Source organism: Pelecanus crispus, chromosome 6, assembly GCF_030463565.1.
Source record: "Pelecanus crispus isolate bPelCri1 chromosome 6, bPelCri1.pri, whole genome shotgun sequence".
NCBI classification, from domain to species: domain Eukaryota; kingdom Metazoa; phylum Chordata; class Aves; order Pelecaniformes; family Pelecanidae; genus Pelecanus; species Pelecanus crispus.
The window spans coordinates 30,159,500-30,302,244 of NC_134648.1; the positions used below are offsets into that span (position 1 = coordinate 30,159,500).

General features: G+C 43.5%; 3 protein-coding genes across 11 annotated transcripts in view; 2 read left to right on the forward strand and 1 right to left on the reverse strand.

The window, feature by feature from the left end:
- The first annotated feature begins 8,355 nt into the window (after window positions 1-8,355).
- Window positions 8,356-102,700, forward strand: PHF21A (PHD finger protein 21A). 7 transcript variants are annotated; one of them, XM_075712478.1, is made up of 16 exons: window positions 8,356-8,469; window positions 13,106-13,138; window positions 15,285-15,371; window positions 76,094-76,294; window positions 79,886-80,140; window positions 81,918-82,004; window positions 84,250-84,546; window positions 86,296-86,394; window positions 87,497-87,548; window positions 88,362-88,441; window positions 88,893-88,953; window positions 91,399-91,562; window positions 98,133-98,288; window positions 99,951-100,026; window positions 100,352-100,455; window positions 102,399-102,700. In XM_075712478.1, the coding sequence occupies exons 1-16, from the start codon at window positions 8,416-8,418 to the stop codon at window positions 102,651-102,653; spliced, it is 2,061 nt and encodes a 686-aa protein (XP_075568593.1). In that variant the 5' UTR covers window positions 8,356-8,415; the 3' UTR covers window positions 102,654-102,700. The 7 variants fall into 7 exon arrangements, with proteins under 7 accessions (XP_075568593.1, XP_075568598.1, XP_075568594.1 ...); XM_075712483.1 differs by lacking the exon at window positions 91,399-91,562 and adding an exon at window positions 91,298-91,320 and having other exon boundaries at window positions 15,306-15,371; XM_075712479.1 differs by having other exon boundaries at window positions 15,306-15,371.
- Window positions 102,701-114,471: 11,771 nt separating this feature from the next.
- LARGE2 (LARGE xylosyl- and glucuronyltransferase 2) lies at window positions 114,472-119,883 on the reverse strand. Of its 2 annotated transcripts, none has more exons than XM_075712718.1 (14): window positions 119,784-119,883; window positions 119,230-119,486; window positions 118,737-118,819; window positions 118,326-118,449; window positions 117,640-117,811; window positions 117,370-117,474; window positions 117,007-117,119; window positions 116,766-116,891; window positions 116,466-116,621; window positions 116,186-116,349; window positions 115,638-115,916; window positions 115,158-115,304; window positions 114,792-114,987; window positions 114,472-114,669 (listed from the first exon to the last, which is right to left on the reverse strand). In XM_075712718.1, exons 1-14 carry the CDS (start codon window positions 119,881-119,883, stop codon window positions 114,472-114,474), a joined length of 2,220 nt encoding a protein of 739 aa, XP_075568833.1. The 2 variants fall into 2 exon arrangements, with proteins under 2 accessions (XP_075568833.1, XP_075568832.1); XM_075712717.1 differs by having other exon boundaries at window positions 118,737-118,840.
- An 18,702-nt stretch (window positions 119,884-138,585) lies between these two features.
- PEX16 (peroxisomal biogenesis factor 16) overlaps window positions 138,586-142,745 on the forward strand; it is a 6,794-nt gene continuing 2,634 nt past the window's right edge. Inside the window, exons 1-7 of one of the 2 annotated variants that reach the window (XM_075711930.1) lie at window positions 138,586-138,748; window positions 138,918-138,953; window positions 139,530-139,606; window positions 140,864-140,997; window positions 141,303-141,409; window positions 141,908-141,988; window positions 142,450-142,602. In XM_075711930.1, coding sequence (XP_075568045.1) covers window positions 138,586-138,748; window positions 138,918-138,953; window positions 139,530-139,606; window positions 140,864-140,997; window positions 141,303-141,409; window positions 141,908-141,988; window positions 142,450-142,602 — 751 coding nt within the window. The other variant, XR_012831117.1, reaches the window with a different exon arrangement.

The following is a 142,745-nucleotide window of genomic DNA, read 5'->3' on the forward strand; positions in this document are numbered from 1 at the left end:
TTTCATTTCTCCCATTTTTTTTCCAAATGAGTCAGAGACTCATTTGTAACCAGAGGTTACAGTAGTATAAGCTTTATCATAGAACTTAAAGGTAATAATAAGTATCTGATTGACATAACCAAACATCTTGATATACAGATACTTAGCATTTAATTAGTCTTAAACCTTCAGGTGCTCTATGCTAAAATGTTCAATGACCATTTGTAGTTCTGATGTCCTCAGGGCCTACCGAGCCTTACTACCATAGGAGTTCTGTGTTTGAGGTCTTTGTTTTCGTAACAGTCCCATGAAATGAGTAACTTTTCTCCTTATTTCCAAACTTCAACAAAAAGTTTAAAGTTGATCTGCAGAATATGATTGCTTTGGGTAATGGTGGTGTATTTTTCCTTACATATGTTTTATAGAGTTGTTGAAAAGTTAAGAAAGTTAAGCCTTTATTTTTGGGGGGGGGGGGGGGGGGTATTACTACTTTCAGTGTATGTGTATATCAATCTACCCCTCCTGTTAGTAACACTAACATCAGATTCTCAACAGTCAATCTCACTAAGAAAAAGTGTATTTCTAAAACTTTGTGTTATTTGGTTAATGCCAATTTTAATTGCTTTTTGTTTTTAGCTTGTAGTAAACATAGGTAAGCATTGCTCGAGCTTTTCTTGTGATCATATGTATGTTTTGGGAAGAAGGCAGTGTTCTTAATAGAAAGCAGAGGTGGATATAGAAATATGACTCCCAGAGCTGGGGTTTTAAAACCCCTGAAATGTTGCAGAATATACTGCAATAATCTGAGAGTTAGCCGTGCAGACTCTTACCTCTGACAGTTTACAGCATGTGTTTCTAGAGCCTTCAAAAGGCAACCTCAGTAAAATGAATAGCTGAGATTTCATGATACACTTCTACTTGCTGAAGTTTTTGTTAAGAAACCCTGCAAAATGCTAAACTCTTCAGACTTCTCTATTGATACGAATGTGAGCTGTCTAATGTTAACTTTCTAATGTGTTTTGTAGTGAGAGTGAGAGAGGCAGTGTGAGTTTGTGTATGTACTCTTGTTGGAACAAGAAATAATCTCATTTCATCTATAGAGCGGATTTTATCTGGTACCTTTGTCATTAATACCATTCTGGGTTGGTTCCCAATAGCTACAAATGCAGAGAATTGTCAGGAACCAAAGCTCAGATTTAGTTGGTCACAAACTGTTCTCTACTATAAAAATGTCAAGAGCAATGTAAACCGCTAAGTTTGTTTAAGATGCTTGGAGTTGCCAGTCTTGGATGTTTGTTCTTCATTTCTCTGTCTCAATTCCCTATCTAAGAAAACTTGCCTGTATCCAGCACAAGTTTTTCTGTGGCTCTTGTTAGTGTGCTGCTTAGGAGGAAACCAATTCTTTATTTGTTGTAGAGCTTAGATGTTGAATTAAAAAAACCCATGCAAACTGAAAACTCAGAATGCAAAGAAATTACTCAACTGATACTTCAGTCTTTAAGCTTGTGCTCTCTGCTAAATGAGGCAGAGATGCCAGTAAAAATACTATACTTGCATGAGGGTAGAATTAAAGTATTTTGTATTTCCAAAGGCTTGAATTTCAAACATTAACCTGTTCTGAACACTTAAGAAAAAGCCTGTAGTAAATTATGTGCAGAAGAGGATGCAAATGTATTTCCATTTCCTGTCTAGGTCCTCTCTAAGTGACTTCTCCAAGGCAACACAGCAAATCACTCGGATAGTCACGATTAAACTCCTGGTGTTCCTAACTTTGTCCTCGGGAGCCCCTGGGTTCTCAGCCTGGGGTCCTTCGGAGTCCTTCAGAGTGGTTAAATGCAATCCAAAGGTTTGTAACTGTGCAGCTTTTTTCTGCACGGTTCAGTCTTAATGAAGCTAGGGTCCTGCTATGGAGGCGAGTCTCTACGTAGGGGAGGGGGGAAGGAAGGAAGAAACAGTTAATCATGCTGTTATTTTTAAGTGACAGTTTTCTCTTCAGTTTGTGTGTATGAGCGCTACAAGTAAATTGATATTTTTCTTTTTAAAATACAAGTCATGCTCTTTTGCCCTAAGGCTGTATTTGCAGATGTGTAGTATCGACTGTTTTGTTTAGCTTTGCAGAGTCAGTCATCTACAGCAGTGAGATTTTTTTTTTTTAATATTATTTTTCATTCATAGCATGGAGACACAGTTGTAGTTGCTTGTTGAAGAGGGACAGTTAGTGCTTGCATGATGAAAGAGCTTCCTCTATAGATTTTTGGACCAATGAAGTAACTGATTGATAGTGGGAGGTGGAGGTGACGACTAAGGTTTTAATATCGAAGAAGAAACAACTAGAGTTTGAGAATCATACCTGTCTCTTCAGCACCTTCAGCAATGACGGTGTTTCAAATTCTGTGGCATCCAGAGCAAATGCACTTAATTTGAATATAGCCTCAAAAGAGTCCATACTCCCCAGTTCATAACCCACCATGTTAGCAGTTGAATGTTATTTAAACTAACCTGAAATTGCTCTAAAATTAATCAACAACTTATCTTCTGTAATATTTTGTTGTTCAAAATGCACAATAAAATTTGAGACTAGGAGAGCGACAATACTTACAGTCACTACCAGCAGTAGGCTTCCTGTTTTCTTTTCTGTTCTTGGTGTTCACCAGCACGCTGGTTCTGCTGGCTAGTAAATGTAAACTCTTCCACCTGTGCTGGTCTCCACTGAGTGAGAGATGATTATGTGGCTTTCTACTGCTGTATCTATTTATAAGGCTGGGGCTTAAACTTCAGCTCTGTGATGACTTGTGTGGATAGAAACATATCTGCTAAGATCTTGTTAGCTGTGGAGTTGAAGCTTAAAATAGGCTAATATTCTAGCATTTTACTAGAAAATTGGAGTATTTTGGAGGGGTTTTTTTAGCATCAGGCAAAGTAATTGAGCAAATGTGTTATCATTTATATTTTAGCTATCTTTTTAGGACTCTGACTCACGAGTTTTTTTTTTTTTTTATGATTCATACGAGAATGATTTAAGAGGTACTACCTTGCTCTGCTGTTAAATGTTGTTCTTCCCGTGACACAGGCAGTGTAATGGGCAGTGTATCTTCTCAGCCTCCACAGTTCATGACCTAGCATATTAGCTTAAACTGCCATTGATTTCAGTTTACATTAGTACTCTGGGATTTGAGCTGTAGTGACTGTGCTGGCACACCACCTGCTCTACCATCTTTGTTGTGTTGGTATAACCTCTAGCAGAGGGGGTGGGCAAATGTCTGGGGTGGGTAACCTTGTCATATTTAGCTGTGGCAACTGACAGGGCTTGTGATTTAGATGTTAATAAATGTGATAGAAAGCAGGTATTTCCCTCAGGCTTTGCACAGGAAAAGCTTGTACCTGTAATCTTTTCTTCCCCTAGTGACAGTAAGAGTTTGTATTCTAATCCAGATTAGAATTGTAGGTCTCCTTGGCTTTCCCTGCCATGTCAAACAGATTTTCTTTCCAAGTGGTATTTTACAGTCAGCTTCAGCATTTAAAAAAAAAAAAAAAAAAAAAGCCAAACCCCAAATGCCCAAAACAAACAAACAGAAAACCTCTCCCCAAAACCCAAACAACTCCCCCCCAACTTTCCAAATCTTTGAATTTTCTTTTTCTGTTTCAAACTGTAGTTAAGCTGTTTGTAATTATCTCTTTTTTTGTTGTTGTTGTTTTTCTTTTGTAGGAGGGGGTAGAGAGCTGAAGGGAATAACTTTCTCCAAACTGGTAAGTACTTCTTCTCAGGGCTAAGATGGTTTACCTAAGAATAGATGATATGAAGAGCTGGCATCCATTCCTGGAAAAGTTTGCTGTTTACTGAAACTGAAATCCTATCTATTCTTATATTCAGAAATTAAATCTTAAAAAGTAAATGTTACTTAAATTGTAGGGCTGAGCTTTGGGCCCAAGGGTCTGTAAGTACAGTGGACATTTAAATTCATCTACTCAAAAATAACGTTCATTTTTTTTCTGTGTAATGTGAAAAACAAATCTTTTTGAAGGGAGTTTGGGCACAGAAAGACTTCTGTCTAGAATTCTAAGTTATTCAGAGTCCTTCCATACACACAGAAGGCATTCATGGTTTTTCTACAGGTCCTTTGTTTTTATATATATACCTTGTCAGCTGTGTTTCTAGTGTATTTTCCAAAATAGCCATAGTTTAAATAGCTTTATAATATTTTAGAGGTTCTGATGTGGATTGTATTTAATTGAGATAATAATAGAGAAGTGCTAATGCACTTACATGACCATTGTAGAGTTTAAGGTTTCATTCAGTCTCTGAATATTTATATAGTATAAAGTATATAAACATCTACTACCTTAACTGCAGTGCATTGGGGTACTTATGTATGTATGAAATTTTAAGTCTTGAAGCACCCACATAAGAAATGAGGGATTATTTATAACAAATGTGTGCCAGCAAGAAATTGAATGGAGGAATGCTGCCTCCAATAGTTGAAACCAATCCAAGGAATGGCAAATTTACCTCTTTCTCTAAGTGCTGTTTGTGGCTGAGGCTTGGAAGTACGTCTGGATGTAAAAGAGATGCAGGTACTCTACAGTCCTCTGCTTTCCTTTTGGAAATCACTGATTCTAGCACTGAACAAGGCATTTGCATGTTTTCCTTTAAAAACTAATAGGAGGAAAGATGTTTGCAGACCAACCTATCCATGCAATTTCAATAATCTACAAGCATTTCAATGAAAAGAATTCTGCTGTCGTAAGATTAAAGTGTAAAATGCAGTATATTTTATGATTAATCCAGGGATGTTTTTATACATATTTGGATGTGGTATTCTAGTAGTTTATAATGCTGCTGGACTTAAGTTTTTAAATCTTCCCTTGAAGTTCAGTCTAAAAGAATAAAAGTTAAAAAATATTGAAGATCTTTGCACTCACAAAATGTGTGACCCCCTAGTTCTGTATCTGCTTTCAAAGGAAATACTAGCAATGTTTAACCAGCTGCCTTCAAAGCTATTTCTAGACATTATTCTACATAAAATGGAAAAATACAGTCTGGGATTTGTTGGATGTAAGGATTGATCACTTTTTTTAAAAAAAGTTAACATTGGATAAGTGTTCAAGGTGCTTCAGGGGAATTTTGGACAGGGATAGTTATTCCTGCTTGGGAAGGGAAGCTACAAGTGCATGTTCTAGAGTGTTTCAGTTCTAGAGGGGTACAACCGAATAATAACTGTATATATTTCATATTCAGAAGTCAGCAACTTGACCAAATTTTTAAATGAACATTTTATTTAATGTGTTCTCCCACCCCACCAATGATTTGGATGCTTAGAACACTTCAGAACCTCATAATAAATTCTTCACTGTTGTTTCCCTGTTTTGTTGTCTCTAAAGAGGTGGTGATGCATGCCTCGTCTGGGATGCCATGCCAAATATATGGTATCTTATTTGTAATTTAAGAAAGTTCTCGTAATTGCTTATCCTGGTCCTTTTTATACTAAGGAGAACACTGGTGCTGCTAGCTGACAAACACAGCAGCTGGCAGAGGTGATTGCAAAAGATCAGTCTTTACTGTGTGGCCTTTGCTGATGAAGAAGCGTTAGTTTCTCTTTCCTTACATATCAGACAGTTTTTGAAGAGGAGGCTTTTTCCTATGTTTAAAATGTGCTTCAGTGCAACTTTGCCATCAGAAGGTAACTGAAAGTAAATGATACTCCAAAGTGAGTTGCTTTGAGGCTATAATGGGAATGCTGGAGGAGGGGAAGTAGGAAGAAGGAGTTGAGTTAGAAAACCTACCAAAAAAAACCCAAACCCAAAACAAACAATAACCAAAAAACCCCAAACAAAAACCACAGGTCAAAAGTCTGTTAAATTCTCTTGCCTTTTCTTGGAAGCTTCAGTCTTATGAATTGAAATTAATTCTTCAGGATGTTATAGTATGGCACCTATTTCAAATTTTTATATATTGAAGGAATAAATTTTAAGGCATCTTAAAATCTGCTAACTTTTTAAATTACAATAGAAGAAAAATCTGAAATGGTAACAAATGTTTTGGGATGGAACTGAATAATTGGTATGTTAGTAGAATTGTTTTGATTTTTTTATTTGTCACAGTATACGTTCATCAATACGACAGTGAATTATGTTTGTTCATGTCTACATACCTGTAAACATGGCTATGCTGAGCTACCATTTGCTTCTGCAAAGCACTATCACTTTTTTCTTAACATCTTAAAAATTAATTTTGAAAAAAATCTTTCTAGCTGTTCAAGGCATCTATGAAATTAGGTTGGATTTGTTTTTATGAACCATCAATACTACAATTTCTATCTGTCAAATTAAGTTGTGCATTAATAGTAGTTGCTTAATGGTGTTTTTTTTTTTTTTTTTTACAGTACTGTGTCATTTTTCCCATGAACTAGTACTGGGCTATACAGTCACATGTATTAAAATTATGGATCTTGTTTAAATTCTCAGTTGAGATAACTGTCTCTTCTGCTGTTTGGCACCTAACTTTGAAGTTAATATGTAGTTATGGAGTGATACTAGCTATTCATCATGAGTACCTTCTCATTCATTGAAGACACACTGAGAAAGAAACTGTGGCTGTATCTGCCTGTATCTTTACCCCAAAATCGAATTTCCAAGGCTTATGAAAGACTTTTTGCCCATGCAGCAGGTTCCAGTTTTCATTAGCCAGTCTCCCACATGGTTTTCTGAACCATAGTTTCTTTTGAAACTGCTATGGTAGGGACTTAATACAGACTATAGTTGGTTTTGTCAGGGAGTGGAAGTAATAATCCGGGATTCTGTTTTCTCATTACTGTATGTGGTAATAGAACAGGGAACTATATGTAATTTCCATGTATCCCTTGATACAAATTACAATTTTATAGAGAGTAGTGCTGCAAAGACAGCTGTTTTTACTCATCTGTGTCACATGTGGGAGAGGCCCTTGCAGAAGGTCATTTAATGTGTTGACTAGAAAGTCTGATCAGGCCTTTGTTGTTTAAATAAGTAACTTTAAGCTAACAGCAGACGGCACTGACAAAGAATGAGTTTAAATATAATGCTTTTTAAAACACCTTTTATAGTCTTCTCTTTTTGTAACATATTTCTCTTTGGAAAGAGAAACAATTAATTTAAAGAAACACCCCCCCACACACACTTTTTGTTTTCAGGAGCTCGCAAACTTGTCCAGCACTTCAGCTTACTGTAGTGAGACAATGTTAAAATAAAATTCTCTAACTTATGGGAATTACTCTCTTTTTACAGCCTACATGTCTAATCTAAACTGTCACTATCCTTTTGAAAACAATGAAGTCCCATTATGAAAGGCCTCTGAGTTGGTTACAATACCTGTGCAATAATTGTGAGCAATTTTCAAAAAATAAAAAAAATAGGAACTATTTTAACACTCCAGCAATTCTTTAATGTGTGGTGTCTGGATGGAAAAGTGACTGGGAAGATTGCTATATAATGTTTTCCGATGGCTTTTGTGTGTATGTATTTATAGATGTTTTTACACAGGTTCCATTGTGATTTGAGCATATGGGATAGAGACAGGAATCTTAATCCTGTTTCAGAAGCTGATACTTTTAACATATTTCTGAACAAAAAGTCTCTTGTCCAACTTCAAGGCTTTTAGAAGTATAGCTGATAATGCTTTTCTATGCCAGAGGTTGGGGGGATTAATCTGTTTGTAGCATGAGTGAAGATGGTAAACTCATACTCATGTTCTACAAGTAGAATTCCAGGATTAAAAGGATTTTAAAATTAATGGATTTGAAAAAGTTTTGTGCTGTTTTGTATCAATCTTGTGTTCCTTCAAAATAGGTTTCAACTGAAATGACTAACTCAGCACAAACTTTAGGCAGTAGGTTATTAATATATTAATGTTGTTCTGTCAAATTGCATGCAGACTATCCCATCTAAGAACAGCTCTGTAGTATCATGTTAATGCAGTACATTCTGTTTAACAATTTATTGCTGTTTGGGTTGCAGAATTTTAGTCTCCGGCATATTTTCTCATCTACACAGATTTTTAAAACATTCTTGGTAGTTAAATTTTCTAATTTAATATGCAACTGCAATAGGATATTGGTAGGAAATAGCTGCCTGCAAACTAAGATAAGGGACAAGTATGTCAACTTTGGGATATGTGGGAAGTAACAAATTTGGCTAAATGACTCCAAGGCAGGCATTTTGTACAGCCTGTAGATTTCTTGTGCTGGAAAGATTGTGTTTATGCTAAAAAGCTGCAGTTGAATATAGTTCACTACTGAATTCCTGCTCTCTTATAATCTCCTTTTTTTTAAATTGACTTCTCTCCTTCACTAACCAAAACAAAACCTTTATTTTTAATATAGCACTGGTGTTAAAGAGGAAACCAGAAACTAAAGGCACTGGAATCAGCAAAGATACTTCTAGGGAAAGTGGAGAAGGTAGAGAATGGAGCTGCAGACTCTACAGGAGGCTCTGAAAGTGGAAATTCAGGTTCACCAGGTAATCTGTATTCTTTCTTGCTTTGTACTTTCAAGTAATAGCAGCATTAGTATTGATGATAGTATTACTACCGATGGTAGCATTAAGTGATAGCAGTACAAATATAGTAATAATTGTTTTATAAGTTTGAAACTACTTCAGAATTTTGTACTCTGCATTTTGACCCCGACACCTGTTGTTTTTTAGCAAATGTGGAAAAATCTACATATCAGGCTGTGGGTGGGGATTTTTTTTTTTTATCTTTTGTAGCAGCGATAAAAACATTCTGAAAACTATGTTCAGCAACTTCTGTCTGGAAGGTTTTTCTAATGCTCTGAAGCCAGCTTCAGTATTCAGTTGGCAATGGAAGAGTATGGTGGAGGAACTTTCAAGAAAAATGTGCATAGTCTCATCTGGTGCTTCTCTTCTGGAGTGTCTTCTACTTTAGTACCTTCTAAACTTGTGATTACATAGTTTTGCTAACCAAAACATGGTAGTGCCTTGGCTCAGAAATTTTTACATGTGGGGCTTTTTACTGCTAGCCTGTCTGATTTTATATAGCAGTAGAGTTGCAGTTTGCCATTCCATTACAATACAAATGAGAAATATTAAAAATAATAATAAAACCTAATTTGCAAATGTAAAAGGACATCTGCATCTTAATTCTTGGAACAAAATTTTACAGCCATAAACACAGGGTAGCTGCCAACTTGAAATGTTGAATTTATCAATGAGACCTTTTCTAAAGACAGTTCTTCTGTTGGATATCTGAAACTCACAACTGTTGTGCAGTGGTGAAAGAAATGTATGATAGGTTACACTGATCAGTGTAACCAATCATGTGAAATTTGGAAAGTGTTTTGAAATCGCCTGGTTACTTATCTAAACAAGTGTTCTGGATCACTTGTTCAGTAGTTGCTGCAATGATGAGGATAGTGCAAGAACTTCAATGGGTGGATTAGTAAAATGAAGCTATGTCTGCTTTAACAAGATCCAGCTTTCAGCTAGGGAGAAAAACTTGAAAAAGCTAAAGATTAATTTCCAGAACTACAGACAAGTATTTTGCTCTCCTCAAACTCCAAAGCCCTTGCATTCGAAACTTTAATGAAGTTTTGTTATGGGAGTAAGGAAGTTCAGAAATTACCCATGGTATTTTGCTGCAGGCATTAAAATGTTTAAGGCCAGTAAGTATTTTTTTCAAGTGTTATCTACTGTATGGTGATCAGAACGCTAGTCATACTTGTGTTTGTATAACAGCATTTACCTCTTGTGTGTATCTTCATTCCCCTTTATGCCTATGCTAACCAAAAATTTTAAGACTGTGAATTTTGAATAATCTTTAGCATCTGTTCATAATGATCATAATGAGCAGGGGTGAAGACTGGAAAATGTCCAAAAAGACTTTTTTTTTTTTTAACAACTTCAAGGTTTTTTGACCCCATTTGCCTTAGCTTTGCCCAATCCTCATTAAAAGTGAGCTCTGCACTGAAATCAACTGTAACTAAATTTGGTTTTAGTTGGTGAAACTAGACAAGCATTATATCAGAAGGTTGTCTTTTTTTTCTTCAAGATACGGTATATTCCCATAATTAAGGCTAAGAACAAGTCTAAATGTTTACATTGGAAAATAATGCAGCAACGTGTTGGGTGCTTCAGTAAACATTTCTTGAACTGTGCACAAGTGGTTACTGCTGTGCTCGTCAAATGGGCACTGATAGAAATGAAACTGGTTTTGGCACCAAAAAATAAAATCTTCAAATGAAATGCATGAACTGTATTATATATCTTTGAATTTTGTAAAAACAGATACAGTATATGCCTTTTGGCAGTGGTTTTGTGGAGAATTGTCTCACTTGTCATCTTTTACTTATCTAATATTTCTTTTTCTGAGGACTCTAAAAAAACTTGCCAACACTCACACAGTCAGTTTGCTGTCACCTTGTAAGTGGTGGACAGGTGGACAAGCTATGATGAGCTTACAGAGTTCAGCTCTGCACTGTGAGCAAAGCCACCCAACTTCCTGATGCAGCGTGTTACCTGTGACTGCTTACACAGCTATAGAAAGTGATGCTCTGTATGACTGTGTTTTTGTTTGTAGAATAGCTCCTTGTTTCCTGCCTATTCCAGTTCACCTCCAGAACTCTGTCTGAAGCTTTGATGCTGCTGCTTTGGCAAAGTGTATCTTAAACTACCAGTAAGGACCCAAAGGAGGTGTTTAGTTTTTTAGAGAAAGCTACTTTTAAAATTTTGTTTCAATGATCAAAGAATCCTCCATAAATGAAGTCTGACCAGGTCACTTGCTATATCAGAGTACAACTGGAATATTCAAATATCTTTCATGTCAAAGCTATATTGCTTGTCCTGAGAAGAGATGCATCAAATCCAAGTAGTTCATTCTGCTACTGTGTTGACTTAATTAAGGTTATTTGAAATGGTCTGCTCTTCATAGTTTTGATCACGAGGTGTTAAAGGGGTTATATTTAGCTATTCTCAGAGAAGGGTTGGGCTTCATGGATGACTCCTTGAGCTGATGTGTGGAAGGAACCTAAAACATTATTTTCCTTCTTTCATTTTGTAGCAAAAAGATAAGTAGGTTTTAAAATATCCTAAATTTACCTCGCATTTGGGGTCCGTGCAAAAGAAGTTTTTTTTCTTATGATTGGATGATGCAGTATTGCGTGATCCATAAATTCAGCAATACTTTATGAACAGTTTACAGTCACCGACTGTATTGTCTTATGACCGAGTCTGTATAAGCACTTTGTATAAAAACTAACAGACTTGTTGCTTGTCAAACTCTGTGGCAGAAAGCACTGAGGAAAAATAAGCTGAGCATATAAGCAAAAGGATAACATAGCTCCTTAGCTCCCATGACACTGAATGGCGGCATGATGAAACAATAATACTCAGTGTAGATAAATGCCAAGTGATGCACTTTGGAAAAAGTCCTGGTTTTACATCTGCAATAGCAGGCTGTGAATTAGCTGTTAGCACTGCAGAATGAATTCTTGCAGTACAGACTACTTGAGTGTTGCATGCAGTTTTAAACTTTGTCTCTGGATGATAGAGATGAACTAGAGAAGTACAGGGAAGAGTGCTAAGAGAGAACAAAGCAATGGAATGATTTGTGCATGAGGAGATTTTGGATCGGAAGAAATGATACCTGATCTGGGAATATGTGGTGTGGAAAAAATGTGGGAAGAAGATGAATAGAGGAACAGTCATAGAATCATAGAAAGTCTTGAGTTGGAAGGGACTCATCTGGATTGAGTCCAACTTCCAACTCCTTGACTTGAGTCAAAACTGGTTTTCCATAACGTTACTTGACCCTCATGCTTGCATTATCAGGAGGCAGATTCAAAAGAAAAAGGAGGTCCTTCTACATGAGTCCTGTAGTTTAACTTTGGAACTTATTGTCACAGAATCTTGAGTGTTTTCCTGAGTTGAAAAAGTAATTAAGGCAGATTAATGGAAGAAAAGTGTGTTGCTAGCTATTAAACCTAAGACATAATCTTTGAAGACATCGGAGATGTAAATTTCTGAAAGGTGGGAGATAACACTCTATGCTTATCCAGCATAGACATCATGCTGATGCCTCTGTTTGCTATTGGCTAGTACTAGAAAGAAAATGCAGCAGGTAGACCTGTGGTCTGATGCAGAATTATCTTTGTGTTGTGCTTTTTTTTTTTGATTAATACCATTTTTAGGATGTGAAATGAAATAAACTATTAAAGAAAACTAGTTGACAAAGTCTGAATTCCCTGAGCGGTATTGATGCAGGTGGAATGAAACATATATTTTTCTTGCTTGCTTTGTCCTTCTGTTTCTCGCTCCTTTTCCTGATTTTGATGATGAAATGGGGAAGAAAGTACAAGCTTTATATTGTTCTTTGCATGTGTGGAGGGGACATAGCAAAGTGATGAATAAATGTGGCTGTAACCAAAACCAAAATTGGCAATTTTTGGTTTACATTGCCTCTTCATTCTGGGCTCTGGTTTTCTTTGGTGATAGCCTGGTAACTTTTTCCTTGCCTAGTAATAGACAGCGTTTTCCTGCAGCTGCCTGAAGGAAGTGAAGGAGGAAGAATAGTGAATGGTAACCATCTGTCTGCTTTCCCTTGGATGTGGAGGGCATCTCTTCTACAATGATCTCAATCTCTCTCTGAGGGAGAAAAGTGGCAAAGATACTTCTGAACATGGATCTTCCATGTGGTACCAGCCAAGCCAACACACAGACGGACCCTTAGTACTTGAAACGTTCTGCTCTTGAATGTACAAACAGCTTTTGTGCCCGCAGCAGTTATCTGTGATTTGTGTTTCTTGTGACTGCAACCAAAGGCGGCAGCAGTTCTAGAGGAGACACAGCTATTAGATTGTCTTACCCAGCTGGCTTAAATTGTCCTTAAAAGACATCACTTGTTCAGGAGCTGTTTAGGAGAAGGAGCGAAAGTGGTGGCTTAGTGCGGTAGTTTTTGCTATATTAATAAGAATGGGTTTGGAAATTATATAATACTGGATTCCAGGCCTTGCTATTGAAGTGCTGTAAACTAAATGTTTTGCTTTTACAAAGGTTCTTCAAAAGTGTTGAATTTTGAACTGTTCAACAAGATCCATAATGAAAAATCATCATTGTATTGTTGCATCTTTTTTCTTTCTAGAAACTGGTTGCCCAAATGAAGCAAGATCCGCAGGTAACTATTTACTTTTATATTGTGTTATTTACCCTTAAAAATACAGGAAATAACAGTGCATGAAGCTTGAGAATTTTAGATATTTCTTGATCATGTTCTTCCTTGCTAACACAATGTTTAGAAGAAAACTATTATGAACAAATCTTTAAACAATGACTGTTGGATAGTTTAAAACAAAACCAAAGCTTTTGCCTTTAATAAGCCTTTTGCCTCACTTTCTTAATATTCTGAATCAAGAGACACTTGCAGACTGTGGCACAGTTCAAACATGTGGTAAGTTTCTGATTCTATTGGAAGCTGCTCTTTATAAAATCTGCCATTACTAGAATTTGCTTTTTTCTTTTTTGAGTATCAGAAGGTTCACAGTTGTACAAGAAGAGATAGAATATTTTGTCCAAATAAAAAAATGTAGCTTAAGACTGTGTTCAGATTGCCTGTCTTAGGTATCCAGCTTCAGCACTGTAGTGCCCAAAGAGTGGGCACTTGGCCTTGGGATGTTTCAGAGCTACTGAAATTGGGTAACTAGACTCCTTGCGTAGACAGCAGAAGTCATCCCTTTCCCGATGACTGTGTAAGGAGACTGGGTTATCTTGTACAGCAATTAAGCACTCCAGTGTGCTGAATGGGGAATTCTGTGGATTTCTGCAACCATTCTGAAATGTTGAGTAGAGGGATAAAGGCAGCTCACCTGAGGCTTGCTATTAAGTGCTTCCATCCCCATACAATAGTAAATGCCCTGTAATTTTCTGAGCATATATTTTTCTGAGCTCAGTGGTGTGGGAAGACAGCTTTTTATAACAGTCAAGTAGTTAGACCCCTGATGGGGAGGGATGAGCAGGGAGTAGGGTGATATTGGAAAATCTGCTTTCTAGAACTTCCTTATTGTGATGGGATTTGGGTAAAGGTCTGCTACGTTCACTTGCTGGGCAAGTCCACTAACCATTAGCCTGCAGAGCAGTATTGCTTTCAGTTCATATAGGCTGAAAGCCAGGTCATGCTGCAAGCAACCATGCAAAGTTCCTGGAGCCAGGAAGAGTAAATCTGGTCCCTGCTTCCAATGCCCTTAATGCATTGTTATCCTAGATTATTATTATTAAGTGGAATCTAGAAGAAGGGAGGATGACTGGTCAATATCTGGTTTTGCTAGAATTGTGTGTATATTAAAGAAGACTATCTACAAGTTGAGATTGTAATGCATTTCAAAATTGTATGGAGGAACATAAAAATAGGGAAGCTATCCTGAGCATGAAGTTTCTGTAACAATATTAGTCCTATATTTTAATATTTCTGTGTAGCACAGCAAACCTGTGTAATCTAGTGTAAAAAGTTTACAATATAAATGAGAACAAAAAAAGTGGCAAAAGAGAAAAATGCAGGGAAGCTCGCTTCCCTGTCACATTTCTGCAGAGCTTCACAGGCTTTAAACTGAGGACAGATTTATTTTATTTTATTATTTTTATTTTTAGTAGGAAAGAAATAGTCCTGGTAAAAAAACTGTTTTCTGACTGCATCTTTATAGTGATGCTTATGGCTTTCAAATCTCAAACTTAAGAAAGTGCTATTGTAAGGAAAGTGCTGATATGAATGATGTGCTAAGGCAAATGTAATTCTCCTAAATACAGTCTAAGGCATAAACATACATGGAAATGAAGACTTAGATATGTTTGCCTTCATTTGACATGTGTGTCAATTAAGATTTAATACATGTGTTTGGTGATGCTTTACACAGTCAAATGTATGATAATGTCTTTGCATAAGTAGCATAGGTAAGAATGCTTTAGGTAACATACCATAGCATACTATTACATACAATATGATACTATGATATTACATATTAACAAACATTTCTTGTTTAATTTCTAAGCTTGATGAAATGTACAAATGTGCTTTATAATGCAGTAAGCACTAATGGATGTTTTAATGAAATCTTCGTTCTGAGTGCTAGAAAGGTCTTCTGATTATTGTTGCACTCAGTGACTTAAGTAAGGCTTTGTTGAGCCTTTTGAATTTTATTGGCCGTACATCCAGAGGTGCTGTATTTGTAGTACATTATGCCAAGAAAAACCCACCAAAAAAAATAACAACAAAAAAACCCCCACCTTCCTGCTACTACTCTGTGTTAACAAATGGAATATCTTTCTCACAGATATTTTTTCTTTCTAATCAGAACGCTGATTTGAAGAAACAGCTTCATGAACTTCAAGCCAAAATCACAGCTCTGAGTGAGAAACAGGTAGGGAAACAGAGATGTATTTTTAACACCCTGTTCTAAAGATGTCTCTTTGCCCAGCTTCCAAGAGAGCTGCTAAATTTTTAAGTACAAAAATAAGCGTGGGCAACCAGACATTTTGGATTTTTATTTGATTTCTCAATAAAAGATAGGATGAGTTATTGTGAGTCTATCAAACAAGCAACTAGTGTAATCAGTGGAAGCTATAGCAATTTTTTCTTGTGTTGAAACTAATGTTTTACATTAAGGGAGCTGGGAAAATGAATGAATTTTGTCACTTCCTTTATTATTATCTTGAAACTTAGTCTAAACCAGACCATTCTGGTTTAGGCAGATCTTTAGATTTTGTCTTCATTGGTCCACACTGTGTGTCTGGATGAGTATGCTGGAATTTTTCTTCACGTCTAGACTAACTAAATTTATTTCAGTTATGGGGGGGTACCTAATATACAATTTGGAAATTAGTTGCATATTTTTACCATGGTAAATTATACCACAGTTGTCTTACATTTGCCATTTGGTAGGAATTCTCTTTGAGAGGTCTAATGTATGAGTAATAATTACAACTGAATGCTTAATAGAAAGATTGTGGAATTTGAAGATGTATCTTGAGGGTAACTAGAAGAAAAATAAGTAACATTGAGAGATCTACAAGACTTGTTCTCACTTATGTTTTTAAAAAAAACAAAACAGCAATACACACAAAAAAACCTCATATACCACTCCACCAATCCCCCCAACCCCCAAAAAACCCCCTGACTTAAGCAGTCCCTTAATTGTGTTGCTATTGTTTCAATAATGGAACCAAATTAGGTCAATAGATAACACCTTTGAAGAGGGGAAACATTTTAGAACATGTACATAGGTAAGAATATAGTTATGCATCAGTGTCCCATCTAGATACCTGCATTCATCTGTTATTATCTGCATGTGTTCTGAGAATTACCTTTCCTAAGGAAATGGGCAGACAGTGATGAATATTTATCTAGAAATAGTGGTTACTAAAAAAATTACAGTATGTTTTAGTAGTGGAACAGTGAGTCTAGGAAGGAACTTGTAAGGATAATAAAGAAAATTATTTTTTTTAATGAGAATAGTAATTCAACAGAAACTGAGGTTTTGCTGATGTGATGGCATGCCTCTCGAAGATGATTTATTCTCTAAAACCAGCATGAGCCTCTGCATGTGGCTATGTCTCACAGCAAGCAGCTTCAGAATTCTCTGGTAAGCTCTGAAGGCCCATGGCAATTTCAAAATTAGCTTGCCTTGGTGCCATGAAGAAAGTCATATTGACTACCAGTTCACATGATCAGCAGGGACAGGCAGTGAGATAGCGAGTGGAAGGTAAGAAAGAAGTAAGTATATCGTACTGTAACTTTTAAACTTGGATTCATAACTCTTTGAAGTTATGGTACAGAGTGGTCTATACTAACATGTATTTTAAATTACACATCACCAGAAATGCAGCTGTTATCTTTTCTGCTTAAAATTATAGCTCAGACTACTAAAGCGCACTTGTTCATGGGAGGAACATGGGCTAAGTTTCCAAAAGACATTGAAAAATAAGTTTCTGACTTCACTTCTACCACACAGTGAATACAGTCAATATGAAATCACAGTCCAGTTTTCTTCTTTGCATTTTTATGGTTTTGATTATCAGTAGAACAGTGAACTTCTCTATGATTGTTGAAGTTTAAATATTTTATTGTATCTACCACTGGACCACAGAGCTGCCAGTGTCCCAGATGACAGTGCTGCTAAAGTAGTATGGCTGCTAAAATGCAATGGTCATGGCAAATGTGAGTTCTAGAAAAAACCCACAACTTCCCAATGCAGAGAAATGCTCACTCCCTCTTATTTATAGGAATCTGTTGTATGGACATCTGTGGCTTAGCAATGCAGAGTTGAGCAGCATTTTAGAGACTACAACAAAGCCCTTTTTTTCTGTTCTCACTTTGCTTTCTCTTTAGGAAAAATAATTATTATCAAATTTTTTATGGGGAGAATATTATCCAACAACTTAATTTTCACACAGCATGAAGAAACATGCAGTTTTGCATAGTAAATAAATACATTGTGCAGTGCATTTCTTAAGGGGGAGTGCAACATGTTATCTGCACTCTTGTTTAGAGCCAAGTAGGTAGTCTTGATGTCTGATGTCCGATGAATAAACTCTGAGGGCCTAATTCCACTGTGGACAGTTACAGGAGGCATAGTTGTCACTGTTTGATAAGCTTTTCATGAAATGTGGAAAAACTAAAGTTCCAGCCTGTATCATGTCCCTACTCGGAGACAGTGGTGTGGAGCTGAGACCCTGTTGTTAGACAGGCAGAATACTGAAATATTTCTGGCTTCTGAAATATTATGTCAGCCTTATGTACCCTTTTTATTTGCTCTCTTATTTAGTGAAGTTGCATGAAGACTTGTGCAAGAACCAAGTCAGTGGTTAGGTTAGCTAAAAGCTTTTAGTTGCTTTAGGACTTCTCTCCATTTCTGAAGCATTGTGAGAGCAGTGCCAACACTTGCTGCCAGTCGCTGCAGTGATTCATAGTGGCTTGGGTTTCTTGCTGAGAATTAATAATGACAGCTCTGTTCAGAAGTTTGTGAAATTGAAGAGATCTGGCAAAGTACAAAAAGAAAGCAAGTAGGCTGTGCAGCGTGTAGGCTTAAACCTAAAGAAATTTGTTAGCTGATGCAGGGTTAAACTGTTACAGCATAAGCTATGTCATATATTCATACATTTTTTGAAAATGTGGAAGAGGTGAAAATAAATGCTTTGTTTCACCTGAGAGCTGATGAGCAATGTATGCCGATTGCGTTATCATATTGAAGAAAAACTTCAAAAAGAGAAAAAATGTATTTGAAGATAATTTTCATTTAAAGGGCAGTAAACATGAATCCTTCAGATGATTATTTTCCTCTGCTAGTCTCTTCTTGTTATTACCATGGAGTTATAACTGTGCTTACCTTATTTTTCAAATCTAGGGGCAATAAGGTGAATTCAGTTTAACAGTCTTCTTCCTCAGCTATAAATGTGAGTGCTGCAGTTTGGAAACCCTGAATGCATTGGTTTTAAAACTGGTTTCCTCTCTCTTTCCCCAACTGTCTGCTCAATAAAGAGAAGTCAAGAGTAACTTTTTGCAAAACAGTTTTAATTGCCAAATCTAAGCTTGGGTTGTAAATATGAATTAATTCTGTTGCTGTGTAGCACTGTTTTTTATTACGTTTTCACCTTTTTGTAAGAAAGTAATAGTCCTAGCACTCTTTCCTTAATTTTGTATTCTACGATAGTGTCTTCCTTTGGCATTCTGTTTTGTCGACTTTTACCCACAATTGCCTATCACTACTCAGCTTTCATCTGGGATAAATATACTCTGTACAATAAAAAAACACAAAGAATGAATTCTTGAATTTTTCCATGAGGAAGTTTACCAGTGTGTACTTTTTTACTTTGGGGAGGTGGGGTGGAGATTGTTACCAGTGACACTAGTGAAAGACTGAGGTAGGTAGAGCAGGTCTAACATAAAGGAGCAGGAGGGATGTAATCTTGAAGTAACACCTTTTTTCTGCTTCTTTCCGTCCATAGTTAATTAAAAAAATTATAATATGATCTTGCAGATACATCATCATTGAGTATGTATCATAACAGTACTTTTTTCCAGTGAGAAGGAAGAGTCATGTTTATTCGACTAAAGAAATGTAAAGAAAGAAGTGGGCAGCAAAGAAATGCTTTTTAGCAATATCATGTCAGATACAGAGGATTTTCTACATCTGTCCTTATCACAATTTCTTGGAAAAGTTGGAGCAACATTCTGTCTTAAACGTGGAAGAAAGCTTACAGGAATAATCTTTTGACCTTATAGTAAAAAGGTGATGGTGATAAGCATATACTAAAGAAACTGCATGACTCTTTCCCCTATATTTGAAAATAAAATGTCTTTTACTGTAGTTGTAGTTAAATTCATTGAATCTTCAAGAAAACAGTCTTGTGAAAACTAGACTTGTATTCTAATGCATTTGGTCTTGATGTGAAAAAATAAAGTGGATCCCTTTGTTACTTTGATTTCTGAAGAGCTGTATACACCTGTAGGAAAAAGTACTCAAAAATAGTTGTTGGCATAGGGATACTTGTGTTTTTATTTTTCATGGGGGAAAAGTTTAACATACTTTACTGTGAAGAATAGTTGAAACTGTAGAATATCATCAGAAAACTATAAAAGCAAGCTTATCTCTATTGTTATGAATAGGCAAATCTAGTGACTTCTGCTTGTATTTAAAGTTTACAGCAAATTGAGGTAGTTGAGGTTATTCTAAATCCTGTGTGTTCAGGGCGAGACTCCTTTTAACCTTGCCTCTAAACAGCAAGTAGTAGGAAAGGGGATTTGGGAGGGATTTTAAGAATGGTAGTGTAATTTAACCATGGTTTTGTATAGTTGAACAAATGTAAACATGTGGTTTAGACTGACAAAGGAAACTTGCTATTTAAGTCTTCAAAACCTGTCAGTAATAGGTTTAAGCATTAATGTTGCTATATTTATTAAAAGTACCATAACTGAGTAATGAAAAGATTGGTAATGTGTATAAATTCATCCTGTGAGACCGTTCTTCTTGAACACTTGTCATATATAGTAAAGGTGAATTTTTATGGAGGCTCTTTGAACACATTATCAGAAAATTGTACTGAAACATGTTCCATCATATTCTGTAAAGATGAAAGGCAGTGTTTTGGAGAGAGGAAAGTAAGTGCAAGAAAGCTAGAGAGCAGGAGGGAAACTGGGTACAGTTAACGGGCAGGGAAAAGCACTTTGAAATGCTCCTGCATAAGAAGGTAGGCATGATGTGCCTGTATGTTGTAGATACACCTAATGAATACCATGAGAACTTTAGGGTTCAAAATCTGGAAGGAAATAATGAAGACACTCGCTTCTCGCTCCTGCCAGTTTTGTCTGGTGTTTCTAATCCCTCCTTTCCCCATATTAAAATGCCAGTTATTCTGTCAGTAATGGAGGAAGTGTACAAATACGCCATATGAATGTGTAGTAACTAAAAACTTGAGGCAGGTGATGTTTAGTTTCAGTTCCAGTTGTTTATCCGGAACTGTACATATTAGTAAACACCTATCTTTTTAAAGTAAATGGCACAAATGATAAAGATATGGTAATTTCCATGTAACTGCAAGCATCCATTTATGCCAACTGTTTACAAAGCAGTCTTAAAATACATGAAAAACAATTTTGCATCTTCCCAGAGTTTGGTTTTAATAATGAAACCCTGTAGTGACACAGTTAGCTCCGCCTCCTTCCATAATTGACTTTTTGCAGATTCCTTTCTTGGACAGTTTGAAGTAGTCACTCATTTTTCCTGTCAGAAACATACTGGTCTATCTAGACACAAGGAGGAGTAAGGTAACTGCCTCTGGGAATTGTCAGACCCTTTCGAACCCTCTGATCAGTGTGAACAGCACCTGTTTAGGTGGTGAATGTTGTTTGAAAAATCTGCATGAGCTTACTATTTTAATCTTTGGTATTTATTTAATTTGCATCCAAATATTGTGTGAAGATGTGAATATAATGGCTTCTCATTAAGTTATCATCTTCCATATTCTCAAGATATACTGGCTGAAACAAATTTTGAATGTTGTACAGGTGATTGTAGATAGGCAGAGTGCATGCATTTCTCCCTGCTGCCTCTTTTGCCCCAAACTCTTTTGCAAAACTGATGTTACAATCATTTGCATATGACTGAAATACTAAGCTAAGCTTTTCAAGACCTTTTGTAGTGCTTAAATCGTGATTAAACCCATACTGGCATCTAAACTTGGATTTCCCATTCTTCTCTTAATGTAACTCCACCTAGTCTTCTCACTGTTCGTTTGTGAACTTAATTTTTGCATACATAATATACGTTAGCACCGGAGTAACTTAACTTAGGAAATGCAAGTGACCATTTCATGATATCATTAAAAAGAAAAACCCTCCAGACCTTCCTCTTGCTATGCTTCCTTTAGCACTGATTTTCTGGCTCAACTTTTATTTTTTGAGTTCATGCTGCATTTAAGCCAGATTTGGATGCAGCTGGAGAACTTTTTTAATTGAGCCTGGTTGGATACATCTTTCATCTTCATATAAGCCAGGGCATAACTCCAAAATAGCCTGCTCTGCTTGAAAATCAACATTGTAGATAGAAAATGGGCAGTTAAACTATAGTATTTCCTTGAAAATCCCCTACTGATGATGAGAGTTGGTTATTGGGTGCTCCTGCATGTTTTGACTTGCTGGATGACATCACACATCGGTAGTTATTTAAAGTCTTACTATTCCCTTTTCCTTTTTATACTTGGAGGAAAGACAGGCGAAACATCAGATTGTGATGGCTGGGATTTAGGATGTTTTGTATAGCACCCTTAAAGGCGTCTTAGTTGGAGGCTGGGAAAAGGGATTAAATCTACTAATGAATTTTTATAAGTGAAAACAGATTAAAATAGCCCATTCTGCTCTGTTCTGCATGACTCAGTGGAACAACCTCACAGCCACAGAAACAGTATTTTTATTTATTCCAAGTGTATTAGTGTTAGAAGGGGAATCAAGTCCAGGGATCTGCTTTTCGGAGCCTTATGGATCTTTAGTTCCCCTTGGGGTTGTTTGGTCTCCAGCTCTTCCAAAAACTGTGTTGAATTTTGGAAGGGAGAAGAGAGAAAGACAGTGTGTCTAATGCTTAGAATGCAGGCAAAAACTTGTCTTTGCTGTTTGTTCTTTGCCTGTTACTTGATTTGAAAATAAGCCACTTCTGAGATTGTGTTTTTTTGTACTATGAGTTACCGAAGGCAGTACAGCTATGGGCTAAAAAATTTTATTAGTAAAGATTATCTTATTTAATAGTACTATGCCAAGAGCAAGACTGGCTAGGGTAGTCAGCATTAGGTGGTATTTTCCAACATATGGGTTAGACCCTCATAGTGCATTGTGGAACCACTCAGTGCAACTCCTCATGCTTATTTTCAAAAAGGACTGAGGTGAATGTGATGTATTACATTGCTTCTGTAGTGCCAGTTTGGAATTGGCTTCTGTTAATTGTACTGGACTTCACAGGTGGCTGAGGGTCCTTTGTGCTAGACACTGGAAAAATAAAGAGGAGATAGGCCTTTCTGGAAGTGATTTAGAGAGAAGATGGCATTCTAAGGAACATGAGAGGGCTAAATGCATATGCAATTTTTGTAAAAGTTTATTTTAGGGTTTGCCTTTTCTATTTGAATAAGTGTTACCTGCCCTTACTGCTCTGGTCACTATGAGGTTTTTTTCTCGTTTTATTGTGGAGACTGTGATAGGCTTAGGCCTTGAAGGCCCAAAGAGAGAACAAACCTTAAGGATTAAAGGGTAAGAATGCCCTTGCTGGGGTTTCACTAAATCTCCGTGCTTTCTTTTCCATATTGACACTGTTGTAGGGAGAGAATGCAGTCCTCATCCTCAAGAGACATCGGTGTTCACTGAAATTATAACCTGGTATACATTTTCTGTCCATAGAAATAATTAAGAGTATTTTCTTCAAATGTGAGTCAAATCAATGTGAATTCTACTGTTTCTGGGCATTATATATAGTCAGTTTCTTTCAGTATTGTACTAATTTCTGGGTTAAGTTTTAAAATACTTGTCCTGACTTTTAGAAACTCCAAAAAGCTTATCATCTCTTAAGAGCAACTTTTCCTCTGCTGTTGCATTGCAATAACTAGTTAGCAGGCATTTGACGGGGAGCTTCACTGTTAGGGAGGATAGGTGGTGGAGGTGGTAGAGGCCAGATAGCATGTAGGTTTTGGTGTGTTTTTTGTTTTAATTAGGTCCTTTACTCTCTGAGCTTTTATTTCCTCCTTCATGCTAAGTCTGTCAAAACTGGTATTGATGTGCAAGGTGTCTTTCTCAACTTTCCCCCCTAATTGTAACGTAACAGGTAGATTTAGGTCGTGGTGAGTGCTAAATTCTGACGGAAATTTTGCTGGAATGAAGTTTGAATTACTGTGGGGATGAATAGGGAGGTGGAGAGAGAGTACTTTCCAGGAGGCAATTCAGACAAGGGAACCTAATTCTTAACCATTCTGTGCCTTTGTGAGGGCCCGCCCCTCACTCCACTGACTATAGAAAACTTGTAGGAAGATTAGGCTTCAGTTAACTTCTGTGAGTTTATTGCCTGATTTCCCTACAACGTTTATCAGATGTATTCTATGGAAAAGAATTCTTGTTCTGTTCTATTCTTTTTTTAATAGTGAGAAATTTTAAGTGTCTTCTTACAGTAGACTTTTGAAAGCTAGCAGGGAGAAAGCTCTTGAGTTGTGATGAGCATTTCTTCTTTGTCCTGTAAACTCCCTTCAAGGTTAGGTGAGGTGAGTTAAACAGTTAAGTAGTTGTGATTCCTTTTGTTTGTTTGTTTTCCTCAAGATTTCCTCAGTAAAATATTGGTAGTGTGTCATAGTAAATGGACACTAGTGTGTAAAGGGTTGGACTCAGGCTGCCCTATGTAGCAAGGAGAAATGAACCAGCTTTTTCCTTACAAAATAAGTAAAACCTTAGTGATGGTGTTTGTACTCTTCATAGAAGGCAGAACTTGTTTACCTTATTTTTCCTTTAAAAACAGAGGGAAAATTACATAGGAACTCTAGTATGTGATGTGAATTTTTCAGACATATGCTTTAGAGCTGCTTAATGTCCTGCAGAACAGCGAGTAGCTATTCTTTTATCTTAGACTTCTGAAAATTTGAATACTTGCCAGTATTTAAGTCTGTGGAGTCTTGCTCCATATCCATGCACTCTTTTTATAAATTCCTTCATTTTCTTACTAGTATGGTAGCTTTTCAGAGCAGTGCTTTGTCCTTTAGAGTTGCGGCCAGCCCAGAGCGGTGTGGAAGTGCCTGATTGCCAGCAGCTTTCTAGTGTCAAAAGCTCCACACACACCTTTGGGCTGGTAACAAATGCTTCAGTGATAAACTTGGACAAAACTACGTTCTTGAATTCTCCAACTCATTCTAAATTTTGTCATGTATGTCAAGAAACAGAAATATCCCAAGAAACAGAAATATCCCATTCTCTTGAGTAAATCATTTGGGGGAAGCAGTCTTACAGCAGCCCAGAACTCTAAGCTCCTAACATTTCAGCTGGGCAATTAAAATTGTGTAGCCTAAAGGTACTATCTTCTCTTTGAAACTTGGAAACAGAAGAAGAGTTTCAATTTCTAAGTTTTTTTTCAAATGAGAATAGCTTACTGGCTGTGCAAGATTCAGTTCTACCTGCCACGTAAGAACTAATTTCTCTACATCTTGTCTTCTGTAATATGCATGAATCTTGCACTTGAAGGCTGGTTTGGAAAGTGTTTCTTCCATACAGTGAGACTCTTCAGAAATAAGTTATTGGGATGCTTTAGTGCATCAAAATTATCCACTACAAATGGATGAGAAGCAGCAAAATCTTGCTCTGTCTAAATGTTAGAATTTCTTCAGCTACCAGACCAGGGCTGGTGCTTTAATATCTTATGGAGAAAATGGCCCCTTGTAAAGGAACTGGGTATCATGTAAGTGTCAAATAATACTGTTGCTTAGAGAACTGAATATTATTCCCTTCTTTTGAACTTCTACCCTGTTGTTTGGTTACCTATCGAGGTGCTGTCATTTGGGACAAAAATTGATTGTACATCTGCTTTTAACATAGCTTTAGGAACTTCAGAAGTTACAGTATAAAGGATTTTGGTGCACAATACAGTGCTTAAGCTGAGAAGATTCATTTTAATCAGATACTAGGCTTCTTTTTCAAAGCAAATGAGACTAATTTAATAAATACAGACAGAAATGATTTGAAAGATTTTGTCTTTAAATGTAACTTAGTGTATGTTAATTTCCTTTAAATATTCAGTTAAACATGACTATCACAAAATAGATTTGGAGTTTGTAACAGTTTTCTTTATGGAGAACTGGCGAGAGACTTGATAATTTCTCCCAAATTACTGTTAAATGCATTCAAGTAGTTGTGTAGCTTTTATCTGACAGTTTCAATAGTCAAGAATGAAATTTCCGCAAAGGTCTTAATTTTTGAGCAAAATACAATATAGTTAGATCAGAAATGCAGATACTACAAATTCAATGTTGATCTATTAACAGAAAGATCTTTTCAAGAGGATTTTTAGTTACAATATGAAGTTGTGTCTATAGGAGCTATTATGAATTTGTACATCACATTGGATACTTGAATATTCTCTACACCCTGGAGTTGAGCATGTGCATCTCCTGTTAACAGGAGCATTGGGTCAGGTGCTCAGTGAGTGTCAATTCATATTTTAAAATTCAAGGAATTTTACAGCTAGAGTCCAGTTAACATAAATATAAAGCCATTTTAATTTTTAGCCTTGTCTCTATTATTATTCTTAGTTTAGTAATCTGAAGGCCTTTAAATCCTGCTTACATGGAGAATTATAAGAGAAAACTCTTCAAGAACCCATAGAAATCAACACTTAGAATGCAGACATCTCTGAGCACTGCAAGAAGTCAAGCAGACACATCTACTGCAGGCAAGCAAAATGGTCTGCTGGGCAAGCTAGCGTGCAAGCTGGAAGAATCCACAAGCAGACTATTTTTTCTGAGGTCATGAAAAATTGCTACACGTAATGTCAGTTGTAAAACTAAAGCGTTTAAAAGAGGAAATAAATGGCCAAACATTTTTAGGAACAGCTATGCTAGCTGGGTTTACCTTACTGATGCTTTACAATGCATTTTGCCTGGATAAACCAGGTAAAAACATAGCTGATAGTTTTGGGGTGTTTGTGTGTTTGTTTTCATAGTAAATGCCAAATGCATTGCTTTTATCCTTTGCATTAGGAAGGCGCATTATAGTAATATAAAAATGTGTCAGGTTCTATATCCTTAAACCTTAATTCTTCTGACAAGAACACAGGCAATAATCAAGGTGTTAAGTAGGATGTCCCTGTAACAGCAGGGGTGTGACACTATATGGGACACTAATATAGTGTACCTGCTTATTTTTATGGGGTAACATCACCTCAGACTGCAATATGGCAGTTCTAGGTTTAACTCCATGTATAATATGCTGGGGTTTATATTTGAATAGTAAGAGACAGTTATTGTCCTCATGTTCAAAAAGAGAGTTTAGAACTTGAAATATTGCATTGCTTTTATTCTGTTTTTTAGTTTTGAATATAAATGCTACTTTTAAACTGAATTCCTTCAGAACAATAGTTAGTATTTATTAGGCTTGTACACCCTCTATGATAATCAGGCACGATCTCAAAGCACTGGCACTAGTGTACAGTGCATATTAAGTAATCTGTGTAGCACTTTTAGAAAGTACAGGGTAAATAGGTTTTGCCCTTTCTTCTTTCTTTATCCTGCTTATCTCTTTCTGCTGTATTAAGTGATGTAAACACTTTTTATTCCATTATTTCATAATGGGTTTTACGTAGTTTGGATTTAGCTATGTGGAATTAAACTTGATGTACTTCTCAGAATAATCTTTGTGGGTTCCAAATTATTCAAAAGTTGCTTGGATGAAAATCGCTGATCATTCGAAGCCTTGCAGGTGATAAAATCTCCTTCACCTTCATAGTTCACTTATTTATATCTTTGAATGGTGGCTGTTTTGCTAGCTTTTAAAGTATATATAATTTCTCTATTCAGGAATTTTTTTTTTAAACAGTATGTGAATTACAGCATTTAGCAGATAGTTAACTTCCCTTCTGACCTCTCTGAGTTAGCAGGAGGCCCACTTAAGTGACATACATACAGTCATTTTGAGCCTTAGCTTTCAAAAATATTTTAGTGGGTCAGATGTCTCCAAAATTTCATTACGTCCTTTATTTGCCTTTAAAATATTAATGATCTGCTCATGCAATATGCTGATTAAGACTAGAAAATGCTGAGACAAAAAGTTCATTTTACCACTTATGGTACCCAGGGTTTCTCTGTGTTTAGTTACATGTCTCAAACCATATTAAATATTCTAAGACCTCCTGAGTTGAAGTCTGATCCTTGAAAAGAGAAAGTTTGACTAATTGATCACATAATCTCTCATAAACTTCTGTATGAGGGGAGAAATGGATTGTGGACTTAAATTTGACCCCAGTAGAGGGGTGGGTGGGTGGTATTTTCTTGTTTTATTTTTTTATTACAATTGTTCCTACAACCCACAGGACAGAGTGCCTGTGCTCTCTTGGGCTGGCTGGGATAGCCAGTAAATCTGTGAAAACAGAGCCCTTGCCTCCTTCCTCCCCACCTAATATTTTGAAAATTAGCTGTATAAATTTCTATAAAGTTAAATTTTCCTCTAACAGTGTCTAACAGCAGCATCAAATTCTTAAGGCCATGCAGAAATATCAGGCTCTGTAGTAATCTTGGACTTGCTTGATAAAACTCTCCGCTAATACCCAGGATCATTACTGCCACATCAGGCTCAAAGATGAATGCAATTAACTTGGACCAGAATGGGGACAGGAGTGTGTCTCTGAACCAAAAGTAAGAGGAAGGCAGGACTGCAGAGGCTCTGGGGGAAGCCCCGTTAGCATCTGGTTCTGAGGAGAAAGCTTGCACTAAGGTTGATGTTGCGTTACCGGGGTATTTTTTCTTATCAGCAGGTTTGGGTATGGGGTACGTGTGGTTGGCCCATTCTCAGATGGCCTTTTGTCTGCCTGCTGGGGGACAGGGAAGAGGCAGCATTTGTATCTCTGACTGTAGCTTACTCTCCCATATTGAAGAAGCCGCGACATAAGATGTTTATTGATGCCAAGAGGAAAGTTTGCCTCTGGTGTGTGGATTCAGATTATAAGAGCAGTCGCACCCAAAAGCACTTTAAACTCTCCAGAACAGTTGCAGTTTTGTTTGCCCATCTAATCTCGATTTGCTCAGTGTTTCCCAGTGTCCATTGCTGCTTTCATACGTGCTGTTAAGGGAAGCTGTCCAACTGTGCCATGTGTTTACCTCCACCTCATCCCTAGTCAGACTATTCCTGTTCTGTGGAGATGAAGACCTTTTTGCAGTCCACTTGTTGTTTCTGGAGGTCAGCAGAGAGGAGAAACTGCAGAGGGAGGAGTGGGATGCGTCACCTGAAAGGATGGTGCACCTTGTGCATGTCCTGTTTGCGCTGACATACACTGTGGCTGTTTGCAGCTGTGTAATGTCCCCAAAGCAGGCCTGTGCTTTCAGTGTGCTGGGAAGGCTGCAAAGACAGTAGGCATCAAATGTAGTGTCAGAAGAAAGAAGAATTGCCCGTTAAAAGGCTTTAGGTAATTTAATGTTTGTATTTAAACTGCTTTGGTAGGGAGTCAAGTTAAGTTCTATAGGAAACAAGGTAATAAGAAAGTATCTTTAAAAGAAATCTTTCTTTTTTCCCTGCCAGTGCATACTGTTACCTTGCCTGTCTTAAAAATACAGGTTGTTTTGAAATCTTTCAATAAATCATTTAGTTGATGTGTAGCATATAATTTGTAGAAAGAGTTAATCTCTATGTTGCCCATTATAAAAGATAAACATTTCTTTAAGAAGCTTTTGTACTTTTATTTTTTCAGCAGGCCTTTGGTAACTCAGACTAGACAAGTACCTTCTTTTTTAATAAATGTTCATCTTGTACTAAAAATACACTCCAAACCTGCTTTTTAAAAACTGCTATTTTCTTTGTCTTTACCACTAGTGGTCTTTGTAGCAGGTTGCTGAAGAAATATCTATTTAAGAACAGCCTGCGGTTGGGCTGATAACACTTTGTAGTGTCATTATCTGGAGTTACTGAAGCACTGTGCAGGAGTGAGGGAAGTCAGGCTGTACTTCTTTACTTTGTCTTCTGCTGGAACCAGCGGTTCCAGCACTGTGCTTCCAAGGCACCAAATTCACTATGTTTCAGAGGCAAAACTGAGTTAGGATCCCATACCTTGTGGTTTTGTAGGCTGTGATTACATGGCCGCTTTGATTAAACTTCAAATTAGACTGCGGCTGTGGAAGTAGTGACCTGCTTCCTGCCTGGTCTAACTTCTTACTTTTGCCCCTCTCTTGTGCCAGAATTAGTGCTCATGTTGCTGTGCAGTAACTGGAGTCAAAACGTTGTCTGGCTGAAGACTTAACTCGTGAGATGTGCTAGTTTTTGAGCATGATCCAGTTTGCTCACTTGGCTCGCGTGCAGTTGAATGAACACTGCTTTTGGCATAAGGGAAGTGGCAGAAAGGAAGGGCTGAAACAAAGGAAGGGTGAAACAGCTTTCATTTGACAGCTGCCTGAATTTATCCTGGACTAAACAGCTGTGTAACCACAGCTTTGAACCCAGTCTCTAGCTTGGTAGTCTCCTTTTTCAGGGGTGCAGTCATGGTAAATGTACCTGCAGCTCCTCAATGGCAGAAAGGAAGGCAGGCTGTGTCTGTCTTCCTTCTCCCAGTGGAATAGCTAATCCACACAGTAGCCCTCTGCACGAAGCAGACATAACGCATGTGACAGTAGACCTGAATGACAGGGACTTAAGTATAGAAGATGGAGATTCCAGTTGCACATGGAAAATTTCTGTTAAAGCTTTGCATTTTGTTTGTCACTATTGATACTATTTTCAGTATAACCTAACACAAGAACTATGAAGATGAAGCACAAAAAGAAATCTAAAATGGTTCTTGAGTGTTCTTTGAAGAACTGAATTTGTACATAGGAAGAACAGCTGAGAAGGTTTTTTGGAAGCTGACAGCAGAGAGCAACCTGAATTCTAAGGCATTATGATTTTTGTTTAGCAAATTTGAAACTGAATTTGTCAGAGACAGAACTTTTTAAATTCTGTCTGAGAACTTCTGTTGCAAGTCCTGAGTGTTTCAATGTAGATCATATACACTGGGGCCAAGCAAAAAGCAGTGAGGTGTCTTTGAAATCTCATACAGTCAAAGCCTTTGCTTATGTGTTAATCTCAGGCTTTGAATAAAACTATTCACAGACAACAGAAAGTCAGACCCAAATGATAGTTCACTGTGGGTATCCTCAATCCTGCTGCCCAATTATGAAAAAGGAGGAAACCCCTAAATTTTACTGAAAAGGATGTGTTTTCCACAGCTGCTTTTGTTTTCAGTGGTCTTACACAGGCATAGCTACAGGGAGAATTTGTCCTGTACTTGGAACTTGGTTAAAAAGTGTTGGGTTGGGTTTTTTTAATGCATGAATTGGATAGAAACAAGGTTTTTTCCTTTTAAGTTCTGCAGAGTTGATTCAACATAAATAAAAAATAGTAAAATTGTTTGTTTGGGTTTTTTGTTTGGGTTTGGTATTTTTAGACTTTCAATCTATGTAGGGGTCAAGCTGCTAAGGAAGACAACTTTTCTGCACTCATGTTTCAAAGTGTAGCTGAGTCTGTAACAGAAAGCTAGCAGCATGACTTACACAAAATCACTTTCAGAATCAAGAATTCTAGAGGGTAACTTCAGTCTAATGCTGTAGGCCATCTCTACATTTTGGACAAAGCAGTTATTCTTAAGACATTTATCAGTTGATCATGTAAAAAATGCTGAAGAAACTCAAAGAATGCTAAAGCATAAGAATACAGACATTCTGATTTAGTTGGTCACAGGTGTGGATTTAAAAAAAAAATTAAATAAAAAAAATTACTGTTTGGGGCAGCTACTTGTAAGAGGTTTTCTGCTTTTTTCCAAGCAGGGCAGCCTCTGATTTTTCTGCTCCTCTGCCCCCTGCAAATCCACTGTTGTAATTGGTAGTAGGGTTGATGGGTAGGGATGTCTGAAAGGAAAAGCATCTGTGAAACTTGAACGTGCTGTTCAATAATTTTTTTCACTGGTGCGCCGATGCAGTCAGGTTGTTTCTGGACAAACCAGCAGCCAGGTCAGCCAGAAAGGAATTGTAAATGACAAAGACTAACATAATGGAGCTTAAAAACAAACAAAAGGTCCCTCCTCCCCCACCAAGCTACCACAACCAATACAACGAAAAAAGAAACCCCAAGAGGAGTGTCTCCTCCTGTCGTCAGCCTAGATCCTCGCAGTCTCTTGGAGACACTCACTGACAGTAGGCAGAGGTAGGCTCCTTTACATGGAGGAAGCAGGATACATCCTTTGACCCTAGCTTACATTTGTTATATCTCTCCCCGCCCCCATGCCCAAAGTGCACTGTTAATAGAGCACATAGTTCAACTCTAGAGACATGGACAAACTCCTACAGGATGCTTCTCAGAAGTGAGTTATGCCTTAATGATAAATAAGATTGTTATGACATGGGAAAGTGAAAAAAGATGGGGAAGTTCAGGCATGCGGTACAGTCAAGAGCATGTAATGCAAGGGATTGTGGTTTTTTTTTTTTTTGTAATGTGCATTCAGGGCTGATACCATAATTGGTGTTTTGATGGGGTGTGGTAAATGGAAAACTTTAGGTACAAAGGGAGCTCCAGAGGTTGTCTAGGCCAGTGTGGTCAAAGCACATATGTGCTTCATGAATACAGAGTGATACCACTCTCCCAAAAGAGATTGATGGCCTGGACTTGCATTATTTGAATAAAAGTATAACAGTTGTTTTCCCATTTGTATTACTTAGTATCCCTGTCTGAACTCAATGCATGTGCCATCAGTCTTAATATGTTCACTCATATATTTGACAATTTATTTTCCTGGGCTGGAAAACTCCCTCCATTGCAGCATTTTGGGAAGATGTTTTGAAAACACTGTTTTTCTGAAACTCTTCCAGGGCATTAACACTGCTGCAGCTCTGCTGGCACTAACACCAAGAGGAGTGGTGCTGTGTGCAAATGGGTTTTGTTACTGTGTTGTCTGCTAACTCTTAATGTGAAAGTAAGCAGCCAGTGCCTTTCTCTTGTGCATCCAACCATTATTAACTGCAGTAGATCTGAGCAGGCGCTGTGACAAGGAGATAAATGTTTTCATTTGTCCATCTGCAAGGTCTTACTCCAGTCTGAAAAGAGTCTTAAACTGAGTGTTCCAGTGTCAGCGTTTGAGATGAGATCTTTCTTGGTCCAGTCTAGTCTAGAGCTGCTGCTAAACTTGGTTGTTTTTTTTTTAAAATTAGTGTCTTTTTATAAGGAATTGAGGCGTGCGAAACTTACTGCATTTTTCCCTTGAGTGTCAGCTCTGTTTATTCTCTGTATACATGTAAAAGATAGCTCTAGAGCTAGCTCTGTCCCTTGTACAGTTAATTAACCCCCCTGCTGTGGGCCTAGATATGTGCTCTTGCTGTTCAATGATGTGTGTGAATTGACTGAAGAACATACGCTCCCGTGCAGGCATATGCAGAGAGAGAGAAAGCCTCCAAGAAACTCAGAGAAAGATGATGGGGTAGCATGTGGCTTCATAATCTGTCATGCTGAATGCTAGCTAAAGCTTGCAAAAACTGGGGATTTCAGTTACAACAGATAACTACAGAAATGGCTTACCATTGTATGGTAAGAACTAGTCGGTTTTTAAGGTGTTATTTTAGGAGCACACCATAAAAGATGATATGCATCAATAACCTAGAAATGTTCTTCAGTATTTCAAGCATTTGAAAACTCTTGAGTAACTACATAACCTCATACAAGTAACTATTAAGGGACTGACTTGTGCTCTTAAAACATAGATGCATGCAATCCTAAAACAAGGCAAGATGCAAACTCTGGAAAATCAGTAAAACTTCACAATAGCAAAGCTGCCTGTGAAGTTTAATGAAAGAGAAACAAAATTGTTTCTTTAGTGTGTATTTTTATTGCAGAATTAACCTGGCTTATTATCAGGATTTTTCACACTCCTATTTCTATACAAACTTGCATACAAGTGCACACATCAAACTTTCACTGAATTTGGCATGATTTGAAGCTCACCTTTGCTGCTGCAGCTAGGAGTCTGTATTAAGCATGGACAGTATCTTTTTACACTTACCCTTTTAATCAGCCACTGAATAACATTGTAGTCATTGCATTGTGATAGTTTCTTAATGGCTTTTTGCAGTTTCTTTCCATTGTGTATCTGGAAGAGTAAGCAAGTTCTAAAACTGGCAAAGACACACCACTTGTATGCATACAACACAAAAGCAACCTGTGGTAGGGCCTGAAATCCTGTCAGCAAATTGTAGGTAGTTTGTTACCTGTGAGAAGATAGTAATGGGGATATGGCAATACAGCATCCCTGCTCACGCATCTAGAATCTGGATGCCAGTAATTCTAGCAAGCTGCAGTGATAACATGCAAGATGCTTATCTCACCTTCAGGGATGTGTTGGTGTAGAAATTAAAGCCCTTCTTACATCCAGCTTGAGGTGTGAGTTTTAGCCTTGGTTCAGACTCCCACCAAAAACTTTCCTTTTGGTCTCTGCTCTGTTGGTAGTGGGACTACCTGATCATTCATGCTGGGCAGCCATGTCTGCTGATTGTATTGGTTCCTTTGGGTGCCTTTGGCTATTAGGGACTGTCCTGCTGTAACAGGGCTTGTGACCTAGATGTGGGTTGGCCCTTGAACTTAAAAGTTTATTCTGAGTCCTGTGACAGTCCTTACATACACATCTTATGTGACATGATTTAATTCTTGACTAGGTTGCTCACTGGAGATGTGGATTCAAATGTGAATTTTGCTAAACTGTGAGCTGGCAGATGCCAGTCTGTAGTTAAGGATGCACACTAAATAAGATCTCCAGTGTTTTCCTGTAACTTACATGCTTCTTTATCCCATCTGCAAATGCTTCCAGATTTTGCACAGTTGATTGAGAAGGAGTCAAAAGAGTGTCACTAAAAAGAGCCAAGAGGTATTGCCCCAGATGCTGTGAAAGAGGGCATATCAGCACACTTACAGCTATGTAGAGAGGGCACATGGATGCTCTGCAATGTGGACAACCTTCAGAGCAGGGATACTCACATTTGAAAGTTTGATTTCTAGTGCTGTTGAAATGATAAAAATACGAAGGGAAATAGTGGGCTTTCTGTTTAACTAGAGTCCCCAAAAGCTGGTTTAAAATTTAATTACTCTTACGATACACTGATTCCTGTTGTTCACCCTAAAGCATCCCAGCTGCTCACATGATGATTTTCAGTTGCTTGGGAGGAGGAAGGAACAGGGAGGGTACTCATGAAAGCAAGGGGGGAAGGGGGAACTATAGTTTTGGTCATCTTCATTGTGAAGTTTATTAAAAGAGGGTGAAAAAAGTTGTTTATTGTCTGTATTTTCCCCTTACTATTTCACCATCTCTGCAGCACGTTCTGTTCAGTGAGTAGGTTAAAAAAATGATAGTCTGGAAGTCAGGAACTGCTCTGAATTCTAATTCCTGCTTTCCTGTCATTCACTGGATGTACTTAAAAAAGCCTGTTGCTTCTCTGTGCCAGATCCCTGATCAATTAAACATGGCTCAGAGTATGTCATCAACTAAGTAACTGAAGATACATTAATTTCAGTTTACAAACTACCTAGATTATGCAAAGAGCTGCATTACTATTAAATGTAAGCAGTCTGATACTACACCTGTGGGCATGGACGCTGCTGTCCATATAGACTATAGCTATGTATAAACATTACCCCAGTATGTCTTCTAATTTTTGAAAAGATTTATTTTTTGGGATTGTGTTTTTTAAATCCTTCCTGTGTGTGGAAAAACTATCAGATACATTCTGGTCTTCCAAGGGAAAACATGCGCAAGGCAATAAAAGCTTTTTCATTAGGCAGTAATCTTTGTGCAAGTGCTCTGGAGCATTGCTTAAATAGTGTTTTTAAGGAAGAGAAGGAAGAGAGCTTCTGCAGGACCCCTGCTCCTCTCCCCACAAAAGCAGTTAAAAACAACTCTAAGCTAATTGTAAATTTAAACATTGTAAGATGCAACATTTTAACTATACATACTTTGCAATGAATGTGCCTTAGTATTAAACTGGGGGTTTTTAAGCTTAGCTGAACTCCTTGCAGCAGGATGAACAGTTCAAAGAAGGCCCATCAAAGACTAGCAAACAGTTTTACTTTCTGTTGAATTTAAAGAAGGCGTAATCTAGATAGACTGTCTTGATGTAAGGGGTTTTTTTGTGCAGATCTGGGTAGGATGTAATGTTTCTTGGCTTATTTTCTTCAAGTAAGCTGTATTAAGAGTTGTCAAAATCAAATCTGTCCTTGAGCAACTGATTTCAGGTTTGAACTCTATTTCAGTAAGTGTCATTGTGATAAGTTTATGCTGGCCTGAACTACAGTGCCCAATGAGAAAGCTTTGTTAATGTATGGCAAAGATAGAAACAGGTTTAAAGCTGTTAACCACAAACCCAAACCTGCCTAGTTCTCTTGATTTACTGCAAATTCCATTATTAAATGGCCTGATATAAATCATTAAATGCACATTTTAAGGTCCTAAAAGAGATTATTTTTTCATTGTTTTCCTCACATGTAGCCACACTATCTACAATTTCTACTTCTGAGGGCTAGGAATATTATTAGAGGATTGTCCTTCAGGATGCTGAAGTGAAATGCTCACATTAGTAATCCTGTTTGGAATGTTTGCTTCTGGCATCATAACTTTTGGTTATAAATATTCATATTTCACCTGGAACAAAAAAACTGATTTTTGAAAGTGGGTAATTTTCTTTGAAAATTAATCTTTTGGCGGTTTTCATTATGTGTATGTAATGCTACATCAAAAAATGGGGAATTACATGGCAGTGTTTGTCTGTAGATGTATTTTAGCTGAAACTTAGATACCTTGACAGCCCCACACTCACAGAGAGAAGAGGACTTGTTCACAGCCATGTGAAGAAGGCTGTAAGTGGGGAAAAGCAATGTATTGTGGTATGGACGTTGTTTGCCTTGTTCTGCTGTTTTCTTATTCACTTTAATTCATTCAGAAATAATTATGCTGGAAGTCACGTAAATGAAGATTTCATTCCTCAGTGCATGAAATGAAAGCACAAAAATTGTTCCAACGTGTAGAGTTGTAGAATGTAGAATTTCTACTTTGTAGAATTTACTTCTATAGAATAAGTTCTAAAAGATTCTGTAGATCAACTTGTTCATGTTTGTGTGGTGCTTTGAAGTATTAAATTGCTTCATAAACAATAGGGACAAAATAGTGTTATAACCTACTTTGGTTGCTCATGCATAAGGAAGGGCAAATTCTATTATAATACTGTTGGTTTGGTATAATGCCATAGTGTCTGGACACCATCTAGATGTGTGTAGGTGGGAGAACTGGCTGTGTAGGTGAGCCTACAGATATAAACACCTATTTAGGACAAGGTATTAGTGTTCAGTAATTTCACATGTGAATCTAGAACATACTTTCATGCTTCATTTGGCTATGAAGTGTGGAAGGGAAGAAAATAGAGTCAGTTCTACTTCTGGTAATCTTCGCTTTGACATATTTACTTAATCTTCTTTAGAAAGTTTTGAGCTGCTTCAGAAAAAAAATCCAGATTTTTGTATCCTCCACTGGTTCTTTATTTTTGGTTTGTCTTTTTCTCTTTAATGATGGTTTTCCTTTGTTTTGAGAGAAACTCCTAGAATACAATGGAAATATAGTAATAGATTACAATTGTTTGCTAGTGAGAGGGTGCTCTCATCATTTTGTGTCGAAAGGACAGAAAAAGAAAAAAGGGTGCACCTCTACAGGTAGGGCTCTGCCTTAAGGTAGCCAGTGTATTTCTCTGTTGCAAGTTACTGCCCTGTCAGTAGAGGGAAGGAAGATATGGCATGCTTAGACTATACCAGTATCCTGTATCATATCTCAAACTCATGCTAATAAGTTATTATTTACAGCAAGATGTCAAGACGACTATGAACAGGTGTGGTTGAGGAACAGAGTTATCTTTGGTTCTATTGACTGATTTATTTTTCCTAAACTAAATTTAGAAAAATAATAGGTCAGTAGGTGCAGTGCATATAACGGCTAACTTGTGCATCAATTTACACTATTCATTCAGGAAATGTCAGCGCACTCTGGACCACTCATGAATGTCAGAATAAAAATGGCACAGAAAATGATACTCAGAGATTTTTTTGATTAAAAGTCTGACCTGTTTACCTGTTGGTTTATATTATGGGAGAGCTAAGTACACTATATGTCACAGTATGGGTGAAGGGGAGTTAGTTGCCACAAGCACCACTATATTACCGTCTCTGTACTGCCCTTGTGTCATTGGTAACTATTGAACATTCACTTCTGATCAGTTGTAAGGATATCTTTCTGTGCTGCTACTGCGGAAAGTAAGCTGAGCTATTTTTACAAAAGGACAGCTTATTTTTTTTTGTTAAAAACAGTTGTCTTAATTTCAGTTTAGGAGGAGAAACTCTGGACCAAAAAAAAATACAGTGTCTCGACAAATATTCCGCTTTTTAAAGCAGGTTGACTAAAATGACAAGATAAAAAATTAGATCAAAATTATTGAACAGTATCTTTCAAAGTTTGTTTGAATTTGACTTGAGCTGAAGCAGCAATATGTAATTTTTATCAAATAAATTCTGCATGGAGGATTCAGCAGTATTTAACAATAAAAGTTTACAAAACTTTATTTTAACTTTTACAACTTACAAAAAGTCAGATCTGCTAAATGGACCAGAATATTTACATTACATTACATAAGTAATGTATCAAAGAGTTTATCTGTGGGTATTGCTAATTATTTAGTACAATGTGTAGCAGCCCGTACCCAGGCTTGATTCTCATGAGTTAAAATCAGTAATTTTTCTTTTCACTTGAATTGGTACAGAATCAAGCCTCCCATTGAAAACTCTTGTATTTTCTGAATATTAATACATAATATCACTAAGAAATAAAATAAGTGAACTCTAAGTCTCTGTCCATGTTTTAAACAGTAAATTTACCTCAGTTGTCAGAGAAAACGAAACAATAGATCTTGAAATGGAAACACACCAGAGAAGAACCCAGAAATGTGCTCCAGCCATGGACAGCCTGAGCAAAGCAGCCTTCAGAGCAGCATTCCCAGCAGTTATCGTGAACAATATTGATAGCATACTCTTAAAGATACTGAATAGCAGAAAGGTGACAATGTTCATTACACTTATAATCACTGCACCAACCACAGAAATTTATGAATATTTTAAAATTATTTAAGATACGTATGTAAAGCATGAATTAACTGTGTAGTGTATTTCTTTCTTTAATGTGAAAGTGCAGGCTCTTAGTGCAAGTGGGTGTGTTCTTAAGCTGTTTTATTGGTCCTGCTCTCAATTTTCACCTATTCAAAAATGAAACTCTCAACCACATTCGGAAAGATGTCAGTTAGAAAATAGAGCCAGTTCTTGAACTGCTCTTTTGGGTGAATACCCACTGAATTGGTGAGAAATTGTCTTAGAATATTAGGAATGAGAAACAAGTGAGTAGCTCGGGGATTTAGTCCATATGTAAAAGAGAAAGTAAAAGAAAAATCCTTGAAACGCACCATTGACAACAGCCCTAAGAATAGTTAAACCAGGCAATTTATGAAATAACGTTATTTGCTATATTTTTTACGAACTTTTGTATTATTTCCTAGTTGTGTAAAGATGATTTGTGTTTCTGATCAGCTTTATTGATTCTAATATATTATATGTGTTACAAACACAGGAATTGCTGTCCAAACAAAACTGCTTTTAATAGTGGTGTGTGTGTTTTTTTTAAATTGTGGAATGAGTTGCTAATCTTGCTTTTTGTAGGTCTTAGTTCTCTCTCAAATATATTTTATTTGTAGTCAGCCTGGCTTTGTCCATTTAATATTTGAGAAAAGCCACAGAATAAATCTCCAAAATTAGGACTTGCTGTCTTTCGTGAAGGTGCAGACTTTGAAGTGTCTATTCACCTTCTGCAAATGGAAAACAGACTTTGTAGTCATTTGGACCATTGTGGAAAATTTGTCTTTATTTAACTTTCAAATTATTTTTTAAAGATTGCAGCATGTGTAATAGAGTGTAAAACTCTAGCCAATCTCTAGAGTTCCTTGGAATAGAATATAGAAATATATAGAATATAAATATAGAATATAGAAAAATTTTGCAAAATTTTTCAGTGTTCATATTCTAGTCTTTTATTGGACTGATAGATATGCAGTCTCATTTGTTTCTAAACATTGGTAAAATGGGTTAATTAAAACTGAGTAATCTTTCTTTAAATTAGGATGTGAATAGTGAAATTTGTCTGAGGTTTGGTACTCAGCTGGTGGAAAGCAGAAAAAAAATTTAGCTCCTTTCATACCCTCTTGAATCTCCCCCAGTTATTTCATGAGATCTTACTAATATGAATGTGTTAAGAAACTACGTTTTATTCTGCTTCTCCGTGATACCTCCAGATCCATTTTCCAGTATTAGGCAGTCATTCATATGATGTTTCTCAGATATCATGTCATCAGCTGAAAGATGGCCAAAAATTATTTCCTTTTGTAAAATCCAGATACCAATGAAGCTGGTGTACATTTTGCTATTTATTTCAGTGGGGCCAAAGTTTCATCTCTTGTCTTCTTTCTGTCCCAGATTCTTAGTTTTCTGTCTTTTTCTGCTACTGACAATAGAGTCTTCAATTTCTGTATTATTCAGGTATGCAATTTTTAGAAATTTTTTTTTTGTTTGTTCATTCCATTGGTTGTAGTCATCTAGGTCAGCTATAAATCTGGTGCTGACTTTCTTAGCATCTTAAGACATGCTTTGTTTTTTTTGTATCCCTATGGGCAAGCCTCACTTCATGCCATGTCTTAACCGCTGCACTATCTTCAGCTCTTCTAGACGTGTCTATTATGACAGAAGGAATAGAGACTTCTTTCAGTTCCTAACGTGTAGCTGTTAAAATAATCCTTCCTGCTTGCTGATTTAATTGTCACTCTTATTTTTGTATTCCCCCTACTGTTCACCACCCATATTTGCATCAGATTTGAGCTCCTTTCAGTACTTCAAAGTTCTATATAATTCTGCCCTTCCTTACTTATGTGCCGTCGTTGAGTTTCCTGTCTCTCCCCCACCCGCTCCACTTCTTTAATGTTCCCACACATCCATCTGTCACTCCTTGAGCAGTTGCTTCCATGTCATTTTCCATGTTACCATCTATGCATCCTATGACCTCCCAGGACTCATCTGTAGAAGTGCTTAGCTTGGCCACATTTAAGTTCTATTTAAGAGCACGCTTCTTCTCTGTTGCTTTTATGGAGCTGAGTTGGATTTTATTTAAAAAAAAAAAAAAAAAATCATCTTTCCTCTTTGTTATTCCTCCTTCTGTAACTTCTGTTGCTGTATCTATAAACTGTACACTGCTCATATACCAACTCCCTTTAAGTGCCTAGACAGATACCCTTTTGCAAAAATGTCTAGAATAATTTAAGGTGTTAGCAGCAGCAGTTACGTGTTCTGCTAATCAAAAACTTCAAATGTTTTACAAGCTGATAGTGACAAAACTTGGGGCAAAGTGGCCTCAAGTTTTCATCTGCAGAGGAGTAGAACATAGGAGTGGGGAAAAGTAACTTCTTAAAAGGATTGTAGACAGACTTACAAGATGATATCTGCTGGAGCCCAAGCTGTCTGGAAGGCAACTAGTATGTTGTTTGTGTATCAGTGCTATATAACGGGTTTAAACAGATATAACTTCAGAACTTACATTATGCTTGCAAAGATTACTAATGAATTTCTGTATGATGTGTCGTATCAGTAAGCGCCTAGGCAGGAATAGGAATCTGTACAATGCTAATACTGACAAAACTTGAAGGACAAGTGAAAAGCTCTGCATTTTGGTTTTTTACATGTCTGTGTCAACTGTATTGATACTGGAATCATGGTCAAATTTAGGCATCTACTGAAAATTTTAGCTCAGCATGATCTTGCTAATACTGTATTAACAGTGCAGGTAGTTGGGTCTTGGAGGGTTTTTTGGTTTTGGTTTTGTTTTTTTTTTTTTTATCAGTACAACACTGTTTTGGGTCTAGGTGTAGGATCCTGTCTGAAGAAATCTGAAGCAAACAGATCTGTCTTGTGTTGTTCTAAAAGGAGGAAGACATAAGATTAACCCTGATCAATGTCAGTGTTCTACAGCTCAATGTCTTTTGCTGAGACCATCTGCTTCCTGCTTTCTTGAACTTTACTTTAAGCACCTGTAGGTGCATTGTACATCTTGATTTTAATATTTTAGAGGAAATATGCAGTAGGAAAGGTAGTCTTTAATTGATCCCACTGAAAATTCTCAAATACGAGCTGTGTAATAACATATGTGTGTACTGAAATGAAATGATGTGCCTTCGCTGGAAATAGCTGCTAAACCAACTGGACTTTGAACTTTTTGGCCAAGGAGCGTGTAAAAGAATTGTGAATGCATTCCCAATTACTTGGAGCATTGCAACCATTAACAGCCCTTCAAGAACATTTTCACTTGTGTACTTTGTTTTAAAAATACCGCTACTACTTGTAAGCATATAGTCTGATATAGTGGTGTTTGAACATACAGTTTTGCGAACAGGATGAGATAAAACTAATACTTATCTGACAAAGTAATTTTTCTGCAGTCCAGAGAAAATACTTTAAGGATGGAAAGTAAAAGTGTTCAAGTGGTAACAGTGTCAAGACTTAATGTGTTGCAAATACAAAACCAGAGATCACTTCTTACGATTTTTGTAATAAGAATGATATTCTGAAAGGCATCCTTTATAGAATTACTCCAGAATATTAATTATGATGAAGTATTTTTTATGGCATTTCTGTGCATGACACAGAAATAAGTTGGTTTTAATTTTAATTTTGATTTTTAGTTTGTGCATAGTTTAAAAATGAGCTGGCAGACTTCTGAGCGTGCTTTTCATTACGTTGGTATTTGAGTAAGTGCCTCAATGAGTTGGATAGGTTGTGTTGCTTGCATGACAGAGGCACAGACTGGACTGTGTCTTGTGGTTGATGCTGCAGGCTTCAGTGTTCAGGTGCATATATTATTTCCCAGTGTCTAGTAGGACAGGCAGTTTAGTTGTTTTTCTAAAGACAGCGGAATTATAATACTAAACGTTTTTATAACAGACAATGGAAGTGTGCAGGCCAGTTAGCCTGTACACAACACATATATAAATCGGGTAAATTAACAGGTTAGTATAGAATTGTGTTCATTGTGAATAATCTTAAAAACAAATGTACTTGTGCTGGTGCCTGTCACACCTATTACGGAGCGTGGAGAAAATATGCAGAAATCACTATATCATGTTAGGAATCTAATAGAAATGGAGGGAGAAAGCAGAATGATGAGAGACAGCTGCTGCTGCCGCTGCTGCCCGGATTGGCAGCCTATTTATAATCGGGCAGGCTGGTAGCTAGATTACTGTGCTTGGCTGTAACACATCAGATACCAGTCATGATTGTTTGTATATATATGCTAAGCATTTTATTTTTTAAAGCACTGCATAGTTTTCACATTCTAAAGAAATTAAATAAATTTTCAGTATTTTAAATAGTTTTGAATGGTGTACTACTTTCATATCAGGAAACACTATTTAACAGTTTATTACTGATTTTTTGTATGAATCAAACATGTTACGGTAGTAGGGCTTGTTTACATGTCCTGAATGCCATCTGAAATGATAACGTCAGGTGAGATTGAGCGTCGCACAAACCTTGGCTGTGTACGAAAAAAAGTCTGTAACAGTACCAGCCTGTTTCATGTTTTGCTTTTTTTTCTTCTTTTTTAATTGACATTTTAAACACTTTTAGTGGTATTACCTTAAAATTACCTTTTTAAATATTAGGGCAATTCCATTCATAAGTCACATGGGAGAATTACAAACGCAGGCATTCATTCTACTTGGAGGTGATTTTTGGCTAGATGTCTGCATAACAGACAAGGGCATAGAGCTGAAGTGACTTGTTTCACTACTCAGATGCAGGAGTTTTACCAATTGATTTGATTTCATGTAAAGGTCAGTTCCCACCAGCCTCTCACCTTTCCTAGTACCCCCAGCTCCTTTACTCTGTAACTCTGGCAAGCTTCAGAAATCTTAAAGAAATCTTAAGTTTTTACATTAGGAATCGTTTTTTGGGAAGATTATTCTGAGCAGGCTGATGCACATCTAAGCACTGTAGAGTATTGCGTTACATTTTGACCTGATCTGCTGTTTGGAGTATTCCAGACAAGGAGATAGGTAAAATATTTTTACATATTAAGATAATGTAGTTAACTTCCCTTCTTTATCAAAACGTGCTATGAGACTGTAATTGATTTGGTACCTTAAACCTTGAGAAAAAATTAGATTTTCTGTCTTTTGGGGGAGAAAAGGGGAAATAAAGGGAAAGGAGCAGTCTTTTCTTTACATAACAATGTCCTTACCTAAATAAATGTGAATGTAGATCTTCATCATGCTACCTTACGGCTGTGAGTTCTAAAAGTTATTAAACAAAATTAGTTTATTTCTAATTGAAATTGTTTACTTTCAATTTTTTTAATATTCCTTTGCGCTTCAATTTTTAAAAGGACTAATTGGACTTTGTTTTCTCTGTAGCATTTATTCGCTCATTTCATCTGAATCAATTATATAAGCCTGATTTTTTTATTTTTTCACATGAAAATCTTTCTAAGCCTTATATTTATTTGTGTTGTCTATTACTGAATTAATTATATTTTGGTTGTTTCTGAGAAGAGAGTTAGGGAAAATACATATTCAGGATCCTAGGCCCACTCTTCATTTATATAATGCCATGTCATTTGTGTATTGCACCTTCTTTGCTTTGCTTTTTTAATAATAATTTTCACATTGTGGAAAACTGAGATTCCAAAAGAAACATTCCAGGTTTTTAATTTCAAATATATTTATTGTTTGATTTTGCTATGTCATTGCTGACCGGATTGTCTGTGGTAAGCATTCAAAGTGCCTTACATTGAAGAAAAAGCTGGTTCAGCTGTAATTTCCAGGATTTCTTTTCGCATCTTTAAAATAGTTATAATGTTTACATTTTAATATGCTGGTGTATAAAATGCCTGTTTCTCTCAGTTGCTCAAGTCCTTCATTTTAAATTCCTTCATACTTTCTAGATATTTTATATATATTCTCAGTGAGTATCTCTCCTGTAATTTTATCATCCGATTCCACCATCCTCTCTTTGGCATCTCAGTTATCATATCAAGATATATGAAAAACAAAGTTGTAGGCATATATTCATCTCCCGTGAAGAAGACCTCATACAAAGACATAATTTTGTTTTCTCTGCAAATTTTTGACCTTAGCTGTCCATTGATTCTTCAGCAGCCCAGCAGACTGGTGGCTTCCTGCTTTGATGCATTTCAAGAATGCCTTGGTATTGCTGTTATGGCTCTGTTACTTGCTGTTCACATTTCCTCTCATGTCTCCTTATTTCCACCTTTCATTTCACCTGTCATAATTGATACTTCCTGCTATTGGTTTGCTAGGGGTGATTTCCCTCTTTCGAAGGAAACACGTTTGCCTCTAATAACCTCTTCAATCACACCATTAATGAAATTGGTTTATTTCTCACTTTTTTGCTTCCTGTTCTGTATGGGTTTTTTTCTTTCCTTGTTTTATGGTTTCTATGAGTCTGTTTTGCTTGGTAAAAGGCTTTCTGCTAAGTGTTGGGGTTTTAGTTTCCCTGCTTTTATTTGTAAAGGCTTTTGACCCACATAATTTTTCTGAAGTTTTAAGTTAGCGGTTATTGTTTAGAGTTCCAGGTGTACAACACCTGCCCTTTCCCAAAGGGATCCTCTCTGGCAGTATTCATACACCTTTGTGTGTATGTGTCCAGTTAGCTATCTTGTGTGTTTGTAGGAGCTTCCAAGTATTATCGGAGAAACTAGTGGAGCTTGTGAACTGAGCCGGGGGGTAGTTCTGGATTTTTTTCCTCCCCTTTTGAAACCTAAAGTAACACAATACAGGCAGCTGTGCTGATACTTTTAAGTTTTTGGCTTAGTTTCAAAGAGAGTCTTTCCATTAGAGCATCCCCTGCCCTACAGTCAGATACTACACTTGGAGCCAACATCCCCATTTCATGGCTTTCCCCAGTCAGGCTTTCTGCTCCCTTTCCTTTCCTCTGTGCTTCAGTGACCACCACCTTGTGTCATCTTTCTGCTACTGCACCGTCTTTTCTCGTTGGATTTTGCGTCCCTGGCAGGAATCTGTTCCAGCACAGGAACAAAGACCAGACCAGCTCTGGGCGAGTAGACGTATTTTTCATTGGCATGTGCTCACATATGTCAGATACGTGTTTGAGTACATTTCCTTTCACCACTCCCCAGTCAGCACCCACGGAGAAGTGTTTCTTTTGTAATTATTTTTGCAAACTTTTTGTTTGTGGGGGATGGAATAAGTTAAACTCTCGGTGAAAGTGCTGACCCAAAGCAGTATCAGGTTTTGTTCCAAAAAATCAAAATGTATGTGTAAGATACCAGCTCTGAGAAAGTTTGTTCACTGGTTAAGAATTATATTGGAAAAAAAATGCTGTGCCCTCAAGGGAAGTGAAGCCAAATTAAGAGCAACAATGTCCTGCTAGGAAGTTATTTACCTTGAACTGATATGGCATAGTATATACAGTCCATTTTCCTGTGGTGAGTAATCAGAATAGCTGAAGGAGAGAATGGTAGTCTTTCTACTTCTCTACAATAGAAATCCATGCAGGAAGGTGTCCTCTCTGTGTAAGTTTGGAGCCACCTTTGTCCTGCTTCATGTTAAAACCAAAGGAAAAGTGTGCCCAGGCTAGCGCTTGATTGCCCTAATTCTGACGAAGGTGTCATTCACTCAGTGTATGATTCTTCATTCTTCATAGTATTAAATATAGGCTTCTCTGTGTATCTGAACAACTAACATGCATTCCTAGTTGAAATCGATTATAAAAAGGTAGGTAAGATCATGGGCTAGAAGCTGTAACAGGACCTGGCTAATCTTGCTACAGAACTGGACACCCATTTCATTAATTATGGAAAATAATGTAACAAAATTCTAAAAATAAAATGTAATAAAAATGTTCACTCATACTGTCCAATGCCTAATGTTACAGTCCTGGAGAAAACTTGTTTTCACAAGCTCAGAGCCCCATCTGCTTTTATTGATTTTAGTGCCTTTAAAACTAGTCTTTTTTTTTGCTTAGGCTTTGACTTTATGTTTGGGGGACCTACACTTGCTTTTTTGTTGTTAAATTAATCTCTCTGTTTCAGTTTTCCCATATGTGAAGTTAAAGAATAATGAATACTTTACTCCCTGTCAACATTACAAGGTTATTGTGAAGATTAATTATGCTTGTAAACATTATATAAAGGCCTGAATATTGCCAGCAGTATTTATTAGGTATCTGCACGGTTCATCCTATAGGTAAATGTGTACTGTTCAATGATGAGTAGTTAGCAGTTGATAGTTTAAAAAAGAAGAAAAAAAATACTGTTCATTTAAATTCCTCCTTTTATTTTAAAATGTACCTATTTAAAATTATTGCAAATCAATGTCATGTCCTGTTTCAACTTGAATAAATCTAATTTTAATAAAGATAATGTTAAACAATACAAGGTTGTTTCTGACATCTTAAAAAACTCAAATGAACCACCTCATGGAAATCACTTGGTACATTGCTGGAATTAGTGCGTATGTGTTAAATTGAATTATGACAGTAGTAGTCCCTTCTGCAGGTACAGAGCATATTTACTCATTTATGTGTATTCAGTTAATTTAGTTTTATAATTACTTCATAAAGAGCTGAAAAACAGTGATGGAGAAACTGTTTTCTATCTTAATCTTTAAGTAAAAAGCAGCTGAGAAGGGCAAGATCTACTAATTCTAAAATCTTGAAGACATGTTCACTAAAAACAGTTCAATTTTGTCTTATCAGATGGCCCTTCTCTGTTCAATACATCTATTTTAAATGCAAATCATGCCTTGATAAACTTCCGTTCCACTCAGATACACAACACATTCAATATATTTGTACTGATCTTCTTTAAAATGTATAGTGTTCTGGTACAATATTGATATTCTTCTTGCCACAAATTATAGTAAGAGATTAAAAGAATAAAATCCAGTAACATGAAATAATCATTTTTTAACATAGTAATCTATATGTGAATAATTTGAACGAGTGCATGTTTAGCTTTATTTTTACTTTAAAATTTTATTGATCCAAGCTACTTTCTGCTTAGGAAAAATAGGTAAACATTTTAGAGTCTGTTTTTGTTGCATTATTTTATAGATTCACCACCAGTGAGAACCAGCTTTTTCTAAAAAGTTAAAAAGATATACAAATTCAGAAAAGATTAAAACCCAGCTGTTTAAATGAAGATTTTCCTGTTCAAAGGAAGAATCAAAATCAAAGCTTACTAACTTCCCTGTGCGCCCTAACGGATAAAATGTACCCTTAGATTTTAATGGATTTAACTCACCTGATAATGCAGGGGTACCTGTAGATCTTTGTGTCTAGGAGTCACAGAAGGTGACAGCATTGTCTGAGTCTTTATCTTTTAATCCATATGATCTGTTTTGTTTATAATGTCACTAGTGGACGTTCGCTTCTTTATCTGAATAACTGGAGAGAGAGGTATGTTAGAAGCAAAGGTCAACAGCATCGTGCTTTTTCTGCAGCATCATAGGTAGCAGTTTCTTGTTACTACTCTGTTGGTTGTTAGATTACCTCCTTTCCTTCCCTGCGCCACATGTGTGTTTTATTCCAGCCACAGCAGAACCAGCAGGGCTGAGAAAATGAGTAGCCTCCAGAAAGGTTGAATTTATCAGTAATGTAGTACTGTATAATAGTAGCATGTAACCACAGCCTTGTCATCAGCATCCAGAAGTGAATGTGTAACTCTCCATATTTGAATTACACTAACCTGACAGTTTATATTTTGCTGTTTGATTTTTTTCAAGAGGATGATTCTACAGTGCATGACTTTTTAGTGAACAATTCTGTAATTTCAATGTGTTCGATAGGTTTTTGTGTCTCTTTTTTAATGGATGGACATAAATAAAGACTCTTTTGGGGGCTTGATATGAATTAGGATTTCACATTTTAGTCACAGCATGGTTTTGTCACACCTGTTTGTGCATTCTACCCTGAGTAATATTCAGCTGATGTCATTCTGATGTAACTTGATTTGAAGCTGAAGTCCTGAGCTCATCAGAAAGAGCTTCTAGTGGCAAATGAGAATGCTGATGCCCCAGAAATGCTTTAGAAGGCTTTAAAAAAAGATGAGAAGTAGCTTTTCTCTGTATACTCAAGAAGTTAAAGCAAAAGCCAACTATTTAAAATGAGAAATTGCAGACCGTCGGGCAATATAACGTGTATCTCATTGTGTGCACGCAAAGGAAATATACTAGTTTTTAATCATCAAGGACATAGCTGATACCATGTGAAGAACTTTGAAAACAGGTGTCTAATACTGTGTTGATGTATCCCAGGTGAAAATGCAGAAAATGTCTCAATACTTTCAAAACATCATAATTTCCCTCTAGGAGCTGGCTTTCAAATAGGTAATACTGGCCTACGTATATTTCTAAAAGTCTAGTTTTGAATTATTGCTTAGTCTCCCTGTTCTTTCGTAGCTTTAACAGAGATCCTGTCATAGTGAAGATGTGCTTTTGCTACAGATATGTGTGATATATGTTATTTTTGCAGTTGTTGCGATGAGTCTTGCAACTTTTGCCAGTGCCCTGCACTGTAGCTGATTTAAATGGATTCTGTATGCTCTGTTGTATGGACCTGGTAACTGGAGTTCACTTTAATATGAAGATAATATTGCCATGCTACTTCTAGAAGAGGTTTAAAAAAATATTAATGAACATGATAGATGTTGCAGAAGAAGTTTTGTACAGATTGAGAAGAGACAGCAGCTGCTGCTCCTCAGCTTGAATGGCAGAGGGAATTGTTGTGACCTGCTAGTCAGCCACCCTGTACAGACAGGCCTCATGATTTTATCAGTAGCTTCTCCTTAAAGCTACTGCTTATACTTTGGGTTCCTGCATTTGGAAAAAAGGGGTTTTTTTCGGGGGGAACAGCAGTTAGAGGCGTGTGTTATGTGAGAGTGCTCAGTAGCTGTTACAGGCAAAATGCAAATCAGAAAGCTTGTTGGATTCATCTGACAGCACTTAATTGCTGGAACCTGTCATCTTTGTAGCATCTTTTCCTCTCCTTATGAAATGGGGGGAAAAATATTTGTAGAATTAGGGTATAGTTACACCCAAATAACAACCTCATTTTTGTTTTTCTGAGGCAACTGAGGGTAGAAAATATTTTTAAGGAAAAAGGCTGTGAGACGTATTTGAACAACTTTAAACAATTTAATGCTGTGCATATTGCAACACAGTCATCTTCTGCTTGTAGTTTGTAGAGAGTGGGTTTTGCAGACCAGAATTTCTGAGTTGTGATCTTAGAGGAGAACCCAGTTCTCCTCAGTACACTCTGTACATATTTTTTTCATTACTTTGTATAGTGTTTCAAGAGGAAAGTAAAATAAACACGCCAGAAATATTTGATACAGAAGTTAATAAATTAATCCAAACAAGACCTAGGAATAATATTGACTTAATTGGTTCTTCTAATGGAGCAGATAGAACCTGTAGGTAACATGTAGCTTTTCCAGGTAGAGGCTCAAGACACAGTTCTCCCACTAAATTAAAACGTGGCAGAAGCCCTTGCCTGTGGTTCTCAGTGTAATCTGGGTAACAGTTTGCCCTGGGATGTCTTGCAGAGCTTTGTTCGCTCTGGGGGAGGAGAGGTAGCAGTGACTGATTGTAGAAGATGGAATTTTATAGTTCATGTGCAGTGGAGTGGAAGAGGGGGGTCCTGATAAGGCAGACTATATGGGAATACTTCATGTGTATGGTATCTAGTGGTTTCAAATCCAAAATTAAAATAAACAGATGCTTGTGCAGGGACCAGCATTCTCTCTCAGGGGAAATCCCTCCTCTTTATTCTCCATCTTCCCTTCTCACTCCATTCCTGGGAATCTTGGGTTTTTTTTCTACATTGTGGCTAAGAAGGAGAGCTGGTAAGTTTCCCTGGCCCATCTTCACATACTACCAAGAGCTTAGAAAGCTCTTGGGAAAAAGAGATGTGCTTTTGTATTATCTCGGCCTGAAAGGGGAAATGAATGTCATCTGTCACTTTTTGGGCAAGTACTCCAACCACAAGGACATGTGCAGCCAAGCACTGCTGGAGTAATGTGGGTAGATGCCTGAGTGTGCAGAAGAGATGGGATTTCAGGCATTCGTTCTCTTTAGGATTTCCTTTAAGCAGAATTGGACTAATGGGACTCTAAGTGTTGTAAATCTTTCTTTTGTGTCAACTCTCCCTAAACACTGTGTAAGGTTTGGAGGTGGCCCAGCATGGTCACCTGAGTCTGTGTGTATGGAGCCAGGGTGATGCATTTGGTTCCACAATGTGGAGCTGTGCTGTACTAGCCAGTAGGAAAAAAGGTTGAAAAAGAAAGAATGAAATAACTTGGAACTCAGCAGCTCCGGGAGCTAGAGAAGTGGCTTTTCTTGTAAGACAACTCACTTGGATCCCATTCAGTATTAATGGTTATTCCTCACATTTCACAAGCAAGTGGTGTCAAACAGACTTGGCTAGCCTACTGGACTTCTGAGGCTTATATACGATGGTTTCACCTACATAATTTTAGTTTCTTATCTTACTTTACCTTCTATTAGTTTAGAGGCATCAAAAAAGAAAGATCGGGGTTGGTAAATCGCCACTGCTTTTCAGTTTCTCATAGGTGTAAAAAGTGAAGGCTGAAAACGTCTTTTGTACAGCTTTATTTCTGTATTACCAAGTATGAATTGTGGAAAGTGAATTTACAAGAAGTAACTTCCTTTCTCAAATTAAATGCTTATTTTATTTAACTGTTGCGGTTAGTGTATTTTTACTGTTTTATTTCCTTTAGAAGTATTAGCTTCCAGGAAGATTTCAGACAAAGTTAATATTAATGAATAATTTTAAAAGAAAAGTTTAATTATTAATAACACCTCAGAAAGTCAGTAATGCACTGGAACAAAAACGGTAGCTTCCTGAAACAAGATTGCTGGAGTAAGGTTCTTCAATCAGAGATTTCCAGCAGTATCCAGGAAAACAATTTAGCAGAGCGTTATGTTCAACATCTGGCATTCTCATTTTTAAAACCTGTTCTCTCTGTTTCTACACTTTCTTAAAAAAGTGCTTCTGTTTTAAGCAGAGCAGTGTTCTTGACTGGGGATGAGACAGAAAAATTGTTACGCTTCTGTTTGATTCCACGTATTCTGATACATTTTTTTTTTAATTACTGTGATGTTATTTTTAGCTAAGTTCATCCTTGCACTTTCCTTATTTAAACTTCCTTTTCACGTGATTCTAATTTTATCTGGATTTTTTTTGTAGCATATTTCCCCTTAAGTCTTCAGACCCAAATTGAAGGGAAAAAAGTTTAATGTTTTCAATCCTTTTGCATTCACCAATATCACTTTAGCTCAGCTCTTCCAACTGTTAAAGGCTTATTTTTGCTTATTAATGTAAACAGCCAGAAGACCTAGTTTCAAGTTAAAGTCTTAGTATATTAAACAGTTGTACTGTTCATTTTTTTTCTGAAAACAGTGTGAAAATGTCAGGAGGGAGGAAAGGAGGATTATTTTCAAAGTGTGTGGATACAGTTAACTGGTCCCTTATAAAGTTTGGGAGCTGCAGATTCATCTCAGATCTACGAAGTTAAGAAAAATCAGTTCTTGTTCTCTACAGCGCTGGAGTTTCTGCTGACCCATCAGCCCCTTGGGCTTCTGCTCCGAGAGCTGCTGGGACAGTGGAGGGTGGCGTGTCTCAGCCTCCACACACTGTGACATACGGTGTGTGGGACATGATCAAAACACATGGGAAGCAACTGAAATTTCCAACACCTGTCTTCTGTTGTATGTCCTTGTAATTTCAGTTACGGTATTTTTGTCAATGATGATTTTTTGAAGAAAATAGTCACGTGAATTAAGTCAGATAGTTATGAAAGAAAACTAGGAAAAAAACAGATTTTGCTATTGGTTACCATCACAAATATGCTACTTTCAGTCCTCATGCAAGTGGAATACAAGAAGGTTGGAAACAACAACCTTTCGTTAGCTCTCAGCACAGCTCTTTCTTGACTGAGTTAATGGGATAGTGGGAGGAGTAACAAAAGCAATTTGTTGGTGTTTTTGCCAAAACCAGCTATTTTTAAAGGAGCATTTGAATGTGCATTCGATTTCCATGAATCTCTTCCTATTTTGAGGAGAGGCACCTGATTAAAGCTGTGGTTTTATGCAGGATAGTCAAATACATGGATTTGACACATCGTCTTAAAGGCTGGACTGGGTGAGTCTAGTCTTTTTTCTTTTGTATTAGGACTGTGTTTCATGTCTGATATTGTAGAAATACCTTTGTGCAATCTATGTTAATTCATTTATAAGGCAAAAGAAATAATTTGTCACCCTTACAGGTTGAATGGTTTGTGGCCAGGGTCAATAATAAAATGTTAGAAATGAACAAAACCACGAAGAGCAGTGAGTGTTCCTTGTCTTACAGTTCACTGCACCTTCCTTAAGGCCATATATTTTGTAGAACACCCTTTTTCTCAACTTCTGCTTGGCAGAGATGCATGTTGAAGAAATTGATTGACTCAAGCTCTGAAACGTTGAAATCTGCAATGCTTGGGAGGTCTGGAATGCCTGTCGGACAACTGATTCTGGTAAACATCTCTGAACAGTGCTTGTTAGAGGCCTGGCTTTCAGGCCAGCACTAGAGGTGTCTGCTGGTCTTGACCATGATAACCTTTCTGTGTACATGGATGTGGCTAGACAGATTGCTGTCACGGCACGTGGAAATCAGTATTTGTTTTCAGGGCTTTCTATGTAATGGAGAGCACATTTAAATCATACTCTGCCATAACTCACAGAAGTGCAGAACCCGATTTCTTGTAATATTAGCTTATTCACATTCCTTTTTTATATATATATATGTGTGTGTGTGTCTTGATTATGTTCTCATTTGAGGACAGATGAAGCTAGACTAGTCTTCGCTGTAAGATAGAGGAGCCCGAAAGCCTTTTGCCGGCATCTGCTTGGCGGTAGCTGCGCTGGCCACGAGGGCGGTTAAGTCAGAGAGTGGGTGTAAAGTTCTGGTTTGGTTGTGCCTGGCAGCGAGTAGCGCCTGAGCTCGTGTGCCAGCTGTGCCACATCTGGGGGGGACCCCTGCCTTAGTGGCGTGCCTGGGCTGCCATTCCCGCCGGCTTTCCAGCTGCCTCGAGCTGCTGGAGCAGCGCGCGGCAGCTGGAGTGGGATTGGCGACGGAAGTCTCTAAAGCCTTGTTCAGTCTTCAGCTAGCGCCTTTGCAAATACCGTAATGTGCGTTAGGAGTAAATAATGTCACGCAAGAGAGGTTTGGCGCTGACTGCGGAGAAGTCTAGGAACAACTTTGTTAGGAGATGAATGTGAACCAAGACTCCACGGCGTCGTGCTTCAGTTTCACTACAGACGGATTTAGGTGGCTTTTGAGGTCTTGAAAAACCCTCCGAGGAGTTTAACAGGGGCGTGGGGGGGTTCTCGTGTCGCTGCAGGCCCCCCCCCCCCCCCTCCGGTCGGAGCGCGGGGAGAGAGCGCGGCGCGGCCCGGGCAGCCGCAGCGCCCGCCAGCGCCGCTAGGTGGCGCCCCTCGGCTCCCGGCGCCGCGGGCCGCGCTCCCGCCTCCGCCTGCGGAGGGGCGGGGGGGTGGACGACGGACACCCGGTCACGGCCACGGGCGCGGTCCCGGCTCTGCCCCCTCGGGCCGGCCGGCGTGGGGCCGGTACGCCTCGCTTCCCCCGCCGGAAAAGGACGGGTTTCTGCCGCCGCCGCGTGGTGAAACGCGCGCGCGGGAGTAGCGCGGTGGTGCGCGGCGTGCGTGCTCCTGCTGCGCCTGGGCGCTCAGGGCAGCCGTAGCGGTGGGTCGCGGTGGGTCGCGGTTTGGGCGATGGCGAAGCTGCTGGTCGCTCTGATTTGTTACGGTTTGAGAGAGTGAAGGCAGACTGTAGCCATTCGCTGTCGAAACAGGGATCTTCTCAGTATCTACCAAGAAAAAGTTTTACAAATGGGCTTCAGCTGCGCCAGGGGAGGTTTAGGTTGGAAATTAGGAAAAATTTCTTCACGGAAAGGGTGGTCAAGCATTGGAACAGGCTGCCCAGAGAGGTGGTGGAGTCACCATCCCTGGAAGCGTTCAAAAAACGGGTAGATGTGGCACTTGGGGACATGGTTTAGTCTAGTCTACCCTTGACTGGTTTAGTGTGGACTTGGTAGTGTAGGTTAATGGTTGGACTGGATGATCTTAAAGGTCTTTTCCAACCTAAACGATTCTTAGATTCTAAATAACGGAATTAACAACCAAATGAGTTGTTAGCCATTTTGGTGGTTTGGCCACTGGAAAAGTGAAGTGGAAGAGATGCTTCTTGTTTATTTTGGGTTTTTTTTTTTTTTTTCTTTTCCTTCACCGTCCATTATTTTTAATTCCGTCTAAGAGAGATAAATTTGCAAGTTTTTTTTTTTAGGGTGTTTTGTTTTGTAGCAGTTTCAGCTCATTTTAAAGAATGCAAAACTTGTGCAAGTTTTTGGGTTTGGTGGGTTTTTTTTTTTGTGGGGGGTGTTAACGTGAAATACCTGCTTACGTGCATTAAGTAGGTCATTTCTTGGAAGACCAATTTTTGAGGATGTCAGAGTTCCTGCTGCTAAAACAACTCCGTGTTCTGTTAAAGTAATTTTTAGTCTGATCGTGCAAACACACTTGATGAGTGCAAATTCTTCCAGATGCATGGAACAGCCAGTACTTTGAACAGCGTGAGCTTATCTTTAGTGCTTGTTTTACCCTGACAGATTGTTAGCATTCAGCTTTCTTACTTTTAAAGACCATTCCGACCCTAATTAATTGAAAATTAATACAGAGACATTTGTGGAGGAAAGTTTTTGAGAACATATGTTTCTCCTGCGTGCACACACATAGTATAATTGAGTAGATTTGGGAAAAAAGTACAAAAGCAGAAAACAATAGGCAGAATTGTTTGGTACTGTGATTGGGTTTTGAACAAAATACAGCAGCAAAAGTATTTAGCTGTCTTACAACAATACTTATTCACTCAATGTTGTCAAGGCTTCACATAACTGAAAAACATCAATTTGATACCTCTGAAAAACATCAAGTCCGAAAGAAGGATGCATTTTACAGATGCAACCAGTTAAATGTTTGGGCATGTAAAAGCTTACTTTTAACTATTATTTTGGGTTTTACAAGTGTTAATGCCTCTGGGTTTTAATCTGTTTGTAAAAAGCCTGTTAGAAGCAGGTAAATTATCTGCTTTTCATCTGCTTCATCCTATTCTGCTCAGCAAACTTTGATATATTTCATGTGTTTTTATGGGATGTGAATTTAACAGAGGTTGTCTTATTTACTTTGTTGTTTGTGCATCTTCAAGACTGATAATACTGGTTCAGTTCTAAAATTATTATTTACCAGCTGCTACAAACCATGCTGCTTTAGTTTCTTGTGCAGGTGGTTTTCTGTATTTCAGTAGAGTCATAAAGCCAAGACGATGGAAAAGCTGTAAGTCTAGTGATCCTTGGTAGTTTTCTAGTCTCATGGGCTGTAATAATCCAGGAGAGATGATCTACTTTTTTGATTTCCCCCTAGGTGTGTCAATTCTGGCTGAAACTCAGTATGTTACGATACATATATTGAAAATATGAACAGTGTTAGAAATTTTAACACAGGTTTCCCAATAGTATCTTGGGCCCTTGCAGAAATTTAAGTTCAGCAAAACTCGGTGTTAGGGCTTGTTTGATGCTGGAGCTAGTCTATAGGAATTATTTGCAAATGCTTTAGTATTAACCTGAAGTCAGTCAAAACAGTATTCAAAGTTAAAAATATTTAGCTGGATCATAAGGCAGAGCTGCTTTAAGGGGATTACCTGGAAACATTATGAGATAACCCCTTTGTTTCTCCATTGTGTTCATAACCAACCAAGCAAGATGCATATATGCCCAGGGACATCTACTGTGAATCATTTCACTGTGGCAAAGTTTGTAGGAAGTGGTAATATCTGTGACTTAAAAAAATTAGGCCCAATCAGGAATGCAAGCCTTTTATAGTTGCAAAATGGAAAAAGCATATTTCAAGCTATGAACATGCTGAGAACAGTCACTCAGAGTTTTAATTGAAAACGGTCAGTCAGAGAGGAAGAGGTGGGTGGTATTTGTGAGGCAGAGTGAATGTCAGCAAGGGCAGAGGTGCTGCGTTGTATTGCCTGCGTTAGCATCATGATGTGCATCTGTAAGTGATTGCTGCTGTCAACACCAAAGTGGGGGATGAGTGTGGTTGCTGTTTTTAATGATGGACAGATTAAGTTATAATATCAAACAGCAGTATATGCATACAAGTAGTGGGGCAGTAAAAGAAGCATTTGTGGAGTTGAGGAAGAGATGTTCTGTCTAGGGAGGCAGCTCAAGGTTTCTAATTTCAGCTGTGTAAAAAGTAGTCTAAACTGTCCGGAATTTGTGAAGACAGGGCACATGCCGAGCATTACTTATTCAACCCTCCGTCTGTTTCTGTTGACTCTACATGGAAGCAGAGGATGATTTAATTTTTAATAACAGTATTAGAAGAGTTTAATACCATCCTAGGTACGCAGTGTAGGTGGCTTTTCTGAAAGTACCTGTGCTGTGGTCAGCTAAGGTACTGGTACATTCCCTGCTACTTCTGGGGGGAAAAAAAAAAAAAGTACCATGCATTTAATGTTGATGATATCCAGAGCATGAGGATCCCAAGAGGACAAAATTAATATGTGTGTATGTGTACCCTGAACGCTTTCTTAGTTTCAGATACTTGGGTTTCACTGAGTTTGATAGTTGGCAAGAGCACCAGACAGCTACAACTCCTTGTTAATAAAGATTTTTGTTGCTGAATTTCCTTAAAACTTTGGTGTTTGTCCATGTTCTTTTCTTTTTTTTTTTCCTTTCTCTTTTTTCTTTCTTTTTTTTCCTTTCTCTTTTTTTCTTTCTTTTCTTTCCTTTCTCTCCTTTCTCTTTTTTTTTTGGTTAAGATATAATTCCATATAGGGGTCAGTAATCAGCTATGCTGTTGTGGTTGCATGAAATTGATAGTCGAATGACCCAGTGGACTAGCAGGTGCTGTGCAATTTGCAAGTACAACTTTCTTCCGTGCCGTATCACTGCAGAGTGGAAGTTCATGCTTTAAAATGTCTGGGGTATGTGACTGGCAGTAGGGTCTGTGAGAGGAATCCACCGGCCTGGTTGTTTGTCCTAGTCTCTTGATATTTACACCAAATTATGATTAGAGTAACTTTAACTGTGTGACATCGAGCAGCTTCTTCATTGCCACACTACCAACTTACAGCTCCTTCCTGCTGTTATTTCCAGTTCATTCTGTTCTTACCATTAAACTATTAGAATTCTAGTAAGCATTAGCACTTTACAAGTTCTTTTTTTCATTACGCCGTTCCTTGTCTTCCGCTTTATATGTGAAACACAGGTGGCAGTTACATGATGTGGCTGCACAGCCCCAGCTGTATAGCTGAAGTTTAAGCAGTGTAGTCCAAGTTTAAAGCTAATCATACCCAGCTGTGTCCTTAGTCACACTTCTCCATCCTAATTCGTCACTTCCAGTTAATTCCCGCTAGCTGAGCAGAGTCGTCAGGTGTTTTAATTTTTATTACAGATGTGTAATTTCAGCCCTCAGCTCTTCACCTCTCAGTACTGAGGCGCTCTGGTCATTCTGCAGGAGCTCCTTGCAAATCCCCGGAGCGCTCTGCCTGAGGTGCTGATACCATCACTGCAGCACGTCTCCTCAGCTCCACTCAGCTCACTGTTGCGCGGGGCGAGGGAACGCAGCCGAGCAGGCTGCTTTTGTTCGGCCTCGGCCTGCCGTGCCATGTGCCAGTCGTGCTCCTGTCCGCAATGGCAAGAGCCCTTGCAGTGTCAGGCCGCGATGTTCGCGGGGGAGACAGCTTTGAACGGGAGGGCTTGGGGTGAAAGAGGATGGAAGAGGAGTGCTGGCGGGTGGGTGACGGGCAGGTGCTAACCTGGGTGTCTCAGTGCCACTGTCTGCCCACCCAGGGCATGTTCTCTAAATCCACGGTCCCCAGGTCCTAGCTTGTATGTTAAGTAGGGGGAGAGGCTCAGGCACCAAAGGAGGCACAGCCGAATGGTGCGAGGGGTGGCTGTTCTCGGCTGGCAGCGCCGGGTGCTCCTGGGTGGTGAGGTGGCACTTCCAAGCCAGGCTGACGAGTGCTTGTGTAAATAGTACTGGATAGCAGTGCTGCAAAGGGGACTGATTTATGAAGAGTGAGTGTCTGGAGTTTTTAGTAAAGTGTTTAAAGATATCTGCACAGACCTAGGTTTTAAGGCTCTCTGTTCCAATTTTAAATGTTACAGTCCCTCTAATTTTGGATTATTTTGACTAGGCACAGCTGTTAAGCCTTTCTCTCCTCTTCTGCCTCTCCTCTCCCCAAAGAACATAAGCCTCTCAAAGTCCACGGTTATCTGTCTTACTGTGAGCATTGCCAGCTATCACATATTTAATGAAGGCTATTAACTACCTCGTGATTAAGTTGAAAGAAAGAGAGTAACTGGAAATAGGACAGTGACTAAAAAGAAAGACAACACCTAGCTTTTATCAGATGATTTAAAAACCACACATTTTCAAAATAATGTGCCTTAAAATGCACATTCATTAAGAAATACTTTAACTTGATTTGTTTTGGGAACCACATCTATGTCACATCTGAACGCTTACAAAAAGCTTTTACAGGTGTTTCTTCAGAAGGCATTTTACTTACGTTGCCTAAACTGGCTTGCCTGTTACAGTTACCTGCCTTCCCAGCACATTGAGTCAATGCCTTTGAGAAGTAAGCTCACCCCACCTTTTTAACAACTGACCAGTTAAGTTACTAAAAACACACATGAAATGTTTTTGCAGTTTTGTTAGTGTTGCTAAAATACCTTGCTATTACTAATTTCACTTCTTCAGGTAGAATACGGATCTCACTGTTACTAATTTCACTTCTTCAGGTAGAATATGGAGTATTTTCTACATCTGAGTGTCTTTTGCAGAATGTCATAGAAGACCAGATCAGGGGTAAACAACAGAAAAACAAACCGTATTGCAAAATATAACTCATGGCATTAAACAAGCCATACAAAACAGTGGGATGACAAATTTGCCAGTTTATAATGAGTTAAGTAAAGTAATAAACTCATGTTATTTTGGGGACCTGTTTTTTGCTTTTAATGTCTGATGGTAATTTTCCAGTAGTCTAGTTTTAATGAAAACATTTACTCATGTAAATGAGGGTTTCGGTTTGTTTGTGTTGACTTTATTATTTACTTCGGTAGAGAAAAATCCCTCCTTTCTTTATCATCTACTTTCAGAAATCTTTTGGAATGTGCTGAGGAAATGTCATCCTTCTTTTGACATTCGTGTTTTGTTTGGGTTTTTTCTTTCATTTTAGTTTTTATGAAGTAGTGTAAACTCTAGCTTAATTTGATCTGGCATCCCCGCAGTCGAACATTTGTAAGTATCTTGTATTGTGGCCCATCTGGGTTGCCATAGAAACCGGAGACCTCCATCCTCCTCCTTGTTGTTGGAAATGGAATGCAAACAGGGCATCAAAGTGACGTTTTTCTGGTACAAGTGAGAGCCCTGTGAAGAGCCAAACAGAAAGGTTTCTTACTGGTTTTATGCTCTTGTGGCCTGTTGTAGCAGTTGTTATAGTACACCCTGTTTCCTCTTGAATATCTGGCAGCTGGGTAATAGAAAAAATGTGAGCATCATGAAAAAGCCAAGCTTGTGTGGTTAATCTTGTCCACAGCTTTTTCCTCTCTATCTTTTCTTGATGTATTTGTCTTGGACTGGGCTGCCAACTAGTAAGGAGGTGTGGAGCATGTTACTGCAAATCATTTGCGCTGCAAGGGGCTGAAAGAACCAATTATGTAGCACGTACATGTGGCTTAACGTTTCTGTGCACCGATCCTCTATCCTCTTACAAGAAAAAACAGCCAAATAATTCTGGCAAATGTGCTAGAAGTTTTTACTTGCAAAATAGTAGAAACGCCAAGTGATCATTCTTCAAAACTGTATGGATTTAACAGACATAATTGCAAAATCGTACACCACTTCCCTTCCCCCACGTATGCTCCAGCTGTGTACTCAGCAGTTCTGCCGGCACGCTGGTGAATGGTCGTATCTCCTCGCCAGGACAAAGAACCTTTGAAATCGCCGCTGAATACTAACCAACGCAGCCAATTGTACATGATTGTGGATTTCCAAAATAGGTTGAGAAATTATTTTCTAAATAGCGACTTGCTCATCAACCGAGAGACAGGCTCTATCAACACAAAGGGGGCACAGGAACAGTTTGGTTTTGTGTGTGGGAGAAAAATCTTAGTACAGTCTGTTCGTGCTGAGCATGCTGTTGCTGGCCTAAAAGCAGCTGCCTCTGTAGCCTCCGCTGCTGGTGCAGTTTCTCAAGCAATGTGGGTCACTGGGCAGGCTTCTGATCTTTTTTAAATTAATTAAGGAAATCGGTTTCTGCCCCTGTGCAAAAGATGGATCGTCCAGTTCGAAGAGCTACTCAGTGTGAAAAACTGTGCTGAAAGTGTTAAAGGCTCGGAGCAAAAACCCCTCTTTCGTCATTGCTCTGGTAAACTGGAAGAGGAAGACAAGGAATGTGGAGGCAGAATGCTACAATCCTGCATTATTTGTCTAGCTCATAGTAAATACGTTCGAAATGCAGAGCAGGAAAAGGCCACTGAATTATTATTACTATTTGCATAGTACTAGTATGTGTTAAATATTTCAAAAGATTTTTGCAGACTAGGTTTTTGGCCTGCAGAACATATGAGCTAATTGTGCAGCCTACCAGCAGGGAAACAAAAGAGGAAAAAATGATCAAGAATGGGCGTATGTGGGGTTAAATTGAGCATGGTTTACTGGTCAGGTTTTGCATATGTATATATGAATTATGGGCTTTCTTTCTTCGGTGAGATGGCTATTTCTAATACCTTGAAAAAAACCTTGAAGTATGCCCTGCACTACTTGTGTCACCTCAGACATCCTGCTGGGCACAGGCCTGATGTGACAGTGAGAAGGGACTTTAAAAGGGGCTTGTATGACCAGAAGTGTGCCCTTTTTTCCAAGTCAGTCTGATAAAATACAGTACTTTCTCCTGTAAGCCTTGCCTGCCAGTGAGAAAGGACTAATTTTTGCTTGTCAGACTTCACTACCTTTTGGCTCATCTTTACATTGTCTGTGAGCGCCCTTTGCTTGTGTAAATGTGTTTCTTCTTACTCCTTTCTGTGTTTCCTGCTTTTTTTTTTTTTTTGGAGTTTGTTTTTTTGTTTTCTTCTGAGCTTCCTTGCAATCAATGACAGCTTGACTGTCTTCCTATGCAGACTCACAAACGTGTTTTGGATTGTGTTTTTGATACAAACATATTTATATGATCCTCCAAACAGTTACCATGAAAATTGTACTTTGCTCGTAATGAATACTGCCTGTACAGTGCGAAGTCAAGTATTTCCGTTTGCACATTCAAATCTTTACATTGTTGGTTTGTTTTTTTTATTTCTGCAACACCTATCACACACTGACCTTTTTATTACAATTGGTTAATATTTGCTTAGCCTTTGGTCATGGTGTTTCTTCTTTTAAAGTAAAGTTAGATCACTAGTTACTTACATGCCCTTGCATGTATTTACTGATAGGAGTGTGTGGGTGTGTAGTATAGATCTTTTAAAAGCCTCTTTCTTCTGCTTACATCCTACTTCAACTCCAGATGAAATACAATAGAGCATAGTTTCATCAAAACAAACAAATAAATATGCCCTATTTTCTTGAGTATGTGCCCTGTCATATTTGTTAGAAAACGGAAATAAACCCTGAAGCTTTTTTCCCCAAAGCAACCCTGCATTTCAGCATCAGTTTGGTTTATTCAGAGGTAATATGAGGGAAAATGTTCTCTCAGCTGCTTCTTTCCTCTAATGGCCCTCCTACCTCAGAGCCCACAGAACTGGCTCCCTAATGTTGAAGGCTCCCCTTCTGCTTCTCATTTTGTGGAGGTTATCTGAGAAAGAGGGTTATGTGAGGGCTTATTTTTATGGACAGGAATTTAAAAGGGTATGCATTATGTGTACGAAACTTTAATTAGACTCTGGTTGCGATGACAGTGCAGGTTTAAGGTAGTTCTCTAGGTTAATAATAGAGCTTGAGATCCCAGTATGAGTAAAGTTACCAGACCTGAGGACGCAAAGCAAGATGGCTTGCTGTAATAGCCTGTGTTTCAGTTGCTAGGTTTCTGTAATCTTTCAGCCTTTCTCAACAGTGCAACATGTGTTTCCTTAAAAAAAAAAAAAAAAAAAAAAAAAAAAATCCATCAGTGTGAAACCATGGGGAGGAAAACTACTGTTTTGTGATTTACAGCTCTTAGAGACAGGTGTGACAGGTGTCTTTAGAGATACCCGAGAGAGACCCGCTGATGCTGTTTTTAGAAGTCCGTGCGTTCTGAGCTAATGCTTTCAAACATATTCACAGCTGAATTGTCACGCAAGAAATGCTGAGTGAGGGCCAATGAAATAATACTTCTGAGTTTCACTAAGACTGTCTGATAACTCTGAGTGCAGGTTTAACTGGTCAGACCAGTTCATCCAGTGGTATATTGCATGTTCTCTGCAAAAAAGAACTTGCATTTCATTATGTGATGAAAATACATAGTAGTTTTTGTTTAATCCTTTTTAAAAAAAAGTTAATTTGCCTTTTAAATCTAATATGGGCCTGCAGAAGCAAAGAAGAAATCTTGGTCTCCCCTATAAACACACTTATTATATATGTTTAGTATTGCATAAAGAGGAATTACAAGAGAGCTTATTTTATATTTCTTACCTCTCTTTGACAGAGAACTCCTTGGAGAATTACAGAAATTAATCAAAGGCTTCTTCAGAGTTCATTTTACATCTGTAGCATTTACAGTCTGTCTTTAAAAGTTTTAACAAAATACTAATAACAAAAATACTCCCCCCAAAAACCCAAAACACAGAGAGTTTTAGCCAGTTGCGCTAGGACTCTTTTTCCCACCATTTAAAATGGGGTTCTCACATTTGTATTTGTAATATCATTTGTAATATCCTCAGTCTTCAAGGATTATTACAACACCAGTATAAAAAGCCTCCCTCAGCAGTTCTGTTGTAGGAGTCCTTCACTAGACTGTTTATTTCTGTATGTGTTAGGTTAAAAGATCTGTTCACCCACCTCATGGCCCTCCAAAACCCTCAAGAGATCTTCTTTACTGACATAATATAAAAAGAAAGTAATTGCATTATTTTTGACAGGTCTTCTGTAAAAAGAGAATGATGAGCCAGTGTAGAGCAAAATATTTCCTTCTGAAATATTTTCTAAGAGGTGTTGGGAAAAGATCAAACATTACCAAAAAGTTCTGAAGAGGCACATTTCTCAGGTGATGAGTTAAAAAAAGGTCCCATCAACTGCAATGTTGGCATTCTTCAGAGGTGAGCTTGGCCCACTTGACAGAAAACAGTAGTCCAAATGGTGTTAGCAGCGATGGGACTGCTCAAGGAAGTGGAAGCACCTTTGCAATGCTTTATTCTGAAAGTTGTTTCAACACTTGATGCTTACAGCCAGGAATTCTGGAGCTTTCAGTCATGATTCTAGTATGTACTCCAAAAAAGATAAAGAGAGCAAGTTACAGAGGCATTAAGTACAATTCATGTCTACATAAATTCAAAATTCTTTTTTACAGAAGTAAGAGCTAAGCGTGGCACAGAAATGTGGTTCCGCCTTTCTTCACAGTGCTATCCTGACTATCCTGACAAATTTTAATTCCAACGTAAACCAGATTTCCTTGCATTACAGCACTGAAACACTATAGATAAATTTTTACAAAACGAGATGGGGATGCTTTAGGTAATTTTATTCAATGTCCTAATCATGTATGTTTCAAATTTACTAGGTTTGAGAGTGAGTATCATCTTTAGTAGAGAAATTATATCTGACAAAATTCATCTTGCATCTTAGTTGATATCAAATGCATCCCAACAACAGCATTCATTGTTCAAGAAATTATTGTTACAAAGGTACTTGTGTTTGCACTTTGAGCAAGCCTGTCTTAGAGGGAAGAACTAACTGTCCTCTGAATATTCAGCTTTCCTGAGGCAACCTTAGCAGCTTGATGGTTTTGGAATCACTGTGTTCGGTCACATCCATGAATTCTGAATTTATGTCATATATTATAGGCTTAGATGGCACAAGCTAAATTGCATTAAAGACTGCATTGGCATCTTTAGATTAAATTTAAGAAAATTTGGGAAAGGAGGTCCAAAATCTATTAGAAAATTACTTAGATGTAGAAAGTGGATCTTAAGAGCCTTTAATGATCACTCTGAAAACCAAGGCTCTTCAGGATACTTTAGGTGCGTTCAGTAGCAGTGTTTACTTTTCTGTTAGAAGAGAAGGGCCACCTCCATTTCCTTTTTACTGGAGGGGATCTTTGACAACATTCACCACAACTCTGAAGTAAAATTCCTGTACCATTCTGAACAAAGACAGTGTTGGTTTCATAGCTTGGCTTGTAGCACAAACAGATTTTATTTCAGGCCCTTCAAAGTTACCAAGACTTAGAAAACAGCAGATCATTTCAAAATTCTAGCTGAAGGTTGGGAAACTTACCACAGAAGAGAAGTAAGTTATATTTATTTATGGAGAGGCATGCAGATATGAGAATCAGAATATGTTAAACAACAGGAGAGGGATGGGAGAGGATAATGGAGGATAATAATAAAGGATAATAGCGAAAAGAATACCACCGTCACTCACTCACATAGGCCAGTTCCGTATACAACTTTTATGTTGTGAAGTCATTTGAAACAGTTAAAAATTCCAACAGATAGTATAAAATGTCATTTGACAGTGTAGATTTTGTAGTGTTTCATTTATTTTTTAAATAATTTGGATTCTGTTCCAGATTGTTTACAATCCCTCCTTCCGAATTTGTTTCCCTTTTATCTGTGTAAGCATGTGCCGACACTGTTGCTCAGTATACACAAATGCTAATCTACCTTCATGCACATGGAAAATAGCTTTCCTGGCACTGAGTTTAAAACTCCCATAGAATACATTATTAATCGAAGAAGTCTCTCTTTTTAGAAAAGCCTATCATTTATGTGGTCACTATTGAGAAGGTTATAGATAAATATGCTGTTTGTTAACAGTGTGGTCTTCAGAATATACAACAAACAACCCCAGATACTGGAAGTGCATTAAAAAAAGATTTAAATTTCAAAAGTCATTTTCCTTCTCTGTACTCTGGTTGCATACGCTAACATGATCTAATTATAATGTAACGACAACTTCTTTTCTGTTGCCCTGCATGCTTTAATGCTCTAAATGCATGTCTCTTGGCAGGTCTCTGCAGTGAGGTGAAAGCATGGTAACTGTTCCGTTCCCTATAGTGAATAATTTGGCTTTCAAATGCTAGATCATGTATCTATGAAGTTCAAGGAGTAAAGTTGTGAGGGAAGTGGGTAGGGTGAGGCTGGTGTCCGTCTGTGTATAATTTAGCTGGATGTGACTGCCGCTCAGTAGCAGAGCTTCAGCCCAGCTTCTGCTAAGTCTGCAGTGCTGAAGTGTTCCTTTAGTTACACGTGCTGGTCTTGCAGACTCTGCTGAGCCTTATCAAACACAGCCAGTTGGTGCTGCTGGTGTGAAAGCACAGGGGAGCTCTCATGTGGAAGGTTAATGGAGTGTAATTAGAAAGAAAAATGAACTGCTCAACCACTCTATCTCACTCTACCTGCACTGAGAGTGACAAGTGCTCTGATCTTTTATAAACCCTAGAGCAGAGGTTTAACAGTCTAAAATTATGACAGTATAACTGTCAAACAAGCAAGCACACTGTGAAGAAGTAGTATGAACTTATGGATAGGAATGTTTACATTCCCTTATGTGGTCTCTGTTAGTACTTTTTTCATGCTGGATATTGTCCATATTGATATAACGGGTCTCAAATGCATTCTCCTGTGAGGTGTCCATCAAAACCAGAAAGATCTTTGTGTTCCATGCGTGGCTACTTCGTGTCTGTGCATCATGTTACTGTTACCTTGCTGGATGAAGTGATGACACCTTCCTAAGGCATTTTGACAGCAACGGATGAAGCTTTCACAGAGAAGAGTTCTGGCGGGAGCAAGAACAGCTACTGGGGTTTACATTCCAGAAACTAACTGAAATTTGAGATTACGTACACAGAATCATAGAATCATTTAGGTTGGAAAAGACCTTTACGATCTTTGAGTCCAACCGTAAACCTAACACTGCCAAGTCTGCCACTAAACCATGTCCCTAACGACCACGTCTACACATCTTTTAAATACCTCCAGGGATGGGCATTCAACCTCTTCTCTGAGTAAGCATACAGTATATTGCAGGGAAAGACAAGAATCTGACAGAAACACCTCCCATCTCCATGAAATGAGTGTGTCATTAGTTCTAAGGAGGATGTGAAAAGAAAAGGGAAAAAAACCTAAACATGTAGAAGAAGTACATGAGAACTCTCAAATCCCACAGCTACTTCAGGCCTGATTCTCTTAAGATGCCAATTTGAGATTAGATACTAATGTCTGATCCTGTTAATTAAGTTAGGTACTATGTACATCTGTTGAAAACTGTTGTGTTCATAAAATGTTTTTTTGTCTTTCATCTAGCATGCAGATTTTTTTTTTCTTCTAAAAGAATACTGATAAACTTCAGTTGTGAAACTGAATTTAGGAAGTAGAGGGAAGACACCGCACATAAAATCCAAAAAGGACAAGGAGGTTAACCAATTTAACTTCTGCATGTTAGAGGCTGTTATATTCTACCCCAGTACTCCTGCATGACATCTTCTGCCTTCAAGGAGACTAGGACAGTTTGGTCATCAGGAGACTAAATTTTTGTCTTCCACATCTTTGTGTTCCAGAAAGCAGGTGGTGGATTGGGCTGCCAGTTATTCTGAAGGCCCTTGCAATGTCAGCAGGTTGATTAGGGGAAATTTGCCCAGCTAATCCTAGCAGGCAGTCCACATCCTGCATTGCAGTGGAAGGGAAAAATCTAACATCCCAGCAAGTCTGACCTGGGGAAATTTTTTCCCATTCCAAGTCTAAAATTAATAAGAATCTAAACAGGTAAAGAAGGCATACATAAAAGGCATCAAAGGAAGAAGATAAGGTTGCCTTTTTTAGCTTCTTTTCTCTAGCTGTGGCCAGTATCTTGTGTTTCAGAGGAAGGTGAAGAAACAACCTTGAGTGTAGCTGTAGCTGGTTGTTTGTGCCCCTGGACATGTTCATATTCTAAAGAGCAAGACTGTCTTTATGTGAAATGCTGGAGAAGTGTGCTGCGAACAGTGCTGGCATTTGCACCGTCTCTGGTAAGGGATGAGAATAAGCAGAGGCTTCCCAGGTTCCAGGGCCCTCTCCCCGTCACGTGTACTGTACAATCTTGTCTAAAACTTAGATTAAGCATTTCCTTTAGAAAGCTGTATAACCTTGTCCTAAAGACTTCAAACCATGGTAGGCCATTACCTCTCGTATTAGGCTGTTCCAGCATTTAACCATCTCTGCATCTTATTTCAAGGTTGAATTTGTCTACCTTCAACATGCAGCCACAGAATCATCATTTTACATTTCTCAGAGAAACTAAAAACCCTCCCATCATCAGATGTCTTCTCCGTATATAAATATCTATACTCAGTGAGAATCACCTCTCAAGCTTCTCTGTAATAAACTGGATATGCTGAACGTCAGTAAGCTTCACATTACACAGCATTGTCTGTTCGCTCCTTGATTATGTTTGTGGTTTTCCTTTGACCTGTCTCCAGTAGCTCTGCATCCCGCATGAAAAAGGTAGCTTTCCATTCTTTTGGCAAAATACCTGTTCTTGGGTGTTTTTAAGAGAGGTGGAAGTTCACTAAATCTTCAGTTGTTGAGTAGTTCTAGCCTTACTTAGGTGCTTTTTGTGCTGAGATGAATAAACACAGGGACAAAGTGCCCCCTCCCCTTGCCATTTAAATTGGGAGGCTAAGGAAGAACCATTGCTTTGTTTTTCAGAGAGTTACTGTTGACTGATCCACAAACCTTGATACAATTGAGGGACAGCAATTTGGGTCTTCTGCAGTGACGTAATTTCATGTCTTTGCAAAGCAGGCGTTCTTCTTTGTTTTGATTGTGCTGGTTAACTAAAGAGAATAGTACAATAGGTATATTTAGCTGGTCAGAATATCTGCATTCGATATACTGTTCAAGTGACTAGGAGGAAGAGAAAATCTCTCATTTGAGTAAGGTGAAACTGTGACGACTTGCTCTGATAGCTTATTCTGTCTATGAAGTAGAGATCAACAGTGAATTGTGATGCGATGTTGCTAGTGATGGGTTTTAATTGAATTGGTGCTAAACAGTATTTGGTTGACAACGCAGGGGAAAAAGCCTGTCTGCTGCTGCTAGTTCGTGAAGCAACTGTGGAAATGAAATATTAGATGCTGTTGACAACATCAAAGTAATCAACAGGTGGTTGTTGTACAATATAGTTTGAGCATCCAGATCTTTCTGTTCACAGAAGAACAAGTTTGTATTCTGTGGTGAAATAAAACTAGTCATCTTGCTTGATACTTCCGATCATGCGTGAAGCGTGTGAGCATGAACTATGTGTGTTTCCTTTCATGAGGAGAGGAGGTGTGATTTGGTCATGGGAATAGCTGTAGGATGCACAAGAATCCTGCTGAAGCTGATTCATTTTTATTCAAGGGACTGTGTTACTGTGCAGTAGTATGCTGTAAAATTACTTGATGACTATCCTTTCCGCTTGGGTTATTCAAAAATATGAGGAGTTACCAGACTAGAAAGTAGACTTTTATTTAGGTTGGTACTTTGTAAAACATGAAATAAGTTTACAAATTTAAATTGCTCTATTGGGCTTGCTTAATTCAGAGAAATTCAGTTTAAAGGATGTCACATTATGAGGTAAATCAGAGGTAAGAGAAGCAGCAGGACTTCCCTAGCAGAAGTGGTTAGCTTAGACAACTGGCTACCGTGTACAGATGCGAATAGCTTTCCCATGGGGATGGTTGTTCCTGTGTGTTCTCCTGCATAGGAATAATAATCCACAGTATTTTTTGTGCTGAGATTTTATATCCGAAGCCTTGGTCCATGACAGATTTTACAAGACCACATTATACACTTCTGAAAAACTAGGTTCAGTCAGAGATCATAGAAACATACTTTACATTGAAGTACAAAAGAACCCTTGTTTCATTTCTGCAAGATCTAGGTGGCCTTTGGTTTTTTTTTTTTTTTTCTGAGGAGTTCCCCCCCCCCCCCCCCCCCAAACAGACAAATGGGGGTAGAAGAATATGGAGATGGACAAGATAAAATTAAAATGAGCACCTTTTCCGTGGTAGTCATCAGTTTAATTTTTTCATTTCTTCAACCTTTTCATGTTGAGGTGATCCCCACGTCGTTTGTATTTGTGATCGGAAGTATTTCTGGGAAGCAGAAAAACCTAAATCAAAACAAACCAAACCTTGTCAAATCTTGTCAAATTTAAAAAAAAAAAAAATTAATTTCACTCCTTTCATTCCATTCCTCCTTAATTACATTCAAAATACTGCACTGAACTGTTTTTCCTTTTCTGTTTTGCCTGTTGTCGTACACTTAATTCTGCATTCATTAATTGCTACATTGTTTAATTATTGTAGCTGCTTTTGCAAGTTTCTTTCCGTTAACTGAAGTACTGGGGTGAGAAGGTAGGTATTACTTTTATTTAGTACATAAGCTGCAGGAAAACTTTGTATGTGTGCTGTTCCTACTAGTTCAGTCTCTGTTCCCTACTTTGTGCAGGAGTAAAAATTCTAAAGTGAGAAGACAGTGATGCATAAGGCATTTCATGGTACAACATTCCCTTCCAAAAATTAATTGGTCTTGTGGTGCTGCAAATGGTAAAAGACACGGTACTGAAAATAAAGCAATCAAGAAGTCACATAAAGCAGAATGGCACAGCAGCTATTTTTGGTCATTTTCATTTATAATTCTAGCTGTATTTTTAAATAAAAAACGATAAGCGTTTGCCCCCGTTAAGAATGAAGGAATGAACATTAGTTTCAGAACTTACATAATTCACTTCTGAATGATTTCTAGCAACTTCAAGTAGTATTTCTCTATCATAAAGGAAAAATCCCACATTCTTTTTCCAAGTGTCATGTTCATGTGTGAACTGTGTATTTGTTTCAGAATCACACCTGTAGTAATTGTTTTAAATAGTTTAAAATATAATGAAGCGTAATAAGTTTACCAGCATTTATAATGACAGAAATACTTTTCACATCATGCCAATGCTGTATAACAGTATTTATCTGACAAAATGTCAAAGTAGATTTTTACAGAACAAAGATTTATTTAAATTCCATTTTATGCAAGGTATCCTATGCCATATTCAGTAATTGTATTAAAGACATTAAGACTGCAAAGCAAGCTCATGAATTTAGAGCGTACCAAAATTAACTGTACTGTCTTGGTCCAGCTCTAGTGCTCATCAGTATCATAAGTGTATTGCTCAGTTTATCCCACAGGACCATCATGGCAGAGGGAGGAGAAGCATTCAGTTCCCCTAACGTGTTCCTCAACCCCTTTTAGACATGCAGAAGAAGTCCTTGTGTCTTTGTGCAGCTTTTAGCCATGTTTTCTGTGGGCTGAATGCAGCACATGCTCTTTGAGACAGTTACTGGAGTGTTGGGAATGCAGCCATTGACTGGGTATGGTTAAGATATCTGGGTATCTAATAAAAGCTTAAAAAAAATTAGGTTTTTAAACTATAAAAAGAAATAGTGCACCTTTCAGTAGTCATGCCCAGTAAGACACTCAAGTATGCGGTGGAGGTGGTCTCCCAGTCCCATTGCTACGTTCCCATTCAGCACACAAGCACCCCTGCCCCGAGAGAGTCTGTTCGGACTGAAAGGTATAGGTGCCAGTTTGATCACCTTTAAGAAGTAGGAAATTGTACCATGCTTTTTTCTCGGAGTAAAATTCTTCCTAATTTAGTTGGTTTAGATTTTTTTTGTTGATAAAAAGATCTGGGTATGTAGTGAAGCACGGCCAGAAGTGCAAAATTCCCTAAACATACAGGATAACCACAGAAATAGCTGAAAATATTTCTATAGTCCTTTGATCAGTCTTTCAATGCAATTGAATTCAAGTTGTTTTGTACAGCAGGTTTTTCTCCTCACTGGTGTAGATTCTGCGTCATCGATTTCTATAATTGGGTTTCACTATTTTAAATTTTAGATACTATCTCAAAGCAGTAGATGAGTGTACAATTATTCTCCTTGCTTGTAATATTTCCACTCCCAAAATGCACCCTCTTTGCAAGTTGAAGACTAACTGTGCCAGGGCTCCAAAATCTTTTAGCTTCTTTCTGCCACAGAAGTTTTGGTCTCTGTTTTGTCAAAAAGCGGAGGTATTTCACTTCTCTTTGGGTAGCGGCAGGGGATGGGGCTGGCAAGGAGAGGGGCAGGAGGCTGGAAAGGAAAATTGCAGAGCAGTGAAATTCTCTCTACCTCCCCACTCCCAAGTTGGAGCTTATTTGAAATCAGTACTTTCTGTCAGTCTCAGCAGTGGGCAACATATATTTGAGAGAACATTTCTTGGTCATTGGATGGAACAGGTAACAGAGGATCCCTAATAGCTGACTTCCCGGAATTGGTGGAGCAGGAAAGAGGCAGTTGAGCAATTCAAACCACATTAGCTTTGTTTTTGTGATATAAAAGGTACATGTTGCAAGGCTGTTTAGTACTTTACTTTTCTGTCTCATTTTTAGGAGATTTTTATGTTTTAATTTTTATAGATTTTTGAAGTTTAAAAACAGACCTTCCTTTAGATATGTGTGCTTTTCTGAATATGTTTCCTGGATGAAGAAGAAAACGTGTCACCAAATGTGACAAGGGGTGTAGTATTTAAAAAATTGCTGTACTCGGAGAACTATTCTGTTATTGATTGGTTGGTTAAAATGGAAATAATGCTTAGCTAATAATGTTATACTTAAATCTTACTAAGCTTTAAGTTTGCTCGAAGGACTTTCCTTATCTTATAGCAATGTATTTGCGATAGTTTTTCATATGAGCAGAGAGAAGACACCTTGTAGCACAGATCTATGGCCGACAAGATGTAGAGGCAGATTTTCTGCTTAATCAAACCAAAATAATCTTCTAATGCCATGTTAGGATCTGGCCTGTGGCATGAATGAGAAAGTGGTATCGCTAAATATCACAATATTGATTACAATTATTACCTTTAAGAAAGGGTCATATGAGATGTCTAGGGCTCTGTGAACTCAGTGAACAGTTCTTGATGAGATTAGCGATGAAGATGTCAAGACAGCAAGAGCTATGAGATTATGTAGTATGCTTACAGGGCACTGTTCAACAAATGGGTTTTGAAGTAGTCTGATAGTAACCATTGCAGTGGGCTAGCAGTTACTTTTTGGGTAGAATAGAGTTTGGAAGAAAGGATGTGATTATTAATTTCTTTCATGTTCTGGATATAAAGAGGATTGGCATTTGGCTTTGAGGAAAATTCAGTAAACTTGAAAGACAAATGCTTTTCATACATTTGTAGTGTTGCAGGAAAAGAAACTTATTTTAGGAATATGGGAAGGGTTAGAACTTTCTGACTTGCAGAAAACTATTATGTTGTGTTTATGATGATGTGTTTATGATTGAATTAATCTCAGTTTAAAATTTTGAATTTGTCAGTAAAAATTTAATTAAATATTCTTAAATAAGAGTGGGAAGGAAAAATGGCAGTGATTACATTTAAAGAATTAGGAATGTTTCTTAAGAGTTCTTTTAGATAAACTCATTCTCGCTGGCACTCAATCTCTAAGGCATGTAGCTAGGACTTTATACCAGCCTTGGCAAATTTCAGTCATACAGATTGTACTTTGTGCAGCACAAACCCCCTTCAGAATTGATTAAGAGCAGTCAAATAACTCAGGAACAATTTTAAAACACAGTTTTAGTGAAGTATCAAGTCTGACAGTAGACAAGAGTTTCTGTCATACTGCCCTCTTGTTTAATCCCCTACAAAATGAGGCTGTGCTAACATTGCTGCGGACAGACACATGCTGGGGCTCCTGTGCGGCTGCAGAGCAGCAGTTCCAGCGGGACGCCGTGGAGGAGCCGTACAGTGTCAGACCGACAGCGTGGGTCGCGACCGTGCAGGGGAGGATGCAGCAGAGGGTAGTGCTGAAAATGGGCGTAGAGCTGCTCTTAGTTCCTGTGTAGGTGCAACCCTGAGAGTCTCGTCTGGTTTTGCTAATTAAGCTAAGTAATTTTGGACTATGTTGTTCAGAGTCCCTCTTGGTAAGTACTAGCAAACAGGTAATCCCAACAGTCTTGCAGATAGTAAAATGATTTCTGTAGTTTCAGAGTGGTATTTTTACTGACAGTTGGTAGAAGCAGCTTAATAAACTGAGTAAGCAATTGGCATGCACTGCAAACTTCAGTTTTACTCTCTGAATCTTAAAAGCATTAGATGTTTCTTCCAATTTAATATCTGCATAATGGATATGGATGGCAGGATATGCTGCTGCCAGGCAGCTCTCAGCAGCTTCTAACAGGCTAGCGTAGACTTCCAGAGCAACAGCGTTTTTCCACTCACGTTATCCATCTTGTGCCAAATATGCTGAGCCTCAGTTTTTGCGCAAGGCACTAATAAAAGTTGTGCTTCGGCCCTGTTTTTCCCCAGCTCTGCACGCCGTGGTTCGGGCCCGGGGGTGGAACAGGCAGCGCGTGAATGCGATGTGACTCACCTCGCTCCTGCTCCCATCCTCGCTGGCTCTTGCCCTGCCACAGCAGCATGGCAGAGGAGTCTTCCAGCCTGCTGCTCCCTCTCCTCTCTCTCTCTTTCTAAATTTTTAAAAAATCCTTTCACTAATGTTCCCTCCCATTGAAAACAACAAGATGGAAATGAATTCTTGGGCCATTGCTGCTGATTTTCTCCAGTTAGGGAGTCAGTAGAAGAGCACCATTATCACTGAATTTCATACAGGCAGCTGTGGAAGACAAAAGCTCCCTTCCTGTTCTTGCCGGGTACAGTAATTCTTTAGCCTCCTGTGCAGTGTATGTGCAGTCCAATTTTTGGCAGGTGTTCCATAGGCATGTTGCATTATTAACTCTCTTACTTTGCTCCGTTCTCCTCTCCCTCCCCTTGGGTTACTCTCTGGAAATGTTTTTTCAGCTCTTGTATCTGCTTGCTGACATGTGACTTTGGTTTGCATGTTAATGTGGTTGATCTTTTCAGAAAGCAATTTTAATGATTCTTCAGTTATTACATGTACAAATGAGCTGATAGACACAGGCCATTTAAAACTATGTAAAATATCTGATTTAGAAAAATGCCTTCTATTGCTTCCTCCTTGTTCTAGAAGGGAACAAATTTACAGCTTTTAGGCTTTGGCAGCTTTTAGCACTTTTCTGGATGCAGTGTAAAATAGTTCCTCCATGCCACTGTCCATTACCAACTCCCTGAATTTTGGGTGAGGCTGGGCCTGTGTTTCTCTTGTCGGAGCTGAGTGTGCATGCCCAGCCAGGGCTGGGGGGGTTTCTGGAAGCCACGCATTCCTCCTTCTGTACACCTCTGAGTCACTGAATTCAGTCTTTTGCAAAAAGGTCAGTCACATGAGCTCACACATTTCAACCTTAGGAAATGGGAGGTTTTTTCATTCATGTGTGCTTTATTTGGCTTTTTAAAGTTCCAATTCTCAAATCTGCCAATTTGGGACCCTGCGCCTTTTGTTATCTTCTTCTGGGCTAGAGGTACACATTCAGTGCGTGAGGCACAACGCAGTTTTAACTCATCATAAGCAGGATGCTCGGGATCAAAAGTCTGCAGCATGTCCACAAGAACTATGCAGAGAACAGATATTTTGTTATCATGCCTGCAAAAGGTAAAAAAAAAAAACGACTTGTGGTGTTTTCACCCTTGTCCACACTAGAGTGTAATATGAACATAAATTTGTAAGTCCTTATTGCCCATGTGGTGACATGGTATCTTATCCTGCAGGTCACCTGGTCTGCTCTTAAATCTGTTGAGTTACTGTCTAAAGGTACACAATGGCTACCAGGAGAAGAAACTTCTTTTTTAAATAATTTCAAACTTTCATGGCAGCTATAATGTAATAGGAAGCTTTTAAGCTGGGAGAAATAAATCTGTGCAGTTTCCTTCCCACATAGGTAGCCCTATCTGATTTTCTTTCAGGTGCCAATCATACTGGAACAGAATGACCACACATCCGTGCCCTTCCTATTCCCCACTTTGCACTCAAACTGGCTGCCTCTCCACTCAGTTTCGATGCCTGGTACAGAATGGCATCCCCGTTGCCTTGAAGTCAGCCCTGAGGCTTCAACCTGAAGTCCTTTTTCGTTACTGTGTAGGAATGGTGCATGTTTGCAGGAGTGAAAATCTTTGGAATCTGAATGCTAACAAGTCTCAAGTGAATACAGGTTAATGAGTCTTGCAGTGGTTTGTGAATAGGCTGAATTTGCATGGGTGGGTTTCTGCAAGGACAGCAAGGTCACCCTGCTGGGCAGCAGTACTCCTTTGTGGCCTATTTTGCTACTGTGCCCATTAGGTAACACCAATATTTAAAATTCCAAAAAGAGAAATCCCGCTAAGCTTCTGAGCAGTTCTCCATTTACATTAAATAAATGTAACTTTAGGTGTTATTATCTTCTCTAATATGTGCAGCTAAATAACTGTCATCGTTTCTGTTTATGTTTCTGTTTATCTGGTAGAAAAGAGTGGTGGAACAACTTCGAAAGAATTTGATAGTGAAGCAGGAACAGCCAGACAGTAAGTTTCAAATACAGCCCTTGGCACAGTCAGAAAACAAACTACAGACACCACAGCCGCAACCACTACAACAGCTACAGCAACACCACCATCAACAGCAGCAGCAGTCTACTGCACCCTCTCCAAACGTGATTGGATCACAGGTAAAAATTTCTGCAATAGTTCTTTTCCTTGCTGAAGGTGAAGTTCACTGCAAAAAAACCCTCACAACTAAAGGTGCAGAGAGAAAATGACAAACTTTCACTTACGCCCATTAGTGTACCAATATGAATTTCTCCTTTTATGCATATGCGCATATGGGTCTTGTGTTTTTTTCTAGCAATAACCTCCTGAGTTAAAAAAAAATACGTAGTGTTCAAAAGTCAGATCATAAGCTCACAGAAAAGAAGGATGGCAGTATCACCTTTCTTAAAAATAAATTAAAGTTTTACCTCTGAACAAAATGTAAGAAAACAGTTCCCTCTTCTTTCTGCTTGGTTTGTTTTAAACAGATGTAACTTGTATCAAATAATACTTACCTGAGTCTTTAAGGATTATTCTAAAAGTATACAGTGGTAATTGCTAAGTTTGAATTTTAGTAAGTAGTATCTTTATGGGGAAGGTACACTGACTTTCAGTACAGTATAGGATTTAGAGACATAATCCCAGAATTCACCGGAGAAAGTGGTCTGCTTCTGCTGAGAGGGGAATTCCAAGCTGATTCAAAGTCTCTCCTGTTCAAATATGTAGAATTCCCAAAGTGTGCTAATAAAACCGCAAGAAAGCGCAGGGAGGTGTTTTGTAAAAAGAAGTGTATGTGAGGTCTTTTTTCCCATTGATGCAATCTCAGTAGTTCACATTTACCTGGATAAGCAGACGGCAGAATTCACCCATGAAGTTTACTTTATGCACATTGCAGTGAATCGCAACCATAGCTTTGACCGATGGTGGTTCTTATTTTCCCTTTTCCTGGAAATAGCAGGGGGAGAAATGTTGGGGCTGTTAGTTTTGTCATTAACTCAACAGGTTGTTTTGGATGCTCTCTAAAAAGGTATTTGAGACACTTGGGTAACTGTATTTTTTTATAAAAGAATATTGGAGAAATTAAGTAAACTTAACTAAGGAAAAGTCATTTTTGAACAGCAACATCTATGTCCAAGCTAAAACAGAACAAAGAAGTAAATATTACTGTGTCCTAAAATATTTGCGGGCAAACAATGGATCACTATTTGCTGTATCACTGGTTTCTGTTTTTCAGTCAGGAAACATGACTGCAAAAGCAGTTTTATGCATTCCTCTGTATTCCACACTTTGCATTCATGCATTAACTTCCAGGTCATCTCCTGGGTTGTAAAAATCGAGGGTTTGTTCAAAGTTAAAGAGCCCTCTAGTGAAACAGTCAAAAAACTGCTACACCCTTCTGTATCATTGATACAGTTGTGCTTGGAAAGTAATTATAAACTGAAAGGTAGGTCATCCTCTCATTTGAATAAATAAGCCAGCTTTTATCCTTAACACTTTTCTATTTTTATTTATGGTGGTATAATTCTGAAGTAACCTCCCTTGCTTCTGTACACATTTTGGATCTAAGGTTGTGCCTCTATCCTGTTGCCCCTCAATCTCTTTCAGCAAAGAAAAATAAAATATTTGGTCTCTCTAGAAAGTTTTTTGGTGCCTACTTTTGTAAATAATACATCTTTCAAGGCAGTGTCAGTAAAGAGAATGCTTTCAATGGTTATTTTCAGAGTAATTCAATTTAGGAATCAAGGTATATAGGCTGCCTTAATAGTGACATTTTAATATATTTAATATAGTCCAGTAAGAATGGCTTTTAAAATTTTCATAAAAGCAGCAAGCCTGCTAAAAGGTCATGTTATTGCAGTGTTGTTATGTGAAAAATGCAGACTTACTTTGAATGCCACTTCAGTAGGAATTCATGCATTAAAAACTTTTTAGAATAACCAAGGTAATTAATGCTCAGCAAAGTAACAGCAATATTCAAGCTCTGTGATCTGCTGACTGAAACTATACTCTTAGTACTTAGAAACTTACTAGAACCCCTTGAAGGAGTCACAGTCTTGTATTACATGATTGATTACACTTTTCTTTAAAATGTTTGTGGATGAATGTATGCTCGTGAAAATGATACCATGTTACATCTCATTGGAAAAGCTTGAGTACTGTTACTGTGTTAGGGGAGTGGAGCCTCTTGCTTTGGAGAAGGTGCAGCAGAGGTCAATAAGAAGCTCTTGAATCTCGGATAAGAAGTTAAGGGAATTGTTCATGTTGCAACAAGAAAAAGTTAATTATGTCTGGATTTTGTATAAATGTATAAAATTGAAACGTGAATTATCCTTTGATTTGGCATTATACGGTGTTTGAATTCTTTTGCACTTGTGCATAATTAACAGGGGATATAGTTTAAGCATTATGAAATTAGAGGTGTGAAAGTTAACTGTGTTTTTGTTTAAGGAAATAATACTGGTGAACATATTGAAGAATCCAACTGGAAATATATTTATATTATTCTATTAGAAAGAAGAGAAAGGTCTTGTGTGATTAAAATCAAGCAGTCTAAATGAGGCATGTTCAGAACATGAAAAAGACTGTCTGATCCCTGGTTCTCCATTTTTCCTGTTGTAGAGCCTAGCACTGACATCAGGAGGGAATGGTGATTATTTCATACTAGGAGCACTTGGTCATGCCAGTAACTGTTTTGACAATGCAGTGCCGTACACTGGATTTTTTACACCAAAGAGAAAAGAAATAAGCTCACTTGCCATTCTGTTGAGTGTCACTTGTCATGAGTTTTCTGTGCACATTGTGTTCTGGTTTTATGTGGAGACTCTCTTGCCTTGTTGATTTTTGAATGAGATTTGTAATTGTCCATCATATCCTTAACATCTTAGAAGACAGTACGTTTTAAAACAAAACTATGACATTATAGTTGTTTTAACTTTGGAATTCGTGGGCACAGTGTATTCAGGCATTGCAGATAAATGCTGTCATTAAGTGATTCAAACCCACTCTCTTTAAAAGATGCTGAGACCAATCATGGCATCGCATATATGTTCTGAAACCTCCCCATTCCACAGAAGTTAAACTTAATTGCCTGGAGCCCGCAGATGGACAGACTAACAGCCAGCTCTTACAACTTAAGGATAGCCCTACTGATATTCTTAGGAAGGAAAGTTCAGGGCTAAATAACTGTATGTATGGCTAAAACTGAAATTTGGGATACCCAAAGTTAAAATATGTTTTTGTTATTAAAGAAACCAATTTATGAATGTTTTTTCCCTCTTCCTCTGATTGTGAGGATCTCTGTAAATAATGTTTCCATTTGAAAATCTAAGTTTTAATTGGTGAGAAACTAGTTTGCTGGTATGTTTCGTAAACCTCCACCTTATAGGTTTGATATTGACAGTACCTATTTGGAAGTAATATGAGACTAAAAGATCCAAAAATGCATTTGCCACTACTAACACTTAATTGTCATTTTCTCGGGAATTCGTTTTGAATCAGTCTGTAATGCCGCAGATGATTAAAATAGACCCAACAGGTGCCCCAAATGAGAATCCTTGCTAGCTCTCCAGTTTTCTGAGGCGTAAGATAATGTGCTTGTGTGAGCAACAGGTAGATAGACTCAGTGCTGCCTTTTCTTTCTCTTACTGTCTATTGTTTCTGACTAACCAACCCACGTCTTGTCTGATATGAAGTGTCTCTGTCTCTTACAGTGTATTTTCTGTTTCCCTTAGAAAACTGTAACTACAGCTTCTATGATCACCACTAAGACACTACCTCTCGTCTTGAAAGCAGCAACTGCGACCATGCCTGCCTCTGTTGTGGGTCAGAGACCTACCATTGCCATGGTTACTGCTATCAACAACAATCAGAAAGCAGTCCTCAGCACTGATGCGCAGAATGCACCAGTCAACCTCCAGACTACAAATAAGGTCACTGGGCCAGGAGCTGAGGCAGTCCAAATAGTGGCAAAAAACACAGTAACTTTGGTAAGCGTTTCATGTGTTTGCCCTGCAGATATGTGTGGATTTAGTTTACAAGAGGGCTATTGAAAAAAAAAAACAAACAGTCAGGTTTCTGCACAGAAAGACTAGTTGGGACATGTTGTGAGTCTTCGCTAGTGAACATTGTTAAAATGGTAGTCTAAGAGAAAAGCATTTACTGTCTACATGGGTTGTTATTACTGTTTTGCTTTATAGAATTAAATCAGTGCTATCATCATCTCTGTGTAAAGTTTCCCCTGTTAGTAATTGTTAGTCATGGGGAAGTAGTGATTGTTTTGCCCCTATGTAATCTATGTGGCTGTGTTCTGCAGAACTCCTACTCTTTTCTATGGTAAAGGAGATGTCAGACTTTCTTCATTTGATCAGTTTGGGTTTTCATCTCAAGACTTTTTTGAGTAAATCTCTCCCATTCCCTTTGCATGATAAAGTCTCTGGTGTTAGGCACATCACTTAACTCTGCCCACTACCATGTCTTCACTCACCACTTTTTCATACACATATATAGAACCTGTTCCTTTAAGCATATATTTTGGAAGGTGCTTTGATTACATCACAGTGTTTTCCAGAATAGTTAGCCACCTAGAAAGGAAAGTAGTAATGTTTTAGAATTGGGTTATGTAGGCTTCTTGGTCTGGAAACCAGGCATTGTGTAGCATCACGACAGGGTAATTTTACTTCTGGAGTAAAGGTTAAGGCTTCACTAAACATAAATCCAGTTTATCTTTATTGAAAAAATATAGTTTAATAATGCAAATGGAAGTAATTTTGCTTCCTAATGAGGCGTATGTTTGCAATCAGAATAGAGAGGACTATTTGAGTGGAGTTTTTTCTGCTGTTCTCTTTTCCCATGTCATCCCTTGCTCCACTGTCATCTGTCCTTTGTGTCTGTGCTTCATTTCTATGCTGAATAACTTACTTAGGTTTGGGGAGGTGATTCTGTTTTAATAATAGTCCATGATTTATGTTTCTTTAGCAGATTTCATCAAAAATCTCAGAATGTTTTCCCAAGCATTAATTAATTAGTACAAGACCTTTTTGAAGTAAATTGCAATCTTTTGTGGGTGGACAGAAGTACAGAAGGGTGGAAACTGACATGGACAGTAATTTCAGAAAATCTCACCAAGTACTCAACTTAGGGTGGCTAGTAGTGCTATTCAGAGGTTATCATGTGGCAGCTCCACCCAACTGATTTCAGTTAGGGAAATACTTAGGATGCCTTAAAATCAGATCTTAATTGTTTCAAATGAATGGCCTACTTCTGAAAATTTCAAGTTGTGTTTTTAGAGCCCCTCATAGTGTTATTGCTAAAAGAGTTGTAACTTCGGTTCTTTTCTATTTGCATGAGACAATCTTTCATTCTTCTGTATGCCATTCAATATGAAAGGACAGTGGTTCATATAGCTGGACATCAAAGTCTGTTATTATTTTCTGTCTGTTGTAAAGCCAATTTTTAACTATTACAACAAATAGGTGTTTTCATTATCTTCAGATGAAATGGTTTTAGATTGCAGAGCACAGTAGTTTGTACAGTTGAACTAATAGAAAAGATACCTTCAATTTATGAAGCAAAGTATGTAGGAACTGGAAAGTAAGATTAGCTCTGTCTTTAATACATGTCTAATGAGGAACCTGTTACTGTGAAAAATTATTTACAGAGTGGAAAACTGGGGACATCAGGTCTGAAAATACATTCAGGATGTTGATTTTGGGGAACAACTTCAAAGCTATTTTCCTCTTACTGAACTCTCTTACGTTCTTATAGCAGGTTCAGGCTACGCCTCAGCCCATAAAAGTGCCGCAGTTCATCCCTCCTCCCAGACTTACTCCTCGTCCAAATTTTCTTCCACAGGTGAGTGTACAGAGAACAAACAGTAGAAGAAGGAACTTAATTGTAGCATAGATAGGAGATGCTTTCTATGAACATCATTTTTGTCAGTCTTTATTGGTGACCTGGTGGAGGAGACAATTTGTTCTCCACAGGTTTGCAAATGATGCCAAATTTGAGGGTACAGTCAGTTCTCTTGAGGGTGATGCTAACGTTCAGAGGGTCCTAGACAGGATAGAGGAGTGGGTCAGCAGGAATCTCTTGAGCTTCAGCACGGAAAAAGGCACAGTCTTGCACCTGGAAAGGACTAACCCCCTGCACAGGTCCAGGCTGGAGACTGCGTGGCTGGGGAGCAGCACTGCTTAAAAGGTCTTGGTTGACAGTAGCTAAACTAGCAGTGTGCCTTGGCAGCAAAGAAGCCTAGCAGCATATTGGGCTGTACCAACAGAACCACAGCCAGTAGATTAAGGGAAGAGATTATCTACCTTTCCTCAGCAGTCATAAAACTGGATCTGATGTGCAGCATGCAGTTTTGCACCCCCTGGTACCAGAAAGAATTTGATAAAGTTGAATGAATCCAGGGGAGGAAGGCTACTCAGATAGCTAGGGGGCAGGAATATATGACCTGCAAGGGGAGGCTGAGGGATCTGGGCTTGTTCAGTTTGGAGAAGAGGTTTTGGGGGCACCCTAACAGCAGCCTTATTCCCAATATCAACAAGGAAATTAACAAGAATATGGAGGCATAGGTGCTTGGCAGGAGAATTACAGATAGTGATCATAAACTGGAACACGGAAGGTTTAGACTGCATATAAGGAAACAATTCTCTCTTTGAGGACAATTAGGAGTGGAAGAGGCTTCCCAGAGATGCCGTGGAAGCTCCATCGTTGGAGTTTTACAAGACCTATCTGGACAAAGCCTTGAGCAACCTGGTCTGCATTTAGTGTTGGCCCTGCTCTGAGCGGGAGGTCAGATTAGGGACCTCCTGAGCTGCCTCCCAACCTGCATGAGTCTGTGATGAAATTTGGATATGATGATCATATATGATCCTATTTGCATCAAATGAAATGAACCCACAGAACAGGTGTCAGCAAAATCAAAGCATTACCCAAGGCCTTAAATTGCTCTAATTGTTGTTTGCTGCTCATGAGTGAAAAAGGAAAAATAAGATGTCTAGATTGTTCCCAAGTATTTCTGTATTGCAACAGAGAGTGACCTCTGTTTGCAGTTGAGCAGTAAAATTTGTGTTTTACTTTTTTTTCATGGTTTGGGAAAGACACAGATTGCTCTTCATTTAAAAAAACATCTTGGAGGAACTATTTCATTTGTAAGAAATACATGGCACTGTGAATAAAAGTCTAGATCTTTTACAAAAGAAAAAAGGAAAGTATAGGCTGGTGTCTGATTAAGATTTGGGGATGGTGAGATCTGTTGGAATGTGACCTAGTTTTCCATGATAAAATGCATTATGGAGTATTAAAGGTAGATGGGACAAGAGAAATTAAATAAGGAAAAAGAGTTTATTTTCAGAGTAATGTATTCTAGCTCTGTACTCTGTAATGATGTGATAAGTACAAACTTAACAATGGACAAGAAATAAGCAATTATTGGTGGTGGAGGATTGGAAGGTTCTTGTGGCTCTTTTCTTCCTTGTGAAAGAAGAAGAGAGTAATGACTGCATTTACCTGTAGCCTTTAGCACTTTCAATGAGGGATTAATGTATAATCTTGACAATTTTTTTGCTTAGCAAGATTGGTTGTGCAGGTGTCTAAATAGTATATAGAGTTGACAAAGGTAACAAGGATTTGCTGAAAATTTTAATTATTTCTTTCGAGGCACAATCAACTGTTCATGATTTCTTGGAGGCTCAGTATAAAGTCCTGAGACATGCTTGTAACATGAGAGCCTCAGCTGTGCCTGTAAATATTACATGAATTTTTTGGCTTGCAAAAACAATATGTTGATTTAGATACAGATAAGGCACTTGGCAATAAACATGCAATGTAAGTGTCTGTGCATCCAACTATCATTTCAGGGACAGTTACTGCATATGCAAATGTAATGGATGGGTTTTATGCAAGTAGGTTTGAAAATGTGGCTTTTCCTTCTCATAGCATACTTAGGACACTATGCTAAAAATTACATTCTATAAAAAAATCAAGCAGCCTTCTGTGGATTATACAGGCTGAATTGAAAGACTTAGTAAAAAAGTTCATCTGAAACACTGATATACAAATCTCTCTTTTTTTTTTTTTCTTTTTTTTTTGGTAGGTTCGACCTAAACCAGTTGCCCAAAATAACATTCCTATTGCCCCAGCACCTCCTCCAATGCTTGCAGCTCCTCAGCTTATTCAGAGGCCTGTGATGTTGACAACAAAGTTCACACCCACCTCTTTACCCAACTCTCAGAACTCCATACATCCTGTTCGTGTAGTTAACGGGCAGACAGCAACCATAGCCAAAACTTTCCCTATGGCACAGCTCACCAGCATCGTGATAGCAGCACCGGGTACCAGGCTCGCTGGACCTCAGACTGTACAGATCAGCAAACCAAACATTGAAAAACAGGTACAGATAAGAAAGTGTCTGGGTTTACTGCTTTACTGTGCCAGTTTGGAGAGGATGACAACCATTAAGAAATTTTCAGTGGGTACTGGAGATACTCATGTTCCAACAGCAGTACAAATTATGGAATGACTTGCAACTCTTGGGGCAGAAGTTACCATTTTCTTTAACACAGCCCATTGGAATCTTTTTCTTGTGCTTCAGTGTTTTTATGCTCCCCCTACTGTCTTAACTTCCATAGTTTATAAGCTAGCTACATTGCAGGGTTATACTACTATCTTGGAGACCAAGTACAAACTGAAGTCCATGTTCATATCAAGCCTTTAAGAAACGCTGGAAAAATATTTTCTGTGTTTCTGTTTTTCAAAGGGTGGCTATGTGAAAGGCAAAAATTACACAAAATCGTAGGGGTTTTTAATATGATAAATGTAGCCATTTCTTCCTTGATCTTGCAGTTTTGTGATTGGAGGCAAAATAATCTCACTCAGCTTCTGAGGACTGATAGTTCCCTGTGACTAAATTGCATTGATTGAGTGGAAAGGAGACCGTCAGAAACAGAGAATTCTAGATGTTCAGTTTTAAAGTCTCTCTTCAGAAAAGACTTTTATAAAATAAAACATGACTTTAGTCAGTGTGGATTGCAACTGAGAGTCCTTGCCATTCAGTTCAAGCAAAGCGGTTTTCTGTTTCACTTTTAACTCTTTCATATATTACATGTTAGTATAATATTGTATACTATATATTATCTATAACATGTAATATTTCTGTAGTTTATATAAATAATAGTACTATATGTTTTCATTTATAACTCTTTAAAAGATTAATGTGCCTTGAAGTTACCTTCTGCTTTTGAAGTCACCTATGGAGAGACAGTGAAAGTCATGTGCATGAAAGATGTGCTTATGCTCAGTTCTGCTTATGAATGGTCATGAGTAGGTTCTTGCATACCTCAAGGCTGTTCCACAAGTGGTTCAGCAATGCATGCCCTTTTCATATAATTTGAAATTGTACTTCTACAATACTATACTTTTGATGCCTATTCCTTTTGATGTCAGCAATATTCGTTTACAATATTCGTTTGCTCTTCGAATAATTACTGGCAATTCAACTGTTGAAAAACATACAGAAGAATGGTGGTGGTTTAATAATACATGACTTTTTCTATATATTTTCTCCATGTGATAAAGGGGAAAACTTTGTCTCTCTGTAGGTTACCTCATTCAGTTTGTAGCCTCAGCAGCTGTGCCATGGGCTGAGGATTGTCATGCAGGGTTTGTGATATCATTGCAGAAGATTTATGACTTCAGAAAAGAAAAAAGTTTCAGAAACATCTGAGATCATAGGAGTCAGAGAGACAGTTTTTGAACCATTCATAATTCTATGAAAGACCAAGACTGAGGAGTGAGAAGTATGAAATGCATGTGCCATGCAGAATGGTTTCTACCTGGAAGTTTTCAATGGGATGCTTTTCCTTAAAGTGTCTGTTAGTTTTCCCATACCATATAGTGATTTCTGTAATGGAGTTAACTCTTAAGATTACTTTTATTGCTTGCGTGGCTGCATGGGTTAATGGAATCATGGTAAAGCTGTTTAATGTTTTATTAAAGGAAAACACTTTATTTAACGTTCCTCTCACGTCAGCTTTCAACTTTTTCTCCTGTATCTGCAAAAGTATTTGTTCTGCTTTATTAGTCAAAGTTAAAAAAGTCATTCTTATCACTGAATGAGAGAAACACTGCTGTTTCTTTTCAGACTATTAAACCACATGTGGAAGCAGAAGAGAAGCAAACAGAAAGTCGTACAGTTACTCCACCTGCTGCACCGAAGCCAAAAAGAGAAGAAAATCCACAGGTATCAGAACACACCCAGAGCTTTCTTTTAAGAAAAGAGGGAAACACTTGTCATTCAGAGAACATTTTTCCCTCTCTATTCCCTCAAGGCTCCTTAGCTTTAACATTCCATACATTCCTGTTGGACAGCAGTATTTGATAAGGCTACAGAATAAGAAATCTAAATAAATACAATGCATTGCATTTTTCAGTCGTGGAATGCATTTGAATTCCGAGTCTTTTGTAAGTTAGAAAATCGTAATTTCCCTCTGATACTTCCTTCAACCAGGAGGCTTAGATTACAATGTTGGTTTCCATTCCTTTGAGGTTTTAGACTTCTGGAGTTATTTTTAATGCTGGAGAAATGCCTTTATTTTGCTTTATAAAATATTTCTGCTCTGGTGAGCAGGATAGAAGGAGTCGTGTATGTTCATGTTCTCCCTTGGTTTTATTCCAGTTTAGGTCCAGTTGGTTTTGGGGAGAAGGAGAGGCCAGAACGGCTATTTCGTAAAGCCTTTCTGCCATGGAGAGCTTTGGAACTGATTACAGCTATTTAGCTCTACTGCATTTGTTTTTGTAGATGAATTCGAACTGACTACTGTGTGAGCATTAACTGTTGTCAGTACAAATTCTGATTTTTACGTCTGTGCACTTCCCACATTAAAATTAGAATCCTTTAAGAATGCCAGAGCCCTTACCGAACAGCAAATGTAAACCAGAGTTGCTCCTTGTAGTTTGCAATATAAGGAGAATGGTCTTCAACTACCAATATTTTGCTGGCAATTGAACTGTGTTGGTATTTACTAAGAGCCAAACATATAGTCGGTTCAGTGCTGGATGGGAAGTAAAGAAACTGCTTTCTTGTTCCCAGCTCTGCCAACTCTGTGATCATGAGCAGTTGGCGTTTCCCTGTATCTCAGCCTAGGTTCCCATCTAGCAAATAGGACTATTGTCCCTATAGCAGTTTGACATACATGAATGAAGAGTGATTTATAGAAGCAAAGTATTACTAATATAGCATTTTTGTTGCTTAGCTACCTGTCCACTGACTTTAAAGGGCCTAAGTGACATAGCTGATCCTAATGGTTGAACTTGTCATGATCTTTTTTTCTCCCCCCTCACAGAAACTTGCCTTCATGGTGTCTCTGGGACTAGTTACTCATGACCATCTGGAAGGTAGGAAAAATGTCTTGAGTTGGTTCTTGAGCTCCCTGTTTCATGGCCATTCTGAATTGGAAGTACAGGTCCAAAATATTTCTGTATTAAATGCAGTGTTTTCTTGCACAAAAGTACATTTGGGATGTCTGTACTCTTGATCTAACTTAGTTTGTTGTGCGTGCTTTTTTATTCCTCTTACTACACTGAAACAAAGCATTTGCTTATGCAGCGGAGATCAGCAGTTGGGAAGAAAGTGTATGCTCTGATGGTAGGAAAGACATTTGTGACAATCCCATTGCACAGCTCCTGCATCTGCAAAGTTACACCATTGACAATTTTACTGTAACCCACGTCTGGAATTTTCATTTGTTTCATTATTTCATGGGACTGTAATCTGTAGTGAATGAGTTAATAGATTATAATTGGTTTTGTAATTTAAACTCTTTGATCCTATACAGTGAAATACAGCCTAACATTTCAATGGCCTGCATATTTCGGTACTGTATTTTTTTTTAAGTATCAACACCAGAGGCTTTTTGTTGTAGATCCCAATTACACTGACCACAAGTTTAAAATGTCTTAGTCGTGGAGTACTTGGCAGGAAGATGGCAGTCATTTCATTAGTTAGTTGAACACTGTATTTGTATTCCTTGTCAGCTCTTAGTTTTCAAACCTTCAGAAATTAGGAGTATGACACAGTTGCCTATATTCAGCATGATTGCTGTTCTGTAGAAATCTTCACAGCTCTCCTCACATGCAAACTGAATTCTGAGGACTTTATATAATTTCTGAGACCCATTCTTTTCTAACCTGAATGCTTTGTTTTACAAGAAATCCAAAGTAAGCGACAAGAGAGGAAAAGAAGAACAACAGCAAATCCAGTGTACAGTGGAGCCGTTTTTGAGCCTGAGGTATTAATTTTTTGCTGGGGGAAGCTGGTATTTTCATTCTGAGCTTGTGTGTCTTTCTGCCATGTTGCTACCTCCTAAGTTGTCTCAGTTCTAACTAGACAGGCAAGCTATTATTTATAATTCAAAAGGCCATTGCAATGATATGACACTCAGATTTTTAAATAGAAAATACATTGGGATGTTCTTCTAATATTTACGTCTTTTTCTGCCTTCTCCTATGTAAAGCTGATGTTAAATGGCAGTGTACGTACCGTATGGTCAGCTTGTATATCAGCCTGAAGCAGTCCAGATGTCAGAAGTAGTATTAAAAAGCTAACCTTTCTGAAGCACAGCTTCAGAAAACAGAACAGCCAGTAATGTCACTTAGTACTACTGTGCTGTTCCTCAGCTATTGCATATAGTTGTTGCAAAAAATGTTAGCCAACAAAAATTGTTATATTCTTCCCTGCAGCGCAAGAAGAGTGCAGTCACGTACCTGAACAGCACAATGCATCCCGGGACACGTAAAAGAGGTGAGGTATATTTAGACCTGTCTCCCTCCTCTTCCTCTGTCTTGCATTAGCAGTCCCCTTGTTGATTTGAAAAGCAAAACAAAGGAGTCTACAGGACTTCATTTGTCCAGTAAATTTCCATGATAGACAAAGATCATAACTTCTAGGGATTAGCATAGCAGGTTTTATTAGGCAGCTCAATGTTTCATTTCAGTTTCACTCTCAAAAAAAAATCATAAACTACAATAGATAGAGGAAAGTGAAAGGTGAGATGTTTGAACATCATTTAGTGGTATAAAGCTGCTGTCAAGATCCTCTTGTTAATAACTAAATTGTATTGTTACTGTCAAGAGGAAGGTGGTTATGGAAAAAGTGTCTGTGCCCTGAATAGGAGAGGAAACTTCATGTGACAAAAGCCTTGTTCCCCACTGGGAGTGGGAGTAGAGATGGGTCCTTCAAAAGAATTTATCTTGAGCAAGAAAGGCTATCGTGCTCATACTGAGCACTTTTCTGCAACCAGAGTGCCACTTGTCCTAAAATGAGAGATGATCTTTCATATAGGTATGCACTATTATTCAGTAGAAATCCTTCTGTAGAACAGGTGAAATTTTAAGACTTCGATTATGGTTGAAACAGATGAGTCAGAACAGCATAGGAGAGAACATGATACCATTTTTTGTGCATGGCATCAACCACACATATGACAATCTTTCCTTGATTTTTGATGATTTTCTGCAGTCCTTAAAGACTCATAATACCTTCTCTGCTCCTGAGGTTGCTGTCTAAAAAAAAAGTAATCAATCAGATTAAAAAAACCACAGTCCTACCTAGCACTGACCTGTTCCATTATCTTTGTTTTTTGGCTGCAAGGTCAAATATTTGATATGTGCTCTCCTTGATACACCTCTTCAGTCCAGCAGGCAGTGTGACAAAGCTGACACTTCTGCAGCTATGCTGTTTCTAAATAAGAGACATCAATCTCTACTGCCATCTTCTAATAACGTTAAATGTATTTTTTAAAATTACATGATGTAGATTTTATATATAGGGAGATTTTGCATTTACTCTGTGGATAAGTAAATGTTCCTTCTTCTAGTAATGATTTCTTAATACTGTTTTATAACTCATTGTGAACAATTACTATATCAATGAAAACAATTGCATGCTTTTGTACTTGACACTCTCTTAGCCTCTTTTTGCACACTGACTGCTATTATACTTTCTTTTTTTTCTCACACCCTGTTGTGAGCCTGTACCTTGCATCAGCACCAAATTAGTAGCACACATTTTCAATTGACAAAAGATTTGGGTGTATACGTTTGTTTTGTGATTTAGTATAGCAATATATTAGGTGAAAAGCTTATGCAGGCATGTGCCCTTGAGAGCTTTAGTTTAATTCTAGATGGTGCTGAGCATGTCAGAAATTTCAGCCATGGACATCACTATCAGAAATACGTTTCCAAGGACGTACTTAGTTCTGGAACATATCCAGACTTTAAATGCGAGGTTTAGCATGTTAATAGGTATAGACTGACAATCTGTAAACATAAGATCTGGGGAATTATTCCTAGATCCTAACTCCTTTATGTTTACATATCCATAAATTACCCTGGAGAAGGGAGGCAGAAATGATGGTTACATACTGTTTTTTTGCTGTCTTGCTTTGCATACGTAATTTTATGAAAATTGTTAAGAACACATTTTGCACTTCTGCTAGTCTAAAGGAGCATATGGGAGTTGTGCATAATCAAACATATTTGACTGAGAAAGTCTAAGATACAGAATACAGAATTTGAGGAGGGTTACAGTGGAAGACCAGTGGTAGGTTACAACTGGTAGTGCTGGTGTTATGGGTCAGACAACAGGACCTGTTCTTGCGGTAGCCTAATTTAAAAAATGTACCAGTAGAGTAGAAAGTGCTGATCTGTGGGTGAGCGGGTTTAAAAAAGGGGAAGAAAAGGAGGGGGTTGGTGAGTGTTGGCCTCTGATAAAGGACTTAACCTTTGTGTAGATTTATGCTGGCACTAGAAAGATACGGAGGTGTGGAATAACAGTAGAAAGGATTTAATAGTAGTTACTGTAGCTTCTCTCCAGCTTTGATGCCAACATGTTTTGCCTAAAAACTGAATAGCCTCATTTCTAGGAGCGGCAAGTGTCCCCAAGCTGCTTTTGTGGGAGTGATTCTTTGACCCTCTACAGAGCTTATCTCTATTTCCTTCTGAAATACATCTTTTAAATGTTCTTTCCTTGCAAAATTCTACTTAAAGATTTCTAAAAAATGTTTAAATCTTTGCTTCTATCCTTCCACTTGTAACTTTTATATTAACTTCCTCTCTGTGCTACATCATTTCCTTTTTCATGCTAGCCAATGAGGACCACTGGCCAAAGGTATGTAAGATCATTTTTCCTTTCTTTTTTTTTTTTTTTTTTTTTTTTTTTTTTGTGTTCCCTGTTGTTAATATGTAGGTCGTCCACCTAAATACAACACGGTGCTGGGGTTTGGGGCTTTGACCCCCACGTCCCCTCTGTCCAGTTATCCAGACTCCCCCGAAAATGAAAAGACAGAGACCACATTTACTTTTCCCGCAGCTGTTCAGCCTGTGTCCCTGCCTAGTCCCAGCTCCACAGACGTAAGTAACTCTTGGGGAGGGGGTTACTTTTAGAAAGATACACAGAAACAGCCACCAGGAAAATCGTTGCAGATTTTGTTTCTTTTGTCTCACTCAATCATTTGTCCTGATCCAGTGCAGTGAAACAGTCCAGCATTCTTTTAACACACTTCCTTTTTCCTCCTGCACCTATGCTCTTATCCTGTGGAGATTTTATTTATAACTCCGTCACTGGATTGTAACATTGGGAGGCACCAGGCATGCCAGATGAGCTCATTTCCTTTGTGCAGTGTCTGAGATCTTGTCTGACTGAATTGAATCTGTCATCCATGAAAAAGGGGGAAGGGGAGAATGAAAAGTATTACTTACAGACCATAATAACAAAAAGTTGGGATGATTCTGTAATGAGAGAAGGAGGGAAACCATTTGGATCACCCAGGACAGCCAGGAACAGCGTTCACAGCACTGGTGATGGCAGTTCTGGTGTACTGGCATAGCTAAATACATCACTCCTGTAGTCAGATTGCAAAATCTGTCTTGAGTGAAATCTGGTCATTTTGTTACAAGTTACGAAGAACCGGGTGTCCCTATTTTAAGTTAATTCAAAGATAAGATTTGCTACTCAAAGCACAACCTTTTTAAAGTTGCTGAGAACTATCCACTTATTTCATTATTTCTATTTCTTGCAAAACCATGATGAAAAAAATTAAAGGTCATGCATACTTTAAAAGATAAATAGTGTGGGAAGAATTGGGCTGAGTTGCTATGTAGGTCCAAACTGACATAATGGAGGGACTCTACACTATGGTTTGTCTGAAAGTGTACTGTGACTGTTCAGTATGGGTGAAACGATTAATTGCACAAAAATTCTCAGGAGCTGTAGTGTACTTCCAATAAAGTGCTTGCATTGTAATGACTAGTACTTACTGGGCACAGTTTAAAAATAAAAAGGTGCTTGCTTATTTCTTCAAACCGGTGCTGCAAATTCCTTCTGCAATCTGAGTCAGAGCTGTCTCTTTCTGCCCCCCCCCCCCCCTTTTTTTTTAAAAACTTATTGTCACTTATAATTAAGGCCCAACCATTTGAAATGGCCTTTAAGGAAGAGGCAGGCCGCTTTGTTTTGATCTATGCAGTTGCACCATAGTAAGTGGTGCAACTCTCATAGACTGAGAGACCAACTCTACTGGCCACATACAATACGGAATAGAAGCCAACTTGCCTCTGAACTGTATTTGTTCTGCAGAGGTAACAGGAATAGAAATAGTACAAGTGTGTCTGAGTCACTGAAATAAATAGATGCAATTCTGATACCCAGCAAATATGTATGTGAAATTAAAAGGTTCTCTTTTATGTAGTCACTTTTGAGAGCAGAATAGCACTTGACTGTAAAAACCCTTTCCTGACAGTTGAATGAATGGGACTGTGGAACGGCCCCTCAGGGAGAAGGTGGGGCAGCTCCATCTCTGGGGACTTTAAAAGTAAGCAGTACTAACAACTAGCAAACATGCTGGAGAGCACATTTTTTACATTGCCCAAGAGAAGGACTGGATAATGTGGTGGGGGTCTTTTCCATCTCTTGACTTGTGTGTGTATACTGCCAAGTCTTTTCCCACTGTGTAAGAGCTCTCAAAACAGTATTATGAGTTGGTTGCCCTGTTTTCTGCAGTGCCTGGCAGCAGCAAGCTAAATCAAGAATAGTGGATTTCTGTAGCATTCAAATCTAGTTCTGAATGCCCTGAATTTTCTGAATTTGGACAGTATTTAGGCCTAGGTTCTGGATTGCTTTAATATTCATTAATTAATGAAATTAGAAGTATTTTAAAGGAGACAAGGGAAGATTACACAGCAGGTAATTAACATTCTCTCTTACCTGCAGATTATAATATAGCACAGTAGCACTCTTCCCCCTTTAGAATCATATATAAATCTCCTTCAACATGTTTCCAGACAAGTCGTTTAATTATACACATGCAACAGCACTAACATTTTTCTAAGTTTAATTTTTTTAAAGAATTTTATACTAAAGTCCCATTCAATGCGTATTCGCTTATTCAGCTGGGCTAATTGGTAGACTTTTCAGAAATATTTGGTATTGAATTCCATATAAAATAAAATACATGCAGAAGCAGAAAATATATTTCAAAGTGCTCATAAAAATATTTTTTTAATTAAAAATAGATTGTTAAACAAAATTTGAACCTTCAGAGACAGCAAAATATTGGAAAGGAAGTAAATATGAGATCTGTTCTTCTGTCATTACATGTTATAATTCTTACTTGCTTCCTCATAAAGAGAGGAATGGTTTCCCATTGCCATCATGAGCTGGAAGGTAGTCTTCTGTTAATGTATTCTCATAAAATTGCTGTATAAGCTTGTGCAGTCACATCCCGTTTTTGTGATTCGTTTTCCCCCATTTATGCATTTGGCATGGTGCTTCCTTTTCCTATCCGAGTTTTGAGACTTAGCAATACTTGTAAAAACCTTTAGCATCCTTGGCTGGAAAAGTGCTATATAATGCTGGAAAAGTACTATATATTTAAACACTAACAGTACAAGTCGTGCTGGAGATGAAGACAAAGAGCAGAATTGGGTCTTTCGTATTTAAGGAGCTTGCAGCTTAATTAGATGTAGAATACAGTATACACTGAAATGCTCATGCTACAGTTTATGACTGGTGCTGCCACTGAGAACTGTCCTGCCTGTCACCAGCAGTTTTTTCTCATCCCTTAAATAACTTCCTATGTTGTTCCAGCACAGATACATCTGAGGCCACATTGTGACCTGCATAAGGGAACTGGTATAGCTAAAAATCATTAGTCTTAGCCAAGATCATGCCCTAATCCAGTTAATTTTATAGACACACATGTTCTTGTGCTAGCCTCATGCAGGGGACAGAATTGAGTGTCTGGGCATATAGAGAAGGCAAAATCACTTCTTTTGGCAGTGAGGCCAGTCCATGTCATGTTGAAGAGGGTCTGTGCTATTAGCAGATGATGTGAATATAGAAAGATCTCTTTATTCTAGATAGGACAGAAAATTATGTCAGTAGTTACAGCCTCCAGCTTTTGGGGACTTAAAAATGAAAACACGACAAGTGCATGCCTAAGTAAAAGGCTATTTCAGAAGTCTCAGTTAAAACAATTGAGCAGTTCCTCAGACAGATGTATAAGAAAACTGCAGTTTTGCCCATCTTTAAAGTATATTTGCATTAATTTGCTGAGAAGGTCTAATTCCTATAGGCTTTAGAATGGAAATTTGATATTTAGCGCTTGAGTAGTCTTTGTCTTTAGCCAACCTATGAAAATTACAAATCAGGTCAAGTGCTTGGCACCAGGCACCATGGCCCAGAACGACCTTCTTGCCTTTCTCCTGAATTGTCATTCTCTGAATGACAGGGATGAAGTTTGAAGGGAGGATGAAGCAGGAATTTGAGATGGGATTGGTGATAAGGACGGAAGGGTAGAAGGTAGGAATAGAACATGGGAAAAGGAAGGAAGTAATGCACTAGACAGGATTGAGCAAAGCTTCTTTTTTTTCTCTTTTTTTTTTTTTTTCTATTTGGCAATTGGCTGAACCACTTAGTTATGTGTGATTCTCCCTCACACAGTAGTGGCGTATTCGCCTGGAAGATAGCAGTTGCCTTTGACAGTCAATTACTCAGCAGTAAGAATAGTGCAAAATTCTCTGTTCTAGTGATGGTCAAGTCTGTGGTCACAAAATGCCTTTTTATTAGTAAACTTTTTAAATGAAAACAATGTTTCAATTGAAAGGAGCATTAGAGAACATTCCGATTGCAAAGTCAAGCCCATGAAAGTTAGGAAATGCCAGAATTATTATTGCTTCTGATAACTTAGTTCACTTACATCATACGTTATGATAATCTTTATTTATATGGTCATGAACAATTCCTGTTGCAGAATATTTAGTTTTCCCATGTTGTTCCAGTGAAATGTACATATAAGTACAGACATTACATATTCAAACACACAAACTACATATACTTCTGATTTGATACTGTATTATTCAGTTCTGTTGCCTAAAGCCAGGCCTTATTGCTCTAGACACTTTACAAAAATAAAGAAAACTGTTAGCTGTCCAAAAAGCCTTCATGTATTTTCCTGGTTTCTTGGTGCAGAGGAAGTAGAGCAAAAAGCGACATTAAATCACCTTTTATGGTCTATTCTGAAATTATTCTTCAGTCTCTTCAGCCTGTAGCATGTGTTAGAGCAGCCTCAGTGAGCTCTGCTCTAGCCTAAGTTGGCTGCCTATAGCCTTCACAGAGCTGGTCCAGAAGCTGAGTGGGGTGCATGTCACAACATCAAATCCAGCCCCCCTTTATGCATATATTTATTAACTGTCAATAAAACCTGGGCATTTCTCTAGAATCAAACAGTGGCTGGGATTTTGGTAAGGCCGGTTATTAATTCTGAGGAAATGCCCTGAATTTTGCATTACCAAAAATAGGACTCTGGATTCTATGCATGTGTGTTGTCATCTCGATGCGTTCAGCTGCACTGCACACTGACCAGCTGTGTCACTTCAGGTTTTGCAGCATTCAGTTGAGTTTAGAAGGTTCTGGGTCTAAATTTCTGTCTCCCCCTCAAGAAGCAACTGCATGTGTCTCTTGTGTAGGTCTCTTTCTGCAGGGCATTAGACAAACCAGGTTTGGTTTTCAGCATGCCAATAATTTTGCACCTGAGCCAGTTACTAAGTGCTATCATGTAGCTTGTGGCAACCAAAGCATCTTAACACATATAATTCTCTAGAATGAGAATTTTCTTCTAAAATGTGAGAATTTTCCTCTTAAATTTTTCCTTAGGTTGCAAAGGATTTTATTTTAGCTTACATGACATCTCCTGCCTGCCTTCTTTTCCTTGTACTCACAGAATGCATGATAGAGGAAAAGAAGTTCTTCCCAGCCTGGTTACACAGATGACTTCACAAGAGGCATGAAATGTCACTCATTTAATTCTTCATTTAACACTGAGGAACATTTTGGTGTTAAAGGATGAAATAATACCATAACCCAGCTTTCAGTGATCCCTGGGAGTTACAGAACCAAAACATGGCACTGAAAATTCACTAAAGATTGATCCTTTACAAAACATGACATCAGTGCTAACCTTGGGAATTAAGAATAGGCTTCCCTTGAAGAAAGGCCTCATCAGCAATAGAGACGGGAAGTAGAAACGTGAGCAGATTGCTCGTGTGTCATTCTTCTAGTATGTTTAATATTTTATCCATAGTAGAGATTAGTGTCATTTTTCTTGCCTGGCAACTTAATGTGTAAGTGCACGGCCAAGTCTGCTATCCCCCCCAAATTGATAGAACTCATTTACGCACGTGAAAAGACTGTATGGGTCAAAATGAAACATTGCACGCATTGATATTTCATACGGGGGAGCGTGTATGTGCAGTTTGACTCAACACGTAACACCGTGATCTTGCACATCTGGTGTGTGTGAACTTTGACTGAAGTTGGTGAGAAGTGTGTATTTCAGACTCCATGCAGGGCCTTGAATATGTGGAGTTGCCAGGACAGTCCACAGGCGGTGAGAGGCGAGGGCTGCCGTGCCCCTCTCCTCCTCTGTGGATGCTGAGCCATCTTTCTTTCATGCCTCTTTGTTCAAATATCCAAAACCCAAAGAAAACCAAACAGAAACACCACCATCACCCCAAGCATGAGATGGGAGTAACAGGAGGAGAGAGAGAGAAGAAAAAGTGACAAAAATCAGACCTACCTTTCTGGGAAGTTAATGGCTGTAGGAAAAAATTCTCTCTGATGGTGATGCAGTAGTAACCAAACCTAGGTTTTTTTAAGAGACACTGCCAGTAATGTTTTCAGTTCTTTCTTTAAAAAAACCCTTAGTTAGAAAATCTTTCTTGGTATTCCCTCATGCTGGCTCCTCATCCTGTGTTAGTGATGAAACATAAACCGCGCTCTATAGTTTTGAGAAAGTTTTGAGTCACAGGTTTTTTGGTGCAATTTGAGGTAACCTAAGTGAAGTAAAAAGAAGTGTCTCAGAACATAATTAATTCTGTTCTTTTTCATTTACAAGCACAACACCTTTTCCTTCCAGTTTCATTTTTAAAGGTGACCTAAATATTTGACAATGTTTTTTAAGTCACTCAATTGGGGTTTCTTACATACTATTACTGGCAAGAGACAGCCTCATCAGCATTCCTGAAGTGGACTTGTGCTTACATCCAGAAATGAGAAGGGTTAAGAAAGTGGGTAGCTCATCACTTCAGGCAAAAAAAGGCAGGGTGAAGGGGCACTCTTAAAGAAGACAGGCTGTGGGGTAGCAGTTGTTAAGAGAAGCTATGGTAATAAGTGTTTGCTGTAACATTTTGCCTTGGGAGGACAGAGGGAGTGTTTGGGAGGACAGATGTCAGTGTTTCTGACATCCTGCCTGGTTTTCTTGTTTCACATCCTAAAAAGGGTTTGACCGTTTGGAATTCCCTTAGACATAGTTTGTGCTGTAAACTTTGCATTCAACTAGGATGTAGATGTCAAAGGTCAAAGTTCACTTTTTGCCTTCTCTCTCTCTCTCTTTCTCTCACCCACACCCCTTCCCCTCAATTTTATAGGGCGATATCCATGAGGATTTTTGCAGTGTTTGCAGAAAAAGCGGGCAGTTGCTGATGTGTGACACATGTTCACGTGTTTATCACCTGGACTGTCTGGACCCGCCTCTGAAAACCATTCCCAAGGGCATGTGGATCTGTCCCAAATGTCAAGACCAGGTATTGTTTGACAGACAGGGAGAGTTATACACAATGCACTATAAAGATTTTTCCACATTAAAGAAAATAACCAGATCACTTGGCTTACTTAGATCAAGACAGTCTGACACTGAAAAAATCTATTTGATCTGTAATAAGGCTTGTGTGAATTTGATCGAATTACCTCTGTTGGGATGCGTGCAAATACAAAACTGTTAAGTCTTGCTCCCAGATTTGGGGTCCTTATTTGTTACCCTTGTTTTTACTCTTTTTCTGGGCCAAAGCACACAAACTTTTGGGAAAGGTTCTCGATGACCCATAGAAATTTTCTTATTCATCTTAAGCTCATTGTTTCTTCAGAAGTTCTTAGTATATTCTTCTGGACAAATAAATAAAACATTTGCACAAGCCTACCTCAATAGATAAAGCAAATATAAGCCCCTATTTACTTATATAAATCAAATATCAGAGAGGTTGTCTTCAGTGATCTGTGAATCATAATAATCATAATAATATAATCCAGCATCAGTATAACAAGGGTGGGCGAACAGTTTGGTTCTTCTTCCTTCCACATCCCTTTCTGAAAGTACACAATTGAAGTTAACAGATGATATGTTAATATTTTGTTTATAATTGCATTGAGATTACAAGACAAAGAAGCGAACTATTATATTCTTAACCCTTACATGGAACTCCAGAAGTTGCAAAGGATTGCTGATAATCAGCAGCCTGAAGCTGTTAGCATTCTGTCTGATTTAGCATATTGCTTGGTCACCCACGTGACCTTCGGTTAGCCAGATGGTAACGTAAGAAAACAGCCTGTTCAGAATATGCTGTTCAGAAGCATGAAAATGCAAAACTCAAATGACTTGGTCAGTAGTTGCAAGCGAGGAGGGAGCGTTACCGCTTCCCTACAGATGCTCTTGCCTACTGTCACCTTATTCCTCCTCTTCATACTTATGTGATAATTTCCCACAAAATTAGGGGGAGAAAAATCTGAGTTATTTCACTGTAAAGTGACCGAGTCCTCTATCTCCTGAGACACCCCTCTGATTCACTTATTAAAAAGACACAATACATGTCTTTCCTCTCAAAATAAAAGTTTGTTAGGAAGGAATATGCAGGAAGGATCTGAAAGACATAAATGGTGCTTACCCTTACAAAGAGGGTTTGACAGCTCTATTAAGATGATTCTGATAAGAAGGGGAGGTAGGACGGTTTCATGTTTTATTAGTCAGGAAGTGTGATGTCTGAATATATGGTGTGGAGACTGCTCTGTGCCGTGAAAAGTTTTCTCCCAGAACAACTAAGATCAGCAATTTGTCTGAACCATGAAATAATGTTATGTCTTCTGGCAAGTTTGAGTTCAGATATATTATCCTTCCATTTCTCTTTTAAGTTGTTCAGTTTCATTAGTAGAGTTTATTTGTGGCTATGGAGGGAATTTGAGAAAATGCTGACATTTGTAAGAAACAGGCCTGCGTTGTGGGAGCCACCATACAGTTGTGAATAATTCCCTCTGTTAAATCTCAGAACAGGTCTGCAAAACTTCATGTTAACAGGGTTGAGACTAATGATAGCAGTAAAAGAAAATTCTCAGTCTTTCCCTCTTCTTCTCTCTCCTTTTTGCTTTCCTAGAGGTAGATTGTGTACCAGCTAAATCTCTAAATGCTTTTCTTTCAGATGCTAAAGAAGGAAGAAGCAATCCCATGGCCGGGAACTTTAGCAATTGTTCATTCATATATTGCATATAAAGCAGGTAGGAAAATGGGGAACACTTTCATTTCACTTTTAATAATGAAAGACGTTATTTCAGGAATGGGATAGAACGGTACCTCCTTTAGAAAAGGAAATTAAAGAGGAGGAACCTTAATCAGTAGTGAAGTGAAAATAGCAGTCTAAATATTTGTTAAGCCTTCTGTGATGCTTGTGTATGTAGGTGAAATTTTGGGTGTGATATAGTGCACGAGTTGTTGAATTGACTTTCAACACAATTGCCCTCTTTATGTGAACCAGTTTAGAGCCTCTGTCCGCTGTTGTAACAGCAACATTTTAAACATTCTGATTAATATTCTGTTTTGTAGCAAAAGAAGAGGAAAAACAGAAACTACTTAAATGGAGTTCAGATTTAAAACAGGAAAGAGAACAACTAGAGCAGAAGGTCAAACAGCTCAGCAATTCTATAACAGTGAGTATTGCCCTCCCAAATAGCTCTGCACCTGTGTTCTGGTGCCAGAATGCAGGAGAAAACTATAGAGTGACTCCATGTACTAGACCTGTCTTCCACTGGATTTGCTGAGAACTGAGTGAGCACTTTCCTTTGCTTTTTAGGACTTTGGGGAGCAGGAATGAAATACAGGCAACATATACTTAGATTGAGTCACTTATACATGATCCATGCTGACCGTATATTCTAGATGTGTGGGGACCTATAATATCAGCAGGTGACAAACATGACCCAGAGCATTATTGTCTGTGGGCAGTAGATTAAGCCAAATTCTCCATTGCCTCACTTAAATATGAATTGTTGGGCCGCTGTGTAATAAAGAGTTACAGTCTTGGTGTACTTTCCAGACCTTCCTAATACAAAAGTGACCATTTACTCAAGCCTGGCTCTCGGGCTCTTGACATGTTGCCTTGGCAGTCGGCAGCTGGACACTGCGCATGCCTCTGCATAATATTAATTAGGCTATGCCATACTTCTAACCAGAAGCTGTAGTTTCCACCTTAGTTTATCATAGTAATTGGAGCATACATATTAATTTGCTCTCTCTTCTCGCCTTAATATGCAAATCAGGCTCTTGAGTTGCCAGTGTAAGGTTTGAGCCCCTCACTTACGTAGCCCTAGTCAGTATCACAGGATGAAAAATACTGAAATCTCTTATGGGGCAGCATCTGTAAGGCTGGATACATAAGTACAGACTTTTTAAATACAGATGCACTTTCCAGTCTGCCTGTCTTTACCTATTAGAACAAAAGTAAGTGTCCCATGTTTAAAGACCCCTCAATGCTGATGATACAAATAAAACAATTGTGAGCAAGCAAGTGCTGAGAGGTGCTGGTTAGCAATTCTGGAGGCTGTCATCTTCTGGTTAGCAGTAGCTGGGCATAACCTGAGCAGCACTAGAGCGCTAACACTGTTTCTCAGTGATGTACCCAGGCAGATGCAAGCCCTTAACATGAGGGATTGGCAGTAGGTAAGGAAAATGGTTTATTTTCTATGATCAAGTAATTGTTTATACTTTCATTGGAACTGTCCAAAAAAGACACATTAGGTCTAAATTTTGTGGTGTTTTTATGATGCCACGAGCTGCATGTGAAAATAGTAAAGCTGAAACCAACAGTGTCTGGAGATCAGCATGGATAAAAGGTTTAAAAAATGTAGAAAGGTTGCCATCTTCATGTAAGAACCTGAACGTTACAGACATAGCTACCATCTCCTCCTTTCGAGAGTTTCAAATATAGATAAAAGCAGTTTTTCACCCTTGAAACATCATTTGTGGGCTTTTTTTAAAGTTGTCTTACTCTGACTCTTAACTGATGAGCTAGCTAGGTTCCTACCGCTTAGAGAAAGAAGTGGCCACAAAATAAGATTTTCAAATGAAGAAGGGCTTGGTTTTCTTTTCAAGTGCCCCTTTATTTATTGAGAGGAGGAAGTGATGTTCCTGCTAAAATGTATGTGAAAGCAAAGCCTGTATCCCATTAGCGGCATGCACACACACTGTCAGCAGTCAGCTGCAGTGGGATGCCTGAGTTTGCAGATCTGAGCTAAAGAAATTTCAGCAATGCAATACTAATAGAAAAATAATAAGAACATATACTTGGAAGTTTCCCTTCAAAAGGAACACAAAAGGATGGAGCTGTCTGTGTGAATTTGCAAAACACCTTGGGATGAAAGAGGGCCATACCAGGTGACAGCTCCATACTGGAAATTTAATTTCTCAGCCTGCAAATACGAACTCTCCTGTGAACACAGCCCTGAGACTCTTTTTCTTCTAGGCTGGGAAAGTGAAATTGTAGTGGCAATCTTTTCTGCACACTTACATTTAGATCTGTGAACATCATATTCCTTCTCTTACCTTCTTTCATTCATAAGCTTGAACTTATTACTGCTTTTCTGTTTTGCTGCAGAAATGCATGGAAATGAAGAATACCATCCTTGCAAAACAGAAGGAGATGCACAGCTCCTTGGAGAAGGTAAAACAGCTGATCCGCCTCATCCAAGGCATCGACCTTTCAAAACCCATAAACTCTGAGGTCAATTCAGTAGCCATCTCCAATGGCATGGACTCCACTAACAATACTAATGCTGCCACCTCCACCTTAGCCCCCTCCCCTTCCCAGAGCTGCATGGTGAACTGTAACAAGGGCGATGAGACTAAATAACACAGTGAAGTTAAGAAGGAGCCAAGGGAGGTGGCGGCGGCGAGGAGGAAGAGCAAAATAATAAAACTCTAGTAAAGCAAAACCGGATTTCTTCTGGAAAGTGCAGAATTCTTTAGTTCTTTGGTTCCAGAGAGAGCGTGAAGATGCTTGTGCCAGGCGGCACCGGAGTTTGCCAATCGATCCTTCTTATTCTGTGTGTACATGCAAAGTTTGGATCATGTTACATGAATAGTGCCAGCTGGGGGTTCTTTGCCAGCACCATGCCAAGTGAAATAATATATTTACTCTCTCTATATTTTACACCAGTGTGTGCCTGCAGCAGCCTCCACAGCCACTATAGGTTTGTTTTATTTTTGTTTGGGGTGAGGAGCAGGGATGGGGGAGGAGAGCAGGTTTCAAATCCTTATTTGCAGAACAGTTTGTTTAGCTAGGGAAAAACAAAAGTCCAAAGAGCCTGTGGGCTTTTCCTGTTTCTAAACTCTCAGTACTATTAAACCAAAAAACCAGAAATATAAATTATCAAATCCCAGTGCCCAGAAGGGACAAGTCTATCAAATAAGCAGTATTTACTATTGTTTAGACAGGAGATGTACAAAAGGAAAGGAGATGGACTTTTCACTGAGTAACCAGCACATGTACAGGCTGAGGATCTACTGTCCCAACAGCTTTGGGTTAATCCTATTTCTTCACATTAAACAACAGACATGCTTTGCAGAATTGGTTTGGGTCCTCACACTCATCCAGAAAGCCTATGTTGGGAATGGGAAAATAGAGGGCCAGAATCCAGGGTCAGCTTGGAGCATTGGACGGAGGTGTCCCAAGAGAAAATGTGCATCGATTACTTGAAAATGAGATTCCAACCCTTTTCTATATTTATAAACAACAAAGATATCCTGAACAAAGTAGCACATGACCCAGATGTGTGAACTGAACAGAGAAATGTCCTTTTCTTTCACTTCCTTTCTCTTCTTTTGGTAACAAGAACTAAATAAGGAATAGAAAAGCTGTTTTTCAGGCTGACAGTCTAATTAAAGAGGTAGATGGGACCTTGCATGGTATAGATTAGAAGTAATAGTGTCAGTGAGATACAGTGAGTCTTTGTGAGTCCTTGTGTCATCGTTTTGGGCACTGTTTTTTTATGCAAGGGCAAAATCTTTGTATCTGGGGGAAAAAAAACCAACTTTTTTAAATTAAAAAGGAAAATAAAAGATATTGAGGTCTTCCTAGTGTTACTTAAAATAAGATCAAGGTAAGAAACATTGTAAAAAAAAAAAAATACAAAAGTGCTATTTGTTTCCTAAACAAGTGATTTCTATTAAAAAGGTGTCAGAACTGGAGAAAATGCTGTGTACTTAGAATTTTTTAACACAGACTTTGCTTATTTATGATGACATTCTGCTGTGTTTGTGTTCTAAAATCCAGTGGGACAGTTTGCATAGATTATACCGTACATGCTACTGGCTAAACTCTAAAGAGAATCAAATCCTACAGTGCTGGATCTCGCCCTACCTGGAGGATCTGCCAGGCTTGTCTCTGCTGTTACCATATCTCCCCCATTCTTTCATGTGTTTGTAACCCAGAGAAAAGCAATTGGCAGCATGTTTGTTTAAGGCTTTTATAGTTTTGTGATACGGACTGATAAGAGCTTGAGGATGAAAGACAGTGAGTTGGTTGGACTGAAATCGCCTTCTGTTATATCCTCTTGTTTAAGAAATTCATCTCGTATGTATAATCTTTCCACTCTTGATAGGAAGCACAAAGCAAGCTTTGCTATTATTGTGGGGTCTGTCTCAGTTTAGAGTGCTGATTGTGGTCACTTAGGGTTGTGTCCCAGAGCTGCCTGGTTTCGCTACTGCATATAAATGTTTGGGCAAACCCTGTTTTCACTGGAAGTACTGGAAAACTCCCTTTACTTCCAGCGGGAGCAGAGTAGAGCCACTACACACACAATGTGAGGCAGAGTCCCTGGTGCGGTGCCCTTGAAAGCGTGCGTTGGGTGGCGAGGCAGACCTGCTCAGCTGTTTCTAGTGGAAGATAGAAAAGCTTTGGATTTCAAGGATGCATTTCTGAGCAAGAAGTAGTGAATACTCCAGACACTACATAGCCTGAGAGAGTCTCTTTGCTGCCACAGCCAAGCATGCTTCTGCGGGATTCTTGGAGCTGTTTTCTTCCCTCTCCTTTAGGTTGCCCTTCTGTCCTTTAAGGACTTTTATTGCTTCTGTAGGAGTGTGCACTATTTTCAGCTCTGAGCTCAGAACTGATATCCCGAGTTCTCACATTTGTCTGTAGTTGGGAAAGTGACTCTGACGTGCACTTCTCAGCTGAACCTGTAATAACCTCGACTCTGTCTTTTGATGTTTTGAGTTATGTTCTGGAACTAGCAGAGCTGGAAGAATAAGTTAGCACAAGTGGCAGGGAGACAACCGGGCAGACGATGTCAAAACTGATCAAACTAAAAATGTCCTTGCATCAACCCAGTTACCAGTGGGGTCTTTGTCATAGGGCAGCACTGGGCCAGCAACCCATAGCATTTAAACAAAGGACTATGTATTTCAAGGGATGAAGAGAAAAAACAAACTGAACACGAGCCTTCTTTCCTTAGAATATGAGCCAGCAGCTAATGCCTAGATACTCGAGAGAAACTGCGTTTTTGGCCAGGTTGTTCTCTAGTTGGCCACTTGGGTAATTCATAACATCATCTTCTGAAGCATCGAGTAGGTTCCTGGTAAGAGACAGTCTCTAGAGGTAGGTGTGCTGAGTCTTCATGGTTCTCATGTTCTTATTTCTGCTGTTATCTTCTGAGCTCTCTTGGAAGCACTGCACTATTTGGGGGTAGCAAGCTATGCCTGAAGACTCAATAGTCCTTCTGTTTTCTTTGCCAATTCAGGAGGGGATGGAAGTGAAATTCACTGGTAGCCGTATTTAAATTTGAGCACAGTTAACCAGCCAGGAGATGTTAAAACAGCTATTACTGCTTTTCTGAGGCATCTGCTTGTCTCCAGAATCCAAGTAGATAAGTATAGACTTTCATGTCCTTTTTGTTACAGCATTTGTGTTCCAGACTGGAAAAGGATGCCTTTAGTTAATGATTACCTGGCAGAAAAATGATCTTAACTTAGACTTTTTGATGCTGCTAGGTAGTTTTCTCTCTCGCTGATCCTGTTTGGATGCTTTCCCTCCTGGCTCTGCAGCTGTATCAGTCAATAGGCAAGGAGCATTCCCAGGGCTGCACTGACACCGGCAGTAATGCTACCACACAGACACAAGTAAATTGGGGTTATCTCTGCACAATTAGCAACAATAGGGTGGAAGGGGAATTGGCATTTGCTAAATACAGAGGAAAATGTTTTTTTTCTAGCTGCTCTAAGAGGTTCCAATCAGGGGAGAAATTTAAACTCTGACAGCTTAAAGCTCAAGCTTGTCTTCTGGGTTTGGATTGGGCTGTTTTTTCCTTATGTAATATTTGAGATATTTGTATGAAAACTTCTGCTCTTTGGGAAGCTGTCATAAGGACTGGCGTTTTGTATTTCCAAGCCACCATCAAGATATTAACTAATTCTTATGTCATTGCTTGTCATTGGTGGGAAGTAAGTGGCTTTTAAATCTCTGTTATAAAGGAGGAGATGAGACCACAGAGGAAGCTTATATCAGAGATGGTCCTGGCTCTCAGCCCAGTGCTAAGGGCTTTTAAGAAGTCACCCTGCTTCTTTGCTCAGAAATAGAGTAAGCGCTGCAGAAGTAGTTTTTTCCCCTTCTTGCAATCTGTTCTTTAAACAGCTGGAAAGATGTGTTGTGGTCAGAGTGGGAAAGTGAGCCGTGTGACCTGGCTAGAATTATTATTATCATTAGTATTCTCATTATCTTTGTTTAGAGCCAGCAGTGGTTTTAGTGCTGTACAAAACGCAGTAGGAATGATGGCAGGTAGGGTGAATAGCATGGATGATTGTTCAAGGACATCATTAGCCAGGAGTTAGTTACCATGTTGGTAGGATGAACTAATGGTTTGCATGAGCAAAACAAAGACTTTGTTCTTTGTTGCAAGCAGGTTTCTGTCGGTGGGGATATGAATTAAAAGCTGCTCACCTAGAAATTAAAGAGGTGATAATTTTATGGGCAGACCTGTTGGTTTTGTTGTCGGTAGAAAAAATGATATTGTATTTTGTCCTTCCTAGCTGACCAGGCTTAAGAAAGCAAATCTGTATTACAGCTGTCTAGAAATGTGAACCCTAATTCTGACCTCCGTAGCTTCAAATCATCATCTTCCCTGTACTGTTGCAGAGACAGCCCTGAAAAGCAGCATAATCAGCATTCGGGAGGACCCAGAGTGAAATCTCCCTCTTAGCCCCACAAGCTGTGGCAGCCCACAATACAGGGAGTAAACTCTGAAATTTCCTTCCCACGTGGATACGGTAGAAAATATTTGTGAATTTGCAGCGCACATGTTTCTCTTTCTTTTTTTCCCAGCTGGGTTGCACCCTGCCCTCTTTGCTTCTGAACCACTAATGATGAATACATGTTTTTTAATGAAACGTTTTTAAAATATATTCAGATGTCAAACCAAAATTCAGTCTTCTACTGAGGGCCTCTCCCAGTGAGCTGCTCAGATAACCACTGAAATACTGATACTACACTTCCTTGTGGACCACGCCCCTGCGGGCAGAATTTGTTGGTCTTTTCAGAACTGTTTTGACCCTTCTTCACCTCCACTTGTCCTCCTTTGGGATTCTGAAGATCCAGGGCAAGTTCAGCCTTGCTGGGTTACTGCAGATAGTTTTCTGACAAGTATGTAGAAACTCTTCAGAAGAGTCAGGAACCTGGAGAAAGAGGAAGATGTTTTGTCGTGCAGCTAATTCATTTGGCACTTAGGCTTGCCTGGCCAACAAACTACCTCAGCAAAGGCCATTCCCGAGCACTATGTGGATTCTGTAGTTTCTGGCATTCGGAAGGCAAAAGGTCTCTGAAGAACAGCCAGCTAGGTACTGGTTCTGAGGGCACGCGAGCCAGCCTCGCAGCAACACGCTGTTGGATCCTTGTTTTCAGTGGTCAGACCTGGACCAGGGAATGCCCTAAAAATCAGGTGGGATTAGGAGAACACAAGAGCTGCAGACATCTTGTCTCCAGGTTATTGCTGTCTTACTCAGATCCTTCTTTAAGCCTCAGTCCTGTTTGTAACACCTACAGAATGGAATGTAATACTTGAAAAATATGACTCTCTATCCTTTACCTTTAGCTCCCATTTCCCCCATGTTTGTCTTTTATCTGGGACAAGAACTTTCTGCATCATTGTGTCTTGTATAGGCTGAGCACATAGTTGAAACTTGCCAATAAAGAAATTTATTTATACCATGCACTGGTAAGCTTGGTAATTATAGACCCATGAAAAGACAAACACCTCTCCTAGAGGTTAATTTAAGATGTGGGCTTGTTTCAGAAAACCAAGACCTTACCTGTGTGAGGGTCTGTCTGTATCCCCTGTCAGTATTACTAAACTACCCGAGTAGTGAATGGAAAACAGGCTCGCCAAGAGCGTTGGTGCTGTGAAAACCATTGTGCTGCGCTGGAGCCTGTGACATGAGAACAGTCGGGCCAGGGCTTCTCATCTCCCTTGGCCAGAGGTGGGTGCTGCAGGGACAAAGGAAAGGACAGAAGCCTCTTTCGAGAAGCAAGGGCTGTGAGAAGGGATACAGGGCTGGTGACAGCGGAAGAGAAGAAGGGAAGCAGGAGGAGCCAAAGAAAGAAAGATTCCATGGGGTAAAGCAGAGCAGAAAGAAGAAACGGAAAGAGATGAGAAGGAGGGAAAGTGAGGGTAGGAAAAATCCAGGAGTGAAATAGGGCTCTGTTGTGAGTAGATGGGTATCCGTGCAGTTACAGAGCTTGAAAGTACAATGGAAAGACTAGAACAAAAAGGCTCTTTATCCTACCTCAATTTCTGACTTGGGTTGATCTGTGTTCCAAAAGGACCAAGTGTGGTGGGAGAAAAGAGCTGCTCAGCTGCAGATGGGGAAGGAAGTGGGCACTAAGTCATCCCTAGCTCTGCTTGTGCTGCAAGAGTCATCCCATCCTGACCAGAGCCTTGTTTGAGTTCTGTGCTACAATGTGGGACAAGGCAGATCAAGCAGACCTTGGGGCAGCCAGAACCTGCTCTAATCTGGCCTGAATTAATTAAGAATTTCCCTGGCTAGAAGTATTTCCAGGACTAGCCAAAGGTTCAGCTCAGCCATGTGGTTGCACCTTCCTAGTTCGAGTGTCACGATCAGCCCAGTTGAAACCAGTGGCAGCGTCCAGAGGTCCTGGGTCCCAAGCGAGTGGAGGAGATGATGCCAGGCAGGACCTGTGAGTCAGGTACTTCTCGGCTGTGCAAGGTTCCTGTTCTCTGGGCTATCACGTCTGGCAGTTCTGTGCCAAAACCCCTCTGTGCAGCAATGCTTCCCTGTTTTCTTAGGATCTGGCTTATTTAGGGATGTGCGTCAAAAGGCAGTTCACCGGAGCAGCTAGGTGGGGGCGTGTGGTAAGTTTTAACGCAGCCCTTAAGAAGTGAGCGTGCAGAGCCATGCTGAGGGTCTCCATCAAGGCTACATTAAGCAGCAGCCCATGGGGCACTTTCCTGGCAGAATGGCCGTCCCGGCTATAGTGTGTTAGCAGGGTAGTAAGCTCTCTGTGTCTGTTCTTTTTCACTCTGTAGTATCCAAGCAGGTGTCAAATGCTTCAGAGAAACTCAGCCCAGTCCCCATCAAGGAAGGAAGAAGTACTTAAGAGCATGTTTACTATCAGGAGTGCCTGGGGAACTCAAAAGCCTTGTAAGCTTGGCTCTGTCTGTCCTGGGTGGAGAGGTGGCATGGAAAGGCAGCAGCAGAAAGGAGCGAGCGGTGAGCAGCATCAGTCTGCTGGCGCTCAGGCAACTTTTCACCACCTGGGGAATTTGCATCTTTTTTTGTTTTCCTAAATTTACACTGGAAAATGTAGACCTCGACCAATTCCTGCCCTTTTGTTGCCTGCCTTCTTTTATCTGTGTTGTTGGAAAAGAAGTATTGTTGGCTCTGAGCTTCAAGAAAGCACTTTTCTTAGTGAGCAACCAGAATGGCCTTGGGGGTGTAGCTCAGGTGGGGAAGGGAGGCAGTGGCTTATGCAGGTCCAGCACTGGCAGGGGCCAGCTCTGGAGGCTGTGTTCAGTGGCCGCCCTTGATTCTGGATCCCCAGAGCTGAGGGTTGATACCGCAGCAGCAGCGCTGGGAAGATGCTGTGCCTGTGCAAGCAAGGGCAGGGGGCTCCCCTTGCTCACTATCCAGATCTGTCAGACAGGGCATGCCAGAATTGAGGGGGGGAGGGCACTTATTTAAAAGAGAAAGGAAGAATCCCTCTGTGCCTCGCATTCCCCTCCATAAAGCAGGTACCGGCAGCTCTGACACCGCAAGAGCTGTTTTTCGTGGGCTGCAGGCACTGGGAGCAGGCACTGTTGAAAGAAGAGGTACAGTCGCGTTCCGTGCTGGGTGCAGCAGGAGGCTGTGTGTTTCTGCTTGTTCTGGACTAATGTGTAATTTCTAATCATAGTCTCATACGTTTCTTTAATTATCACTGGCATCAAAACAGTGATTGACTCTGGAACCAGGAGTAGCGTCTTACCCGTCAGCTCTCCCTTCCAGAAGGTACGTTGTCTCTGAGTCGTTCCTGATGCCATATGTCACAGGCAGCCAAGACCCTCCTTAAGGAGGGTTTTTGCTACTGCATAAGCCCCTGAGGCTGGGCCAGCTTCCCGGCAGCCCCACGCAACCAGAGCCGATGGGCGGCTGTGCCCCACGGGCTGCTTCACTCCACTTACAGCTGCAGGGCCCCCCCAAGCACCCTCTTACACTGGCAGAGGCGCCTTGGCCGCCTCTCATCTTCCCACAGAAGCAAAGCACGGGGGGTGCTGTTGCAAACCACATTAAGCAAAGATTAAGCAAGGTAACCGGGAAGACGACAGCTTAGTGCCAACCTGCTCAGGCTCCTGCAGAGGACAGAAACAACTTTGCAGCGTTAACAGCAGTGGAGCCCGTGGTGTGGAGAAGTGGTGGTGAGCTGCAGCTTGCCTGGGGAGGGCCTGGTGCGGTGGTGGGGTGGCTTCCCATGCGGTACTTCATCTTTTGGGGGCTGACTGGCTCTAATCTGCAAACACCCACCGTGTCATCCGCAGCTGAGGGCAGGTGGGTGGGTTATGAAGGCAGCTCTGCTTGTATAGAGAAAATATTCAGGCCTCGATCACAGCTTCACGTTCCTGTGATCGTGCTGGCACCGTCTCAGTAGACCTGTTGATGCCGCCACCCCGCCTATGTGCCATGCTTCGTCCTGTCCCCCCACACCCTCAGAGTTTTACCCGAGACCAAGCTGTAAAGCGGGCGTCCTGGCTTGGGGTCGGACCAGGAGCTGATGCTGAAAGGTGCCGTGTCTGAGCCCCGGTCCCTCCCCAGCCTCCCCAACTTTCTCCAGGTGCTTTTGGTGAACGGCCCCCAGTTTTGGCAGAACAGCCCCCCACGGCCACGGGTCTGGCGCTGCCAGGGGATGGTGGCACCTTCTCTCCCGGCTGTGTTTCCGCACGGCAAAGCCATGGCTCTGCCCTCCGTGAGCCGGCACACCTGTGCTGCCCCTCTCCCCGCCAATCTCCTGTCCTTGCAGGCCGTGGTGTAAAATGCCCTTTCTGACCGGTACCGCTCTGTTGTCACAGAATCACATCATGAGAACACCGACTCATGAGCTGGTTTGGGTTTTTTAAATATCTCTATTTTTTTTAGCCTGATGCTCATAGTGATCTGCAGTCTCTTTGCTGCCTTCAAGTCCCTTGTGGTTTCAGTTTTGGTACAAATGTGTTTAGATTTTAGCAAATTAAAGGCGGGGGGTGGGGGAGGGGGTACAGAGCATCTGATCAATTTGTATTTATTTATTTTAACATTTTACTAAATAAAACACAATAAAATCTCTTGTCTGCTTAGCTGTATGTACAAGGCGGGGACAGTGGGTCCCACAGGCACGGGGGATGGCGCGGTGCCCACAGAAAGTCCCCAGCCCCGGGGGGTGGTTCTGAGCGTGGCTCTGCACGATGGCTGCGGCGCGCTCCGGCTGGAGGCTTGCTTTCGTGGCAGGGAGAAGGGTGCTGCATTAGTAGAAATGAATTTTAGCTCTAAAAGGGGCTGTGCTTGGTTAAGAAAATTTCCGCAGGCTCTGACTCGATGGTTGCCTCCAGCTGATGCCGCCCGGCAGAGGGCACATGGAGACCAAAACCGAGCTGGGTTTAGTCCAGGTACCTAAACCCTTGGAGGCATATTTTGGGCTAAGGACTGGCTAGGCTGGGCAGGATTAGCTGAAAATGATGGCATGCAGGCCTCCTGCTCTAGGCACATCAGTACACCTTGCAAAAAAACTGCAGAGCCAGCATTTTTGTAGCCATCTATCCATCAAAAAAACGCCCAAAAAGAGGCCTGCTCCATCCTGGCACTGCTCCACCACTGTGTCTCTCCAGGCTAACCTACTGTCCAGCTCTGATCTAAACCTGTGTTGTCGCCTAGTGCAGAAGCAGAGTGGTATCGGTGAGATTTGGCTGTATTAAACCAAAGCTGTCTGCTAGGGACTGGTCGGGTGGAGCTGCACCAGGCTTCACAGGGATGAGCAGTGTCTTTCCAGCCCTTTCCCAAATAAAGCCTCAACAACTTGCTCCTGGCGGACCACCCCCATCCTCCCGCCCTGCAGCTGCAAGGCTGGCGGCTCCTATGGCCTAAGAGCCAGCTTTTATTCCCAACAGTCTTGGAAAGCCAAGGCCATTCAGCCAGGGAGCCCTGGTCGGTCCTGCTGCCTGTGCTGTGGCCAGAGCTGGGCACCCGTCCTCGGGCGCGGGGAAGATCCTGCGGGTCACGGCACAGCGGCCAGCTTGACACAATCGTCTTGGGGAACGAGCCGCAGCACCGCCAGAAGAAGAAACCACATCTCTTCTACTTGGGTGTGATTAAACAGGCTGCATGCCTAAGCCATGAAGCCCCAGGCTCCATTTAAAGGGCGCTGGCTGTGCAGGCTGTGCTGCCAGCCCTGCGGCAGCCCCGGGAACCAGCGGACTCGATCCCACCGCGGTCAGTGACTGCCAGCTGTGTCAGAGCTGGCAGGGGACCGGCTCGCCTGCCGCTTGGTGACACGGGCATTTCTTTTGCCTGCTGTTGCTCCCTGCTCCCCAACCCTCCCACTGTGCCAGCCAGAAAGGGCAAAGGTTTGAAACGCATCAAGCAGAGCAAGCCCAGCGACACTTTTTTTTTTTTTTTTCCCCCCGAGCCAAGGCTCAGGCTACCCCTGCGTTGCTCTCCTCTCGCTCCAGGGCACATGTGCAGGCTCGCAGCAGAAAAAAAATTAATAACCAGGCAATTCTAACAAGGATGTGAAAAAGAATAAAAAAAGCTTTAATTTAAAAATTAAATTAAAAAGAGAGAATAAGCAAGAGGCGCTTGTGCCCTTTCCATACCCCGTGCTTTGTATGGCTCCTCCTCGCTGCTCCCACCGTGGACGGAAATCCTACACCTGCACAGAGCTGGCTCTTGCAGCCCAGAGTAATGCTAAGGAGGGAACAGCGGAGACTGCAGCAGCTACTGGCCTGGAGAGCCTCCAGGGCCACCGGCAAAATCATCCAGGAGGAAGAAAGGATTAAAAAAAAAAAAACCAAGACACCCTAATCATTTAATTCGTATGAGAGAAGTATTAAATAATTTAAATAGCGTGAGGAAAGCAATGCATCCTCTGTGCTCCAGTGTGTGATAGCGGTGGAACAGTGCCTGGCCAAGCTGCTCCCGGCACAGGGATCCCGCCACAGTGCTCAGCTACGGTCTTGTCCAGTGTCAACCACATCCCTGATTGTCAATGGCAATGTCTGCGCTGCCAAGAGCTGGGAAGGAGCAGGGTGGTCCCCTGCCAGGAATTTCTCCGAGCATGTGCTGGCCCACGAAGCTGCAGTTTTGCCCATCGCAATGGCTGCCAGGCGTGGTTCGCAGCCCTGCCCTGCGGGGCACTGCCAGACCCAGGACAGGGCCCGACAGCGGCACGGCTGCTTCCAGCCGGGAAGCGCAGGCCCGTCCTGGGCGCTCACTGCTGGGGAAGGCAGACAGCCCATCCTGCTCTGGGTGACTCCCACAACACCAGCACTGGGCCAACCCCACTAGAGACTCTGCATCCATATGGATGGGGAGTAACGATTATTTCACTCCATTAACCACCCAGCCTTGGTCCGGGCTTGAACCAGGTCTCCACAACTCCTGGTAGTCCCCAGCCCCACCTCCCAGCGTGCTGGGAGGCTTCCTCTGAGCCTGCTCCGCAAAGGATGCAAAAGGATGCTCTACGTTCTCATCTCCCACTCACCAAAGCCCCGGAGGGCTGTGCTGAGGATTGGGACTTGGGACCACAAGGCAGAGGCAGAGCAGGGTAATGTACAGCTCCCAGGCTTCACAAGGAGCCAGGTCCCAGGCTGAGGCGAGCTAAGGAAGGCTGAGAATCCACATCTGCTAAAACAGGGGAGCGAGGAGACCTGTCCCCCAGGCCCCTGGCATGGGGAGGTTCCCCTGTAACACAGGACAGCTGCTGCTCAGAAAAAAACCCTTGGCCACACCACAGCAGCTTGACCTGCAGGCACTGCCTGTTTGCACAGCTGGCATCTTCCATCCTATCTACGGGCATCCCTTTGCTGGGCTGGAGAGGCTGTGCAGCCGGCTCGGTTCCCTCGGGCCAGGCTGTGGCGGTGGGCCAGGGCAGGAGGGAGGTCCTGCACCCTCCCCTCTCCAGCGTGCTGCTAGCACCCCGCACCCGCTGTCCCCGGGCGTCACAGGCTCCTCTCAGCGGTGAGGTATTTGAGCGCGGCAGCCCCGTACCGCCGTGACAGGTCCTGGTGGAACTCCTCCCGCAGCGTCTGGAGGCAGCCCCGGTACCCTGCGCTCAGGCGAAACTTGGAGATGTCGAAGCTGGGGGCGTGGGGCATGTGGATCATGAAGGCATTGGGCAGGACCAGCAGCTCATACTCCTGGGGGCAGAGCAGGAGCCCTTCCTGTCAGCACCGGCTTGGCGGTACCAACACGTCACCGCCTGGCCAAGACCCCCCAACACCCAGCACCTCTGTGGTGCCAGGAGCAGACCCCCACCCACCTGCGCATCCAGCTCCATGATGTGGGACACCTTGTTCCAGCCGAAGCCCACAAACCTCTGGTCGTACTTGGGGCAGTCTCGCCTCACTACAACGTAAGGCTCGAAGTCTGGCTGCCACGCCACGCGGTACGGCACAGTGGCCGTCCGCCACTTGGCATAGTCAGTTGGGGCATGGCCTTTTGGCCACACGTGGTACCTGCGGGGAGAGATGGAAATGAGAGACCAGGCAAAACTGGCAGCTCCCCGAGACAGGCAGAGGACACAGGGGGTCCTCTGAGCTGGCTGCCCTACAGCCCCAAGGGTACAAAACTGGCTTCTGCTGCGTGTGACAGCCCTGTTGGACAGCAGGGCAGCTCCAGTCCCTACCTGAAGGTGTAGAGGGAGCCCATGTCCAGCATGGAGAGCAGCTCTGCTTTGGATTTGGGGAAGGTCAAGCGGTAGTGCAGGGTCTCGAACGCCGGCACAATGAGAGCTGCCTTCCTCTGGGGCAGCTCCAGCTGCTGGATGGAGTTCCTATGGTGGTAGGAAGGGTGTGAGGTCTCCCTGGCTGTAAACTATGGCCACAACCTCCTTCCTCAGCCCCTCCAGCCTGCCCAGAAGGGTATTTAATGGCTTTAGACACTTTGTAGTGGTGCCATGCAGGGGCAGGAGGAACGGGGCAGCCCTCACAGCCACGGCTGCTTCCTCATCCGCGGGTGTCTGACAAAAGCAGGGGCAGGACCCAAGGTTGAACACAAAGGAAAGAGTTTCCGCGTGTTGAGAACTGCTGCCCAGGGCATTTCCTGCAAACCCTGGTGCTTGGGGAGCCCGGCAGGCTGAGCAAGAGCTGGCTGGAGAAAGCCTTACCTGAGGTAATCGTAGAGGCCATACATAGGCAGGAAGTCAATGTCTGTCAGAAAGACGTATGGCGTCTGCGTGTTGGCCAAGGCCACGTTACGCAGGAGGTTGATGGGGTAGAACTGCCCCTCCTTGTAGACGATGTGGTAGGCGACGTTGCGGCGGGTGCTCAGCACTTCCGAGGCCTGGGCGTAGCGCAGGAACTGCTGAGCCTCCGCGTCCGACATGTACAGCGCCAGGCTGATGGGGCCTGCCCAGTGTTTGCAGATGGCCTCCAACATCTGTAACCTGCGAAGCAGAGGGCACTGCGTGAGCAGGAGATCTGTCCCATGGCAGCTTGGCCGAACCCAGAACTGGGTGCCTGCCAGTGAGCCGCGTGCCAGCCGAGCCCAGTTCAGGGGGGAGCGGGAGGAATTGCTGCTCCCAGCTCGGGGTGTTGCTCCTCACTGCAAAGCACTGGTTGTGAGGGTGAGGAACCCGTGTTTCGAGATCCCTGGGAGCTGCCCCAGAGGGGTGGAGGTGGGATCCAACCTCCTACCAGCCCCACCAGCAAGTACCTGTCCATGGAGAGCTGGGCCACAAGGGTGACATCGGTGGGGTTGGGAAGGGCCAGGAACTCGTACTGCAGGAAGAACAGGTGGATGCGGTGCTGCGTGAGGTGCTGCCGGCGGAAATCGTAGCAGGGATCGTCCTCGTCCAGCTCCTCCAGTGCCTGCTGCAGCTGCAACGCCGTGAAGGTGAGGGAGAGCAGGAGCCCCACGGGAGCTGGGGTGACTGCATGGAGTCTCTGCCCACCCCACACTCTGGGGTTGGGGGCAGAGTTGCAATGGCCCTCACCTGGTCGCTGGGTGGGCTGGGGAGACTGGCACAGCCGAAGAGCTCCCTGCGCAGCAGGTTCCCGTCGTACTCCAGGAAGGTCAGGTAGAGGTTGCGGAAGAACTCCACGTGCTTGTTCTTCACCCGCAGCTTCTTGGGCGAGTTCCAGTGGATCACCTGAGGGCAGCGGTGTGTCACCCCGCGGCGGGGAAGTCAGCAGCACCCAGCGCTCCCCAGGCCCCACGCTGACACCCACGGACCTCCAGCATGTGCACTGTCCTTCAGGCCCTCCCCAGTCTCAAAGGCAGCAAACCCACGCACCTTGAGATCCGAGACCTCGGTGTAGCACTGCTCCGAACGGGTGTGATCAGAGAGCTGCACGTTCCAGAAGCAGGGGAGCCGGTACACCAGGGCCGGGTCCTGCTTGATCACCGCATTAAAGATGTCCTAGGAGAGAGAAAGGCGAGTGCACAGGTGGATGGGGAAGACAGCACGGCCCCACCGTGCCAGCAGTGCTACAGGAATGCAGCAGGGCCCATCACCCCGGAGGAGGGACCGCTACCTGATCGGCCAGCGAGGTGGAGAACATGCTCATGAGCTCCCGCTCTGCCGTCAGCCGCCACATCTGCTCCCAGCCCAGGCGACGCAGGCGGTCAAGCAGGAGCAGGATCACCCCTGGGTGCCAGGGAGGAGGGCACTGGGTCACTGAGGGAGCACCCAGCCACTGCAGAGCTGGAGCACAGCAGCCCGCATGCCTTCAGCCCCTGGGACATGCCACTTCTCCGTGCCCACCCGCACGATCACGGGACGCTGTAGCAGCCCTTGCGCCCACCACTCCCCTGCCTCACCTCAGCCTTCCCCGGTCTTCCTGTGCCAAGTGCCGCCGCAGCTGGATGCAGGGCCCACCCCAGCAGCCCACACTCACCTGTGTTGAAGCCACGTCCCAGGGCTGGCCACGGTTTGTGGTTTTTCCACAGGTTGCCCAAATACCAGTCGCTTTGGTTCTCTACCAGCCCAATCACCTGCTTGTCTGAGGAAACAGAGGGACGTGGATGCAGCCTGTCTTGCTGTAGGTTCAGAGGGCCAAGCAAACCCACTGTGCCGGTGCTGTGGCAGACGGGGACTGCCACCCTGAGCCCAGCACCCAGGGTCCTGCCAGGGCCCCAGTGGGTCCCACAGGGCACCCTGTCCTCACCAGAAAACTTCCCGAAGACAGCCCAGAGCTCAGCGATGTCGGTGGCGAAGGTGATGTCGGTGTCCAAGACGATGACCTTGGAGAGGTTGGAGGGCAGTGCCTTGGTAAGCGTCAGCTTCATCAGCCCATAGATGCCAGAGTAGTGCTTGTTGGGGATCCACGACACCTCCGGCTGCAAGGCGACACGGCCTCAGGGCTAGGTATGGCCATGCCCTATCCCTGCCTGGGCAGGACGGCTGTGTGTGCCCAGCACCCCGTGCAGAGGAGGCCAGCAGAAGGGCACAACATTGCTGTGCAGCCAGCCGAGCCTGGAGCATCTCCTCCAGCTGCACCACCGGCAGCCGCACACCTCTCTCCCCAGGCCCTTCAGGCGCTCGCTGGCTGCATCTCCTTTGCTCTCACCCTGCCCTGGCTCTTCCTCCAGCCACCAGAACCCCCACCTGAACCCCAAGTGTTTCAGTGCTCAGTGGGGGACCCAGCTCCGCTGCAGAGGCAGTGCTACCCCAAGGGGCCTGCCCACCCCTCCAGCACCAGCCCTGTGCCACCCTTCTCAGCTGGACCAGCAACAAGTCCAAAAAGGGGAGCAGGTGAGGGAGGAACCAGCAGGAAAACAGTTAATAAACCCCCTTCCCCTCAGCCCTCCGAGCACTGGATTGGGACTGGGCAAAGGTGGGGCAAGGGCCTGCCTTCAAGTCATCGGCGTTGTAGAAGCTGACGTGGACGGAGGGCACCATCCAGGACTGGAAGAGCGTCTGGAGGATCTGGTGGGCCACCGAGTCCGTGATGAAGTGAAAGTGGAGGGGGTTTTTCCTGCCAAGGGCAAGCGCAGCAGCACTCAGCACCACAGCGGGAGGAAGACGACACGGTCCCCATCCCTCCCACCCCTGCCAGGGGACAGACACCAGCTAAGGGGGTAGATGGAGAAAAATCAGCCATCTAGGGGAAACAAATCCCTCTCCGGCCCTCTAAGCAGTGGCACAGCAGGTAGAGAAAGGCCCTAGAGCCCCCCTCCCACAGCACTGCCCCTCCTGCAGCCTGCAGCAGCTCATCTGGGAACCCCAAACCAGCGAGCCTCCGGCACAGCAGCTCCCCATTACCTGTGGAAGAGGATGGATTTCACCAGGGTGACCACATCCCGGCTCGCGTTGTGCCCGGCGCACACAATCGCAACGTGCAGGAGCTGCCCAGAGACAAACGGCGCCTTTTTGAGACTGGACACCCCCCGCCCTCGCAGGGGCCTGTCAGCCCCTCCCCGGGGCCATGCTACGGGGAGAGACTCCATAACCCAGCCCTTCCCCTGGGGAAGGAGCCCCAGAAAGAGGTGGGAGTCCCCCGGCTCAGAAGCCGGGACCATGAGTCTGGCTGCCGCTCTTCCTGCCTGGCCTCCCTCTCCAGAGAAGCAAGGCACCCTCACCCACGGGCTGTGGCCCGCTGAGCACCACGGAGAGCCAGGATGAGGCCCCAGCACGGACAGAGCGCGGGGTGAGCAGTGCCAGGCAGCCTGCACATACATCCATGCTCGGCCAGGGTCCCAGCCTCCCGTCTGCCATCCCCGATCCGTCGTGCCGCCGTGCCGGTGCCATCACCCACCTCACACTTGTGCACCGTCCGCTGCTTGGGGCAGGCCGTGCGGTTGCTCCTCTCGCCCCCGGGGGGGTCCCTGTCCTCGGCGGAGGCCCCCCACTGCGGGCTGCCGTCGCTGCCCTCCGCCTGCGCCTGGCTGAGCTGCAGGCGGAGCTGCTGGTTCTCCTCCTCCACCCTGCGCACCCTCGAGGCCAGCGCCTCCCGCTCCACGTCCCGGCTCGGCTGCTCGCCCAGGCAAGGCGGCAGCAGGAGGAAGCGGCCATCTGCAGAGGAGACATGGGGCATGTAACGGGCATGGCAAGGCAGAGCTCGGCCGGGAGGGACCGGGTGTGGATGGTGGGGCAGAGCCCCAACTGAGAGGTGCTGGCACACCCCGTGTATGCCCAGCCAACGTCACGGCTCTGCTCCCCTGATCCCCAGGGGTGCCCCTGGAAATGCATTGCTCAGATACACCTGCAGCGACGTGCGTGGCCTCAAAGCAACCACCCCAAGGCCTCGGCCTCCCCTGCCCATCCTCTGTTGGGGACCGTCCCTTGACCCGAGGAGGAGGACCCACTCACATTCGAGGCTGCCCACAAAGAGGTAGAGCCAGGAGAGGAGGATGGCCAGGGTCACCGTGGCGAGCAGCAGCTTCAGCTTCACGCGCCAGGAACGCAACATGGTGTGCTGGCAGGACAGGGGCGGCGAGGATCAGGTGGGCAGCCCGAGCCCGGCTGGCCCCGGCATCCTAGAGCCTGTGAGGGGCAGGGGAGCAGAGAGAGTGGGGTCACCAGCAGCCCTGCAGCCCACACCCAGGTGCCTTGACTCCCCCCAGCAGGATGCCCCCCGTCTCCTGCTCCCTCCAGGACACTGCCTGGGCAAGCGCAGCGGCGGGACAGACACCCTTCACCGCTCCAGCGACAGCCTCTCCCAGCTGGCACCCTCCTGCCCATGCTGGGGCATCTGGAACCCCCCCCCGGAGCCTGCCCCACCACCCTGCTGCGGCCGCACGGCTCTCGGGGGGACCTCAAACATGGGAGGAGGGAAGGAGCCCTCTAAGTGGTTTCACTCCAGCTCTGTTCCTTGCTCCTTGCCATCCCACAGGCAAGGGGAAAGAACGAAGGGCTCCCACAGGAGGAGAGAGGCTGTGCTGGAGAGGTCCTCCCCGAGGCGGGTGGCCGGTCACGGGGTGGTTAATGGAGCCTGCCCTTGAGAGGGAGTGCAGGTCCCTCCCCCACCGCCTCCGGAGGCCGAATGGGCCAGGACTGCTCTTGAGATGCGGCCTCAAGGACGACACGGCCAGGCTGGGTGGGAGCGCAGCCCACGCAGAGCCAGGCGAGGAGCCCAGCTGGGCACGCTGGCTCCTTCCCAGCCTTCCTGCCAGCGGGCTCGGGGAACTCCTCCAGCACCCCATACCGAGGTCTGCCGTGGGCCAAACGCCTCCCCCTCCACTCACAGCTACCTGCCGCGATGAAGTTTGGTGGAAAAATCCCAAACGCTTCAGTGAAACTCACTTCCCGGCACTGCTGGCTCAACAGGGCACGCCGGGGGACCCCCCTTGCCCCGCCGCAGCAGCTCCAGCCACGCGTGCTGTGCTGCTTTCATTCCTCGGCGGCAGCGAGACGCTCCCCCGCTGGGCAGAGCAACCACGCTCTCCTGCGCCCAGGCCCAACATGGGGACAGAAATTCTGTCTCCACAGCGCCCTGCCCCGAGATCCCAAAAAGCCAGGTGCCCAGGGCAGACAAAGACCCCACAAAACAAGGGAACACCAACCTCTCCCCAGCAGGCTGGCCTTGCTCCGCGCCCCTGCCTGCCTGCTGCAGCTCGAGACTGAGCCCCGGCCCCCGGTGCAACATCTGGAGGCTCAACAAAAGCTGCCATAGGGATGAATGGGCCGGATTAGGGTCTGCTCCCCCTTGCACACACCCCGCTGGAAGCCGGAGACCATTGATGTGCAGATGCCCATGGGGCCACCACGGCTTGGGGGCTGAAACAGGCAGCCTGGGAGGACACCGCCCTGAGCAGCCCCCGGGGCCAGGGTGCAAATGCCTGCCTGGCGCAGGAATCGCCTGCTGAGGGTGGATGGCAAGCTCGCCAGGAGCAAGGGATATGCAGCAACAGGCTCAGGCTCTGCAAGGGCTGGGGCAAGGCCAGCCCAAGGGAGCACAGCCACCCTAACCCGCTGGGGGATGCAGCTGAGCCCCCGCGGCAGCAGGCATGGTACCCGAGGGCTGCACCCCTTTTCCTGGCAGAGAAGGGGTCCTGCCGGCACCACAGCTGCCTGCAAGTGGGGCCCGGCATTGCCCTGCTTTTCCGCTCTATAGAGCAGGCCAAGCACGGGCATGGCGTGGAAGAGGCAGCTGACGCATGGAGCACACCAGGCCCAGGTGCTCCTTCTCCCTGCCACGGCCGAGCCGTGCTGGACCTGGCCAGGTCTCCGCATGTTGCTGCCAGCCCGCCTCCCGTCCCGCAAGCCGATCTCCACCCCCCCTGCCCGGCCTGGGCATCCCCCAAACTTTGTGTTGAGCTCACCGCACGAGAGGCGGGGGTGAGGCGAGATGAGGGAGGTCAGCCAGCACCGAGCAGCCTGGGAAGCCGAGGGAAAGGGACTTTAGCACGAGGGAAGGAGAGAGAAGGTGATGAGAAACAGCAGCATCCCTCCTGCTCCCACTCGCCCCCGTGGCCCCTCGGGGTCGGGGGGGGCTCACTGCAGGGAACGGCACTCTGTCCCCAGCCCGCACGTGAGCATGCTACCGGGACGACAATTTGGGGGCCACAGGATGGGACCGGCAGCGGGCCAGTTGCCAAAGCCCCTCCTGGAAGCACCCAAGGCCTCCCTCCATCCCCCCTGCGGCACCCCCACCCCTCCCGCCATCCCCTCTCCCCCTCCTCAGCCGGCCGCTCCCCGGCCCCCCAGGAGGCGATTCCCTTACCTGCTGCTCCCTTCTCCTCCTGCTCCCTTCTCCTCCTCCCGCTCCCCGGGCGCCTCCCCAGCCGCCGGCAGCCCCGCTCCTGCTGCTCCCGCCTGGCTCTGCCGTTCCCCGTCCTCCCCTTACTCCTCCCTTTCAGATCTGACACTTCCCCCCCCCCCACCCCGCTCTCAAACCCGAGCTCCCCCCGCACGCCCCGTGCTGGCCCCCCTTTCGGAGGAAGAAAGAACAAACAAAACAAGAGATTAAATTCGCTTTCTACTCAAGAGCCCCCAGCGCCAGGGGCACGGAGTTGCCCAAAGTAAGTCGGGAAGAATCCGCCCACCCTCCAACCCCCTTCCCGCTCCCAGGCCTCAAATATCCCTCCTTTGCCGAGAGATAAGGGAAGCAACGGGATGATTTACCCCCTACCCAGCACCTGCCTCCTCTTTTCCCGGGGCAGGTGCAGGAGCCTCTGTCCACACAGAGGGATACTCGGGGGGTGCTTTGGAAGGCAGCAGAGCCCACCCCGTCTCCCCTTGGGCTGGCAGAGACCGGCTGCGCTGCACGGCCAGCCCAGGATGCAAGTATGGCAAGGGTGGGGTGCAGTCCTTGCTACCCAAAGAGAAGAGGTATCAGCTGCCGTCTGAGCAGCAGCCCCTCACCTGGACAGGGTGCAAACGCCGCTGTAGGTTTGAAAAGGAAAGAAGAGCTGCCCCCCAATTGCCCAGGCTTGCTCCAGCCCCACCAGCCCAGGAGAGCAGGGCTCCTGAAGAGCGCAGCGTCCCCCAGACCTGCCCAGTGCACTGGGAGCGAGCGGGATGGCAGCAGGAGGAGCGGGAGGCCACGGCTGGGAATGCTAACTATGCAGAGACCGGCTGTACCTGCAGCTCCCCCCCCGCCTGGCCCCAGGGCTGGGGAAAGGCAGCAGGCTCCTGCCTGGGGCCGGAGCGCAAGGAGAAGCCCCCTGCCCTCCTTGCTTGGCCTCGGAGGGATCCTGATGGAAGATGCCTGGAGAAGGCAGAATGTGGTGGGAGGAGGCCCCACCGGGAACAGTCGGAGGGATTAGGATGCAAACTGCCTGCATAGCAATTTAGATGAATCGTAAATTGCCCCCCACCCCATAACCCAAGGGCGAGCTGTGGCAGCAAGCCCCAGCCTGCCTCACAGAGACAGCACAGCGCCTGCAAAGGCAGCCCTGGAGCCCCAGGGCAGGGGCAGGCTGGGTCTCCACCCAGGCAGCACTGAAATCACTGCCCCGGGAGACACATTTACCTCCCGCTCAGGCAGCTCTTGCTTGCCGTTGCAGAGCCCCGTGAACAACAGGCAGTCGCTCCTCAACAGCGCCTTTCTGCCCAGCCCAGCCCCAGCAGGGAGAGGGAACCCCTCGGCTGCCCCACTGCTCCCCTGAGCCAGCGGCTGCCCAGAGCAGGAGCCCTCCTTTTGCTCCTCCGCCTGGCCCAGCGGCACATGGAGCTCAGCCCCCGGACTGTCCTCTCCCTGCCCCGTGGTACCCATCACGGTAGCAAGTGCTCCCGCTGAGGCATCGGAGGCAGTGGCCGCGCAGGGCTTACCCACGCTCCTGGGGGAAGCCCAGACCTGCTGCAGCCTCCTGCCAACAGCGCTGCTCCAGGGGAGGAAACCACCTCCTGCTCCGGCTGACCACCACCGCCGCCTCTCCGCACGCTTTTCCTGGCCTCCCTATCTTGCTCGCTCCCGCAAGTGAGGGCCCAGGGCAGCGAGACCCAGCCAGGCCCTCACCAGCCGGGGCAGGAACAGGTAGGCTGCTGGGGAGCACAGGCGAGGCAGAGGCGTTTTAGGATGTTTATGGCGTTGGGGAGATGGCAAGCAGGAAGGCAGCTACACAGCCTCTCCTCCCCCATGAAATGTTAAAGGCACAGCAAGTGGAGGGCAAGGCTGGAAGCAGCTCCCAGGCAAGGGGCACAGTGGGTACCGGCAGCCGTGGCACGGCACGCCAGTGGTCCCAGCTCTACCGACCCTGCAGCCACGGCGCTCGGCCTCTCCGCCCTCCCTCCTCAGGCTCCTTGCCCGCGCCAGACAAGCACAGCCAGCAGTAAGATGAGAGGTTTCCCAATACTGCCAGTTTCCGACCCCAGCGCAAGGGTACGGGGCAGAAATGCTGTTCGCAGCAGGTTACGCAGGGCAGCTCCTGCTTTGGCAGGGATTGGGGATGTGGCAAATGGGACAAAGAGGCATCCGGGTCCCCTCTCTCACTGGGAGAGGCTGACAGCAGACACCAGGGAAGGGGCAGGCAGGACCCTGGTCTCGCCTCGAGTCTGGACACCCCTGCCTCCAGGGACGACAGGGCGATAGCCAGGGGACAGGGACTGTCAAGCCAGCAGAGCCAGGCAGCTACACAAGCACTGGGTGTACGCTCACCACAACCTCTGAGGTCTGGGCTGGAGCCCAAGGCTGGCTGCCCACCAGCCACCCAGCCATGCACAAGCAGCCTTCGCTCCCAGGACGGTGCACCCACCTTGCTTGCCCCAAGCTGCCCCCCAGAGCTGCCCTTGTGCTGGCACCCCGCTCCTCCAAAATCCCCTCTTTGTAGGAGCACGGCTCAGCCCGACTGGCCTTCGCTCTCCCTGGCGTGGTGACTATCAGGTGAGCAGTTAATGTTTAGGGAGAGCTGGCAGTGGGAGCTTTCCCATTGCACCAGCATCTTTCCCACAGCCCCACAAGCACAGAGGGGAGCAGCCCCGTTTTCCCACAGCACCGCAGCTGGCAGCAAGGCCCATGGCAAGGTGGGCGTCTTAGCCTGTTGTCCCTCCTAGAGCTAACGTGCGCCTGCAGAGGGGTTGCTGCGGCACAGCAAGGCTGTCTTGCAGGTCAGAGGACAGCAGCCCTGAGGGACACAGGGACAGCCCCAGGCTTGCTGTCCCCCTACTGTTCCCCCCCCAGGCATTATAAGTGAAGAGGTGGCCTGGCTGTTCCCGGTAAAGAGCTGCAGGGCAGCCAGGAGAGGAGCGATTTCACAGAGCTGTGCTGCCTGTTGCCTTACCTAGCTGTAGGTGACAGAAACTCAGCTCTCATTTTTGGAGCCGGGAGAGCAGCAACAGTTTAGCTGACCTGCTTAGACTGCCTCAGCAGCAACTCAACACGGCAGCTTCCCGGGCTCGCAGGAGGTGCGAAAGGGCCTGACAGCTGCGGCGAGAGCTGCGCAGCAAGACTGGCAACCGAGAAAAGGCACCACGCTTTGAAAAGAGGCAACTGGGGATGATCTCTTTTTCTCCCACAAAGAGATAGGAAGGGACAGGCTGGTTCCTCGTTCAGCAGGTCACCTTTAAAGCACGTACTGCAGCACCCATCTGACAAAGTGCCTTATGATTCGGGGTCACCTCCGTGTCCCCCTCCCCATGGCTGAAATGCTGCCGCTTGAGGGGGGGCTGCGCCAGCCGGCCAATACCACACAGGCAGCACAGAGTGGGGCAGCTGCAGGAATTTACAGAGGCGGAATGGAATTCGGCCAGGAGAGCAGGATTAAAACCCCATGCTCCGGATTACCACGCTGTCCCTCCCTCCCCAGTCTCATGATAAGCAAACTTAACTGAGAGTTTCACCTTTGTATTTCCCTGGAAAGAGCAACCTGTGGCAAAACAGCCACCATATTCTAGAGATGGGATCGAGCAGCAGCCACGGACTTAGATACCAGCACATGAGCTGTAAAAGAAGGAAGCGTCCCCATGTCCCCATGTCCCCATTGCCCCCAACACCACCAAGCTGCAGAGAAAATCCCAGAAAGGCGAAGATCTTCCTGGGACAGCAGTCAGCTGTGCCTCAGTTATGGCTCATTCTCGTGCATCAAGCTCTCCTCAGGCCCATAAGAGTATCACCACACAATTCTGCTGCTCTAAGAGTTCAGCTTTTTATTCTGCAAAGGTCACACTGAAAAGCCATCTTCTCCGACAGAAGCATAGCACTGAGGGAAGAGGAGCTAACAGTCTCTGAAGGGTGTTAGGTGAAGCTCCGAGCTTGGCTGAAGCAGGGACTTTTCGTCACCAGACTGTTTCCTTGTTTCCAGAGGAAACAAGCAAGTTCAGGCTGGGTCTGACACGGGAACACGCCTCACTGCTTACCTCTCCATGTCTGAAACCCCCAGGAATGCATCAGGGACCAACTCCTCTTGGCAGGGACTCCGATCACAAGACCCTGCTAGACACAGTCTGCATTTGCAGAGCAGCACTGCAGCCAGTCTCCCCATCCGCATCCAGGCGCTGGATTCAGCTGCCCGGCAGAGCCCCAGCTGGAGAAAGGGCTGTGCAGGGCACCCGTGGGGAGTCCGGTGCCACAGCAGAGCGTGCGAGCGTTGCGTAGGAGGCTTGAGTCTACCATTCTGCAACGCTTAACAAGATGGGCAGCTGCATTTTGCCACAACTCTCAGGCCAGGCAAGAGGGGGCCACCCAGCTAGCAACACGGCCCCTAAGTCCTCTCACTCCTGTTAGGCCCCAGAAGAAGCTGGAAGGATCCAGCGGGCAATAGCCTTCAGCCACATCTGTGGGGACACCAGGGCAGCAGAAAGCAGGGTGCTGACTGGCACTCCACTGCACGTGCTGCATTTGCCCCTCACTGCAGCAGGGGACCAGCGGGATAGACCCTGAAAGCTTGTGTGTGAGTAGAGCTGCAGCACACCAGGCACGCCACCCAGGACGCCCACCCAGACACGCCAACACCACCGGCTGGGTCTCAGCCCAGGCTAGAAGTAAGGATCACCTCTCAGGGGCCAAGTCACTCCCTGCCAGCAGGAAGCCCCTCACCCAAGGCTTGTCCAACCCTCCAGCATGGCTCTGGAACAGACCACCTTCCCCCAGCGCTCAGCCAGCCCTGGGCCCACAGTGCCAGGCTTAGGGCGAGGGAGCACCCCGCATGTCCATGCCAGTCACAGTTTTCCCACCAAGCACATTTCCCGCACAGCCTGGTGGGGTACCAGCCCCGCTCCAACCTGACACCTGGAGGTGACCCCAGCGCCTCCTCCCCCTTGAGACCCTGCCAATGTGCTGCCGAGACCCCCAACAAGCTCACGGAGGAGATCCCTGTTCAACACACTGCTTCCAGCTTTACCACCCTGGACTACTACTAGTTGTTTGATGCCAGGAGGATACTCGGCAGTAAAGTATTGACACTGACTGGTCTTTTTCTGGGCCTGAGGGAGCATAAGCCTGACTCAGGACAGCTGCTCTGGCACTAATGCAGAGGCTACAGAGTCCTGCATCAAATCTCTTCCACATGCCCCCTGGCCAGCAGAGCTAGGCACAGGCGGGACCAAGCCTGGGCACTGTGCAGGAGCACTACAAGGGGCAGGAGGACCACGCCTGCCTCTTGAAAGAGAAGAGGAGCACCATTTGGGCTGATCTCCAGCTCCCTTCTCTCTGCTGGGATTAGGTTTCTAGTATCTGCATTTTTGCTGACATCTGTGCTGCAGCTAATGGCCAGCTCTGAATCCATTAGGTTCACTGTGTCCCAGTCTCCGGATGTGCTCCGGGCATCAATACCTGTTCCCCCCTGCCATTTCCTGATGCTTCCACTGCCACGGGCTAGCGGCAGACGGCAGTTCTTGGGGTCGAAGTTGAGCAGGGTCAGCAGCCAGGAGCTCCCGCTTCTGTCCAAGCCAGTCTGCAGCAAGCCCTCTGCCAGCTCCAGCTCTGCCATCAGCGCAGCTGGAGCACCCAGCAGGCGTCATGCCCCATACAGCAAAGGGGTGGGAATTTCACCCTGTGAACTATTGATGTCTTAAGTTTCCAGCTAGCAGTGCCCACAGGTAGGGACTGACAGGAGATTCCCCCTCCTGCCCCCGGCAAATCTCCCTGCTCCCTTGAAATGCTCTTGAACAACCTGCACCAGGAGCTGCTCCCCAGTGGGACCAGGGACACCATAACCCAGCACATCTGACCAGACCTAACAAGTTTGTGGAGTCTGCGCCATCTCATACAAAAGTAATTAGGTTAATTACAGCAAAAAAGGAGGCAAAGGGATTCCAACAACCCTGGACCGGCACTCAGCCTGGAAAAGTCCACAAGCGGCACGACACCATCCTCCCTGCCACCTCTGGGAAGGTGCCAGGGGCATGGCTCTGAGCCAGGCCCCCAGGTGCCTGCCGGGCACCGGCACCGGCAGAGCTGGGTTAAGTGTTTTCAGCTGAATAGTTATTGATTGAAAACTGCAGTTTCCAGACAGCTCAGAGCTATTTGCTACTTCATGACAAGTTTTGGAAAAGAACAAAATGCTTTGTTTTCCAAGAAAAAAAGTCTCATTTTGCATTGTTTTGTTTGAAATTGAGCTGCGTTACATTTAAAAGAAACGATAAAGGGTCTCTCAAACTTGGCTGTGTTGGTTTTTTTTCCTCCAACTTTTCATTTTGGGCACTAAATCAAGCAATTAATTATTTGTTCAGCTCTGCTCTCCAGACAAGCTGCAAGTATCACGAGCCAAAGGGCCGGAGCAGCTCTGCCCAAGCAGCAGTGCTGAGGAGGGCTGTTGGTGTTTTCTGCACTGCAGGCTCCTTTCAGACCTCGGCTCGAGCTCCCGTGAGGCCAGCAAGCACTCTCCTGGGGAAAGGAGAGCAGGGCCCTCTGTGAGGGATGACAGGTGCCCCACCGAAAAGGCATCCACCCGCCCTAGTGGGCAGCAGTTCAGGATACACAACCAAGAGGTCACAGCCACTGCCTGAAGGACATGCTAGGAGCAGGGCTTCCCGTGCAAATTGCCCTCCACAGTGCAAGCACATCACACCAAGGTCCCTCACTACTCCCGTTGGTACCTGGCACTGGAGCAACTCTTGCAGGCGCCATCTCTCGCAGTGCCGAACTCTACAGCGGCAGCCTCGGCAGCACAGGGGAGCCAGGCACGCACACGGGGCACCTGACAAAGAAAGGCAATCCCTTCACTTCCCCTGCGTGAAAAGCAGCTGCGCCGCAGGACCCTGACACTCACCGAGAGCCAGAGCTCATGGATGCAGCCTGGTTGCCTCTTCCATCAGGGACTGGCCCAAACTGGGAGCTGTGCTCAAGCAGCCACTCCCATGTCTTCCTTGCCCAGAGCTATTCCTGGCACTGGTGCCCTCAGTGCCCAAGCAAGGCTGAAAGCAGAGCTCATCCACAGAGGAATGGAACAACTGCACTATAAATAGCAAACCAGGATGGCTCAGGGCAGGCTCTAAAAAACCCAAGCAGCAATAGTGCTGTCCACTCAGGGTGCCCTGGGCATTCTGTAAGACCTGAAGTGATACCTAAGCTACAGAGAGGCTTACGCATTGCAAATAGGCTCTGACAACACTGCGGAGGAAAAGCTGCTGGCGAGGCCAAGAGACTGCAAACTTATCTTCAAAAAAGCATACGGGGCATTTTGTAAACTGGAAATGAGGTAGCGACTGATGGGGGCAAAAAAAGGAGGGGAAGGGGATCCCAGAGGGGAGGCGGTTCCCAAAGCCAGGCGGTAGAAAGGAGAATGCTCCCAACACCCAAACTCCTTACTGACCATTCCCAGCACTCCTCCCCTTCCTGCTGCTCCTTGTGTTCCCATCCCTGGGGCTTCTCACGCTGCTGAGCTAAACCCTGAACTCACTCACCCAAAGGACAAAGGCAAGGAAGAAACAGCATACCTCGACTCAACCAAGCAGCAGATGAGTGGCTCAGGGCAAAAGCTCATGTCTCCTGCAATCCACAGCAACCTCTGTGCAACGCCAGCCTGCACCAGGAGTGGGACAGAGGCATGAGAGCTCAGCCCATCCTGTGACCATCAGGGTCCAGCTTCCCTCCTACCTCCAGGAAGAGTCTTATCCTTCCTACCACGCTTGTCCTCCCTACTCCCTCTTCCCTGCTGGTGCCTCCATCTGGAACAGCAAATACTCCGCCTTCCCCTTCACACCGACAGCATACATCCACATCCTATAAAGGGATCTATCTCAGCCTCCCCAAATGAGGATATGACCGGCCTCGCGCAGCACTGCCAGGCACCAGCCTCCCGCTCTCAGCAGGGAGCCTTGCGCTTTCAGCAATGCTGCAGCACGGCTCATTTGGGTGTATGCTGCGGACAGGAGTGCAGGAGAGGCAGCTGGGAACATGGGGAGAGGCGTGTACGCACAGGGAAGGCACAAGACCTGAACTGAATCACCCAGCATATAAACACACATGTACACACACATACACACACATACAGGGAAGCAGTTGCTTCCTCCATCAGAAAGTTTTTTTTGTCAGAACAGGAAGACAGCACTCAAAAAAACCCCAAAACCAAAACACCAAACCTTTGCTTTATTGCTCCTGGAGCACCAAAACCAGCCAGGGCACAAGAAGCAAAGAGTGCCAGTGCTGACTACAAACCCATCTCGAGAATTTTGGAAGCCCACCGCTCGCTTTGCTCCTCGCCAATGGCTTTCCTGTCACCCCTCGCCCTTCCTCCTCTGTGCAGCAAGCAAGAGGAGAGGTAGAGGTCTCGAGTTTGGCCGAGTTTCCACTCTGGGGACAGAAGCTCGATAACAGACCGGACAGGATGTGAGCGCCCGTTGAGGAAGAGGATTAGTAACCTCCTAATCTGCACATTTTGGAGTCTAAGCACTTTACTCCGCTCTCTAATTAAACCACAGAGCGCAGAGATTGCCAGAAGGTGGAGAACAAGGAGGAAGAAGGAAGGGAAACAGAGGCTGTGGCTTAAAGGCTGTTCCTTGTGGCTTAAATGCAAGGGGGGGTGGGAGTCACTGGTAGGGATGTATTTCACCTCAAATGCTTTATGCCAGGGCTGCTGAGCACCCTGTTGCCTCCCTGATCCAACCCATAGCAGGGCTGAGGGCAGGACGAAGGGGAACCTGCGCCATGGCCCGAGGATGACAGAGGAGCGAGCAAAGGACTGCATCAGACCAGACGAAGCTTTACCTGCGGCAGCCTCGCCTGGCCAGCCATGACCCCCCTCCCGAGTCCCCTGCCTACTGGGAAACAATACGAACGCCAGACCACGTTTTGTCTCCACTTCACAGACCTGTCTGCACAGAAGGGCCTTGTTCAAGAGCTTATCTGGCTCCAGGCTGGGGAGGGGCCCGTGCCTTGCTGCCCTGGCACCCAGGCAGGGTGCTCAGCTCTCCGCTGGCCTTGTTTGGGGGTTGCCTGGCAGGGGAAACTTTCCTGGCACAGGTAAAGAGGGAAACCTTTTACCGCAGCCCACGACAAACAGAGCAGTTCAAATAATGGCCTGTTTCCCCTCAACCTGTGTTCAGGCCCACATGCCTGTGCCGAAAGGAGGCAGCAAGCCAGAGCCTCCGTTCCTCGCTGCCGGCACTCCAGCACGCAGCAGGGACAGCCTCCGCAGGGACACTACCTAAGCAGTGGGGACAGGAGCTGCCTGGGCTGCAGCACGCCGCAGCCCCGTGGCACCGGGACCAAGGCAGCTGGTGGCATAGCTGGGAACAGGAGTGCCAGGGAAGGGGCTCGCCTCCCCAAATGCTCTGCCCCAGCAGACCGAGGCGGGGGGGTGGTGCGTGTGTGCAGGGGCAGCCTGTCACTCCGGCGTCCCTCTCTTCCCTAGCTCCTATTCTTTGGAATTCCTCTCTTCTGTTTGCTTTGTTTCAGCCCTCAATGAACAGGAAGAAAAGGGAAGGAGCCTTGACAAATCCGATCAAGGCGCAGACACGCTGAGGCTCCCTCCTGCTGGCATGCCAAGCCCTGCACTAATGAGGGGTAGAGGAGAGAGAGGTGGCCACTGAGAACAGCGGCCCCACAGAAACACTTGGTGTAAGGGACAGACGGAAAAGAAGCTGCTAGGGCAGAACAGCGCCAGCACAAGCTCCCAGCCTTCAGAAGGGGGTCTTCCCATTTCCCCTGGCCCAGGGAACTTGTTCCAGCTCCTCAGCCCAGGTCCCAGTCACCTACTGCCCGCTACACTAGAAACAAGCCATAGACCATAGCAGTGTTTGGGGAGAAGGATCCAGACGTGCGCGTTCAAGGAAGTTCAACCGAAACAGCCATGGAGATGGGACCACACTTTGTTCCAAGGATTCACGTGGGGAATCTGGTCTTTCCCTCCAGAGAACTGGGCCACAGGGGCTTACAAGTGCCAGTGTTATCTCCAGAACCTCCCCACAGGTCCCAGATCCCCACATGCCCAGTAGAGAGGAAACCCACAGAGCCAAGACCTTCTGCCAGCCAATTATCCCCAGTTTACCAGTTCAGGTACAGAAGCATTAAGACAGGAAGGGAACGAGCACATGTAAACCATCTACTTAACAAGCAAGATAACTAACCTTTGGAGGCTGCCAATGTTGCAGGGGTACCTGGAACAGCTGGAGAAGCTGGCAGGGCCTGGTGGTGGCTGTGAGGACCACCCTCTAACCAGGGATTCTCAACTTGAAGGGCAGATAACACATCTCAGCTGTACTGGAGGGTTTTGGAGCTTGCTGCCACCTGAAACCCAAAAGACAAAACAGTCACGTGAAGAGCTGCTGCATACGAGAGCTCTGGGGACAGGCCCCTTGCACAGCCAAGAGTGTCATAGATCAGCAGCACCCAACACCCTGGTCCTGTCCCTTTCCTCCAGCCTGTTACAAAGCACAGCTCAGTGTCACCCAAGGCTACCCAGACAGCCCCTGAAGGAATATCTGCGTGCTGCATGTTCCTAGTCCCAGATCACTGCACTGCCCTGTAGCACATTTCCCACCCACGCAAGGAGGACCGTTCACATGTCCCCAGAAGTGCTGGCAAAGCCGCAGCCACCGTGCTCCATTGCAACACACAAGAGTCCTCACACCGACCCTTCAGCAGGACAAGGAGCTGGGGGAGGGATGCAAGTTCCCCGGCCCCCTCCCAAACATGATAGCAGCAGCATTTAGCTTGTGAGGCCGTGAAGAGATGAACTATCATGTCCAGTAACCTGAGCCCCTGCGACATACCCTGGGCAGTCCCAGGAGGGGAGTCAAGAGAGTCTATCCAGACAGATGCACAACGGGGAGAGAGAAGGGATAAAGGCAGAGGAGAGGGAAGGCAAGCAAAAACCACCTCGCAGCTTGCAGTGCAGAGAGCAGAGCAGCCTGCACATGTCACTCCTCCTCAGAGGAAGAGGAGATCCTCCTCCTCTGCTGGGATCTTGCCAGCACACCCCTTTCCTCCAGCTCCCATGGAGCTGGGCACTCACACCCCACAAGTGCAGGCTGGAATGGAGGAGCCCTTCTCCCAGGAGGCTACAGGGATTATCACCTCCTTATCGGGAGAAAGCCCAAACCAGAAGCACAGAGCTATGCAAGTAAGTTGGGGCAAAGGAATCAGAGAGGAATTGGGAGTTTTGCTTTAAAACCCCTCTACCCACACATCATTGCTCCAAGATACAGGAGGAACAGGATCTTCAAAGCAGGTAAAACCATCTTTCTGGTCTGTCCCATCTGATTTAAAACCTCAAACAGAGAAGTAAGCATGCAGTGTGCTGGGCACCAGCCCCGTTGCACCCCTCTAGCCACAGCAAACCACAGGTCAGCCTGGCACAGCACAATATGAAACCAGGGAGGCAACATCAATCCCAACAAGGCCTGGAAATAAGAAATAATTTACAACAGCTGCTACCTGAACAGTGCAACCCAGCAACTCCAACAGAGAAGTTGCACCACAACTGCTCAGCAAAACCCTCCTCCAGCAACAAAGTCTGACACTACTTCTGCTTTGCAAGGCTCCTTCAGTATCTGCCTGTACAAGGTGGCAGCCAGCGAGAGAGGACACACGTGGACACTATGGCACATGTCAGTAAATAGACATCTATCCCCGCCATCATCCCCACTCCGCTTGTCCTGATCCATCAGCTCCCACCTCAGACCAAAGGGGTCTGAAGGGGGAACCTCAAAGACGGATACTTCTGGAGCAGGGGGAACGGGATATGAACGAGGGTGCCAAATCTGCCTGGCACACATCCCTTTTGCAGTCACAACCCTCCCTCTGGTGCTACTAGCACCCTGCAGTTCCAGGGAGCAGTTCAGCAGGTAAGAGCCGAGCTCCTGGCACCCACCTGGGATAGGAAGCAGAAGCTGCCGGCAACAGGACCGAGTAGTTTCAATAGCAAAGAGCTGGAAAAGCAAAGGCACCTTCAGCAGAGCTAATACCGAGTGGGGAGAGCCAGGCACGTGCCTGCCACACACGGGATCCGCCACGGCATGGCCGCCAGCGTCACCGGGAAAGCAGAATTCCCGTGCACACATGGGGAGAGCCTCACCTCCAGGGTGGAGCCCACGTCCAAGGGCTGCAGCCCAGCCAGCAGCAGCTATTTACACAGCACCACGCACGGGACCTGCAAGACCTGAAGCGTGGTGGGACCGATCCCCTGCTGCCTCCTCCAGGTGGGGTCAGGGGAGCTTGGGTGAGGCTGGGGGAAAGGCAGATCAGAAACCACAAGCAGTTGCCCCCCTCACCCAAAAGCAGTCGCAGCACCATCTCCCTCAGGACCCAGCTGCATCTCTCCCTTGGAGCGTTTCCATTAACTCGGGCCACCAGAGAACTGCATGTCCTGAAGTTTTTTCCAACTGCATCACGCAGTTATTAAAAGATATCGCCTCTCCCTCTCAGCCTTTAGCACAGGCAGATTTGGGATATTACAGGAGGGACTGCACATTGCTAATGAATCAGGGAAGGGAGTTATCCAAGTAACAGCCTGGGGCTCTAAATGGCTTTCTGGAAAAGGCATCTGGAGGCAGGAGGCGGTCACTATCTCACAGCAGGGCTCTGCACACATTGCCAGACGTGTTGTTCCTCCTGGGAAGCCAAAAAGAGTCTCTCTCCCGAGATGCCAAGTCTCAGCTCTAAGCTGAAGGGCAGGGGCACCCTGACAGAGAACAGCAACAAAATGCCTCCAAGTCAAAACACACATTAAAAGGCCTCTTAAGCTTGTTTGACCTGGGTTTCCCTTCCCCTCAGACTACCGCTTCAAGCAATAGACCTGTCAGCAACACTTCAGGAACTCAAGGACTACACCACCAACATCCCCTGCCAGCTGCTGCCTTTCCAGGCCCCAAAAGGGATGTCAGAGATCGGAGGTGCAGGCTGCCGCCACCACCAGCAATGCCATGCTCGGAAGCCTGTGTGCTTCATTGCCCTTGTCTCCTCATTTGGACGGAGATTTGGAGCTCTCCTGAAAGGTGCTTGGCCTCCCGTGAGACACTGTGAGTGAATCAGGCCTTCCATTCCAGGCAGGGCTCATGTGTCAGGGACTAAAATACTCCCTGGACGTGCCTCTGCCTACAGGTTATTTGGAACGAGTCACAATTTATCCCTAGCTATCCCAAAGTACTGGCTGAGCTCATTCAGAAGCAAAGAAAATAGATGGCCACACCACGGTGTGGGAGCTGAGCAGGGCAGGAAGGGATGCCCCAAGGAGACAGGGCCAGAAGGGCCATCTCATCCCACACCAGGACTGTTCCCTTCCAACCACAGCCGGAAAGATGCCAGGCTCACACTGCCAGGCTCCTTCCCGTCCAGTGGTGGAAAGACAGCAGGAAGACATGGTTGGGGGGAATATCCACTTCCCCCACAACCACCAGCCTCCCAGGACACAGCCAAACATCGATGTACTGAGTCTACTCTCCCACATCCTGCTCCCCAGCTCTAATGCTGGCAGGCGCTCTAAGAACACGTCCTCACTTACCCCAGCATGCTGCAAGGTATGTTTTAAGGCAGGCTGACTTAGGATGAGCTGCCTCAGACCCACGGCAGTGCTCTGCCTGGGGTCAGGCTCCCCAGAAATGGTGTGGTCTCGCGGATCTCAGCACAGAGCGAGACGCTGGCAGCCAAGCGAGCTGGACTTCAGCACTGTACCCACTGATGGGCTGGCAGAGTGTTTGCTTTTTTTTTTTTTTTTTTGGTTTGCTTCTTCTCATATCATTAGTGCTGAGCCTGCACCCCTCATCATCAGAGCATAGGAACTATTTGGCCTTAGCTACAGCCAGCGGATTTCCAGTAAGCACAAGCCCTCGGCACCCAGACTGACAGTAAGTGCTAAGAAAGGAGCTGCTCAGAGATCTTTCCAGTACAGTGAAGAGAGAAATTAGCCCCTCAGCCCGGCCTTTCACCTCCTACCCCCCCCCCCCCCCCCCATGGGCACCATAAGCCAAGGCGATTTAAGTGTTGCCCAGTCTCATGGGCTTGCTGCTGCTCTGAGAAGCCACCCCTCCTACAGCTCTCCCTTGCAGCATATTTACCATAAAAAGGCAGCATGATGCTACTCAAACTGTCCTCCAAACTCACTCACTGCAGGAGGGAAATGAACAGAAAGGGGGACAGGACAGACAGCGGGTGGGAAGGAGGCTGGGGGCAAGAGATGAAGAGGAAGCGTCTGCCAAAAAGCTTCTCTCTCAGGGACAGAACCGCACTATCTAGCTACGCTGTCTGGAGTAGCCCAAGGACTTTGTGCATCAAGCTTCACCTCTGGCTGAAGACAAGGTGTCTTTGGCAGTCTCCTAGGCAGCTGGTTCTCAGATTGCTGTCTGGCAGAACCAGAGCTTCTCCTTGAAGGACAGCAGCTCCGGCAGTCTGCACTGGATATGCCCCTAGAGTCACCAGCAGCACATACCTACCCCCAGCAAGCTGTGCTCCAGACCTCTGTCACTGGCTTCAGGTGCTATCTGACCCGCCCTGGTACTTACACTAGCAGCTCGGGCACCGTGAAATTCAGAGGAGCTTACAGGTAGCATTGCATGTGAATGGAAAGTTGGGTCTAATCCATGTGATTCTGACTAAAAAGGTTTGTTTAGCACCAGACCGTTTGCCACCAGTATCTCGTGCCCTTTTTGAACTCAGCCTGCTGGAAAACAAACCCTCAGGGGAAGGGGGAAGAGGAGGAGAGATCAGAAAGGATAAAGTGCCTGCCCATGCAACTGTAATTCTTGCAGAGGAAGCTGCAGGCACACACTGCGTCCATTGTGCGGAGGTAACTGGACAGGAGGAAGGAGGGGCAGCTCAGCAGAGCTCTGTTTGCACTCGGAAGCCTTGCGAGAGGTCGCGAAACGCTCTCCTCACCCGCCCTGCGCACCCTCAAAGGTTCAGCAGGGAGGCGTGCAGCGGTATCCATGTGCAGCGCTGCCGATCTTTGCACCGCAAGGTGTGCCGAGGGCCAGGCCCAGCTCAGGGGAGCAGCGAGCAGCGGGGAGGGGGTGGCCAGGCAGCCCCAGCGCAGGGTCACTCTCCCCGGCTGAGCGGGGGGCAGAGCTGGAGCACAGCCTGTGCAGCCCAGCACCACTCGGCGTGGCAGGAAGGGTCCGAGGGACCGAGCACAGGTTTGAGCCGCCTTCTGCAACAGGCGGCAGCCAGACGGGTCCCACGCCTCTGCCTCCCGCCTGCAAAAAGGGGGTTAGTGCTTGAGTGCAGTAAAGACTAGAGCGTGACTCTGGCTGTGCAAGTCCTACGCGGGCTCCGGGAAAGAGCCGGGAAGCGCTGACAGCACAGCCCGGCCCACCCCCCTTCTGCACCTCTGCTCCCCTCGCAGTGCTCCCCGATCCCGGGCAGGGAGAGGCACTGCCACGCACGATGAAGGCACACCACGGGGGGTGTGGGGCGGGCAGGCCCCCGTCCCCGAGGCCCCCCCAACCTTGCCCAGCCCCTGCCCGCAGCTCGCAGCCCCCCGGGGCAGCCCCTCCGCCTGCCCCGCGGCCGGGCAGGGCCCTGCAGCCGGCCCGAGAGCGGGGGCTGCCCCCGCCCGCCCGGTCACACCTTGCGCTTCCCAAAAGCGAGCCCTCGCCAGGCGCAAAGGGACGGCTCCCCGGTGCCCGCCAAGGAGGGAGCCACACACGGGCCCGGGGTGTCCAGCACAGCAACCCCCCTCCCCGGGGGCACCGGCCCCCCCGGCTGGGACAGCAGCTCCTGCCCGCCGGTCCCCGCCCGCTGCAGATGTGGCAGACGCCGCTCCAGGCGCCCACGCTCCCTCCCCAGCGCCGCTGGGAACTTTTTACCGGTGCCGCCATCGGAGCCAGGAGCTCCCCCCAGCAACCCCACGCCAGCTCGCCGGGGGGCGGCCAGCGCTCGCCACATCGCTGGCCGGCGGCCGCAGCCGCCCCGGGGCACGGCGCTGCCCGGCTCCCAGGCCCACGGAGCGCCAGATCCACGCGTGGGCCGACCCGCGCCCCGCTGCAGCGCCCGAGGAACGCCTCCCTCCCGGAGACCCCCAAAACTGACCCGTACCCCACCTCTACGCCCACCGCGTCCCCCCTCGGGACGCACACAGCCCCTCTCAGGCCGCGCCCCCAGCCCCTCTCAGGCCTGTCTCGGCTCCCACAACACCCGGTAGCCCCATCCCCACAGCCCGTCCCGTACCTGCCCGGCTGCCGCCGCCGCCGCTCCCGGTTCTTTAAACCCCTGCCCCGCCGCCCAATCGGCTGCTCGGCGCTCGGCTGCCCCGCCTGGCCTGCTCCTCTCGCTCGCTCGGCTCTGCTGGGCTGGGCTGGGAGGGGCGGGGCGCGCAGGCGCGTTGGCGGCCGCCGGAAGCGCGCGGCGGCGGCGGCAGCCATGGCGGCAGCGGCGGCGGCCCCGGTCTTCGCCCGTGGCGGCGGCGGCCCGGTGGCGCGGCTGCGCCTGCTGTGCCAGCGCTACCAGGAGTACGTGAGGCGGCACCCGGCCGCCACGGCCCAGCTGGAGGGCACCGTGAGGGGCCTCTCCTACCTGCTGCCAGGTGCGGGAGGGGGGCGGCCGGGCCCTCGTCCCTCCTGCCGGGGCCTGGGCCTGGCTGGGCTCCGCTCCGGCACCTGCCCGGGGGGTGCGGGGGGCTGGGGCCCAGCGGGGAGCGGGGGCCTCCCCCCCGCGCTGGGCGCTGGCTGGTAGCCTCTCTCCTCCCTTCGCAGGTCGCTTCTCGGACTCCCACGCGCTGTCGGAGCTGGGTAGGTGGGCAGCGGGGGGCCGGGGCCGCCCGGCACCAGCCGGCTGCGGGGCCGGCGGTGAGGCTGTGCGCGGGTGCATGCGGGGCCGGCGGTGAGGCTGTGCGCGGGTGCATGCGGGGCCGGCGGTGAGGCTGTGCGCGGGTGCATGCGGGGCCGGCGGTGAGGCTGTGCGCGGGTGCATGCGGGGCCGGCGGTGAGGCTGTGCGCGGGTGCATGCGGGGCCGGCGGTGTGGCTGTGCGCGGGTGCATGCGGGGCCGGCGGTGTGGCTGTGCGCGGGTGCATGCGGGGCCGGCGGTGTGGCTGTGCGCGGGTGCATGCGGGGCCGGCGGTGTGGCTGTGCGCGGGTGCATGCGGGGCCGGCGGTGTGGCTGTGCGCGGGTGCATGCGGGGCCGGCGTTTCCCGGACTCCTTGTTTTCTTCACGCCTGGCTGTGCCCTCCGGGATCATATGGGAGGAACCTGCATGTCTTGCTGCCCTTCTTCCCTCATCGCCTACCGTGGGAAGAGGTGGCAGTCCCGGTTTGGTTTGCTTTCTGTGCATCCTGTAACTGCAGCGTTCTTCTCTTCATTTTCTAGTGTACTCTGCCTCCAACCTCCTAGTGCTATTGAATGACTGGATTCTCCGAAAGGAGCTGCAGCGGAGCCTGCCTGTGGTAAGGCTGAAGTGTGTGGGAGGAGGATCTGGGACTTATGCTTTCTTCCTTGCAGAAGCTTTCATGGAGTGTTTGTAGAAACTAACAGGTCTGCTGTAGCCTCTCTTTGCTGTCAGGTATGTAGAGGCTAGAGGTAACCTCTGAATACAGGTAAACAGCAGCCCTGCGCTGTAGCTCCTGGCTTGGAGGAGCATCCAGAGCACTACCTGGACCACAGAAAATAGGCCCTGACTTGCACCAGGAGCTCCACTTTTTTTGAGAAGCTCAGAACTTGAGCTAGGCAAAGGTGTTGCCAAATAACCATTGCTGTTTCCAGAGCATGGCTGTGGAGCGCTGAAGCTCTGATCCTGTCCCTCAGACTCTTCCTTTGTATATGCTATTGAGCAAAACAAACATAAGCACCTTGCTTCTGTGTGTCTCTCTTGCAAGAGCCCCAAGCTGGCTCCCAGCACTTTGAGGAATGAGGAGGAGGGCATTTTTTTCATGACCGGCCTCTTCTGTTGCAAGCCTGCCGGCTGTGTGGGTTTGGGTGTAGGCAGCTCTCTGGCTGGAGCGTCAGGCGTGTAACAAACAAATGCAGAAGACTTGCTTCCCTGGTTGTTAAAGGCCGAAGTGAATTTCAGCTGTATTGTCTTTATTGACGCTTTTCAACAGGTTAAAACCTGTGGTTGACAGCACCGGCAAGTTCCCGCGCGGGGAGCAGGGACCCAGGCTGGAAGAGCACCCACTGTCTTGGGGTTCATGCCTGGAATCTGGACTGATGCTGTATTCAGCAGCCGTTCGCTCTGGTGTGACTGTGGACACTGGGTCCCCTTCCCTCTACTCCAAGCATACTCCCTCATCAACTCTAACCAGGGAGGAGGTTCGTCGTGTATCCCAACTCTGGGACAAAGAGGAGGGGAGAGTTTTGCCGTGGAATTCAGGCACAGTGCCACAACCCAGGAGACTGTTCTGCTGTGTCAGTTGGGGTAGAAGGCAATCCAAGATACAGCTCTGATGTTCTCCCTGTTTCTGGGGTGGCAGCTCTGTGTGATACTGCGATGTCTCAGTCTTCCCCTGCTTGGAGGTGGAGAAGTGGGCTTGTGTGTAGACTCTGGCTGCAGTGGAGGCACCACTTTTTGTTTCTGGGGCTGTGACTTCCAAGGTCATCTGGTGCTTATTTCTGAGAGTCACACCAGACTGGGCTGTGCTTCTGCCCCATTTAACTCCCAAGCAGAACCTGCATCCTGTCCCCCTCCTCCCCTCTGTGTTTTGCAGTCGCTGCCCCAGCAGAAGCTGCTGACCTGGCTGAGTGTGCTAGAATGCGTGGAGGTCTTTGCAGAGATGGGGACAGCCAGGGTGTGGGGGGAGATGGGCCGGTGGACCATCATTGTCCTCATCCAGCTGGCTAAGTAAGTGCCACGGGTGGAGGGGAAGGGGCAGCATGCGCTCGGAAAGGGGATCTGGAGGGGATTCAGCAGTACCCCAGGAAAAAGCCCAGGCAGGACTGAGCTGCCGGTCCCTGAGGCTGGGGGAATTTGGAGACCCACGGTGTGCTGGATACTGTGCCACAGAAGGGGACACTTAACCCTCTCGCCTTGCCAGTTGCCCTGAGCAGACCTGAGTGTTTCCCTCTTCTGTGGAAGGCACCTTTCCAGCGCAACAGGAACCCAGCTCTGTAGCCTGGTATTGAAGACTTCCATGTGTCTTCTCACAGAGCCATCCTTCGTCTCCTGCTTCTGCTGTGGTACAAAGCTGGCATCCAGACATCTCCTCCCATCGTGCCGCTGAACAGGGAGCAGCAGCAGCCTCTCCACCCCCAAGGTAAACCCACGGTGCTGTCATCATTGGCTTGGCACCTCACTGGGCCACACGTTTTGTCTTGCTAGGAATCAGTCATCAGAGCAGTGGCTTGGGTGGCACAGGGAACTGTAAGGGTTCAGTACACAAAGCTAAGCTGTGTTGAACTTTCCACCCTCTGCAGAGCATGAGTTAATTTAGTGGCAGGGTTGTCCTGCAGTCTGGAAAGAGGGGGTGGAGGACTCTAAGCCTGGAACCACTGGCTGAACTGTGAGTCAAGGTGCGTGTCCCCTGGTCTGACAGTGAGAGAAGAGGTCCTAGGCCTGCGCAATGTTGGGCAGATTTACCTTTTCACCCTCTGACAGCTCTGCACAGTGTTAGCCCCTTCAGGATGGTCCAGTTTGCACTAGATCAAACTTTCAGTCCAGTCTTCTTGATGGCAATGTAGGGAAGGGTGCTGCCAGCTCTGGGGTGAGGCGTGTTCCTTTGGAGCCTGATCCCTGTGGCTGTTCTCTTCTGCAGACATGGAAGACGACTCCTCAGGGAAGGATCAGACCTATGTTGGCAGGCGTTCAAGCCGTGTCATGCGCTCTCTCCAGAGCAGTAAGTAGCTGAGCCTGTTTTCTGTCCTTGCCTGAGCTGTTTCTGCTCTGTGCCCCTTACATATGACCTTATGGCGGTAAAGAGCAGAACCTTGTATTGGGGTGTATCCTGCCAGTCACTGGGCCCTGTGGGTGGGGGGATATCAAAGCAGTGGGGATTCAGGCACGTGCTGCAAGGCTAGCACTTAAATTGTATTTTCCCAGGTGAGCTGTGCAACAGAGATAACCCTTCAGCATGGTTATGGTTTGAGGAGCACAGACCTTGCGAGTCCCTCTCCCTGCTCTGTCCCCTCTGGAGCCAAGCTCCGAGGGTGCTGGTCAGCTGCAGCAGATGCAGTGTGCACAGCTCTTCAAGCTTTCCTGTTTCACACCTTCACGGTGCAGAAAGCAGTGGGGTGGTGGCGCAGGGAAGTGTGGTAGGAAGGCTTTATTTATGTTAGTGACCTGATCCGCTTGTTTCAGCCCCATCCCTGCAGTCCCGGCACTGGGGGTCCCCCCAGCAGAGGGAGGAGTCACAGAGCCGAAGAGCGGAGGAGATGAACCAACCTCCCACCCCTCTGGGTCTCCAAGAAACCATTGCTGAATCCATCTACATTACCCGCCCCCTGCTCCACTGTATCCTGCCCTGGCTGCGTGCGGACTCACACTGTACCCTGGGTGCTGGCAAAGGGTGCCGCGGGCTCAGCCCTGGTGCAGGGCAGTGCCGTGCTAGGCTTCCCTCTCCCTGCCGCTGCTCTGCTTAGGCAGGGGCCTCAGGA

What these genes read in the sequence shown, in the direction of transcription:
- PHF21A (XM_075712478.1), top strand. Translation starts at nt 8,416, where the DNA reads ATGGAGCTGCAGACTCTACAGGAGGCTCTGAAAGTGGAAATTCAGGTT. An exon ending in TGGAAATTCAGGTTCACCAG is followed by an intron (nt 8,470 to 13,105) that starts GTAATCTGTATT and finishes TTTTCTTTCTAG; the next exon opens with AAACTGGTTGCCCAAATGAA. An exon ending in GAGCCGTTTTTGAGCCTGAG is followed by an intron (nt 88,442 to 88,892) that starts GTATTAATTTTT and finishes TCTTCCCTGCAG; the next exon opens with CGCAAGAAGAGTGCAGTCAC.
- LARGE2 (XM_075712717.1), bottom strand. Translation starts at nt 119,883, where the DNA reads ATGTTGCGTTCCTGGCGCGTGAAGCTGAAGCTGCTGCTCGCCACGGTG. An exon ending in AAATCCATCCTCTTCCACAG is followed by an intron (nt 118,450 to 118,736) that starts GTAATGGGGAGC and finishes TGCCCTTGGCAG; the next exon opens with GAAAAACCCCCTCCACTTTC. An exon ending in ACAACGCCGATGACTTGAAG is followed by an intron (nt 117,812 to 118,325) that starts GCAGGCCCTTGC and finishes GTCGCCTTGCAG; the next exon opens with CCGGAGGTGTCGTGGATCCC.